The 129,500-nt window shown below is 34.8% G+C and overlaps 1 protein-coding gene across 1 annotated transcript; it reads left to right on the top strand.

Annotated features, from left to right (window-relative positions):
- Nucleotides 1-8,217: 8,217 nt before the first annotated feature.
- LOC149786735 (uncharacterized) lies at nucleotides 8,218-126,604 on the top strand. Its single transcript, XM_089975969.1, has 13 exons — nucleotides 8,218-8,323; nucleotides 14,886-14,937; nucleotides 51,047-51,176; nucleotides 52,055-52,197; nucleotides 60,856-60,945; nucleotides 62,260-62,436; nucleotides 95,462-95,681; nucleotides 98,087-98,376; nucleotides 100,492-100,632; nucleotides 104,941-105,147; nucleotides 107,289-107,404; nucleotides 122,528-122,669; nucleotides 126,584-126,604. The coding sequence occupies exons 3-13, from the start codon at nucleotides 51,047-51,049 to the stop codon at nucleotides 126,602-126,604; spliced, it is 1,677 nt and encodes a 558-aa protein (XP_089832095.1). The 5' UTR covers nucleotides 8,218-8,323; nucleotides 14,886-14,937.
- Nucleotides 126,605-129,500: the final 2,896 nt, after the last annotated feature.

Genomic DNA, 129,500 nt, shown 5'->3' with positions numbered 1-129,500 from the left:
TAATACTGTGTGCCTGACCGTTATGTTAGAGCCATTATCGCGGTGAACATAGTTGTAGGGAATTTAAATATTTTATATGGTGACACGGAAACCACGGTTTGGTTTGTACACTTTATATTATTATCATCAGTCGCCTAAGGAAAGCAATACGACTGGTCTTGAATGTTTGCAATCATATACTCGCGTTCTGTATGCATATCTTTATGCAAGGAGGAAGATTCTGCTTACGTATATTAGCCAAGATCAAGGAAACAGTGATGTATATTGGGTTTCGATCATTAGAATCGATACTGTTAATGTGCTGTTGTATTCAAGGCAAAATAAAACTGATCCAAAGAACATTTATGAAACATTGAATCAATAAGCAGACCGTATAAAATGACTACTGAATCCTCTCGTCATTTTAATAATTTTGGCTTGTAATATTCTGACACATTGCTTTATCAAGGACGCAAAATTTTTGATTGTATTGTTATCAACAAAATATACAAAAGGACTAGATTTAAAACTATCATGGAATGCAGATATTGCTACCAATTACTTTCGTGCTCGTGGTGATCCCAGTGTCTCTTCTGATGACTGGATAAAATACTGATCCTTAACGACATGGCAAAGTTACATGTGCCGGCAGTATACTAAGATGTAGTTTGTGTTGTTGCTAATTAAAAATTGCCAAGGACCGTGGCGTATTCAGAGTTGACAGCTGTCATAGATAATAATGAGTACCATTCTGGCAACTTCCATTTTGCAAGATGATACTTCACAAAGAAATATTGATTTTGGATCGATTATACTATGCGATCTCTTTAATTTGCAAAGCCTTTAGCATAAATAACGTTAGTAGAATATAGCAGCATATACAAACACTGTTTTCATAAAACATGAATATGTGGTCATATGCGCTCAAAAATAATATTATTTTATAAAGTCCTGTCCAATGCTTGATGTTCTTTCTGCGGAGTAGTTTAGCATCCTTGTTAAAGAACATCACCTGGTCACTGCAAACGGAGTCGGAGGACTCCTAACCTTTAAACTGTATGCATCACTATTTAGATGTGTTCACATTGAAAGTTTAGGTTACATGATCTTTTTATTTTACAGGTCGACCACTTCTGTGATCTAAGTGGTGTGAGCTTCCACCTTGGACGACGAAGGTCGCCGGTTAGAACCCCGGCCGAGACATACAAACCACTCAGCATTAATAGGTTACTTTTAGGACTGGTGTCATATAATGTGACTGGGTATGGCGTGATGTTACAGCATGACGGCTCAATGTTAGATGTCAGCAAACACTGCCACGACGCAGAAATCGTAGTGATATGACTAACATTTTTAAATCTACGCTAAATATCCAAAACACGCAATTGTTTCTTCTAGCCCAAATCTCGCAGAGTGGCCAAGCCCTTGAGACACAAAAACTTTCTATAGCACTAAATATTTTAAGTTTATTTATAAATAAATCCTATAATATGTTGATAGGTTTATGGTTAGGCAAATTAGCATATTTGTATTTTACTAAACGTTGACTGCACTCACGAGGAAAAATATCTGCGCCATGTTTACGAACTCAAGTGAAATAACTTATACGTGCGAAACATTTCAGTAATCAGTTGAGTTAACTAGTGTGTGCCAAATTTTCAAATTAAATGTTATTTATAGCTGCAGGAGGTATGATATATTTGGGTTATTAGAAACGCATCTCGAGATCAGGCATTTTAAAATTCTTCAGCCCTGATAACACATCTTTGTGTGAGGTCGAACTCAGAATAAATCTAAACAATCGATAAATGTTTTCAAACCCCTATTGTACTATGATATGCAAGGGCGCCTCTTTCAATTGACAAAATTCGCTAACTGCAAATGTTAATTTTGTGGTAGCATAAGGTAACAAGAGAAAAACTGTAATGTTTAATTCTATTGATTTTCTAACTTTTCTTAAAACTTTGTTACTACGTGTATGATTAGAGAAATAAATAAAGAGTAAATAAAGCTTATATCTTCGCTTTGTCAAATTAAATTTTTATTATTCATGATGAAGCTGAAAGCATCAGATTACCACCTCGAATTTCCTCCGTGGCTCTGTAGGGTAGATAAAGTCGACCGATTCGGCTTTCTAAAACCATTATCTCGATATCTTAAAACGGCGTTTGTATATTAGTGTCAGATTCATTTACGCAGTTATGGGGTACATGAAAGCGTGCTTAAAACCCTATGTTATTAAACTCTAAACATTAACAGCAACTGCTGACGCAAATTAGACAATATGTCGGGTTAAGTAATCTTGAAACACTTAGGACATGATACCCTGTTATGAACTGGCAGCAATTGCTGTTGTATGTATATGTCTCTTTGCTACCCTATCGCTATTAGGCAGTTGTTAATGTTGACTTTGGTCACATTAATCATTCGATATCTAAGTTGTGTAAATCACACCCCGCTGGCTGTCATTTTGAAGTGTTCATAGGCGATATAACCGTCATTGTTACTGAGAAGTCAACTTGTTCTTCAAAGCAAATGTAATATTGTAGGCCTCACTGGACAAGGAGCAAGAATTCATGAGATTGAATTATTAGATGATTGAAAAGAGTGATATATATATATAAAGAGAGAGAGAGAGAGAGAGAGAGAGAGAGAGAAACAAAGAGAGAGAAATAATTAAAATCCATAAGCATCGACTTTTGTTCATATCTTTTCTTTAGGTTCGTAATAATGTAAGAGTAATGTATGGATGGAAAAAGCGCCATCAAACTAGCCAGTAAAAATGGTACTGATGGTACACAAACATTGGACGGCTTTCATCATTTGCAAATATTCATTTGTTTGCTGTCATTTCTCTCGTGTATAAACATTAGTCGATGATGTTCAATCTCTGTAAGAAGAAAGCAAGTGGTAAAGCGTTTGAAACTTGAACATTAAACAGTATAGTTGAACCCGCTTGGTGTATCCCTTAAAATACAAAACATGTTGAAAACTGTCTTATTCTGAAAACAAAACATGTTGAAAACTGTCTTATTCTGAAAACTACAGTTGATAGAAGGGCAGGTTATTTGCTCTTGTTTTGTAAGATATGACTCTTGTAATCTGGTTATAACCAACTAGTATATATTACTCAAAATCACTTCAAAATTACTTCGGAGCGAAATGAGTTTGCATATATATATATATATATATATATATATATATATATATATATATATATATATATGTATATATATATATATAATGCAGGAATATTTGATAATATGTGTCAAGAAATGTTTACTGAAACTTTAAGAAAGAAAATTTGGCACATTTTATTCGAAAGAGAAACATAAACTTAAAAGCAAGATCAAAGCGTTGCTTTAACTTAACAATGCACGCAATGTTCACTCAAGCTGTAAATAACACGTGGCCAGAATATCGCTTAGAACACGTGGACTAGACTCACCACTTCATGTCGAGGATTGTAGATTACTCGACATGTATTGAAATGCAACATTATACAGTCCTAATATGTGGATATATAACAGCACAAAATATAGCATGGCCTTCGTCTCCATTAAGACATACGTATATTTATGGTACACAGCACATATTAGCAAGATAAGTATTTATTTCGAATACCACATCGTGAAACACTCAGAGAAACTCTAGCTGAGAATATCGATACCCCACCCCCAAATAATTTAACCCCACTGCCGCTACATCTCATTCACTCCAACACCTTAACGTCATGGGTATGTCTGTCTGTATTAGCAAGCAAACTCTTGCCTGCGAGCTTTAAAACAGTTAATCATATGGAATACGAACCTCTTATGAGACTAAAGGTCAAGCCATCACAATAGGCAATATAGCTCACATTTAACACTTTCAAACTAGTTACGGGACACTCTGTTTCTCCTTCAATCTGGTATAACTACGCATATGTGATCGAAATGATATGTGTAACATTGCATTTTAATTCTAAAGAGTCAAAAAGTGGACTTATGGAAAAACTTTGGAAAGGTCTCAACTCTAATAAGTAAATATAAAAAATGATATCAAAAAATAGATTTTCTTAATTTTTATTTCTTCATTGATCTGAACCAACGTGCTAATAACGTAATACTTGTTTAGATTTGCTGCTGTATCAGTTTGATGCAGACAAGATTTGGTAAGCATCTATATATTAAGTTATGTGTAGTTTATATTGATAATCATTTATCAATTTTAAGAAAAATCATATTCTGATTAGAATAAAAGGAAATAAATTTAACTATATCGTTCTTTCTTACATTAGTACCATATATACGTATATGTTCTCAACTAATTACTTTCATGATTCTTTGCTCTCAAATACAAAAATAGTTTGAGGTCGAAAACGGAAGGTAAGAAAACATATCGGAATTTCTTTGGCTGCGGCTTGTAAACGTTTCTCGTGAATAGCATGCATTATCATTTGTTAGTGGTAGCTGACGAAAGTAGAGGAATGGGATATAGAACCGATTCACTATGAATATGTCATATGCTCATTTATATATGTACATTATTTATGGAGCACACTACTGAACTTTGTGCCACTTTTACTCGGAAAATTGCTTCATTCGTGTCTGGCTCTCTGGTGTCTGGATATATCTACTCGCCAGGAATTTGACGGCGTGAATGTGACGACGCTGAGAAATATTACATGGAATTGGACTTTGTGTTCAACACTATATCCATATAAGAAAACATGCAAAATAACAATGAGCAGCTGTGCAATTTATTTGTAACGAAAATTAGCTTTAGCTCATTACAATCGGTGGATGGAACTCTATCGTTGATAATGGATGCCTAACTTACCTCTTGAATCCAATCGTGCAGTTATGTCACTCGTACGAAAAGAGCTTATATGGTTCATTGATCGAATGTTAGAAACTGGAAAAGTACAACGGTATGGTCAATTACTGCAACGTTTTCTACAGGAAATTGCAAACGAGACGGCTAAATAATCTGGGAAATGCCCGAAAAGTCATGAAAACGAAATAAATCCAAAAACAACTGCAGCCCCAAACACTGTCATAGAAGACATCACTTACATCATTTTCGTAATATACTGCGCACACGGGTTCTATTCATTTAATAACATGCATTGTTATGACACGTTTGCATGCAATTGTCATTTCGTTAAATACCAAGTCCATTTCTAATGCACAGTGGTAGTGTCTAAGACACCCCATGGCGATCCAACTCGAGTTCTTCCTGATCAAGAAGGAGAAAATGAAGGAACATCAATTTGGAGTTTTAGCAAGGAAAATAGACGGGCAGTCCCTGAATAATTGATAGTAAATCATCACAGGGTTGGTTTGGGGGGACCTCCTTCTGTTGGAGTGTAATATTCTTCTTGATGAGATATAATCTCCCATGGAGACGGATTGTGCTGAGTAGAACTAAACTTGTAGGATATTGCAAGGACTTTGTATGAATACGGATAAAATGATATTGATTTTGAATGATCTTTTCTTCACCTATGGTTCTACATATTTATTATTTTTTTCGAAATTCGATCGACATATGAGGATTGTAAAAGGTCATCTGATGTGCCAGATATTAAATTTGCTGAGCTAGTGTTTTCAAAATTATATTGGTACTCGCGTAGTGGTTCTTGTGGAAATTTGGTTGCCGCCTGATCAAAACCTTCTTGTATCTCCAGTATCCTTTCCTGAATTCATACTGTGTATGCTGGCTGACACGGATGAGACTAAGTTCTCGTAGTCTTCCAATCATGACAGTGTAGCTTTTTTCGTTTTCTTTACATCGTCTGCGGTTAAGCGCCTGGGCTTAATGAGCTACATAAGTGTTTGTTCCATGCCCACCTTGACCTATCTTAATGCAGTCTGTCTCCACTATAACTTATCTTTGACATGTTCTCGGGCACCTATATAACGAGATATTGCAGGAGTTTCTGTTGGTCAGCAGCGTCAAATATGACATCGCAGGCATTTTGTTACAGTCTATATGTATAGTGGTTGTTAAATTCCTTGAAACATTTGTATTCAAAGACAGGCGATACTTGCGCGGTTCAACACTTATGTCAATATTGTGGAAATTATACGGGTCCAAGGTTACTTCAGTAAACATATTTCAAACAACATCCCACGAAATGTCAACAGTGCATTATGCCTAGCAAATGCTTGCAAGGCCATAAGCGTTAAACCCACGAAATATCATCAACATATTGTAATTGTACCGAGTCCCTTTAGCCATTTACCTGCAACGATGTGTCACATAGATCATGTCTGTGTTTTTTGCAGGTCCCGAGAAAATATTCTGGCGACGATATTTCACCTGTCAAGCATCGTATCTTCGTACACGAAACAATTATTATGCTCTGAATCAAGTACTCAATTGCAAGGACTTCGTCAATCATGCAAAATGATAAGTGACAAGCGCGTTCTTAAACCATTCAGTACATCATAACACTGATGATCGTACGCAGATGGTGCAACAACGCAGTTTTCACCGAACAGGCCTGGCCAGTTATCAGCGCACGAACCGAGTTCTGAAACATGGAACCATTTTTGTATAGGCAACGCGTCACCGACGCAGTGAAGTCAATCCACAATCTTTAGTCATGTTGTAACATATATATGTTAGTGGAACAAAGGAGTTTACAGCCATGAAACCTTTAAGTTTCAAAGTCAACCTGACGGTGATATCGCTGCTGGCTTAGCAAAGCTTCCCTTGTTACTGTAAAGCAACTATCCTGGTGAAAAGCACTTCCCTGGATATAATTACTGTAGGCGTGAGAGATGGGTGGATATAGGACTGGACTCTAATAAGCGACCGAAGCCATGAATTCGCGTAAAAACGTTCAGGTCATAGCCATGCCATAAATGCAATTGCGTGACATGATGTCTGAGAACAATCGCTATATACATTGACAAGTAAAGTGTGAAGGTTATGATGGAACTCAGAGGCTCAGCTACAAGTGGACAAAGCAGTGTAATTAGATTTCAAACATTATTATAATGAACATGCATTGGTACAGTCCTAGGGTTAATGGAACAGAAAATCTTTCTAAGATTAGTAAGCGCGCATATTATTAGAGTCGCTCGAGTATGGTTTTCCAATGAACCTTGTATGGTGAATTTCCTGTGCATGGTCTGATGTGTGTACTCACAATGTCATTCACCAGGCTCATTTGTTATTTTTCCTACATGGTAGATTACATACAAATAAACATTACCCACCATAGCCTTTGCCAGTAGATACACTGCGCCGACTCCTTGACACCTAAGGCTTTCTCACGTGTCAGAGGCTCATTAAAACCCATGCAGAACAAATATAAACAGACAACTCTGATAATACACTGTTGATTGCTTGTTAGTATTTTATTAGAAATAAAGATAAGTTGATAAGAAAGTTATGCTACCATATAATATATACTGTAATAATAGTAATGAAGTTCAAATAAAAGACATGTTGTCTTACAGTTGTAACGAACATAATTAAATGCTAGCTCATCAATGTCATACAATAGACAATACAATTAAGAAAGTAAGTTATTTTAATTCTGCACAATACAAAATTACAAAAGCGGAAAGAAGATAATAATAAAAAGAAAAGAATCTACTTCTACTCGTGATGTAATTCTTCCCATCCCAACACGAGAAAAATGTCGATCAACATAGTGCAATGCATGTATCAAGCTGAATACCTTAAAATGCCTTACTTAATAATGCTCCTTTTTGTCCTTGGCATTTATACCTATAAAATCAGCTTTCACACGAAAGTACGTTTTGTTGTACAGGATATTCTAAACCATATTTGCCGCACACATCTCTCAAACTAAAACAATTCATGAAATTTACTTCTAATTCTCATGCAATTTATCTTCACGCTAATGCTGTTTAATACAGTTAAATTTGACTTGAAAATTCACACAAGCTATTTTAGAAATGGCTTAGTCATTTCCCATTCAAAACATATACCATGTGTGGACCCCTTGTTAAACAAGAAATACTACAAACTATATCGTTTAGTGAAAATAACTCTTTACAATTGTACATAAATTTCATATAGTCTGCTCTTGTCATTGCCGTCTGTCAATTAAATATTGATATTGTAATGTTTGTCGAATGGATGCACCTCAAACAAATATGTCCGTCGTGTCTCTGCGGATCACATCACATAAATGAATTACTTTTATCGAAAAACTGTATCCCACTGTACCTAACCGAAGTTTGTACCTTATTCATAGTAGTTGCATATATATCTCTGTAGCAAGACGTAACTCGATTTGCGATACCGTATGCAGACTTTGTCCTGGGTGTTTTCGTTATTGCACCACACGTTTTGAAAGGATATCATGACAGATATATGGGTATGTTAATTTTAAAATTAACTTATCTCGTGTGTTTTGAATGCATCCTGTTGTAAAATACATATAGCCATTGCATTAATAATTTCAAAGATACGCTTTAAGAGATAGTGTTAACAAGTTGTTAGAATTACATCATGCAGCATATGCGTTTTGTTTCTATCGCCGAATTTTGTAAACTGTTGCTATCAATATAAAACAGACTTCTTCACCTATCTATAAAGTATACACCGTATAAATATGTGTTGTTTCCTTTACTAAGTTCTGTACACACCTTTAACTCTCTCCCATAGGTAACTCATATAAACTTCTTTCGTGAGAACAAAGGCCTTATGAGTATTCCACACAAGCCGCGATTATCATCCCACTCCATATAGACTGTCTACTATCCACTTACCACTGTCATGATTGGTATCAACGCTAGTGTGGTGAACAAACTATTATTGTAATTGTAATACACATACAACCTATCCATATGTAAATGTTTCTATCAGGCCATGTGTGAGTCTGTGTGTGCTTTCATAGTGGTAAACAGTTCGCCGATGTGTATATTATTTTGAAGGGAGATATGATGCTATTTAAGGGGAGTCATGTTACGTGAACGATGACGTATTTGTAACGTCACATCACAATAGAGTCACTATGTCACTTAATACATCATACAGATTTAGCCGAGACGTTCAAAAGATGTATCATTCCTTTTCATTGCGTATTATGAGCATCGTATTAAATATATATAGTTACAGATTCTATTTTAAGAGCAAAGATGTATAATCGATCAAATTTATAACAAAATAATTCCAAAAAACATATTGAATGATATTGCATGAAAAACGTTTAAGATGTTGACGCTAGCATTAGTGGGGGAACAACATTACACATACAATGAAATCATTTATGAATATGGCATCATAGACAGTGAATGTAATAAAGAGGACATCAATTAGAAACATACATTTAGTAATAATATAATAATCGCATTCACACTCGAATTCAGTGAAATACAATATAACGCTGCAGAATCAAAAACAGTGCTATATTCTCGGACGTTATGGTCACAAAATGGTGCGGACATTTACAAGCATTCCGCCACGTCTTACTTTGTTGCGTATAAGGATTAAACTCGGTACATTACTTGAGGCTATTTGGTCTGGCATTGCGTTGGAAGATAAGTTATTTTAGCTAGCAAGCCAATTTCACGATATCGGAAAGTACAAGCATGTTTATCTACGAAGGCCTGATTTAAATAATCGTATCATTGTATCGCTAAAATATGTTTGGCTGATGATCTCCGTAAAATTATAATACATAAATTCGATTTTATTATATTAATTCATATACCATCACATGTGTATGAGTATGATGCACAATCACTCAGTACAAGATGTATGTGAAGTAAAGTCTAGTAGTCAGCTTTGACGGCCTGGCAGATATGTTCGACAGTAATGACGTGCGCGCCAGCGAAGGTATACAACCTACTATTGTAGGAAATCCCAACGATATCGTTCAGGAAAATGATAATACGTGAATGCAGTAATAGGCAGGATTGAATCCATTGCATTTTCTGATACTGACAAGATAAAAACAATACAATAAATATTTATACATTAGAGAATGATGTTCCATTATATATAGGCATGCAGACTGTGAATCGGCAAAATAAATTCGCGCGTTGGTGTGAGATGCGAATAGCAAGCGGACTATGAATAGCTGATATGCATTTAATGTTACAACCTTCTCTAAAGTCGGCACAGTTCACTTTGAACAAGTTTTCGAAAGAGCAAAACAGTATCATCTCGATATTCATACGTGGGCTAAGATGGCTGAAATTGTAGAGGTGGCTGACGATGAACAAGAGCGTGGACGCCCTATTACATATATTATCGCCACTGAGGACAAGGGTAGGAAATGTGTATGCTGACGCTGCATTCATATATCTATCTATCTATCTATCTATCTATCTATCTATCTATCTATCTATATATATATATATATATATATATATATATATATATATATATATATATATATATATATATATATATATATATATATATATATATATGAGTTTTACATAGGTTGAATTAATGAGAAATCACGGCGCTCCATCATGCTAAAACCTGTCTAACACGTTCTACAAATTTCTGCGCTTCAACAATAAATGCAATTACCACATGTCATTTACGCGAACGTTCCATATCTAAATATTCCAGAGAAAGCTCCATTTCAAATTTCGGAGCAAAGCCAATATGGGTTTTGATATGCTGTTATTAAATCTGAGCCGTCAATGTTCCACTAGACTCAGGGCTCTAGGGCCAGAAATACTGAATTGCTTTAGGTTCGGGCGAAATGGATCCAACAACAACTCTTCCCCCACGATAACATTCGTGACCTTTCCGTATCAGCTCATTGCTGGATCTGTGATGGAGCTTCCATGGATGAGCCACAAAAAGGTCATGCCATATATAGATAAGAAGTTTTCCGAACAAAACAAATATACCATGGTGCTTTACAATCTGAGTGAGTACGATGGCTAACTGATTATACAAAGACTGGCACCAACTTTCAGGACGCTAATAAGGACGCAAAGAAGGGGAAACTCTAACAGCATTTACAATACATTACGTTTAGTCTCGGTCAACCAAAGTTCATTTTCTCTCTGCTGTTTCTGACTTGCAGTCTCATCAAGCTAGTGGGAAACATGACAACAGGACACAGCAATTGACTCTTAGTCAATATGGTACCGATAACTATGCCAGGTTGACTTTGATAATAAGAAATGGGGTAAACCCATACTAGCACATGAGCGGATGCAAAACATTAGACAAAAGCCACCCAGTCAAGCATTTCATTCATATGTGACTCGCGAAAGTATTTCCGTCAACGAATCTGAACACGCAAACGATGTCATGGCCGAAATATGTCTTAAAAATTTTGGGGACTATTGTAATCTATGTTTGAAAATATGTTTAATTCTTCTCACGAATGTGTTTGAGACGTTTTGTGATACAAATATTCGTGTGTGTTCAATATTTAAGCACGTTGATGGCTTGGCACGCATTGTTGTATAAAACCAAAGAAGTTGTTAACGAACATTGAGCAATAATTACTTCCTAAATGTGGTACCGATGGCAGCATATCCAGAAGGAGTTTTATCTACGCTACGCCAAAAATCCGCTATTGGGTTGATACGACCCAAATGTCTCAAATGTGCTACTTTATATCTTGTGTATGCGCGGTCTTGATGAAACCTATGCCCCATGATGACTCTTAGTGGAATGAACCCACCCACATAGACGTGACAAAAAAAAAAAACATATGAATCACGATAAAAACAGTTACATCAATTACTTTGATGAAGTTGACCTGGAATATCCAGAAGAGCTTAGTCGCGGTCATAACGATTATCCTTTAGCACCAGAACCTCTTTAGGTGCCGCACGAGAAGCTATCCGTGCATCAGTGTGAAATTATGCACGATTCCGGCTGTAATTGCACAGAATAGTTCGTGCTCGCTCCGATTATACAGATTCAAATAACTATGAAATACACGTGCGTAATTTACAGTTATATCCGCGATAGGTATGCAAATATTAAGAAAACATTGAGTGTGACGCCTACAGAAAAATGAATTAAAAGCAGTGCACAGACGACATAATTGGGCTTCAAACAGATTTCTTTAAACTAATATATCTGACAAAACTACGGAATCCGCGTCGACCTCGTCTGAGACAGCGAGTATGTATAAACGGAACAATACCGTGAGCTGCGTCCTAAAATTCATCAAGTGTGTTGTCTGCTCCAGAAACATTAAAAAGCGAAAGTAATTTCCTCCTCGCGGATTGTGCAAAATGATCTTTGGCATTATATGTATGCAGAGTGTATAGTGCAACGTATTAGCGACATTTACATTGCCGAAAATATTGGACTCGACATATAGAGTCACGACAGAACCATAATGTGATTGTGCATTTGGGCTCATTCTGACATGCTGATCATATCGAGTATTTACGGCATGAACTTACACAAAATGCTTTCGTAGACGCGCTGGTATGCTTGACAGATTTATTTTCAGTGAAATTATAAAATTAAAAACGTGAACAACATCCTCGAATTTGTAGTGCGTGGAGGAAAAGCAAATAAATGATATTCAGGATTGATTACTTGTGCGATTTGTCTAAGTTATATATTCAGGTTTTGTAGAGATGATCCCTAGCCTATTTAGAAGCCAACACACGGTCAGGCTAGACCGACAACCCACTGACAGTGATGTCATTTGTCGTACTGATTGGGCTCGCCATAATTACCTCTGAAGATTATTGTGATAATCCATTTAAAGGCTGTAAAAATATGTTTGTTAGCATTTATGAATTCGTGAGGTAAGTCGCCGCCGTCATGCCACAGGACCACAAGTTCAATACAATTATAAGTTCGTCAGATTTCAATGCAAGTATATAACAACAATATATCAACGCACCAAAACATGTCTGCATGGATAGATAAGATTCAGTTTGCATCAGGAATAAGTCCCTAATCAAATCATATATAATAATTCAGGAGTGGGTGAAGATTTCTACAGTTGATCGCTCATCAGAGACACCACCAGTGAAATTTGTATGTATTAATTTGAAAAACAGTTATGTTGCACGTGCATATTACAGATTGTGTGAAATCAGAAACCGGCATCAAAATGTTGACACGGGTCTGAAGATTTCTTAAAACAAGATATTTTACTATGTTTTAAGTGATTATTAATTTTCATTTAAACACCTGGGACTTTTTAGGCAGTCGGGTAGACAAGTAGTTTTAGCTTTCATACACGTGCTATTAATCAGCTCGGGGGCCCCGAGTGGCCGAGTAGTCTAGAGCGCTCCCGTTTCGGATCGCTTCCTTCTCTCCTCTGTCGACGACGGTTCGAGTCTCAGGCTCGGCTAACGTGGGTATGTGAAAACGCATGCCAGTAGCTTCTCCTGGATCGGAGGTTTTTCCGGGTGATTTACATGGTTTTGCACCCACCAGTTATACTGGCCGCCATGTATAGCCTATCTTGTGCTGAGCAATGGTGTTAAAACCTCAACAACAACAACAACAACTAATCAGCTTGCTGGCAACAATCATATATGCATTGTTTGCATTCTGTCTCATGAAATGTTGTTGCGACAGCGCTTAGGGTTAATGACGCGCAATGATACACTTTAAAAAAATGCGTTAGTAATATATCCTATTAAGTTTTTTTTTAAATAATAACGTCATATATTAAAGTTAAGGATGACCTTATCCAAAACAGCTTCAGAAAATAGCTTACTTCGACAAAGTTAACTAGAGTTGTCACCCAGACACAAATCAGTCACCTTAATGAGGCCAAACAAGAGATCACAGTAGTGTTATTAAAGCGAGACACCTTAGAGGCGCAAACATTCATTTGGCAGTTGGAATGTTCGCATTCGTTTCGCGGTCATTCCAACGAAGTTAGGGGCTGAGACTCCTGCCTGTTGCTAAAACCGCTGAGTTTAGGGCCGCTGAAGCTGCATTAGAGATGGCTATGAGAAAGGTTGCATATCGTCTCCAAAATGAAGAAATGATTATCGACTACAGGAGACTACTCGCGAGAAAGGTTCAGATAAAGATCTTCGATAACACTGTACAAATCGCAGAAGGCCCGGTTTCATTAACCAATATTGATTTACTCGCTATGATAAAGTCATTTAAGCATTTCCGATATGTCTATATTCAAGATTAAAATGGAGTCAAAGGCTCTTGAGCCATGATTCCTAACACAAGGGAAACTATGATTGCTAACCACGGTTAATAAACATGACCTGGGTAGCATACTAGGTACAACCTTGATATCGATTATATTTTTATTCATACGCGCTTTCACTCAGCTTCAATTATTTCCAACTCTGCTATTGCAAACTCTGCTTAACGGTCCCATATGCGTAATCTAGTTGATACAGTATTGCATGCGTATCGGATTTCATCAGCACGAAGCATTCTTCTTGCTGTTACCTAGATCGTGTGCATAATAGTATACGAAATGTCTATTACTAATATGTGTATACGATGATCTGACACGTTTTGCCAACAAAGCAAATTTTTAATAGCGGGGTTGTTATTGAAGTCAACCAGTGCAAGATTCTTATTTTTTTTAAGATCAAACTAGAAGACTTAAAAGGTTTAAGGTCGGCATTCAAGAAAAGTTTTTGAAACTGTCAGGAGCTGTTGAACAAAAGTGGCCAAAATCAATGGATTCGTTTGAAATAAAGACTCTGGTGTTTCGTTTGCATCAGTCAAAACTACATTGACACAACTGAGTTTTAGTCAGGACGTTTTAATATTATGACTTGTGTTTTCAATTCTTAGATTATTTTTGGATTTAATATGCAATATCGTAACTTTTTTCGCATTTTTCACTTTGCATTCTAGGGAAATAAAGCATTTGTTAAATTTTACAACGCTTGTTGTCCTCAGTTACTTATTTTAAGAACACAAACTAGTTAAAATATGAAAGATTATATTACAAACATCAACAAAGTGAATAATGAACAAAGTGTCTTTTCTTTCAGTGGTGCTGCTGAATTTAAAACACATCAACTGAATCTGTGAGATTGGGGGAAGGTAAGTTTTCGAATAAAGGACAAAAGAAAGAATATCATTATGGTGATTCAATTTCTAATATGCAAATGTTCATGTCGATATATTTTTTCATAAAGATATGAATATATGGAGAAATCCATAAATACGAAGATACATGAATATGTAAATAATATTCTAACGCCTATTATGTGCCTAGTTTCACTTCAGAAATTATTGTCGTTCCCATTTGTCGTGTAACCATACCTCTTATGTTTGGGCTACCATGATAATCCCACTCGCCTATCAAATGTAATAAGTGTCCTTCCATTGCGTTCATCTTTCTACAAAGTGTTCCCTTCTACCAGTTTGGATGTTATTGTGTTTTTCACAGTGAGACCTAGAATGTAACCAATACTATCTGATTACTCAAGTAAACTTATTCAACGATTTGTTTTAATCTTATCAACATCTAGTGCTAAATTATTTCACGATTGTTATTCCCTTCATAAGATGTATTTATGACGCTCAAAAATTAAGAAAAAGACAGGGAATGACGAAGAATAACGTAATTTTCATAGACATTCAGTTCCAGCGTTCAGTAGACAGTATCATGCATACAAGTAGCAAGTAGTAAATATTTTTTATATATTTATACCAAAAGACCATGGTTATCAAAACATCTTTTCTTACTCTTACATAAAGCGTATATGACTCCTCATGTAATCGGCGTATCGCTGTATTATTTGATATTAAATATATTTTGGTTGTTTCTTACGGAAACTTTCAAATATATCAATTTCTGTGACAGGTGAGAAAAACATTGATCAAGTGATTAATTATCTCTCAATACGTAGAGTAACTCCCACCTTTTGATCATGTGATAGAACATAACGATCGACAAATTACAGTACGATCAGCTGCATATATTTCCTTAACACATGACCCTAGTTCACATATTTGAATGTCAAGATGGATCCCATCTTATATAGCAGTCTCTTTTATAAAAGCATTTAAATAGTGGACGATCCTGTAATGATTATGAGAGTATGGGTTTAATTCATGTAATGTAACTGCTGGATGCCCCAACAATCCATATGTGAGAGGAAGGTCCATAACCTGGAAATTTATTTATGGGTTTAGTCCTTGGAATATAAATAAAAACTATAATACAGTTATAATCTTAAGCTCTTCTGATAAAGATTTCATAAGATTGTGCGACCTAGCGTCCTCACCTTTGATTTCCTTGTCCAGAAAACTCATTATAGACAGAGGCACGTGCTCAAATTCTGATGTAAAAGGATCCGAATACTTTCTTGTCCACCTTGAAAATCCTAGACTATTTTCTTTAACACTGTTCTACATTGATAGGGAAAAAATGGTGAACTGTCATAGTGTCAAAGCAATGGGCCTAAAACATTGGTCACACATATTTGGATTAATGTATCTGAGTTAAAATAAATTAGTTTTCGTCATCTGAAGGGGTGATAAAGGATTTGCTCTCATCCTCATATTAATCAGACAGGGAGAATTGCGCACTGATTAGTAGAACTGACGAACAGATATTAAGGGCACAAATTGAAATGGTTATACTATTTTTCATATGCGACCTTATACAATTTGAATTAACCAAACATGACAAACTATAAGCTGACACGAAATATAAAGTTTCACATTGAGATTTAGCACACAGGCGACAATATAAACGGTGGACGAGTAATAGGTGTAAGAGTATACTAAACACTCTACATGCTCTCTGTGCCTAAGATTTCTTGTGCGCACTATAAAGCGATATACTAGCACCCAAACAGTGCAATTTTCCACAAAATGCTAATGCCAGCCAATTGACATTTTGTTGTTGACTAAGTTACGCATACTATAATACAAACTGGCTAGCATTCTCGTACGTTATAGGAGTATTATTTGGTGCAGAGTCAACATCAACGTGTTTGCTTCTGTTTATAAAGCCAGAAAAACTCTAATGGAAAAGCTGATGGATAATAATCAGATGATGGTGCTAGGGTTCAGACCTGTCCAAGCAGGCGATTTTGTTATTACCTGATATGCACTCTACAGTGACCTGAATATTATGCTTCAATTTTTTGTATGATCAAAATGCTAGCTTTGAATATCTCATCATTATCAAATAATTCATTCATTGTGCTGCTTAAAGTGAATTCCTTGGTCAGGCAGGTGCTTTGTCAGAATCATGATTGCTAAAATTAACTTTAGGTTAGTGTTATCCTGCAAATTGTCACGTTACGTAAATTACAAACAAGGCACAAATTAGACTGACCTTAGCAAGCCATGGCAATAAGCCAAACAATGGGGTCAAGTGTCCGAAACAATGTTGTCACTCCCAGCATGCAAATCTGCCCTCAATGCTCGGAGTAATACACTATCCAAAAGGTGGACTGTAAATATCTAGGTAGTAGAGATGCTTATTAATGCTAGGTAAGTTTAACCAGGGAAGTGCGGACACGTATGCAGGAGTTGCCTCCCACTAATAACTGTATCTGCATGATGAAATTGACGCGATTGCATTTTTTGTTCCTTTTCTCCGGTTTCACCCCTAGCCCATGACACAATTAGCCCCTACGGAAGCATTACCTATTATTCACTTGTAATTATGTCAGCTGTGTGTAAGCATACCACTCACGTGATACAGTCACGCGTGGTAGAGTCTCGTCTGGATGGACTTAACACAAAGGGTTTTCAATGAGGCAAACCATATCCTTTCATACTGCGTAGTCGATGTACAGCGCTTCTATAGTTCCAGTCACAAAGGACGTACCGTTTTAATTTCTTGTAATGGGGAAAACAATCAGTCATTTTATCCAGGAATTTCCAAGATTTCAAACCAAACGTTTAATAACCCATAACGAGACTCTGCTTGATGATGCCTTTGCATCCGATGTCTCGCAATATCGTAACTTCCTGACTGTTGGCGGTGCCACTAACTGTAGGTATCTTCGGCTTGGGGAAAACAACAAGTGCAGTCAGTCTGAATATCTTCGCCCGATTTATTTCCCACTTATCACACTCAAGTACCGCTTCGTTGCAGATATCCATGTTATCTGTAGCAATAGGGTTTATTATGGCAAACCTTCGTTTCGAATGGTCTGGTGAAATATGGAGAGATGTGGTAACACTCCTTACATGTGTAATATCGTTTATTCGAACAATGGGAACCGTATACAGACTGCAAACATCCACATTTATTAGCACAGGTTTACTTGGCGTCCTCAAAAGTAAACTGGGTAACCTAAACAATAGCAATATTATACCAAAAACATATCCCTACCGATTATCCATTCTAACATTTTCATCTGAATAGGTTGTGAGGAATCTACAACCTTGCGAGCAGTTCTTGATTGTTTCAGTCGCCTGCAGTTTGTCCTGTTAAACTTTCAATGAGTACATCATCAAATTATTAATAGAACTTTGTAAAAAACTATTCTTCATTTATGATACTGTATGGTGTTGCCTCTTATTATAAAAGCAACCTTGCTGGATATAGTTACTCGACAGTATTCAATTTAGATCTGGATATTAAAGATCCTCAAAATGAAAATTTTTTGTACTACCCTTTTGTCTGTATAAAGCTATAACTTTTAAAATTGATATAAAAAGATGGCGTATTATTTGCCTTTTATATCAGAATTAATGAATTTTCAATATCCACTAAACTCTTTTAATATACGTTGTAAAACAATTCCAACATGAACACGTCTTTACTATGGCACAATGGTTGTGTCCCAGAGGTAGTTTACAGTACTATCTGAAATCTGAAATTGTCCATTTGTGTATGCTGTTTAGAATTGTTTCTTCTCCAGGTACAAATCTTCATATTTTCGAGATAGTTTGTTTCTTTCTTTCAACTACGAAAGAAGTTTCAAAAGCAGTCTTTACGACATTCAGTTATTAACATGCGTACACATCATAAAATCTAAAGCATTGTCTAATATTAAATTATCAAAATTGTTAATTTTGTCTTGTATGAATTTGAAATATCAGTGTTTAGCGCGACTAATACAATGCAGTTTGCTTCTATACTAATTTTTACAATTCTGTCCTTACCTAAAGTGAAATGAGTTATCATTTGCTTATATAATACATTTTATATTTCTTTATAAGCACTAAAAATTGTTTTTTAAAACTCTATATCCAAATATTTATCATTAAATTTACAGTAATCAATTTCTAAATTAAAATCATCCAGAGAATATGCTTGAGTTTTAAATAAATAAATAACCATGCAATATTTTTCTATGCAATGACGTCGTGTATTTTTATTATATATTTGAATTATTCACACATATAAAGCCTTACGTATTTTTGTATTTCATAGAGAGTTACGTTTTCTAAACTATGATTGTAGTAGATACAATAGCATGGTAACGTTTGAAATATATACAGCTATTGATTCTCGTAATGTGTTACAGAGTTACTTCCCTATTCTTATGGTTGCAATAGACAGAGTAGTATGTTAATTTTCATACATCTGCAGTTATTTCGTGTTTGCCATATTTCATAGAGAGTTTCGTCCCTCTGATTGTTGATCTAATGTCAAGAATCGCATTCAAATTTTCAATCAAAGTTAACTAAACACGAAAAAGACAAGATATAAGCAAACCTAAGCACATTACAATTAAAATAAAAATAGCACAGAAGTTAAAGAAAATTAAACAAAACAAACGAAAATATATTTAGACTTTGAGAAACATGCTGAAGAAACAAAATTAGGATATGAATTACATAAGGGTAAAATAAAACCCAATTAGCACTTTGCTTTCCTCTTACACCGCATATGTAATCTTCAAGTACAAGTGATAATTTATTTCAATGCTTAAATTACGACCAATTATATTTGCATACCAAATAATTTCAGATATACAGTGTAAACTATCAATTCCAAAAGTATGATCATCATACTCTTTACCCAGCAATCATTGCATTCCTCATACTGCACCAAATATCTGTCCTTTTTTCAACAGTGCATATCTCCATTTACCTAAGAAAGCATTATTCACCAGTATAAAGGTTAGTGGTTATTTTAAGTCTTTACAATATATCAATTAACTATATGATTTGCTTAAGGATTTTGATGAATCATTTATATTTTGTTAGATGCCTTGCACAATTATTTGGTACTGAAGATCTTTTGCTTTTTTTCATCTTCTTTCAATGTTCTGTAATGGAGACAAATCCGACTCTTTAAAAGATAGAAAGGTTGTCTTAAAAATAATATTCATATATGTGGTACTTCTAATCCATTTTTAAAATTGAATGTAACCTTATATTACGCTTAAAGACATTTCTTTCATTATTTTTACCTGTTGCTTCGATGCCAACTTCAATTTTTACAAGCATTAAATGGATCAAAGATTAACCATGGACGCAGCTAGTGTCTACGTTCACAACTAATAACCCTGAAATGCAATTATCGTGTTGTTATCTTCAAGAAGTACTCATTGTTTCTTATACCATGTAGGTTTGGTAGCAGCATAATCTCTTCTCTATTTCCTGATTTATTCATCAGAAAAAGATCAATAATAATAATAATAATAATAATAATAATAATAATAATAATAATAATAATAATTAATAATAATAATAACGAGTACTTTGCATAGCGCCTGATCTTTGAAAGTTCTAAGCGCTTTACAACATTAGACAACACCTAAAATGAAACATTCATAATGATATGATTACACAAAGCAAACGCCATGATATTAGAAAACAAAACATGCTGAACATATTTTAGGTAAGGAATCATTATTAGCTCTTTAAGTCAGCTCTTGTTATCGAATTAGGTGAGCTTTAAGAACGCTCTTGAATGAGATCACTATGTCCAGTTTCAGTGGGCATGTAATTCCGTTTTGCCTTTTTGATAGTAACAATACAACTTTTCAGCTAGTATTATGGGCTAGTTCAGGTGCATTAGATGAATGTTCTGATTATACTTGGTAAGCATCTATGGATATATTTTTAAATACGTCCACGTTTTCACCATTTTTCCTTTAGTGGTCATGTATGTCCCTCGACAATTCACTTGGGCATCTTTGATATGGGATCTTATCAAATTTTGTATGTTGGAGATAATTTGTCCTCTTTTAAGGTTGCCAAACCATTTATTTATTCTAACGGATAGAATTTTATTCTCAAGTGGTTTGTTGTCATGTAAAGAAATTTAATAATTGTTTCTGAAAAAGGAACATCGTTTAGATTCTTATCACGTTGTTGATATGAGTCGTTCTTACTCATGTTGTGATAATACAATTAGTGTCGTGCATACAAAAGTATCAACGGAAAATTGAATACAGTTAGGATATTAATGATTTAAATCACACTTAATATCTGCTATTTTACATTTAATGTATCTAGATCTCTTGCTTCCTTCTCTTCAAAATTCTCCTTTTCAATAGTTACGAAATTTAGCGGAATTATACTATCTGTTTTTGTTTTATTAGTGATCTGTATTATATGCATTCTTTGACTTTATTTCTTCATAAACTGTTTATACAAGTGATTGCACATATTCTCAGTAGAATCGAGTCGTTCGAAAACTGTAAACATAATGACTGCATGTGTTTTGCTGTTTTTATTGCCCCAATATTTTTTTTGCATTTTGTTTACAATTTCTTATATGTTAAATAGTAGTTATAACAATAACACAAAGGGGCAGAAATTTTATTATGCTGGAGTTTTCAAAGTAAATTTCATAAGTGTTAATGCTGTTGTTTATTTGATTGCTAGTTATTCTGTTATCTTTCGTATAGAATACAATTTCTTACTAAGGCATGTTTTGTACTTTTTGTTGACTTCATGTGACACTAATTTTGGCAGATCTTTTATTTTACAACAAACAATGACCTATATTAAATGAAATTAGGATATCACAGTACCTAATTTTGTATGGTTCCGTTAAAGTATCATATATATTTAACTCATTTCACATTTGTATGTAATGTATATTTATTGGTCATTTATTACATCATTGTTTATATATGCCAATGTTGTTTGTTTTGAGCTTCGCGAATGATATATTGCTGGATTTATACTACATTATATGCGATTATGGGCAACGTTATGTCATTTTCAATCTTATTACAGGCTTTTACCATTTTGTACATTCTGATAAATCTAGCTTTCAATCGTCTTTTTGACCAGTCTCTCCCTTTAGATAGTGTTATGTAATTTGATCTTACAAAAAGAAGGTAGCATATCTTAAAACCTGACTATGGCTTATATCACGTATGTCAAGCATCCAATGGATCTGATATTCCACCTCAAAACTGTTCATCGTATTGAAAGGCTATGTTAATATGTTCGCAAGCTCATGCTATAAACAAATAGTCATGCTCTCTATCTTACCAGGATATAACTTTTACCATTTTATATTATGTTCACAACCCTGAGCACCTCCTCTCGTCCGTTACTTCATAAAATATTTCCTGAATATTAGCTATTTTCAAATCTTTTTATTTATGTAATAAAGGGTCGCTGAAAATTATTTGTCCGATATAGAATTCTCGTCCGTAACAACAGGATGTTACCCTTTTGAAGCAAATGATGGTGTCACCTGCCTTATATGTGGATGTTCCATAAAAGACCTGAGTAATATATTATATCTTTTTCCATCTTGCTTGCCTCGCAATGGAATCATACCTATTGAACTGTGATATGCATTAATATGACCACCGTTAACGTTAGGCAATGTATGTACCTAATTTCAGTGAATTGTTCAACATTCTCTTGGTAAGCTAGTCTGAGAAATTGGACGAGTATTCGATATTTTATTTTCTGCCGTTCCAGATATTTTCGGTTTTAAACTTCTGTCCGTTCATTTTGCTTTTTCATTTTTACTTTCTCGCTTATCAAATATTTCTCTCAAAGCAGTTAATATGTCGTCTTCCATTTTTCTTTTTATATGCGTCTCCAAATTTTATGTTGAAGGAAGAAAAATGTAAATCACGGTCATGAGGTACATATGTCCATAGTTTCATGTTTATATGCTTCCATTTCAACAGTGTCTGACCGCTACGTGTCACCTACGCGATTTACATAGACATTTATGAGGGAACAGCTTATTTAGAATGTTTATGGAATGTGTATGTTGTTTCCTCGGTTAACGATTCTTTTCACTTACCACAGTTTACTTTTATTCTGTATTTTAAAAATTAGTTCTAAGAATTGGATACAATTTGTAAAACCATCTAAAATTTCTGGATGAGAATAATACAATATTTATCAAATACAGTTCTCCGTTTGTTTATCATAAAAAACATTGCTGAGTTTTCTCCAGGTAAATATTGAAACTTATTTGAATTGTAAACTGTTTGCAAATTAATGTTTCAAGGCACTTTTCTGTGTTCAAGTCTTCCAACATTAATGACGCAAAAACGTAAAAAAATACTGCTATTGAGAAAATATAATTGGTTGTCTGTATACTGGATAGACGTTATTGGGAAAACATTCGCATAGCTTTTGAAATCAAATTTCCAAACGGTGCTGCAGAATTATGATCCTTTTTAATTTTGAAAGTATTCGATATTGATGATAATTGTTCTCTGTGGGCTGAATGATACAACTTTTGATAGGGTCTCCTGAAATTAGAATAACTAACTCACATCCCTGGAATGTTTATTTCATTCTGTGATCAAGCAACATACTATTTTCAAGCATTTTGTCCCATTTTCTGTTAGATTTATTTACACTATAATATAATTGTTATTAGCGCGAAAAGCGCTTGCCCTGAAACTTTGCAATGGTTATTGTGTTCAGGAAAAAATGTAGATTTCATTTGATCTTCAAGCCTTCGCAGAGTGAAGGATATACTATGTGGTAAGTAAAAATGATATGGGGGCAAATAGTCCCACAGTTTTTGATCCAATATTATGAAACTTGACATATATTATTGACATTTTGAAAACATCATGCGTCATCACACTGAGTTAACGATATGTAGAGTTATGTCCTTTGTGTATTGTTAACTCGTTTTCAGACTCGTGCATGCATACATTTGTTTTGTGTGTCTCCGTCACTCCGTTTCTACCTGCAGCTTTGTTTAAACAGAGGCGATCAGACATGTACGTGTATTAAAGGCGCATTACTAATGTAATCTTTTATGCAAACAATCAAAAATGTTCATGTTTGAATCTTTGAATGGTTTCCACATCATCTGAATTAATGCAAAGTAGTTATTGCAAGTGCTCCACTTCGTTTGAAGATGTGGCTCAATACTCATGAAACTTGTTTGCTTGAACACTAGTATTACGCTTAGACCTTTTAAATAAATAAGTAATTTATTAGGAAAGCAGCTGACTTAAATACATATTGACATAAGTTGGACAAAATTGAAAGGATGTTATGGGAGGATCCTCTTTCTTAAATTTAATTGCAGTGAGACTTCTATGTCTATAAAACATTTTTTTTTTTTAAAGCGATTGTCGTCGGATGACGGATAGGAATTTCTATTTTTAGTAACTAAGGCCCAACGTAAACGCGAACATCAGTTTGTTCAACCTTAAGAGAGCTTCCAATCAGATTTGATAACTACAATTGAACGGTTCTGTAGTACACCTTGCATAATTCTTTTTATTTTAGTATTGACACAATATTTGAGAGCTTATAGGCATTTTAAATGCAATCTAAAATGTTTGCACATTATCTACTGAGCTGTTAAAATTTCATGCGAGTTCGGGGTGAGCAATCGCTTAAAGGTTAGTATCTTGAGTAACTGCGGCTATATTTGAAGGCGGATCATCAGTAGTTCTGCAAACGTTAAACGTCCATTTACATTAGCGATGCAAAATTAGCCTGCGATGTCTTTTCTGTCATTTTCGTAGCTATTACATATCTGATAAAATGACACAAATACACAGTTATAGTTAAAACATACACATCTCCAGATAAAGTCTTCAGTTTTATATATATTGAACAAAGCAAAAAAGCACTATTGAAATTAAAAAGCTCTCAAATGTTAGCATTTCGCCATGGAAAAAGGCGGCATACATTGCATGGCATGTATGACAGCCATCACGTGATAAGGCAGATCAGGACATTTCTAAGGTAATGAGAACGCATCTGTAGAAACCAAAGCTGCCCCATATCCATTAATATGTTCTTGCAAAGTGTTATTTGCAATGACGCAATTTCATACTATATAATACATTAATATACACGATCCATACCGTTTACAATAGAAGAATAATATATTCTACCTACCAGTTCGGAGTATCATGAAGTGGTATCGTTCTTCTCACGTAATATGATACATACACACACACACACACACACACACATATATATATATATATATATATATATATATATATATATATATATATATATATATATATATATATATATATATATATATATATATATATGGGGGTGTCTTGGTATACTTGCGAGGACCTGAATTTGAATGCACACCAACATCTTGAGGAATGGACTACATTGTGAGGATTTACATACCAGTCCTCGAAATGTTTGGTCGGCAGACGGATGAGAATGATCATAAGAGACGAATTATTGTGAAAGTCCTTGCAAAGTAGAGAATGTCTGACAAACACTTACACTCAGTGTGTATTGTTCACAACATTTGCGACTCTCCTTGGGCTGTATATTGGTGTGCAAACGCTTAGCCAATCAGAAGGCGCGTGACGTCTGATTGCTTGTCATCCAATGAGGACACCGCTAATGTGCAGTGTCACTGTAAATTTCGTAAACCTATAAATACGACTCGTAAAATAATTACTATTCTTTTTAGTGATTTTTAAAAAGAAAAAAAATTGTAAAATGGTAAACTGGTGATGCCGGGAGAAAGTGCGCTATTTTAAGCCCGGTGCGACTGATATAGTGCGGTATTTGTGGCCCGTGATTTGTGTGTACATGGATTTTACTGCTTCGAAGTTTGAGACTTAATGCACCTAACATTTGGAAGACGTACTGGATCAAACTGGTAAGAAACAAATATATTTTTTATAAAATTATTTATTATATTCGTCCAAAAGAGATGTTCGTTCTTTCATTAGGTATCATCTGTCACCACTTGCTTGTATCCGGTTCCACCCACAGGGGCTTGTATCGTTGCTTAAAGTTGGCCTGCCATAAATGTACTATATAATACATGTACTGTATAATAACTAAGGTCTTGATTATTATATTCCCATGTCAAAACAGTTCACATTGAAGTCATAAGAGTTGGTAAACGAAGAACCGGTTCTCTCTCTCTCTCTCTCTCTCTCTCTCTCTCAACTTGATTGTCTAGAGATAATATGGACTTTATAGTACAAGAAGAATATTATGTATTTCTCTTATTTTTTATTCCAAGAAAGACAGAATAAGAAAAAGATTTCTGAAACGTCAGATAGGCAAGGAAAGGAAAATGGAATACCTCCGTGTCAGTACCCGGTACCCTTGTAAAGTAAATGGTTGGTCCCTTTTAAACTATTACATTTCTAACTCTTGATGACACAATATATCCCCAACAAAAAATAATGCACTGTACGTGACAGACTCGTTGATAAACAAACTTGGCTACTATAGTCTGAATCCGGACTTGTTGTCACACAACAGGAGTGTTGAAAAATCACATTCTAATGACCTAGTCAGCTACAAGTAAGACTAGTGATTCTCAGGACTATACCGGTTGGTGGTCCTTATCTCCCCGTGTGTTTGTACTCCGTCAATATCAAATCTTTAATATGAAAGAAAGTGCACAAAACTTAGCCATTTCATTCATTGAATTTCTAACCTGACTGTGACACGGGTGGCGATAACAGTAGCATCCTCAGCACCTTTCAAGCTTAATGGTGATTCCATACTATCACGGTAGCATATTGAATACACTATGGGTGAGGTCTCTTTTCGTCCGAAAGCATAGTGATGTAGTTCATCCTATTTGGGAACTGATGGATAATGCCGTAACTTACCATAATGTTAAGAGTTTAGTTTTTATATCTCTTTCCGCTCATGAATATGAAAATTACACAGCTTGTTAAATCCATGCGAAAGGCAAATTTGTATGTGTCAAATGTTCTGTGTGTGCTTGATTTGACATTGTACATATTGGAAGCAGACTTTATAGTATTTTCCTTCTATGTACATACATGTGTAGTCTTGCATATATCACTTCACTGAAAATTGACTTGTCCAGGAACCAGAAATGGCTGACAAGCCTGGTCGTCTTTTAAACTGAAAACTTCGTTTGAAGTGAAATGCTCAGATGATAAATGTGTTAGGGCCACCCTTGGCATACTCAAATGAAATTATCAATCAATGAATGAACTGATTAAGTTCTGAGCATATTTGATCTTATTTGTGCCTTTTGCTTTTTAAATTGGAGTGGGGTTACAAACAAATGGGAAAGTATATTTAGACTATAGTTTTAACTTGATTTAGTGGAACTTGCTTTTGTTATTGAATGGGATGACCATGTCAGTATATGATATGTGAGAGCACTTTCACATCAGCACGTATATTCCTGCAGAAAATTAATTCTCAAATTTGGAAAACTCTGCAAATTGCTATACTTCTACACTTCCACATTAAGCGCTAACGAACTTTATTTGACTTAGGACTATCCCATACATATATAAAGTAGTTAGAAGCATCGTCATTGCTTACATCAACTTAGAGTGTTGACAACAGTTTTCTTGGGCAAATAAGTCTGTTGTAATATTTGTTTCACTGGTTTCTGTTATAGTGATACAGAGTTAGGGACTATTGGATGTGCTATCTCAATGCTACTATCAGCACATGATTAAGCACACGAATGCTGGGTCGGTCTTAGTCTGATGGGACCGATTTTAAGTTCAATGTCATAAAACATTTAAGTTCAACATCATATAAAACCTGTTTTAAAGATAATTTTTAAATACCTTGTTCACAAGGAGTCGCGTGCTTAAATCCGGGGGGGGGGGGGTGCACCAAAATGATAATAATCAGGCCCAATATTTGCTAAGGTCAGTGCTGTGTGACTGAGTGTCACAAGATGCTACATGTCTGTAGCATTATACCTATTGCTAGGGAGATTGCTATAAACTTTCTCACTGTATACATCATTGCGGTATGACTGAAAATATGTTAAAGCTACATTAAAAATTCAGATCACACACACATTTCCTAAATAATATCTGGTAAATAATATCTGCTGCATACATGTTACGTTGTCTAATTGCTTTGGTCATGCTGAAATTACCATTACGCCATTTTAGTTCTGGAAGTATATCAAGATAGAATCAATATTTTTTTTTAATTGTTGGACCACCAAGTAGTTTTATTTTTTTATTTTTTGTACCACCAAGAGATATTAACCACTTTGTTAAAAGAAAATGTACACTTAGTTCATACATATTAGGCATATTTCTGCTTCCATAACTCTTCAATCTGCTGAAATGATGGTGAACACATTTTGAAGAAAGAAAAACACCTGATTTTATCTGTATATACTTCTGTAAGGAGAATGGCAGTAAATTGTGTATGATTAACACAGCTAGAATCAAATCTGAGCACTTTTATCAATATGGACTGTATGACAGAGATTCTTAAAAACTTGTTGTTGTTGTTGACTGCTAATAGGTTATGCTATAGAAAAGTGATTGTTCAGGCAGTACATGGTCCTTCCACCAGCATGTATCAGGGGTGATGCCCTTCATTGGATGACTGAGTTGTACCCTACTAGCAACTTCTTATAATACTTCTAACGTCTCTTGCAAGGTAAAAACGTGAATGGGTTGTTGATGCAACCAAATACTGATTATCCTGACTCCTTGGAAGATATCAACATTGGGCTTGATAAATGGTCCAATACATAATGAAATGATGTAAAGCACAAAGTTTTGGTATATATGACATTCAGCTTGAATAAATGTCATTCCAGTTAATTGGTTTAAATACAAAAACTTTGATTTTAATGACCTCATTTTGCATATTGATATTTTTTTCTTCCCATTGCAATCCAATATTTCTCATTATTGATTAAAAAAGCTGGAAGGATGATGCTTTCATTGTGCTATCCAAAGTCTGTCTGATTATTCTGCAGTTTTGTTTTATACATTCATAAGTAATTTTGCTGACATTTAACCCAGATATGTATCATAAATAGACAGTGTCATGCACAGCGAACCATTTTCTGTCTGAGGTGTGTTACGTGTTTAAGCTTGAATAAACAGTAACATAGAATGAATGAACACAACTAGCTTTTTAAAATTTCTCAAATAATTTTTTTCCTGGAAAATTTTGTAAAAAGGGAAAAAAGAGAACTTACAGTTTCAAGAATCCAATCCAAAAATAATCTAAGACTAATCCAAGAAATAATTTACAAACATCATAGCAATAAATGTTCAAATAATTTCAAGTTTATACCCTGATGGAAAATTCAAGAAGGATGACGATGACGTATGGTGTAGTCAGTACTGTACTTATGTACAGTTCCTTGTAGGACCACAAATAATGGCGCACTTGAGTTGAAAATCCAAAATTAAATTTGTAAGCATGGTCGTTCCAAAATGTGTGTGTGAACACTCCTCAAAATATTTCCAGAGAATAAAGAATTAATCTTTTGTGATCCAACTTATCTTAAGAATTATTATAACTCAAATCTGGCTACAACAAATTATCTTGACAACAATATGAAAAGCCCCAAACTAAGAACTCGCTCTCAAAACAAAGATTGTATTGTATCATAAGACGCAGTTTCTAAATTCTTCAAGTTGCGAAATCGGGGGGTCACATGATCAAGTTTATGTCACATTCATATACAATGGCCTTGATTGCATCAATGATTTTATTCCCAGAATTAAAAAGAAGTGTTTACTTCTTAACCCAGTATTCCCCTCATGATTTTGACAACAGCCAATCATTTTAAAATAAAATAGAACTTGCTTTACTACTTCTGAATCCAGGTCAGAATTTATATCAACACCTGATGTTTATAAACTAACAGGCATAGTCAAACAATTGTTTGAAAAAGTATCATCTCTAGTGAATAAATTTACATTACGATAGCATGCAAAAAAAATTAAAAATATTTAAAACTGACAAGTAAACAATTAAATTATAATATATATTAAATCAGATATAAGTAACACATCCCCCCATAAAAAAGAAAGATATATATCATAAAGCTTTCTTCTCACCATAGATTAATACATAAGTTTAAAAAAAACAAACATACGAAGTACTCTTATGAATTACAAAAAGTGTATAGGAAATAATACAATTCTATACACGGGAAAGTGCATTTTCTATGAACGTATCTTTTCCCTTGATGTGCTGATGTCAAGATTATATTCTTGTAACAACAATCTCTATATTCGCAGTCTTTGATTTTTGTGTTTCATCTTGCCAATGAAAGTAAGGGATTTGTGGTCACTAAATACAATAATCGAGGAAGGAGCTGACTAAGTTAAACACCAAAATATTGTAATGCCAGTATCAAAGCCAAACATTCCTTCTCGATTGTTGAATAATTATTTGGTGCTTATTTAACTTCTTGGAAAAATAACACACTGGATGATCAATACCACTTTCATCTTCTTGAATCAAAACTGCTCCAACTGCAACGTCACTTGCATCAGCAGACAGTTTAAAAGATTGGTTGAAATTTGATGCTGTAAGAACTGGCGCGCTTTTAAGTATGGTTTTCAACTTGTCAAAAGCCTCCTGACATTTTTCAGTCCAAAGGAATTTGTTTTTCTTACTCAATAACTTTGTCAGGGGTTCAGCAATGTTAGAAAAATTGGAACTAAATCTTCGATAGTATCTGGCCATACCCAAAATTCGCATCAGATGCTTTTTATTAACAGGCATGGGAAATTCAAAGATAGCCTTGATTTTAGCATCTATAGGTTGAACTTGTCCATATCCCACGATGTGCTCAAGAAATGTAACACTAGCACGGCAGAACTCTCTTGTAGATAAATTAATTGTCAGACATGCATCTGTGAGTCTGTCAAAGAATTTCCGAATCGTTGCTAAATGTTCTTTCCAGGTGTCATTGGTAATCATATTTATGAGGCGTTTAAATATACTGGGCGACCCTTTTTTCCCAAACGGCATAACTTTACATGTAAGAAGTCCATCTGGAGTCACGAATGCCGAAGTTTCCTTTGCTATTTTCAATAGTGGAATCTGCCAAAATCCTTTTAGAAGGTCACATTTATTGACATACTTCGCATTTCCAACCTTATAAATACAGTCATCGACTCTTGTAATGGGAATGAATCTGTTTTTGTCACACTATTCACCTTCCTATAAACAGTACACATATTGACAGTTTTATCTGGTTTTGGAACACGTATGCATGGAGAACTCCAGTCACTTTTAAAGGGCTCTTCAAAAACACTTTCCATAAAATTTTGAATCTCTTTTTCAAGTATTCCTGTTTGAGAGGTTTCCTTCTGTACAGGTGTTGTTTGACAGGTTTGGAATTAACAATTTCAACGTCATGGAAAATTTTGTTTGTCCTTTTAGGAACATCTGGAAATAAGTGCTCATATTCAAATAATAACGTTCATTTCCTTCTTGCTCTTGCAAATGTGATAGTTTCTGGTCTAGATCATTCATAATTTCTGAATTACGAAGATTTGTCACTCCAATGTCAGTAGAATCTGATGATATTCCTTCACTTAAATCTTCACTGAGTGGAACAGGTACAAGCAAATTATTTGCATATTTACCCTGGCTATCTCTTTCAATATAATGGTACTCTTGTAATTTGGTTAGATACGAGGAGCACTAATGTTACAATTTAACTCATTCATTTTCTGCCGTACTTTATCAAAGCTTTTGATTATTTTAGATTTTATATTACTCAGTGGAATTGCTTCTGGAGACGTGTTGACGTACACATAATGGTCAACAGGTATTGGTTACCTGACTATGTTTTAGGTAAGGGACCAACACAATCTACCATAATTCTAGTAAATGGTTCGTCAAAGGCAGGAATAGATTGTAGATGAGCCTTTGGAATTTTCTAATTTGGTTTCGCTACCATGTGACAAGTATGAAAAGATCTACAGTATTTGACAACATCATTTTTTATTTTTGGCCAATAGAAATGAGTTAAGATCTTGTGATAAGTTTTATTGATCCCTAGATGACGAGGCATTGGCGTTTCATGGGCCAAACCATGTACTTCCTGTCCGTAAGGTTTTGCGACCACAATTTGATAGTTCACTGACCATTCGTCATCAGCAGTTACATCGGGAGGTCTCCATATTCTCATACGAATTCCATTTTTAATGAAACAAACAGGAGATCTCATGATCTTTTTCCTGTTCGACGGCATGTGATCGTCGTTTATCACACTGATTAGAATAAAGATAATGAGTCATCAAAAGAGGATCACTGTGATCAATACCTTTAGATTGATCCAAACAAGGAGTGAAAGTGACCTCATCAAAAGCCTGACCAATAATGTGTCAGCTAAAGGAATAATTTCATTATCAACACCATTCTCAAGATTTTTCTTTGCCATAGGCCTGGCAACTACACAAGCTGTAAATACACGAGGGAATTCTTTTTCAATTTGATCGACTTTCTGATCCAAGCAAGGCTTGTCATTTACAAGTTGATTAACCACAACCTTGTCTCCAGCTAGTTCAATGCTTACTAATAAATGAATTGCCTCAACTGGTAAAACAGAGACCATTCCGACTGAAACGGGTCATGAAACTAAGCATGATGACACATTTACACAATGGAGAGAATATCAGCAAAGCCGCACTCTATTCCCTGAATAAGAACACTCTCATAAGAAGAAGACCTCTCAGAAAATGACTAAGTACCAGCCAAAAAAAGACTCCGAGAAGCTCCTGTGTCCCTTAAAATTTTAATAGTGATATGACTTTCCAAAACACCCAAGAGTTATATACAACCCTAAGATATGAATGGTTCATAATTCTCCATAATCAAATCAGACTGCGGTTTGTTAGACCCAACAAATATATTGCTTTCAAAACATGACCGTGACTTGACCTCTAAAATAAGAGCATTTGGAATAGGTCTGTCTTGATTATGATGCCTATTTTTAAATTTGTAGCAATCAGAAATAACGTGTCCTTTTTTTCTTGCAATGGGTACACGTAGGAAGAGACAAGGATCTAGAATCAAGCTTCTCCGAAGTTTAAATTTTAAAAATTGTGCCAGTTAAAGTTTTAGAAGGGCTTGTATTAGGCTCAAATACTTTTCTGTCAAAAGTCTGTTGAGTATAAGTCTTATTTACAAAAGGAACTTTATGAGTTAAAAATACTCATCGGCAGCACGAGCAGCATTTTCCATGGTTGCACACTGGTGCTCATCAAGATAAGAATTAATGTCACTATGGACACACTTTTTGAAATCTGCAAGTGATAAACCTTGTTTGAGACTTTCATAATATTGCTTATATTTCTTGGCTAAGCACCACCTATCAAATAATTGCTCTTTCTTTGTAGCAAATTCGACTTGAGTTTGTCTAGCTTCTTTTCTATAGTTTCTGAATTTTTGCCGATAAGTTTCAGGGACTAACTCATAACCACTTATGATGCATTCTTTACCATTTCATAGTCACCACTTTGGTGAACTGACAATGAATTAAAAATATCACTAGCTTTACCAGTGAGTACACATTGGGATAACCGAGTCCAAAGCTCCCTTGGCCATTTCAAACTTTCAGCAACTTTTTCAAAACGAATAAAATGTTTCTCTACTTTTCTGTTCCTGAAAGGGGCACAGACTTAATGTTCTCTGCATTTCAAAACTTAAATTTGAATTTGAAGTACGAATGTGTTTTTCACTTGCCGGATCCATTTCTTTCATTTTACGTTGATATTTCCTTTCTTCCTTATCTCTCCTTATCTATTTGTTTTTCTTGTAACTGTATTTGCATATGTTCCTTTTGTAATTCCATTTGTCTTTCTTTCTCTCTTTCCTGTCTCTCTCTCCTCTTTTCCACATTTTAACTGCAATTGTTTTTCTTGTTTTTTTTTATTTTCCTTCTGCTTGTAATTTCATTTGTCTATTTTCTTTCTCTAATTTCATTTGTTCTTTGTCTTTCTCCAAGTTCATTTGTTCTCTTATTTTTTCCAGTTGCATTTGCATTCATTTTTCTCTTTCTTCTTTCTGAAGCTCCATCTTTCTCAAATCCGATTCCATCTTGTATTTTAATTCTAACTCCTTCATTTTGTTGTCAGATTCTGATGCAGACGTACTGGCTGAAACCAAAGCACTTTTATCCAAAAGATTCTTTTCCACCAAATACTGAACCAAAATATTTTTTATTTCCTGCTTCGCTAAGGAAGACTTTTCTTCAGAAAGGTCGTATTTTCTGGCAAATTGAATCAAATCTCCTATTTTGAAAAGATCTGATTGTTACTGGGTAGGATTTGAAAGAAGGATTTCCACTTTTGACGCTAATTTAGAAAATGCTTGTCCATCTCACTAAAGATCTCAAATTCTTGGGGAATTCAAATTTAAAAAAAAACACTATTTTTTATGAAATATTTTAGGCAAAATTAAAATATCATGGATAAGTCCCCAATTTATTTTTTACATGCTTAGGCTCGAATAAACAGTAACACAGAAAGAGTGAAAACGACAACGTTTTTAAAATATAAGCAAATAATTTATTTTCTTCGAAAATTCTGTAAAATGAAAAGAGGAGAAGAATCAAATCCAAAAATAATCTAAGAATAATCCACGAAATACTTTGCAAGAGTCCTAGTAATAAATGTTCTAATAAATTTAGGTTCGATTCCTAATGGAAAATCCAAGATGGATGACAATGACGTATGCTTTAGTCAGTACTGTGCTTATCTACAGTTCCTTGTAGAAATACAAATAATGGCACTTCGGTGTTGGAAATCCAACTGATCTTAAGAATTATTATATCTCAAATCTGGCTACAACAAATTAACTTGACAACAGTATGAAGAGCCCGAAACTGAGAAATCGCTCTCAAAACAAAGATTATATTGTATCATAAGACGCAGTTTCGAAATTCACCCCCCCCAGTTGCGAAATCAGACGGGGGTCACATGATCATGTTTATATCATATACCCAGAATATGGCCTTGATTAGGACAATGATTGTATTCTCAGAATAAATAAAAAAGTGTTTACTTCTTAACCCAGTATTCCATTCATGACCTTGACAATAACCAATTAGTTTAAAATAAAATAAAACCTTGTTTTCTAAGTCTGAATCCAGGTCAGAATTTAGATTAACAAATGTTGTTGATAAACTAACAGTCAAGGTCAAACAATTATCTGAAAAAGTATCATCTCTAGTAAATAAATTTATATTGCATTAGCATGTAAGAAATATTTTTTTTTAAATATTTAAAACTGACAAACAAACAATTACATTATTATATATATTAAATCAGATATACGTATCATGTGTTTTACGTATCCGATATGTAGTTTTATTTAGCTTCATGAAATATGATGATACAACTACTTGCAAGTATACATTATAGCTCACCATTTTCACATATTTGATAGGTCCCAATTTTAAATGTCAGATCAGAGCAAGATATATGCCCTTAGGATAAGTAACAGAAAAGAGTAAAAAGCAATAAGCTTTGTAAAATTCAACAAATAAAATATTTCACTAGAATGCAAAATGAAATGTAATTAAAATGAACCTATAGTGTTATAAATTTAATCCCAAATAATCCTATAATTACTGACACAAGTCATGATCATTTAAAGGCCTGAATAATTTAAATCCAAAATAGAGGTTGTTACTGTGTCTGTAGTAGCTTGTAGAGTATTCACGTTCCTACAGTCTTTTGTTGAATCACAGTAGCATAATTCAAGGTTTGAATTTATTATGCATTCCATTGCCCGTCTCTAAAAAAGATGTTTATCAGCGCACTTTTGTATTTCCAGATAAAATGATCCATTGAATTCAATAATTTGGAGAAAAAGATTCCAGTCCGGAATCAAATACTGAACACAACTTATATTTCAACTTGAAAGTGCTCGATCTTAAAGCATGACTGAAAAATCCTCTCATTTACAAGATTACATAGTACTCTACTTGACCTCAGGTCTCTGTTAGCATTTTCTAAAATAAAACCTAATACATAATTGACAATAACTTTCTAGAATGATCCCGATGCTTGCAAAATAAAAATGTTAGTTATTATTCGAAAACAGAACCTTGACTATGTGAATTAAACTAAGGGAATTTTAAAACCTAGACCCAGACCGAAACAAACATATTTACTTCTTCTGTTAATAATGATCCTGATATTAAACCTATACACAAAGAGAATATATTAGCTATCTATTATCTGTTTACAAAATAAAATTAAAATAAAATATCACTTCAGGTCAAGCAGAAGATGAGCTCAATTTTGGAGATGGTCAAATCCAACATAGAGTGTTACATTATAATAAAGTACAATAATATACAAAAATTTTTAAAAAATGACAATTGCAAATTAAATTTACATAAAGCAGATTTTGTGAAGGTAATATATTAAGCTTCTTGCCTCTCGAGTTTAGCACTTTAAATAAACTAATGTACAATGCTTTAGTAAAAACCCAGATGTGATCAGAAAAACCACGAAGGATGTGCATTTCTTTCTACATGATTGCCACAGGCAACTAACTGCAATAACCCGTGATAACCTGTATTGGAAGACAAGCTCTTGTGTTAAGGATATCCACTTAGTAAAATCTATAAGTTGAAATTACATGATTATAACATGTTATTTAAATGTATCATACTAGATTGCTTGAACTTTTAGTTGTATGAAAATAATTATATTTCCGAACATCATAGCACCATCAGAAATATATTTATTACATACTACAAGCTTTAACGTGAAAATACAGAAATCACTGTTAATGCTAAGATCTGACGATATCTCACAATATTACAATGAGTCCAGCTTATTTCAAAACTAATTGTTCCAGTATATCTACATCATATTTAGTTAATGGTGCATTAATCCCATTTTTGATTTGACATGTTGCTAGAGATACTTATTTTTACTTGGTACTACTCATAAACTTTATGGTTGTGATAATGAGGTTAAAACTATTACATTTACTGTGCTTGTAGATGATATTCACTGGTAGATGTTGATGTTAAAACAAATGAATAGCATGTTACAATAACATATTTGTCAGTGTGCACTCAAGATAATGTTGATGTTTCCTATTATCAGTATCGGTTTCTGTACATTGCTTAGAGTTGTTCATTTAAACATACATGATACCCAGGGAAGGCAGTGTTATAAAACTATATGCCACGATACTTTGATTTCACAGAGTTCATATTAAAATGATAAGACATTTCTAAATTTTATCTTTGGGTGAGTAACCATTTTAAAAGTGCCTTCCCTGGGTTCCATGTATGTTTTAATGGAACAGCTCTTAACATGGTAAACAGTTGAAAAATTCCTGTGTCAAATTTTTTCAGTGTTTGGGGAATGTAAGATCTGAAAGTAAAAGGGAATATTACGTTTAAGGTAAAAACTGAAAGTCAAGTGTGAAAACAAAAAGGAACAAAATGACTAGAATACCATGGGCTATGGAGGAGAAGACAGCTATAGAAAGACAACTGGGACAATTTATAAGAACTGATTCAATACCGGGAAAAGCAACACGTGAAGAGGCAAACAAGAAGGAACCTATTATGGCAAGGTGTCCATGGAGCAAGATTAATGGGACATTGCATACCTTATATGCAAGTCTAGTACTATTTTATTGCTCCAACCTAAGTTTTTTCTGAATATTCTGAAGGTAAAACTTATTAAACATTTTTCAGACGAATCTGTTCATGCAACTGTTCTGTTTGTCAGATGTTTGAAATGTTAATTGATGAGATTATGTCACATCCATATTCTTGACTTGTGTTATGCACATGTTTAAGTGTGTTACAAAGGTCAGCTGCCCACGTCTCATTTTTGTTATTCTTTTGGACTTGTGGAAAAAACTAATTAGAATTATAGCGCATATAACTTAAACTTTATTTGCTTCTTTCTCTGAATATATAAAAATGAAATTAGTTGAAATATTCAAATACATTTACGCTTTACAAAGGAAATTGCCTTGCTTCTTGATGTTCCTTCCAAAAACAAATTGACAGTGTGGCGTTTCATCAAGTTTGGAAGGAAATATCTTACCTGATTATAACACTGGACAACAAATTTTTACAAAAGTCATGTTACTGAAATAAAATTAGTCAATTCTTATCAATTTTTATGTGCTGAACACGAATATGACAGTCAAATTGCAAAATTGGCTCTAGTTTTTTTGTAATCTGCAAGAAATTAATGTTTACATAACGAAATGCATTCCAATAGTAAAAGGTCAACTGTAATAGCCTACCTATAAAAAATCAAGTCATTGACTACATCTTAGATTTCTTCGCCTGTCTCTTGTACAGCTGTTCGGGAGCATCTCTGAGGAGTGTCCAGCAGTAGTCAGCCAGCATTGTAGTGGACCATTTTCCCTGGTATCTTTGTTCCATTGTTGCGATATCTTGATGAAAACGTTCGCCGTGTTCATCACTAACAATACCACAGTTGCTAGGAAAGAAATCCAAATGGGAATGAAGGAAGTGAATCTTTAGAGACATATTGCAGCCAAGTTTCTTATACTTCATCAACATGTCTTCTACTAGTTCCTTATAGTTTTCTGCCCTAACATTTCCGAGGAAGTTTGTAGAAACTAGGCGAAAAGCATTCCATGCTTGTTTCGCGTCACCTTCCAGCAAGTTGTTGAACCGGTCATCTTTGAAAAGCTCTCGAATCTGAGGACCCACAAAAACTCCCTCTTTAATCTTTGCTTCGCTGAGTCGAGGGAATTTTTCATGCAGGTATCGGAATGCTGGCAAAGTCCGGTCAATGGCTTTCACGAAGTTCTTCATCAAACCTAGTTTGATGTGAAGGGGTGGTAGCAAGATTTTCTGAGCCTCAACCAGAGCTGGGTGTTGGATATTCTTCTCTCCAATGGCTACATTCTGCCTGTGAGTCCATTCCTTCCTCATGTAGTGCATTTCCCTTGCTCGGCTATCCCACTCGCATAAGAAACACATGTATTTTGTATATCCTTGCTGCAGTCCCATTAAAAGGGCAACTACCTTCAAATCACCACAGAGGTGCCAGCTGTACTTGTTATACTCAATGGAATTCAGTAGCTGCCTTAAGTTATCGTATGTCTCTTTCATGTGGACAGCATACGCTACTGGAATAGATGGAAGAATGTTTCCATTGTGCAAAAGCACAGCCTTGAGACTCAGTTTCGAAGAGTCCACAAATAGTCTCCATTCTTGTGGGTCATGAGTGATTTTTAAAGCATTCATGAGGCCCTCAATATCGGAACAGAATATCAGATTACTTTCCTTTCTGAAGAAAGGCTCCAATTGCTGGTGGCGCTTTCGATATGCAGTAATTGTGACATCTTCTTCTAGAAGATTCCATTGTTGGAGTCTTGATCCTAGCAATTCTGCCTTGTTCTTTGATAAGTCCAAATCACGAATCAGGTCATTTAGTTCTTCCTGTGTTATTCTGTGTGGGGTTGATGATGCACCACAGTGAAAATCTGGATCACTGCATGCTGATGGACCAGGAGAAGAACAGGTCGACTCACCTTTGTCTTCGTCAGATGAATCAAGAGAATATTCTGCTGGAGGTTCTGGAATAGGAAGTCCCTCACCATGTGGAACTGGTCTCAATGCAGACGGAATGTTTGGGTAGACTATTCTCGACTTCTTTCGCTTCGTTATTCCGCCGGAAAGAGGAGGAACCAAGCAGAAGTAACAGTCATTTAGGTGGTTGCTTGGCTCTCTCCACACCATTGGGACTGCAAACGGCATTGATGACCTTTTGCAATTCAACCACTGTGAAAGCTGTGTTGTACATGTAGCACAGCATATATGCGGAGCCCAAGGCTTGTCTTGGTCACCAACCTTGCATCCGAAGTAAAGATGATATGCCTTCTTCACTTGAGAATTGATACTTTTCTTCTGGTTGGCAAATGTCACTTCCCCACAAATATAGCAAAAATTGTCCGCGGTATTAACACACTTTCGAGGCATTACTGTTCTTTATTGTACGTAAATGGATAAAATAATAAGTTTTATGTAACAGTAGCTTGAACTGTCTCGCACAACGTCTAAAATATTTTAAATGCTGAACCTATCTGATTGGGCTTTATATAGTACACTGCTTACGTCAGCTTCAGCAGCCGCCTGGCATTAGTATAATAGGCCTACACATGTATAGTACACTGCTGACGTCAACTTACTTCAGCAGCCGCATGGCATTAGTATTGCATTGCATCAGAAAATGATGCAATCAACTGTGGATGATGTGAGCATGATGGTATTATGCAATGTTACATCATTATTCCGGATGTTGCTGCAGTCCTACTGGAGAAATTTACACAGTGAAACATAGAAAATGAGGTATATGAATATCTTCAAAACGAGAGCCAATACAAATTTTTCACGGTTATATTCGTGTTCGGCACACCAAAATACTACAGATTAGGGCCTTTTCAAGTCAGTAATGATTTCACTGTTGACCAGTGTAATATAACAGAGCGTGTCCATGCAGACAATAATGAAAAGTAAGATGATGTTTGCACGTAACAATGCAGCAGTATGTGATACCAATTTTAGATGGAAGTTGATGTCCTTTCATTCATATGTCAACACCCTTTGATTACCCTAAATGGTACAGTTTATTTTTACTTTCATTCACTTTAACACCATTGTAACCAACATTTTGAAAGTTGTTCATGAGTGGGCTTAATATGCAGGCGGTGGCCAGATTCTTGTATTTATTCAATAATGACATACCTATTGACTGAAATGACTTTATATGTATTTGGGATCAATCTTTTGTATTAGACCTTTTTTGTGGAGATGAAAATGTACTGTATGCAGTGAAATAAGTGCAATTTTTACAAATGCTTATCTGGCTCATTTAAATTATATTGCAATGTAACCATGTAATGTTCTTCCGTCTCAACTTCCTGCTGTTATTCACTTGTAAATCTTTGGTTTCAAATAGTATTGGTAGGTGGCCATAAGAGCTCAATAGGTGGATCAGTGCGTTGCGTCATCCAATAGTCATGAGTTCACTACACTGGAGAGGAAAAAGAAAGCCTGATTATACATCCTGAATAAAAAACACTCTGACCAGACTGTTTATAAGATACGGGCAATGTGCCTGATAAAAGACTCTGAGAAGCTCCCGTGTCCCTTAATATTTTAATCGGGATAGGTATGGAAGAATTGCCCATAGGTGATATAGAATCTTTCAACATAAAGGGATTAGAAGTCTAAATAATAAAATCAGACTGATTTGTTTGATGCAACAAATGTATTACTTTCAGTACAGGACTGTGACCATGGCCTCTTAAAATAGGAGCCTTTCGAAAGTGTGTCTTTATTATATTGCTTATTTTTGGTCTATCCATTTTCCATTTTGAAATTCCTAACAGGTGTTGATATATGTTAGGAACCAACTCATCACCCTTGAAAATAGATTCCTTTACCAAATCATAATTATTACTTTGTTGCAATGACAATGAAATGTGAATTTTATTAGTTTTGCCACTAAGTACACTTTGTACAAATATATTTCAATGCTCTCTTGGCCATACTGACATACTTCCTCTTCTCAGACAATTGATACTAACCTATTATTTATGATAGCAGTAAAACACAAGCGTGCATGTTAAAAGAGGATCACTTTTCACTTTTCGGTTCTAATTTTTTAATCTAAATCGCATTTCCCATTATTCCTTTTCTCTCTGTCTTTTCATCTCTTCCTTTTTACTTCCTTTTGCCTATGGACCACTATGTTGACCTAGTGGCTAGAGCATCAGTCCTAGATGAGGGAGGTTGCTGGTTCGAACCCTGGCCGATCCATACCTAAGACATGCAAATGATACAGCCTCAGAATTAAGAGTTTAATGTTGACACTTGTTATCATTTTGTTATTACAATGTGTCTTGGTAGGAGAGCAGCGTGATACCCCAGTGCTAGACTCACGATATAAAGGGTTCCAAGGCTACCTGGAAATCGGTGAAAAAGTCGGGAGAAATGATGAATTTTCCCCGACTGTGAAAAGTTCTGGAATTTTGCAAATATTGATGAAAGTCGAAAAATAAACTTGGCGATTTTCCGCAACAAATTGACGCCCGAAACAAGTATGTAATCGAGTCAGAAGAAAACTGATCGTGAGTTTCATTTATCGAGTTCTAACCAGAATATTCGGAGGGTGCATAATGGATTTGTTGGTTGCTTGCAGTAAACATATATGCTGAGTCAATCCCAACGACCAGTGGATTAGATTCGTCTAGTAGAATTTAATTTTCAAAGTCAGCTCAATTTCCGTATCTTTCCTTACATGGAAGTTATGGAAACCAATCTATCATCAAAAGAGGCCAACACGCTTACCAGATGACCTAGCAAACTTTAATCGTTTCTAGCTCGAGTTATACATACATGAAATCGATATGAAAATTACTTATTTTCGCAGAAATTGTGGGTATTAAAATCGTTATGTCTTTAATCTGCTGAAAGACAAGATAAAACCACGTCGTTGATGCAATATGACCTGGTGCTCGCGATTTGCATTGCTAGTCGCAAGAGTACTGTACACAAATCTGATAACCCACCTTGTTAAGTGTTGTAGAGAAAAACAATATAAAAGTATTAAATGGAAGTCGTATTCTGGTTGTAAATCGGGATTCTCACAAAATATTTCAGCCTATAGTCTGTTTCTAAATTCATTAGTATTTTTCCCAAAGAACAAGACGTTCTAAATACATTACACCCTATTCATTGTTGTTTCCATTCCACATTATAGCTTACTTTTTTATTATTATAAAATAATGAATTTGACTAATTTTTTGCAAGATCAGTTTACTTGGCTTAATATCGCTTGCCATTGATAGGCATTGGTATTTTGAATTTTGTAAAACTAGCTATAAACCTGATCAAATTACTCGCCTGAACTGCTTACAGAAACAGTCAAAAGTAAGGTATTCATTTATATAGGCAAATGGATAAACATTACATCTTTTCAAAGCTGTGCGCAGATTTGGCCGACATATGGCGAGTCATGAAACACGGTTGCGGTATCCCGTGTCCAAAATTAGTAAAGAACATTGGGGTGACAATTGCATCTGTTCAAATGGTAGCCATTGCAGTATTTTATTTTCGTCAATCGGTCGAATTCGGTGTGCATTTTGCCTCAGTATTGGAGACGGAAACCTTAAGTGCGCAGAAATGCCCGTCAGCATTTAGTACTAATATTAGTACCATTACTCCTACCTCGCGGACAGAGTACTAGCATGTGCATAATCGTGTCAATGGAGCTCATTTGGCCTAATATCAACAATTTGAACATATTCCTTGCATATAATTCAAAAAATTTAATAGTCCTCTTATTTAATACTGGAAGTATCGAACATCATTGTAAAAATAGTTGCAAAATATCGTTTACATTTTTTATCCGGTATTTTCGTTTAGATCGTCCGCCATATTCGATCCAATAATGCGTACTTCTGTTCCCAGCCTCGTTTGTTTGTGTGCCATACTAAGGACATTGAGGCCTTATTTCGAAGCGTAACCAACTCGCAGTAAAAGTATGGCGCGATTTGAGTCAGAAATTATGCGCATTAAAAGCAAATACGGTTTATCGGCAACTTTAAAAGTCCATCAAGAAGCCAATATGTCCACTTGATTGATAATAGCATAGCGTAGAATATAATATTATTGCCTGGCAAGCCTTACATAGAAAAGGGATCACGGCGAGAGTCCCGCGTGAGATTAGAGTAACCATGCCAATTTATTGTATCCTGGTAGGGTTTAATCACTTCAAATTAAGCCAGACTTTATGGACAAAATGATTAAACGTATGTAGTAAATTTTTACACTGTTTGTTTATGTGACTTTAGTGAAGATATTTTTTGCTCCATTACATGATATTGGAACACTTCCTTAATTCAACCACAACAAATCATGCTGAGGCTACGACATCGTAGCTAGACAGCATTGTATATGTTTTAAAAAAAAACTATATGAACTCCTGTATCAATACATGTTTGGCGACTGGTTTAAGGAATTACAAGAAGACAAGTTGATTTTTCAGAAAATTCAGCCCTTGTTCATACAACAATATATAATTTTTAAGGTCTTTTGTCAAAATTGAAATCAACCTTTTTGAAAATGTTATTTAAATGATGGATTTTTAACCAAATCGTCTTAAGCAGATTAGGTTGTTTGAAAAATCGTGTTTTTTATTGGCACATATAAATTCAGGGTTAAACTCTTTTCATGACAAAGCAAGATTCTAATTATTTGCGTTTAATTTTTTCATCCTGTAATCGGAAATGTTACTTTCTGTGACATGCATATATATATATATATATATATATATATATATATATATATATATATATATATATATACATATTATATATCACTATATGATTCTTTAGAATTAAAGGTTTGAAAGGAAGCAAAATATAATTTATGTTCATTATGTTGTTCTCACTTAGTAGCATAATGCAGCAAAATGAAGTTAGAATTTTTATTTTTGTACCTTGAAATGACTTCACATGACAATTTATCGGAAAACAATCAAGCTTGTTTCGCATGATACGTTTTGTGTTTTTTTACATGATCGTCTTTTCTGGCTTCGATGCTTTTTGAGAGTCTTGAAAGAGAACATCTTTAGATTTAGAAAATGCATTTCTTATAATCTAAAATGTTTTTTAATTCCATTCAGTAATGGGCACATGTGAACCTTGAAAAAGTAATTTCATACTGGAAAAACCCAACAAATGACTTGGACGTTTATCTTTAGAAAAGCGTAGGCACCATGTAATATACTGCCACGCTGCTGACAATGTATTGATATGACTGACAAATTTTTAAAACTATGATTAATATCCAAATCGCACACACACACACACACACACATTTGTATAGCTTCTCCATCTCTTTCTCTCTCCTCTTTCTGAAATTGCGGTTGTCTTTCTCTTCAAATGAATTCCATTAGTGATGCAAACAAATTCCAAGATTGAACTTGATAGGTCAATAGCCTCGAATGTGCTAATTTGCCAACAGTCTTCCTTAATCGGGATGACATAGTCAAAAACTACATAAATCAGTTCCGTACATTTCCAGAATAGTGATTTAGTCTAAGAAGTAAGAATGAGTACCTTGAGATTCCAGTGAAAAATTTAAGTAAATTAATCCTCTGAAACATTAATTGAAATGGAACATAAATTGAATCCTCATAAACTGAAGATTGGATATGCAATAAAAACGTTCTTTTACTTATCCCATTGCAAAAATAAAAATTAATAACAGAACAAGGATGAAGGTTATTTTGAGTATAATTTTTAGTTTTAAACAAGGTCAAGTCTCTTACTAAAAATTCAGTTATGAACTTGTAATGTAGCAAGTACACTTGGAATTCCCAACAGGAACACCAGTGTCCTAAATTCAAACTCAAGTAAACGTTTATCTCAAGTAATATTGATCTTAATATATAAATATTAAATCATAGATACATATTTATTATGTATTATATTGTTTGCACGGAAATATGAGTTTGTCCGGTAGGTATTAAACTAAATTGCTGATCACGATCAATATCATAATTTAGAAATACGTAACAAAGGCTAACAAATGTAAATTAAATTTGCATTAGAAGCATTGCTACGTGTTTTTAAAGTTGCGTTTTTATATGTCAGCGGTATCTAGAGTCTTGGCTACTTCCCACATTTGTATTGAGAGAAAACATCCTTGCATTGTATCACGTCTATAATACGTACAAGGAAAAACCACCAGCACTTTTGATTGTATTGCAACATACTGCTGTAACGATGGATCTTTGAAGAACAGTTAAAAGGAATCTAAGTGTACAGCATTATGGGGTTCCCCTGCTACCATTAGTCTAAAATTTATTTCAGATTGATATAGAGAATGTTTTTAATCAAGGAGAGATGAGAAAGTGAATGGAAATTTAAAACTGTAGAGTGCTCTGCTCCCATCCTTAGTCCAAAAATGATTGGTACATAATTTAGAACAATGAAGAGGGCAATCCTTAGGTTTTGTCATATTCTTCTTAGGTAATGCATTGTTTCCGAGGTTGTATTTTACAATAAAAATCAACGAAATTGTTCAGATATTCACATGCATAATCAATTTAAGTGAACTTTACTGATTGGCTTTATCATTCAAACATTTAAAGATAACACACTGTAAAGAACCATTGTCTGCTGGTACGACCCGACCTTGAGTATTGCCATGAAAGTTTACCACACGTAGTCTATTTGGTTCTAAATGAAAATGATACGACTTAAACATTCAACATGGCCAACAATGCATCCATCTTGACAAAATTGTTCTCGCTACTTCTGAGTGGATAGTCGCACCAATATGAGGTTCTCACCAACATACTTCTTGTAATGTCTTGGTCCTGAATTAAAATGGTGCCAATTTGATGTTAAGCATGGCCACCATGGTATGCATCTTGAAATCGTTGTTCTAGCATATACTATAAAGTTATATAGTCATCGGGTCTACACGGGAAAACATCTGTTGTCTAGTCTGTTCTAAACAAAAATGGTGCTGATCTGATGTCTAATATGGACACAACAGTGTTGTTTTGGTCCTATTAGTTTGACCTTCTTGGAGGAGAGATCATGAATTTGTTACGATGTGGTCTGAAACTGTTTCAATGCAATATATTACAACCAAACAATTGAATATTGATAATGTCAGATGTTCAAAATGTAGAAATAAAAAATTACTGAATTTGATGTTATGCCCTCCCCCTCACCTATGTCGTACAATTGTTACAGTTCTAAATCTCGGCATCAGTTATTAGCACAAGTCATCAATTTGATGCAGAATATAATAAACACTCGTAGTATTGTTATTAGGACTTTCAGAATATACTTGTCTGATGCTAGGGTGAAGTTCATATTAGTGTCGGGCATTATCACCTGGGAAAGGCAAACAAATTAAGAGAGGTCGTGTAAAGTTAGTAATTCTGTATAATTTGCAATTTTCATACTTTGCGATCTCCACATATTCATTTCCTTCTCGCGTACATATTTACCTTCATTTATTATTTACTGACATTTTTTTGCTAACTTTAATTATGGGCGATTTTAAGGCATAAACAAAATAAAACTTAACTGTAAAACAAACCAAACGGAACGAAATTTCCTTAACTTCCCGTTTTATTCTGCCTAATATTTCAACTTTAGTTGTGATACATTGTCTAATAAGTCAGGCGCAGATTTCCCAAAGGCAACTCCAGTTCCAGTGAATTTGTAATGGGCAAACTGACTTATAACATTTGTGTTGCTTTAGTGTCAAGCTACATTTTCTGAAATCACAATAGATGAATTGACAATTTAGATATGTTTTATACTCTTAAGTTTTTATCTAGCACTATCTCGACTTGTATATTTTTGCTATAATGCTATTCAACATTTACCAACTGGATGGTGATTTTTTGGTGTCAATGATAGTGGTTGCAAAGTTACAAAACAGTGCCTGAGGTTTTGTTTCTGGCAAAATAACTTTAAACTTTTATTTTAATAAGATTTGAACATTTAGGCTCAAGTATCTGTCTGTACATAGTTTTAATTGCAGAACATTAGTTCCGAAGCTCTTAAATAAATATATTCTGGTGTTCTTGCCAGACAGGTGAAATAAAAAGATTCAGGTTCTCAGATTGATGGTAGACTGTGATTCTGTGTAACTAGTCTTTACAATGACGTCCTCACAAAGATGGCAAAGTAAAAGTATTCCTCATAATGTTTCAAGACATACACGTCAAAATGAAGTGATACAGATACTGCCTGGCTTACAGTTAAGCATACTTTCAAGTTTCGATCATATACAATCATTACTTCTTATGGTCCTCGAAATCTAGTCATATGTCAAGGTCCTTACAAGTATATGAATACACGTATGTGTGTGTGTGTGTGTGTGTGTGTGTGCGTGTGTGTGTTAGTGCGTGACAGACACACACTTTTTAAAAGTAAATCGCGACCAACATGCAAACATAGAAATTGTCCATTGACAAAAAATCATATTCTTGTATCTCGATGCCCGTCGTAAAGGACAGAAGTTGTTTGAAGTGAAATCCATTAAAGAGCATTCGATAACTAACTCTGAAAATAGGACTAGGATTATTTTGTATGAGCTGGTTTATATAGCAAATTTAGACCAAATATTGCAAGTATTGGCTATAAATGTTATTCATTATAACGTATCTGTGAGAGTTTAACTTTTAAATTTTAATCCTCATCTTAGTGGATCATTAGTTATGCTTATCAGGAAGGGCATATCTGGTCACATGTTCTTTGACGTCGTATTTGTATTTACGTTTGTATAAATTCATATTTACTCTTCACTATATAGCCATGATTATCGTGGCTTGCTGTTAAAACACAATATGTATCAGGTTTATTTTGACCGTTTAGCAATCTATATTTTGTTCTGATGGACGACTAATATGTTGGAGTGAATTAAAACAATTACGAAGTGTATACCTTTAGAGCCAACTTATTGCATGTTTAGGTTTGTTTTGGGTAGTCCATATCGCTAAATTCAGGTGTTAGTGCAACGGTGCTGCACACGTGACAAAAACGCAGTGCAGTGTGCTATAGCTATGACAAGGCATGATTTCTAGTGTAACTCGAATGCCTTTCCTCAGGGAAACGCGATAAAGATGCAAAGAGGTAAGGAAGGAAATATGAAAGCCACTTATAAGATTGTAAGTTATTTGTTTTAAAGCAAAACGAGTGACCCACTCTCAAGTAATATGATCATTGTAATAGTACATTCAGGATATAAACAATGTTTTAAATAGCTGTGTGCATGAGAAATAGATAATTTCAAACATATGTTTCGTAATATTTACAACAAATATAAAAACAAATATAAAAATATTTTTTAAATGAATTTTGTTTCATGTACAATTATAAAGACACATGCAACGTATTAGCAAAACGTAGGCTAGGGATGATGCATCAAACTTTAAATGTTATATTATGAAAATAGATCTTGTACATGATGCTGAAATATATTTCCCACAATTAATGAAACTTATTATTTTATGATTTTATATTCCACGATTTATCTAACTTGAGCTGCTGACAAATTAAAAAATTAACTGCATTTTCACAATTTCACATTAATTGCAAACAAGATGCCCGATGGTATCCTTCTAGCACAATGGTGTTATATCTAGTCATCTAGAAGTCGCCTTTCATCACTCCAAATCGTACAAAGCGTAAATTACAAGTCTTCTTCTCTAATCGAACCTACAGCAGGCTTATATTCCCATAATAGGAGGACATGTATTGAAATATATAGCAACATTTAATCTTGTGGGCGTGCTCATTGTAAGATGATCTGTTCAGATAAAACATTGCCGATTCTAGCCACCTGCCAGTCCGATTTCTTAAATTATTTTATGTATAACTTCTCCGGTTTAAACATCCAGAGTTTGTGATGCGCTGTGATGGTGATGATGAGTGGTTATAAGACTGACTGCATTTGATCATTATTCGGCGTTAATCAAGAACTATTGGTGAATTATGGATGTTGTACCACAGTTCCTTCTACGAGCGGATATTCTTCTCGTGTTTCTTCTGAACCTAATGCATGTCCTTGATTGTGTTATCTTTATTGTCATAGTTTATAGATGACCATCACTTCACAAGTTTATTTTTATCCGTCGCCGACGGTTCAGGTTCTGTGTACCGCAGACAAGTGTCTGCAACATATCATTTCCTAGCATCATACATAACGAAGTTGTCATGCAGTATATATTTGTATGTGACACTTTTAGAATGGAAACAATAAGTTAAGTAGATAATGCAAACAAATATATATTGAAATTTAGTTATTTATAAACCGTTATTAACTCACCTGGCCAAGACCAGATAACATATCAGGTAGTTATGCATGTGTGGGCAATGGTCTGTCTTACACATATTCATTCTTAACCCCATGGAATTCGTGCTCGACATCGGATATTTAATAAACGTAGAATATAGATGTATATAAAGCGGTTTTCTTTACATAATGAATGAGATCTATACATGTCAATGATTTGATTGTGCATCAGATATTCTGAGTCTGTTACTGCTCTGAAGACCATGTTTACAACGACCAAATTGGTTAAATTTGAGACTTGGATTTGGGTCATAATTCTATTAGTACTATTAGACATTGAACAAAAATCACTATTTTAATGATACATTTTTTCCATCTCATTATCTGAAGGCCACATACTGAACCAATGTTTCACTAGATTTACAATACGAACTTAAAAAGAATCATCTTAGATGAGCTCCATATTGAAAAAAGAAAATTCCGTTATGCTATTTTTCATCTGAATGGCCCAGTTTATTTCCACTCTCTAGACCATATTCCTAATCCACTTGTAAACAAGCATAAGAGCTCGGCTTGTATCATTAATTCCTCGCATAAATATTTCATGGAGAGAGCACGTTGCATATACATAGGGTGCTCTTACTGCATCTTATTTGTTCAGCCTGCTTCTGAGTGTCATTTCTATCATTATATTCACGTTTGTAACTCATATTAGCGAGATCTCCAATGTGGTAAACGATCGTAAAGTACCCAGACACAGAGAAAATAAATTAAGTATTGTGACCAAAACCTTCATACATTACCTGTAAAAGTTCAGTTTATTCCGATCGCACCTTTTTTCCACAACTGCTTTTGCAGTAATAATCCTCCTTTCATTCATGTCTGGAGATCCATAGATGAGTATGTCTACTTTGAAAAGACTTTTTAATGATTTGTTGTTAACACTGATTGGCTATAATTTATGTTTGTAATAATTGTCATCGATTTTTTGGAAATCAACTTCACTGCCATTGTGGGCTCTCTTAGCGTTTCCTTGGGAAAGACATTGATCTCCCATATCTTAGGAATAATCGTACCCTTAGAAGTTACAAACTAGTCCAATTTCAAAGAATAGTTAGAGATAAAATATTTTGTTTTATTATTAAGTGAAATGGTGAAGAGGGCTCATAATAAATATGTACACAGTGTAACGAAAATGCAAGTTCATTGCAATAACACATTAAATGTAAACTCTGTTTTATGCAGATGACAGACAAACACATCAAAGATGCCACTCCTAAAACGCCTTCAAAGAGACTCACAGTGAAACAAATGGCTGATAAATTCAAAGGTGTTGGGACGGATTGGTCTGGTCAGACAGCTGTAAATAACAAAGGTACCGGGTCATAATACGGACTTATCTGTTCTAAATGGTTTATTGGTTACACTGTCATTACGCGTCATCGCTGAATTTAAATTTATCTGCTAAATGGAAGATATCAACTTCTATTAGGGGAAGAGGAGGAAGAGATGGGAAAATTGATGGAATGCAATGTATATATCACATACTTTATGATGTTCTCTAAATTAGCATAAATACCCAAGTAGTAAATTGGAGCGCTGTCATATTGTGTAAAAATATGCTTGTTGTTGTACGGGCCAACGAATTATGATATTCTAGAAAACATCAACATTAATACTGTATATTAAAGTATCGACTATTCGCTTAAATTTCATTACAACATTCCATATTACTATTGTTATATTTATAAGCAGCACAGCTGCCATCACTGAAAATTACTTAGTTTTCTTTGACAACTGAAATATCAGACAATCTGAGTTTTCTAAAACAACTGTCCATACTAACTATTTACACCAAACATATTCGGAATCAGATGGACGTATATTGCTTTCACAATGCTAGCATTGTTATCTACATTGCAATTTAAACATTGTTACCGGCCAGCACGCACACCACTATTTGGAATACAACGCAGATCATGATATTGATTTATGTTTCACTTCCTCTGATCATTCTTAGGGTTAATGCATTTCGGTGTTACAAGATAACATTTTGTTTACGTATGGGCGTAATTTTGTATTTACCTATGTGACATGATATAGTCATACAATGTGAAGTTATAGATATTGTGGTGGATACTATTTAATCGCATTTTAAGCACATTTCTAAGCACATTACAGCTAACATGATACAGTATTGCAACAGTACATTAACATCATCACCTGCTGATCCACTTCTTTTCTTATTTCCAGAAGCTAAGGTACCCTTGAAAGAAAAGCCACTCACAACAGAAAAAAATAAGATTGGGCATGGCGTAGGCAGTGGTTCAAATATACTTCGCACAACACTGACTGGTACAAACCCAGTGTCGTATGATAAGCCAACAGAAAACAAGGTGTGTTGTAATATGTATATGTATGTCCTACCTGCATTATATAGACACGAAATAGTGAAATCTAAATTGCTTGAACCCGTTTGGCTTGTACACCTAGTGTTATCCTAATTGCAAAAAAGTTTTTATGCTTGCGATCCACGTGACAGATGAAATGATTATGCACTTGTGAAGCTATGTTGGCATCCATATGCTGGAACGAGAACATTTTGATACCCACTGTGCATCTGTATGTCTCTCTTTTACCATACATATTCCTGAATTGATGAGTGCAACTTAAGAAATCTGAAGTTATATTGGACCTCTGGATTTACGGGTGAATGGTTTACTAAGAATTGCTGTAATCACTTTAAACCCATTGACAATACAGGTTTTGTTCGTATGGTGGGTGTGTGGTCTACCTTGTTCATTCAGCTGTGCAGATATGTTATCTCCACTGTTGAGCTTTGAAAAAAGTTAATCTTACACTCACTCTACATCCGTCACTATTTTCACCAATCTGCATATTTCAACACTTACTCCTGCAATGCAGAATAAAATGAGTAACTGTTGCAGGCCTATTGCGGGGGGGGGGGAGTCATTTTTGAAATCACGTCTGGTGTTTTTGCCCCTGTGCCAGATGTAGGATGTACACAGATTTATTTTAAATGATATGTTTGCGTAATTTCGAACCAACCTGTATCGTACCCTATTAAGTCGCATCATATAGATGAGGGACTGTGCACCATGAGCTTTTGGTCACTGATTGGCGATGCTAATAAATGGGAAGTGGGTTAGGTAATGAACAGCCGCCTAATTGCGTTATCGAGCCACTGCAATTACTGTGGTGTATATGTTATGTTAGAGATAATTTAGTCTCCAGCAGCACTAGAATTTGAATAAATACTTGCAGTGAAAGCTATATGAAGCATAAAAACTGCATTTAGTAATTACTTATGTCCAATTTTCAAAAGGCCACATACACAGATGGTCCATGTAATCGGATTATCTCACCTTCAATCGCTATTTACAGTGTTCGTAAATGCAAATAACTCGCAGTTTTTTTGTGGTTTGATTTAACATGTTTTTATCAACATTCTGATTATAGGTAATGTCTGCTATCAACAGTAATACGATTTGATATATTCGATTTTTTAGTATCTTCTTGCTCTACTGTGTACGTTTTGAATGAAGATTACTTTATTACCACTTATCTTAATTAAATATGTAATTTTATAACCAGGCAAACGTATAATCTTTAAAGTCACACCGTTCATGTATGTCATTCCTGTCATTACTGTCTCGCCTGGCCATAAAGCCAAGGGGTGTTGATAATTTAGAGTATGCAGTATGTTAATCAATTAGTACATGTTACCACTCTGGAGTTACTTTTCTCGTCCAGTCTTGGTCAAACTTATAATGTAGGTTTATATCAAGATGGCCAATAATTTTCAACATGAATTAAAATCCACACATTTTAATATATTGTATCCTGAACTTATTTATGATCCAATTTTAATCAATTTTTTTTAAGTGACCTTATATTATCAAGATCTCTAGGTTTTAGGTATTGGTCACAATCATTAGATATTAAGGGTGTAACCTTTTAACATATTAATTGAGCTGAAATCAAGTATGCATACCATGTGTCTGATCTCATTCCATTGACCTTCCAAACGTTCCTCTAATTTATTTTACTATGCTTTACTAGCTTTACATAATTAGTTGTTGTATGTTGCATGTTACATGTGTAGCTGCTTATATGCACTTAGTATAACACTTTTACTTGCTGTATACTTGTGAGACCACAAGACTTTCGGCATCCTCTATTTACACGTATAATTCATCAGACATAGTAGGAGGCACTAGCATTACCTATCGGGTATGAATAAGATATTTGCATCAAACGTACTTATAAAGTAGTTATAATGATTATACTTTAAAGAACACAACAATCTTTGACAGTTTATTCAATCGTTTGCTCACGCTGCATGTTACATTGATTGTTCTTATATTTTTATTTTGCATTTTTGTAGTTTGCCATTCATTACTATTTATTTTGTTAATTTTTTACTTTGGTTTGCTGTTTTGTGTTTGTTGTATTTGTTGTCTTCATTTTCACGGGTTGTTTCTCTTTTTATGGTTTGCTCTTTCGTTGCGTGTTTCTTTTTACTTGTTTCTTGGATGTTTGTGTTATTGTTGTTAAGTATGTTTTCATTTTTTCTTCTAACTTGTTTCTAATTCAAGTGTTGCTGTCTTATGTTCTGTGTTATTTGAGGTTATCAACTTTTTTACTTTAGTGGTTTTATTTGTATTCTTAACTTGCTTTTGTTTGCTTACTTATTACTATCAATTTCGCTTTATAAATTTCCCATATATTTGCTTTGATTTTAATGTGCTTTTAATAATCTTCTTTCAGTAATTTGAAATGAGTTTTTCTTATTATGTACTATCCTTGTGCATTTCCTTAATGTGTTCCTCAAATACATGTGTTGTAAGGACATGTGCAGATGTTTTTGATCAAATATGCATTTCTTTTTAAATGTTGTTATGAATTTCGTTCGCCTTTATTCGAGAAAGCTTCAGTCTGATAAAATGCATTGTACCTAGTGCTGGTAATGGCATTGTTTTAAATGTTTCTTGAAAGTAAGTGTTGTAATAAGAGTTTCTTAAATAGTGTTAGATATGGACTTCCATGACCTCTGTTAAGTTAAGCATTTTGATTTTTATTTTTATTGCTTATTTTGTTTCGGAAATTAATATGTAAAAGAGAGACACAATTAAAAATAGCATTTTACATTTTTCAAATAATGTTTTAAAAGCGAAATAGTGAAATATAAAGTCCTAAATAGAAATCTGCATATGTCCTGTCACTCAAATATCTGTTTGGAACGTGTTTACTGTATTTACCCAGCAGTTTGTACTTATCGCATCAAAACTTTGTACAACGTTGTGACTCAGGACATTTCGAAACGTAGTTAACATTTAAACCATCCACTGCCAAGGGAAAATCCAAATTTACAGCGAATTTACAAGGAGGTATACGTTAAAAGTGTGAAGAAACGAATATCGAAAACTACGTTCCGCAAGATAAACATTATTAGTTTAGGGGGAGTATGTATTACAGTTATATCTAATACTTTATTTACATGACTATTTTCAGAATACTGTATTTTAATTATATTGAAAAGCACATACCGAAGGCACATTTTAAAATGTATTTGAAATCCATGACAAGAAAAATCAGTAATAACAGACAATGTAACGTATTCACGAAATCGCAGATAAAAAGATATATTTAAACAGAGCATTGAACAACAAACTCTCACGGATGGCACAATATAAAAAAAACAAAAAAGATATCACAAATAAATTTCAACCACATTTTGAATGACACAGTTTTCGGAGAAACACAAAAGGAAAAGAGAAAATGTTCAATTTTTAAATCAACGATAAACATGTTGTATAATATGCAGCAAAACAATATACATTTAAAATGCACAAAGTTCTAAACTTATTCCAATCTCAAAGTAGCTAAAATTAGCAAAACGTGAAAGTCACAAATTGCAACAAAAGAAACAAAACACCCTCACAAAATACAGCATATATATCTACACAAAATCCTGCCAACATGAATAGCATCAAAGGATGAAACAAAAGACATCAAGGTAAACAGCATAAGAAAATATTAACATACCTATAATCAAGCAACAAACATTCAAGAGAAAAGTCCGAAATAAAATAACGAACGCCACGACCAACAAACAACTAATAAATCAAAAATACAACCCTTAAAAATAATACAAGCACGAATAGCAAATAGCAAATATAGCAACAAAAAATAAAACAAGCAAACCACTGAAACATATATTCTATAAAAACACATATTCTATAGTATAAAATCCTGAATTATGTGCCAAGAGACTTGTCCTTTCAAGTGGTTAACATGTTCCATATTGTTAAATGCAATACACCAAATAGGATATCAAATTGCGATTCAATGTTTAGACATATTTTTGCGAACTTAATACATTAATCTTCCAACATAAATTATAGCAAACAACGAAATTACGAGCGCAATTGCTGAATTTTTCAAACAGAGATTTATAAAGATTAGACGAATCTCATGTAAGCATTTTTGGTTAAAAAAAACGGATAATACGTGTAAACGAAGGTTGTAAGAGAACAGCTAACAAGATCAATGCAATAAAGATAGATTAAATAAATTATTAGATAGTACTTTTAGAAAAGAAGAAAATGAGGGGAACGTTAAGAAAGAAATAAAAAGTCATAAGAGAAAGGACTTGATATTGTTGCACCATCTACAACAACGTGCAAGTATTAAAACGTTACCAAGAATAGTATGTTAAACAAAAAATATCCACAATGGCAGAATTTAAACTACATAAACTAGATTTAATCCATATCTTGATGTAGTGTACACATATTGTGATTGTTAATCATTATATTTATGTTGTGTAAAAGTAACATTATTCCTAAATACCAATGGCAATTACTCTTATTTTATATAACTGCATGTATTTATCATAGCTATTCCCTTTTTATCACAATGTTTAAATCCATCAATAGTTTGAAAATAATTTTATATTCACTGCATTCTCTTTTGAAACTTGCATGAAAAAGAAAGCATTTATGTTACAACATGTACTGCAAAAAGAATTGCAAATTGATTAAAATGTTATCACGATTCATTAAGACATCCTTGTATGTAAGTGGAGAATAAAACACGTTTAAAACCTGATTAGTTAGTTATGCAATAAAACGATGACACCAACGTTTATAAGGAATAGAGTGAACATATAATCTTGAGTGTGACGTGAAAGAAACTACTAACAGCATATTCACTGTCACATTGAAGTTATAACAGCATATTCATTGTCACATTGAAGTTATAACAGCATATTCACTGTCACATTGAAGTTATAACAGCGGATTCACTGTCACATTGAAGTTATAACAGCAGATCCACTGTCACATTGAAGTTATATCAATATGATATCACCTCTAGTCAGCCAAACCGTTCAAACCCATGATGGTCAGCTTGAATAACATCCTATACAGTATATAAACAAAACGTAAGTACTGATTACTAATGTGCATTCATTTAATATGCAAACATCATTGTCTCGCATGCTAACATAAAATAAAAGGTATTTAAACATGAATGTATGCATAACAAATATATACTGTTTTGCAGTAAACGATTTAAAATGTTTTGTCCTACAGAGCAAGTACACAAGTGGCTCATCTTATATGTTCATCAATATGCTGATTCATGTGGTGAAAAGTTTGAATTGAAAATAACCTTTAGTGAAAGAAACATATAGAAATACATTATTTATAATTCGGCAGGTCTGACAGTATGTGTACATATGCTGCCAAATAAATTTCGACCAAGAAAATAATGCACATGAACACAGTTGTATAGAAATAGTATTTGAAAAAACGCTGCGCTTCAAAAAGTATTTTGGTAGATCAGAAAAACTCTGAATGTAAAGGTAAATATCATGTGCCAAAAGAAAATAAAACAAGCTTGTATTCTTGAATATCATTTTTATTAACGATAAAAATATGCATATCCAAAAAATATATTTAACCAAAGACAACAAAGTTACCGTGTGTCACGTTCTTTAGATTCATTAAGACGTCCTATGTAAAATATTTTGCAACATAATAAATAAAACAGCACCACTCTTGAAATACTATTGCAAATTAATTGTATGTGTGTAGATATTTGAATTAGAAGACACAATCTGACATCTAGCTTCGAACAGTATGCGGCCTAAAAATATGAATTGCTTGAAATTATATTTCAAAATCATCCATACATATAGATTTAGCCAAGGAAATAAAGCAAGCTCTAATGAGACGACTTTATTGATAGAAACCTAAGAATAAGTAGACTTGACTAGAACAGAATACTCTAGAATCCAGTTTCAAAATATCATTTAGCCTGATAAACGTATGACACTCCAAACCAGCAATACTTATAGTTGTAACGATCTGGCGATGCAGACATAACAACGTTCTTCACTAAAATTAACTGTTATCCACCGGGACATTAGGACTAAAATATGCCTGAAGTGTAGACTTAATATACCCTTGGATGAAACGGTAATACACGATATTTTTACCTATTTATGGTATACAAATCAACGTATGCTACAACTGAATTGACTGTGACTGATAATATTTGGGCACAATGATCTGTGTACTGCCTATATGAGTCAAAACGTATGGTGCTAGCAAACCAAAAATAGCGTGGCGAGATATCGATCATTGTGGGCGTTACTGAAATATACTGATGCATATAATATATCGCGCTCCACTGTCTTCAGTATTTTGTATAGTCAATTATATGCTCTATTAAATCGTATGCACTATGACAATATTGTGTTCGCTCCGAGCCGAAAATGCACTCAAAATTATATGATTATTATCTATTATGCATTGAATTAGATATGCAGTCTTTTCTTTATGAATCTAATTGGTATCAATCCCTTTGCTCGAATGCCCTGTTCTTCTGCCGTCATGCTATGCTGAGGTGTTATAGATGTAAGTCCTAGTTGTTATCCACTAAACATTATATAATATAACAGTTTAATACATTTCGCTGAAATATGGAAGACATTGTTGAAGCCAAATAATAATGTGCCTAAATGCATGCTTTATCGTATCTTCAATATTTCAACAGGGCATCGTCTTCATGATTTACTCTAGAATATCTGTAATATGCACACGTATTTTTAGGGTAACCATATTATAGCTCTGGAGTTTTCGTCCTGACACTAGCCATGTATAATTGACATCCTAAATTGAGATTTATGTTTTATTTGTTTCGTTTATTGTAAATGTGTGTGCATGCTTAAATATATACATTCATACCATCCTGTTAAAATGTTGGCACTTCGTTTCATTTTGCTCTACCCATTCAGACAGATGTGAATAAAGCATCCGTGTCCTATTGACACGTTTCTTTGTCTTACTTTACAAATAGTAAATAATGAAATCACTGCGTACCTCATTATGCAAATAGTTAATTACTGTGTTTTTTTATAACATGTTGGAATTATATACAAGGCTGCTTCATTAACGGATACGAGTGCTGAATAAAAAAAATCACATTAACGGAAAGCATCTGTTTTCTCTATTTATATTATTGATACTAAATTGTTTTAATGTATTTCTCTAAAATTTTCCTAAATGCACATATTCGTCTCAGACTGTCATCACAACATTTAAGAATTATCATATGCACATAGTATTAAAAATCGAACTAAGACTAAATCTATGGGTCATTGAATTGTTGTACTTGTGAAAAAGGGTCTTGTATTGAAAGAAGCAAATTCATCATGAACTATATAACTCTGGAGTTTACACATTAACACAAACGTTAAGCCCATTGAACAGAATGCCCACCGTCTTAAGTCGATTCAAATACATGTATAGACGTTTTGGCTTAAAGCTCCTAAACACTGACGGCTAGTATTTCTTATCAGTCCATACATATCTCTCAAATGTGTTTAATTTATTAATAAAATAACTAATACTAGTAATTAAAAAGCAATTAACATATTTTCGAGAATGTAATATATCATTAGAGATTAACCTTGGACTGTATAAGCAACTGTAGGCTACAAACAATTTTGGATACACCATGACGGTACTAATTTCACATAATAACTAGCTCATCTAGATTCACAAGTACATGTAATATTTGTTAACCGTATTTAGCACTTTGGCTAATCTATTCGGCTTAGTTGTTAAAAACCTGCGGAAAGAAATAGGGTTAGTTAATCTTAAAAGCCATCAAAGAGGCAGTATACAATAATTATTCACTGATTGTTTTTCTGAATAACTAATTTTGATTCTAGTTGTTTCCACCATTGAGGAAAGATAACGTATTTAGTGCATAATGGTTATGCATCATATTATTAAATTGTCATAAATGTCAGTTTAATAAACATCCCAGTCATGAGTTTAGGGTGACAATTTTCTTTCTAAATGATTCATTGAACGCATATTGTCTTTGCAATATCGAAGGAATCCTTCAGATCCTGAATCAAAAGTACAGATGTTTTCCATAGAATTATAAAACGGATATACTATTCATCATATTACTTATTAAAATGGAAAATAAACGTTGTCATATTTGCGAAACGAAATGATAGCTCTTAACCAAAACACATCGGAACATTTACCATGAAACTCTCGATTGCCTTACTATCAGATTAAATAATTTGGCAAATGCAATGCAAGATCCTTCTAAGACAAACTTATTTAATTTGCGCGAAGTTTTGTGTTCGTTATTGGACAGCATTAATATGTGACCTAATTACACTTGAGTAATATAAAACACACACGAACTTGCTGTGGTCACATGTACCTGTGGATGGCATACAAGTATTGAAAACAAATAAATGCAAAAGTCTTAGATGCAATTGTCTGGCGCAACATTTGATTGTAACATTTTAATTTATTCATCATTTTGATAGCACAGTTATTCATACACTTGTTAAACGCATATTTGTAAGACAATAGTTGACTTAATAAAACAGAGGTATGTTTCTCAAGAGGTGGCAAATTATAATATCAGACGATGAATGCACATGTTAGCCTGTTCAACAACTATTTTGTTTTAATTCTGTCGGGTTTTTGTAGGAACAAAGACGTTTGGTGGATGACACGTGTCTACAGAATGAGTACGAAGTTGAACACGGGAGTGATGTTATAGAGGAATGCTTGGAAAAGGTGATACTTACAGAGGGCAAACAATATCACATACTATTTCATAAATATATATTAAAAGGGTAAACTATTTATTACTTCCGAAAAATACTGAAACAGCATCAACACCTTCTCCAAAGCTCTTTTTATTCTATCGCTTTGGCTCGTTTACAAACAGGAAAACTCCTTTGCATGGGATTTAGGCTAACACGTCAATGCAAATAGATGTTTGTTCGGTTTTCAGGAAACAGTATTAGAGTATTCTTACATCGGGGAATGGTTGGAGGAAGCAGTCCTATTTCGCAATACACCATTAATGTTGAGCCATACATTTGTGTAGGTTAGCTTGAAAAAGACATTGAATTGATGGTATTTTTGGTACTTTGGTAAACATAAATAAGAAAAGAGTATTCTATAGTTATCTTATACGCACCTACAAGTCATGAATAGTATTATAAAAATAATAGGAAATTCTTACGGAGTTACATTCCATTTAAAATATTCTTGTCCGTTAAAATATTATTTGAATATTACACATACCTATATGATCAGTGTAAGCAAGTAAATGTTCCTTTGCAATATCCGCGCAGAGGAGGTTATATTATAGTTTGATAGAGATGTAGGAAATTATTTAGAAAGCTGAGATCTTTTCTGTTATCACGGAAGACGTATGTCTCCCATATTATACTCTACATGTCTGAATGTCAACGAAACTGGACGTATAGACACCCTCAGATAGAAATTATCGGTAATGTTTTTGTAGTACAGTGACTAGAAAATGCCTGTAATCTAAAAACAGGCATACACAATATATCTTCGAAGTGAATTAGTATATACTACTTTAATCTGACATTATCAAAAAGTGTTTCACTTTATCTTATGACACTTGTATGCAGTCCTAAAGTATACAATAGTAGATGAGAGCGACTGTGTATTTCAGATATTAGGATATATATCTTTGACTTTGTATAACTATGGGAAGTTCGCTTATGAATCAAGAGCCACGGCTTTTAATACAGCTCGTATTTTTGTCACATCTGTTAAACCTATCGGTTATTTTAAATCAAACAAGTAAGATATGATCGGATATATTAATATTCCTTTTCACGATTCAAATTGACTAGTATTATCACATGTTACATGCTCTGAAAAAGAAAAATCAATTTACGTAAGGAAAATCAAAAACGAAACTTCTTAAAATTTAAATAGAACTGTCGTTGGTTAAAATGCTCAATGTATGAATACATATATTGCAAGGCTTTTTATAACGTTATGATGGACAGTTGTGTCAGTTTTTAGATTTGTAAGCATAACATCCACATTGTTTTTTTCCTTCAGAAAAAATCAGACATAATCCGTCCCGAGGCAACTTTAGTTGATCGTATGAACTGGATTGAGATAGGACAATTATTGCAGAGCTTGAACATGAATGCCGTAACATCATCTGAAGACCCTAGACCAAAACTAAAGCAGGCTTTGTTCAGTGGACAGAGGGTTGATTCAACGAGCAGAAAGGTATGACATCTCAAGAACGTTTTTAAATCAGTTTTGTACTATTTGTGGACAAAACTGAAAATATATGCATTAAATGATAACGAAATCAAAGAATCAATATATATTGTGGCGTCTTACTGTACTACTTAAAGTGTATTAAGATGATGTTTTAAATATTTCATTTTAGTTGAATATGATTATGATTCATATTTAACTATTACAATAATATATTTCTAATCTCAACTGTTAGAATCATATGGTTTGGGATCAAGACATATTTAGATCCCCAGTAAATTCATGCTAATAAATTGTGTAAAGTAGTTTTTAATAACATGAACATTTCCTTATCTAGTCATTTTGTTACTAGTTGTTATGTTTTTAGCATTTGATTCTTAAAATCCATAACCTTATTTACCTTTAAAAGCAATTATGTTATATCATTCAAATATTCCAACAAATTGACATCAACAATAATATGCGTTATCGGCTGATTCAATTTGTTATGTTCAAACGAAATCATTTATATTTGTTTAGTTTCATTTTTCTTATGAAATTTTAATGTTGTCCGTCTCCTCTTCAACAAAACTGATTCCTACTAGGAATTTCTGCTTTGTTTCCTGAATGTAGTGTTAAATACAAATATGGGGGGGGGCAATGAAAATCAAAGTAAATGTGCTTTAACGAGATACAGTTTTTTTTTTTCTAATAGAATATTTGAGTGATGAGTTTATAGTTTACCATTCACATAGATGGTCTTTTATAATTTGCAATAGACTTCTAATACAATGTAATGGTTTAAATAAAGGATTACTTAAAATAGCATGTTGGCCTGTTATCATCCCTGGGGTTAACATAAATGAAATCAGATATGAAAAGTGAATAGGGCCATCTGCTCGTTTGCACATCACATAAATTTAAAAATGAATCTTGAAGTTGATATAATAGCAAAAGACTGTTATAAAAACCTTAATTATTGATTAATTACTGGGGCCATTTCGGCATTCGTCCCACCTTATCTTCAATCTTTAAAAATCTTTTAAAATAGAAAAATGTACATAATATTAATTTCCTAATAAATCGTTTTAAAAAACAAACACCACAGGATTTTTATCCAACACAAAATTGCTTGATCAATATTCCAAATGTATGAAACTTGCCAATTTCTGTGATAAGAAATAAAATTGTAGGTATATTGAATTAAAAAAATTAGGACATTTATATCGTGAAAGGCTAATGGACAAACACATGTATAAAAGTTCTTCGCTTTTAGTTTAAACATATTTAATTGGCAATATATGGTATAATGCTATAAGGCATAAGTTCTAGTATTTTAACTGGTCCCTGATAATTATACAGTATACAATTATTCAGTATAGTTCAACATGAGAAAGGAGTAGTAAATATAAATAATGAAAAATGATTGTATCGAGAGGGAGACAGCTTCGTTAACCAAGGTTCTGATGTTAACCCTATGTAAACCAAAGCTTATCGAAAAGATATTTCTGTGCAAAGGTCTGTGAATTTCATTGGATGCACCAGCAAGCTACCCCATCAAATAAACATATATTGTTCAAATTTGAACAATAATCATAAATGATCGAGAAAAGGTGAGAAAACAATTTCAATGGACTGATAGATAAGCAATTTTCCAATAATAGTCGGTGTTGGCACAAATATCGTTCACTCAAATACACCCGTAATGGTTTCATTCGGATACATATTCATATTTCTATGTCACACTTACAGAGTCTTTATTTTAGGTCAGTGGCCCACATTTTTTCCTATACAGAATGTTTATCATAAATAAAAAATGGAAATCAATAATACTGAACTATTTACAATGAATTACATATATCAATACAAAGTTCACTAATTTGAAAAATATGGGCGTGACCGGAAATGAAATTTAGTCTTTATTTAAAGTAAATACTTCTATATGTGTTAAAATGCATCTATCAATAAGTTTTGCAAGCTAGCTAGGTATCGACATTGGTCTATAATAAGCATTTTCACACAGATCAACGGTAACAAATGCGAATGACAGGTGCCAGTTTCTACGTAATACGAAATTTAAATTTTATGTAACAATATATTAAAACAAGCTTATAATGGTGCTGCTAAAGCCTGGCTGATGCCGTTACGTAATCTCCTACATACAATATGAGCTATAGTGGCATGAACATATTTGTTATTATCATCCGTTATACAGTGTGCAATTTTATTCAACAAGTATCATAGAAGCCTTAAATTAAATTGGGAGGGAGATATCGCTATCTTCGTCAGATGAAGTCGAAGTTAAATATTCAGTTCGTAAGTCAGTATTTTCCTTTTTATTGTAGATTCGAAAAGAAACATTCTTACTTCTACCAGTATGCGAATGGCAGGGTAGAATATAATTTTCTAAGATGCGTTTAGATCTTTTGTCTCGCAATTGGAGAGATACACATCAAGATTATCCACATACTGATTCTTAAATTGTATTTACTCTTGTTGTTCGAACTTATTCCAGTGGACTGACTGGTTATGATTAAGAGTACCGTTGTATTTTCTGTCTCCCGTCCTTACAGTTATGCTTAACTGAGAATGAAACAACTGTTTATCAGTTGGGCAAATTGTTCCAATTTTACAACGAATACATCAACTTCAGAATTCTGATAATATGTTGGAAAACATAGTGAATGCTTTGAATATGCTAAAATAAGCTTAGATTTAAAACCAGACATCGCTTGTATGGGCCCCTTTGAAATTCAAAATCCTATTTGATACAGATGGCTATATCAGATACATTACAGTCACTGCTTTCTCTGTCAATTTGGCAGGAGCAACAGAGTGGCACTCACAAGTATCACGACCAACAATAAATGTTTTGTATGGTTTATGATCTGCATTATTAGGTGCATCTTTAATAAACGCCATTGTTAGGCCACCTGTTCTCATGTAATGATCGCTGTATCGGGCAAGTCCAACAGGTGTTGTAAAAAAATCAACGTTGTCAAAAATTGATTCGTTTACATGTTCGTTAATTAAATAACGTGCACTGTTAAACCACCTAAAATACCAGTGTTGACAAATCCTAATTGAACATTACAACCGTACTAGCATCACTGGCTTGTGTCTGTCTTCCCTCAATTCGCCAAAAATGCCTCACATCGCACATAAATCTAGATGTGTCCTGCACTTGCAGGTCAGTTTTAATTGGTTGAGATATCTGGCCGCCTATTAAGTGATACTGAAAATAGATTTTACGAAAATCCGATAACACAGGCTCCAAATCAAATACAGATTAGCCTTTCTTTATACATTGTTGAGTTTTTTATTAATACAACTTACATCTTCAACAATATTTCATTCCCCATAACCACACTTACAGTCAATGAATCTAAGAATCGTTATTGAGTGGCTTCATTAATAATTTTACTAACCGCTAGAGGAATATATTCATTGGACAGTACCTTAAACTTTTTTTTGTTATGGTCCTAGAGTTATTAATAAATTTAGTACGTATCCAAATGATTGAGCCGCTTTTGACCCCCAGTTGATTCTTCCGATCCACATCAGTACTTTTGATTATCTGAACAACTTGCACTGCCACTTGTTTAGCTGTTGGCCAAAACATTTTGGTGCTCCTTTAAATAATCTACGGACAACGTTGCCTAGACCAGTTACACAATAAGTCGCGTAAACATGTTGTATCATCAATATTGCACAACAGAGATTAATAACAAGCCACTCTTGATATACAGTTATATAATTATCATGTGTCAGCTGATTAATGGTGCTGCTGGCGCAATCGATATCAAAGCAACAGATTCAATTGTTGATGAAAACAGAAACATACTTTGACTTTGAACAATTGCAGTTACATAGCAACACCAAACCTGGTACAACTAAGGTCAATCATAAATGTAAATTATTTTAAACAACATACGTTTTGAAGAAAGAAAACAATTATCTCGACGTTATATCTCGTCTGTGAAAACCATGACTTAGCCAGAGAAAACCGGCGACACCTGGGTAAACTCCTTTTTAGAGATATCGTGTTTCTTGAGCAGGTTACCACAGTCACACTGAATAAATTTCAAACCTTTAACCCAGCTATCGATGATAATTTATTCACGTGTAACAAGGACCCATGATCACCAAATATGAATTCTGATTGATTTGTTGTTGCTGCGTGAAATGAAAAGAAGCATACTTGATATCGCATTAGGTACGAATAAAGCATCTTGCTCATCTATTTAACAGATGTAATAAGCACGAACATAACAATGTTCCATGATTGTATTTAACACCCAGGAACTGCTCACCGGCCATGCCTTTACCGCGGTGGTATAAGTGAAAAACAACAATGTACAATCATGCCAAAACCTGGTAAAATCAGTCAAATATAAAACACAGATGAAATCCCCTTATATCATATACAGGATCGAGGTTGTAGAGGTCCATGTCAGTGCCAAAATATTTCTCAAATACATCAGAAAGCAGAACACATCCGAATGCATATACACTTACCAAGATAGTTGCCCTCAAGTATTGCCCAAACGTACTTTTTTGTTTTTTTCTTCTGAAATACCTTGAAGCAACAGCGATGAATAAAGCTCTTCGATCGGTTGCAACTGAGTTTCAGAAAAATTGTCCAATTCGTTTATATAATCGTAGGGATTTACACATCATTTTTCATCACAAGGTCTGTATTGGTTGGACAGTATCAGCAATTGATTTTGAAGTTTTCCGCCGCCAGACAGCTTGCTAACTTGCCAATGGAGGAAGCATAAACTGTATAAAAATCAATGATTTTCTGTTATTTCATCCAATCTTCATATATTCTTGCCATATTGATGAGGATCACGCTTATCAGAGTTTGATGCCGTGGCTACTAATTGCATTACTAAGTGGATATCATACATAGGTTATGAAGCAGGTTTTGTTTTCGTCGGTATATATATTCTCAAATGTAAGTTACATGCATTGTTTGCAGCAATGTGACAGTAATAACGAACTTTGGAGCTTTGCTCTTTGTCAGTGAAAAGTTCTTCGCAAATCCAGTAGTGATTGGCGGTTATTACTAGTCATAGTTATGCGTGCCGTAAATTGTGCTCCGGCGAAATCCATTTTACTTTAATTTAAATCGGTCTGAAAATCACCCCAGCTGCATTTAGATACCTAGAGCCGTGGTCAGATATTAACTGGCTTGTCTGGTTTACCATCACATCGTATCACGGCAATATAACCAGCATGGAATTTGTTCAGCGATTAACACAATTCGATTGATATCACGCGCATTTGCGTTTCTTTTAGCAGATGATGGTATAATTATTGCCATTTACAGTAAAACATCACAAAAAAAATTGACAAAACCAATTTATGTAGGTTTGTCCGTGCTCGACTTGTTAAGTCTGTACTAAATATCAGTGACAAGAGCAAATCATTTAATCAGGATCGGGTTAAGATGATATACGACTAGTTGCTAATGCATATCACCACCGGCCAGGGCATACACAAGTTTGGTAAGCGTGTTCGATGACAGCGATTATCTGATAGAACATCCGTTGTTGGTAGCGTCAATAAAAAAGTGGTTCGAAAGTTTAAAGACGAACGAAAGTATCGAGTGTGCGCGAACAGCTACCTAATATATTCTCGATTGTGGTTTTACCCGAAAACAGTAAAAAAGGATAAAGATGTTCGGAAGATAATTTTGCAAAATTATATCAAAGACAAACTGTACCTGAAATGTCTTCATGACTGTCGTCAATTCACACTCACGTTAAATGACAACGGAACTAACAAACATTGCATGGGTGTATACCGATGCATCAAGGTGATTGTGTTCCCGCTCGTTACCAAGCAATGGTTAAGCCCCGATGGAATCACCACTCAGGCATCTGGTCAGCATTATATTGTGAACCAACCTATGATTGATACTGGCTAGTGCAATTTATCAACGTGCCAACATATATCCTCTTTCTGGCTTGGCTAAAGTGGGTAAGAGTGAAAGACTGCTCTTATCTTTTCTTGGGTCGGTGGTTCTTCACGGGGTTTTCTAGGGTTTTTTCCCCATCCGTTATACTTGCCGACATGTATAGCTTATATTGTCCTGAAAATGGCCTTAAACCATCCACAACAACAACATATCCTAGTGGCAGACCTGTATTTGCTGTTACGACTTGCAATTTCGCTCTCACATATGCAAGGCTGGGAGGATATTTCTCACGAGGTGAAGATGTCCCCAATCTGTCTTGGAGTATCAGTCCATTCCGAAATCGTAATTACATACACGGACCGAACTGGATCAGTTGCACAATATTGCAATTCTAGTGAGTAGTGGTGACCGAATAACCTTTCTGCAAGAGTACGTGTTGTTTGCCAGCGTCACAGCCACGGATCCAAAACTGTATTTGCCTTGCAATAAACACGGCAGTGTGAGTTACCCGCGCATGAATTCGCTCTAGTGCATCTGAGATACTTGCATAAACTTGTGATGTCATTGGCATCGCTTCTTTATATGTTCCAGCCACATCGCGAATGGTTAGCACGTATTTAAATGTGCGCAATCGGCCTTGTCAATTACGGATACGATTGTGTGGACTAAATAGCAAATCTGCTTTATGTATTTCTTTAGGTTTGTGTTGTTAATATTGGTATAACTTTAACATGTAATCAATGGTTTTACCACCCAATGCAATCTTGCCTTTTATTCCTCTTTTGAAGACCCATCAAACAGTTTGGTCTCCTTATGTTGCATTAATCACATTCAAGTCATTAATCAGATCCGCATATATCATTAAATGCTTTAGAAGCAATATCATGTCGGTAATGTGCAGCATTGATGCGTTTGATAAGTGTTTCACCAGTCTTGGGTGGTTATTATAATCACACCATGTACCAGGTCTACATTAGTTATATCTGGGATCATGATTTTCACAGGGTATTTACTCCTTGTGGTCTCTTTTGACTTTGCAAATGCAAAACCGTTTTCGTCTTTCCTTGTAAGCGTGAAACATTTTGCTAAATATCGAACACACGTTTCCATATTCGATGCACGTTCATTACGTGTTTTAATCCAATTTGGATTAGCATTATGTATTTTGTGGTGACATCGCACACGTTATAGAGATATAATCCTATTATATTACAGACAATAATTCTTTGGCATCAGGCAAAAGAAAATTCTCAGATACTCTTGGCAAGAGCAAAGTTTTATCCATCATTGACGTTCTGCGCAAACAACACCTAAAGGCTTCAGACGTGATGACTAAACGTTTTCAAACTCATTTCGTGCACAAATACTTAGCCCTGCTAGATCAGGGAAAGCACAACTGTTTCTGAATATGGTCGTACGTCATTGCGATAGGTTGTGCATGAGATAGGTTGTACATCATTGCGGCATCGGCATCGGCATCGGCTAATGATCAACCGTGCTATAATATTTTTAAAGATATTATAAACGTTATTGAGTAACAAAAGACCGTTGCGAAGTGGGAGCAACACTTCCGATGAGTTCTTGTCTATCATTGTATAATAATCCACCTATATGATTTGGATGCAAACAATAATAATTTTGTGGTGTACGAAGATGTGATGCTTGAAAATCAAATTAATCGTTTACAAATAGTTTTACGAGGTCGGCAAGAAAACACATATTTATTTGACACAACGATACGCACATGTACCAAATTGTTCATTGACAAAATGTAACATGAAGCAGCAGAGGGGAGGACAGACCACTTGTCTGAAACCTCATTAGCTTAAAATATAAGCCTCTTCCGAAATAAAAAATAAGGTCATTGCTAACCTGACCGAGAGTTTTTATCGAAATATTGTTTACATACCGGATGTCCCGCCCCTCTGCTGCTAGAAATTAAAAATTATAATATTAATAATGTCACCAGCTAAGGAATCTCACACTGCTAATTAGCTCGAGAGAGACTAAAAGCAATCAAAACATTTCTTCCTGTTTGACAAAAATCGCAAGAACGTCAAGAAGCCCAAGTTGAATTTACAGAAGGCACAGAACAGTTATTTAAACCCATTTCAACAATTACTGAAAAAGCTGTATTGGGAGATTTTAAGGATGATGAGGATTACGAGGTTGACGAGGACGAAGAGAAGAAAAAGAAGAAGGGTATTCTCGAAGCATTAAAACAAACCGATGCGCAGACTAAACAAATAGCAGAAAGAACCAAGAAAACAAAAATGATTTTATGAGATCTTCCAACTGAAATAGCTGCAGCTCAACCTCGACTCGTCGGTGAAGAAATACCTGAGGGTATTGGTAAAGTTCGTACTGAAATCTCCGACGTGAAAAAAGAACTTGCGTCTAAACCAATAACAGAAAACATTAAAATAATCAAACAATTTAATGAAAAATTTATCAGAGATATTAGAAACACTGAAGAAGATGATTTACCTGAAATAATAGTAATTGGTATGTTTGATAAATCCAGTATTTTTAAACCAGGTCATGAAAAAGTAACGATGGTAATCTTATAAGTGGATATATCGCATATATAAAAACAAAAAAAGAGTCAGAAATGATGATTTGGTATATATCGTTCTTTTTTACGAAGTACAAAGACTTTATAACGAGACACTGAAACAAGCAAGACAACAACAACGTTCTCCACCGCAATCCCCCCCCCAGCAAGAGCCTTCCTATCAGTTTCCTCCACCTCTGCAACAGATAAAACAACACAATCTTCTTCACCACAGCAAAGGTTGACGTCGGAATTTATAAAGGCTGAGGAGCTATTTAAAAAGTCTAAAGGGAAAGAAGAAAGATCACCGTTAAGACTATTTAAGGAAAGCAGTGAAACAACTGAAGAAGGAGCAACTGAAAGCTGTTTGGGAAGTGGTCTTATTACTTGTCCTGACAGTGTTCTTTCTGATGTGGAACGACCAGAAATACTGATTGGAGGAAAACGTGCAGGAAATAATTCTTCAGAAATTGTTAATGAAATATCTGATATCTGTGGAAGATTATTTACTGGTGGTATTATGGATTGCAGCATCTATCTTTCTCTTATTTATGAAATTGGTGATGATTGTCACAGCGACTAGACAATTAATTAATCAGTATATAAAACTGATTTTACACACTGCTCAACGTGGATCGATCATGGTCAGGGTAGTAAACTCACGACTGCCAAATTACAACACAATTTACGGACATGGACTTGGTGATGTTGTTCAGGGTCCATTTAGAAGGATAGCTCCAAAAATAACACCGATTGCAAAACAATTAGGGATGAAGGCTATTGAGGCTATTCGTGATAAAATTCCTGGCGCAATTGGTAATCTTGCTAGTCACGCGTTCTCCACAGTCAAGGACAGACTATCTCGATTAGTGCGAAGAAAACCGCAGCAACCAATGAAACTTGCCAGCACTGAAATTATGCCCGCAAATGTCAGCAAAATAATAAATCAAGCCGCAAATCAAAAAATAGCGGAATTATCTGAAGAAGCAGAAAAAAATATAACTGCAAATTTAATAGCAGGAAGTGGTCTTCATGTCAGACGAGATAATTTAGATCACCATTTAGAAAATGGGTAATTATAATAAAATGTTCAAGCGTATATCCGACCCAGCATTTGACATGGATGCACCGGTCCTCAAACATGAATCAGTACGTGATTATCAATTTTATTCCTATGATGCAAAACAACCAAATCAACATGGTCGAATCGAATTACAAGTTCAGGATGCAAGTATATATTTCTTGCCCGCTAAGGCTTTTATTGAAGTAGAAGGTGAACTTGTAAAGGCGGATAATACGCCATATGATGCCAATGCACGAGTTGGTTTTGTCAACAATGGAATTATGGCACTGTTTGATTGCGCCACATACATGATTGATGGAAAAAATATTAAATCCATTCAGAATGATGTCGATGTTGCTACAACAATAATTGGTCTAGCGAGATATCCTGATGAGTACACACGATCAGCTGGTCCATCAATGATATTTGCGAAGGATATTACCGACAACGCCGATTATGTTCGATATGTTAAAGTACGGACACCAGTAGGTACTGCAGCTGAGCCACAGCCAGATGATTTTGAACACGCAGCCAGACCAGGTGCTGCTTTTGATTTATAAAAGGTGTTAGTTCGACTTACAACTTAGGGTTTGCAACACGCCGAGCAGCGTTGTCAGGAGATAATAGAAGTTTTTCATGTGCGATTCCACTTTCTAACATCTTTGGACTTTGCAGAAATGTTAGAAAGGTCATCTTTGGAGCTAAACACACAGCTGTTCTTCAGCGAAAAGGTGATTATCATAAATCAATCTGGCGAGGTGCTGGTCTTGCTGATGCTGGTAAAATAAATATAACAAAACTTGTATTATGGATGCCAGTATTGATTCCATCTATTGCTGAAGAACAAAAATTACTCTCTTTTACGGATCAAGGATGTAAATCATTGTTATCATGGTTAACAGTAACCACAGATGCTGCTCAAAGTTCTGTTAATGGTTTATTTATATGGCATATAGCGTCACAGCAGGGTGTTTCTGCGCCACGACATATTTTTGTTGCGTTGCAAAATAAAAATCGGACGAATAGTCAGGAACGTTCATAGATGATATTTGACAAACTTGGAGTTGATGAAGTTTCCTTGCTGATAAATGGACATCAGGAACCAGGTGAAGATATTTTGTTAAATTTGAATCAAAATCACGTAGCGCGTACATATCGTTTGATGTCATTTGTGGGACGTGATCAAAATATAGATACTGGTCTGCAGATATCACAGTTAGATTTTACAAATCTGTATCCGATTTATTATTTTTCGCTGGAACATCTTGATTTATCCAAGCAATATGTCGTTGATATTCACTTTCGAGCGCGTGTTAATGACACGCCAGCCGGTGCTGATGCCGCCTACAGAGCAGTCGCGGTCATACTCAGTGACAAAGTAATGTTACTTGAAGGTGGTAGTGGTCGAATGAGATTCGTTGATGCACCAGTGGAAAATCTGTAATCGTGTTATTTCACAACACGAATAGTATCATAAAATGCCATATAATCACGTTAGTGTCAATCTGACTCCTGGTCAGATTAAAAACCTTCAATCAAATTCAGCAAAAAACTGCGGAATGAAAATATCATTAAAGCGAGATCAGATCACTGGTGGTCAAAATAAATTATCATTATCAGAACGTCAACTTAAACATTTCAACAGCACTAATCAATCAAATACAGGCGTCAAACTTAATATCTCTGCGGGTGCGATTAAAGATTCAGTTAAAACAGGTGGTATTTTCCTACTGCTCGCGCGTATTCCAGCATTAATTTCCGCAGCCGCACCTGCCGTAGCAAAAACATCCGCGCTAGGTGCTGTTGGAACCGCTGCTGGAATGGCATTAAGGAAAGCAACAGGGCGAGAATATAAAAAAGGGAAGCGGATTAAGATTACCGGGATCTCGTTGGGCAAGAGGTCTGAGGCTTCCTTGAACACTTCGTTAATTCCAATGTCGAATTTTGATCTACTTGATGCTGCTAAACATCTAAACATAACAAACTTCAGAGGTGTTTTTATGCGAGATCAATTGCCGGACCGACCAAACAGCGCTGAAACGGGTATTATTAATCTCGATGATAATTCAGGACCCAGTACACACTGGACTGCATACGCAATTGATCCATGTGGAATCGTTTATTTCTATTCATACGGGTTAGCTCCACCTCGTGAGTTTATCAAGTATATCGCGCCACTTCACGCAGCGGTTTGGTATTCAACGCTACCAACACAAACAATGACGAATCCGCCAATATGCGGCGGTGAAGTAATTAATGTACTCGACGTTATATCGAACTCGGGCAAACCACCTCATAAGATCGTGCATGATTATACAAGTAACCGCTTCGTTTTAAACAGATCTTAAATTATAATGGTTGATATTTACGGAAGATCTTTTTCTATCAAGAAAAAATCCGACATTGATGTGTCGAAGTACGCGACTAAAGATGGACTTGCATATATTATGAACCTAGCTGGAGTTGACCCAGATGAGGTTGTTATTTTTCAGGATCGATATGGTAAGTTAAAATCTAGCGATATCAGATGGAATGATATAGTTCGACGAGTACTAGATGCGCTCACGGATAACGTTCCAGTGTTTACTGACGGTGGTAGAATCAGAGACTCAAGTATATCGCTTATAACCATCAGAGATGAAATTGCAAAAAGTGTGTGCTAATCGCTTAAAAGATACCGGCGACACAGTGACAGATGAGCACAGCATTAACGGAAACAAGATAACAATCACTGGTGTGTACAGGCTGTCTGTGTTCAGTGATGCGCGATTCGAGATATTTACAAAGTATCTATGGCGACATTCCACCGGCAGGTTTTCTGGGGTTGTGTCTGTTGTATTAAATAGCGGAACCGAAGAAGAATTTATGATGGAAGCAGCCGATAGGACATTAAACTCAGCATCTTACTGGTGGTGTTTAGAATTTGTAGCTGAAACACCTCAATTATTTACTGCATACAATAATAGTGAGTACCTCAATCGACGTTGCATCACATCATTACAGGTACAATCAAGCACGTGATTGGCAAACAAACTTAAAAGATCGAGTCGAACAGTACACGGCAAAAGTAAAGAAATATCGACGACGACTGGCTATCGTCGACGTGATCGTTTATTCAGTATCCGCTGTTGTTGCTGGAACCGGTGTGATATTATCAACAATGACAATGGCACCAGCAGCCGTAACAATCTGTATTTCAGCTACAACAACAATTGCAGGTGTGCTCAATATCATTCTAAAAAAATATGCACCTGCATGAATGAAAAATTATCCGATTACATGATAAAGCTGCACACAGCGACGGTATCATACTCAAAGTTATCCTCGTTCTTATCAAAAAGCCTCAATGATGGAATCATCACCGATTTTGAGTTTTCAATGATGACTAAAATATATTGCGATGGTGCTGGTATTAAAGGTACAAGTATTAATAATGGCAACGCCAAAAGAACTACTTCAGCAGATCGTGACAAACACAACTGCGCAGAAAACAACGATGATCTCAGTAAGTTCGAATAATCCTGAATTTAACGTCAATTTCCCAACTGCGATTCGCGCAAATGAAATCGCACTGGCAGAATTACGAGTATATTACAGTTGGCAAAATATCAGATCGAAATCATTTAATGGTACACCAGCAAATAATTCCCTTTTATTTGCTAATAAAATAAAGATGATGGAACACCTGACTGGAATGTTGTTGGGTTACCCACTGGCAGTTATGAGATTGAACAAATTAATGAAGACTTTGCAATAACGGGAAAAGAATCAAAAATATCAATTGACGTTCATGAGCCGACGCTATCTTCTGCGGTTGAGATACAGAGAGTATCATGGACCACCAGAACCGAAGTTAAGTGATTTTACCACTAACGAAAGATATTTATAACCGAGCCAGTGTACAGAAAAAACATATTACAACAAATTACTATATAGGTGATGTTAGAGCTGTTTTTACTGCACCTGATGGCACACAACTTCCTATGATGGTAGCAGGAATGTACAATGTTATTGATAAAAAAGCCTCGGTCAATGATGCACTCACTGATAATTTTTCGGGTGATATTAAGTCCGAGTATGAACGTGTATTCGGTAATCTGCGAATTTTTTTTCTTGATATAACACATCTTTATTCATAAAATACAAGACAACATATTATTGAAACAATACAACGTTTAAGCCATGCTATATCAGATCTTAATTACATTACTAAAATTATTACTCGATCACTTACTGTCAACACTGCAGGATGGTCCGCGTTTACTGGTGGTAAGTTTATTTTTGGTGTTGATCTTCGTATATCAATTAGACAATTATTTCTTGATCATTATAAAATAACTCAAGCAGATTTATTAAAATTTACACTACCAGGATTTGAAACTGACGGACTAAAGAAACCACTCCGCGATCTTATCAATGAAAACCTTCCAAAATTTATTGATTCATGGAGAAAAATATCCCCACCTCCGTTTGTTTTAAGACATAAGAACAATCCTTATGGAGGCGGTAGAAATATTTCACTAGTAAATCGTTAATATAACATCAACGATCGCGGTCAATCTCGTCTGTGACGTAATCGATGGTAGCTATCAAACAGATCTTGGAAAGTCGAATCAGGCTCAGCAAGGATATATCTTATACACGTTCACGCTACAAGTTCCCCCTGGAAGTTTAATCGTGCAAGAGCCATCTAATCCTGTCACAATAATATGCTAACACGAATAAATTTTAAGTTCACAGACCACCTCGGATATTTAATTGACCTACGTGGGGAAGAACTCGTGATAAATATGTATGTGAAATCGTAGGACCTTTCGAATTAATCAAATAAATATTATATAATGTACCAGCACGTTAGGGTTTTCATACACGATAAAGAAGTACTTGAAAATGCCATCAAAACAGCATTTGCACAAGAACAATTTAACATTGATGTAGTTATTGATGAATACGGTAACGAGGATTTTTTACTGACGCAGGAGCAGTTAGATGAATTGCGTCGAGAATACATTGTCGCGATCACGTGTAACAGATCAGATTCTAAATTATGCACACTCCTGCATTACACTTGATCAACTTAGAAAAGGAATATTTGAGAAACAAATATTTCAGAAATAAATCAAATAATATATCAGAAATATTTTATTCTAAAATATTTTATTATTATAATCTGAAATATTTTATTCTGGAATAATTATTATAATCTGAAATATTTTATTCAGAAATATTTTATTATTGACGGGGTAAATGGTACTTAAAATCATGTAAATCAATCAGTTTGTTAATTCTGATGGGGAGGTTGGTACTTAAAATCATGTAAATCAATCGGTTTGTTAATTTTGATGGGATGGTTGGTATTTAAATCGATCAGATTTTATGATAAATAAAAAATACTTCAGAATAAATAAAAATATGTATTTCAGAATAAATAAATATTTAACAAAAATAAACATTAGCATGATGAGCGGTTATCAATTTCATGGGTTCCTGCACTGGCCTGTGTGTCTCCATGGGTTCCTTTGTTTGAGACTTTTGTCTTCATTTGAGACTTTTGTCTTCATTTGAGACCTTTGTTATGGTCTTTTCTTGGCATCCCATGATCGTTTCTTTTAGCCAAACGTTCTTTCTAAATTTTTTTTTTGTGGGTACCCATGTGACTTTGAGCTTATACATCCTTGCTACTGTTTATTTTAGGGGCGTCATAGACATATCTGCGGAGCATTTTTCAAACCGAAACGAAATGTTAAAACGTTCAGAAGATTGTCTATGCGCCATGTACACACCCAAGGAGAAATCCCGGGGTTGCAAAAACGCACCCACACTACGTGTTTTCTTAGTGTGAGATGTACATGGGCAGCTGCCATCCCCAGTTTTCTAATGGGTAAACCCTACCATGGGTACCGTCGACAGTATGACGTTACGAGATTCGAACCGCCGACTCCCAGAATGAAAATCAGCTGCGATGCCAACTGCGCTATGGCTCTAATCTACTTGTACATGCTTCAGAAGTTATTATGTAGTTACTTTGCAGATCGATTTCTGAACATACTGTATTAAACAACGATTTCTGCCCTGGAAAAATCGAGTCTTTTATCGTATCCTAAATTCAGGTTATTTTTCACCAGAACTCTAACCACTGCGCCATAGTTGACCTGCAGAACTTTACACTAAAACAGCGTGTTCTGCCTTGATAAAATATATGTGCATTCTTCTACCACTGCGCCGTTTATAATTATCCAGAAATATTTCTGCATTATAACAGCGGTGTCTCCGTAGATTGCAAAATATATGCACTAAAAACAGCGGTTTCTCCGTAGATTGTAAAATATCTGCACTAAAAAACAGCGTCCTCTGCCTCGATTTCTCGTAACAGATCTAAAAATAACTCGCTATATTGTAAGATGTAAAATACGTTTATTCTTCTATTTTGTAAGTTAGAAACCATAAATATCCCTCTACGAGTATAATTATTGATATTAATTACGACGTAGATGGTTAGTTAACTAATTAAGACCGTAAAAATCACAATCAACGGAAAATTTGTGTTTACAGAATTATCTCCCTTCGCTCAAGTCGGAAAAATTAGTAGAATACTAGTACAATACAGACCCAAAAATTAAATAAAAAATTAATAAATATAATTTGATGTAATTACTTGCTAGTGATGATAGTTTATCTTCATCATTGATATTGGAAGATGATTCGTTGTTCATATTTGTTAGAAAAGGTGGATTTGGTTATATTTTCTGCAACGTATTGTACCACACGTGGGTTAATATCAAAATACTTCGCAGCTGAATTTATTGATTGAAACCCTATCTCTTCGCAAGCCTGTATGTTGAAGGATTTAACCGCTCTAGGGATTTTCGGGTGTTAACCCGTTCTTCCCCGTGGAGAGTTCTCTCTTTGTGTAATTGCCTGAAGATTATATAAATTATTATTATGTTTATTTCCGTAAATATGATCGATCACAAAACCAACTTTAATCATCCCAAAGAAACTTTCGAAAATAAATCTATGACAAAGATATTTTTTCTTCCCCTCAACAGTAAGCTCGAGATAACTAGTATTACTAACAAAACCAACTGTTTTTTCAACCTGCAATTTCTGATCACGCCATCACGATTTGACTCATAGTTTGTTATTGTAGGATGATTCACCAACTCGTTCATATTTTGCTCCATTTATATAATAATAGTATTTGTTTAAATCATAATTTGCCTGAAAATTTATTTAGATAGTCCACTACGGATTTTATAGATCTGTCACTGTCATTAATTTTTTATCATAATATCTTTTAAGTTCTCTGTATCGTTTAACACCACAATTTGCGCATAACTGTGTTTTTCCTCGTACTCCAACACCACATCGCAGCCACGGTATTGGTCCCAAGCTTCCACGGTGAACGCACTGCAAGTGTTGTCCGCGGAATTCGTTTTTACAAGATTCATTACATTTAGTCAATGAACCGATCATCAACCATTTGCATCGAGAAATTATATATAATATTTTCATTTCAATACTTGTTTGCAATATAATATGAGCCAGTTCGATATATTGTCCCGAATCAAGGCCTGGAGCGCAGATAAACTTAATCTCTACAGAATATCTCCCGACCTACCGATGCGAGATCTGGTTGATCCGAAAAATAAAGGTTTGATTAATAAAATTCACGGCGCCAAGAAAGAATTTCACACAGATGGTGCATCTCATGTCTGGTCAATGTTTAAGATTGTACGCAACGGTGTCATCGACGCTACGATAAATGACGGACGAGCAGCAACTATCATTAACTACATTGATAATCGCAAATATCTTTTCAGAATAAAATTGATTATCCGTGACAAATATGATCCTGTACACAAGGGTTTAAAAACTGTCGTACTAAGCAAAGATTCCAAACCAGGTCTATTGACTAGCATTGACAAACCGTATTATGAGTGAGCTTATCCTGTGACCGCGGTTATTTATGGAATCTATGTGATAAATGAAAACCCAACGTTTATAAACTGGCGCCGATGAAATGTTCAAAAATAAACTGTGTGGCTGAACGAGCAACATAACATTTTACCGTTTCGACTCGTGGAAACGGCTCAACGGATAAAAAAAGTAAAATAATAAACACGTGGGGAGAAATGGTTAAAGATGCCGGGGCGTCAATCAAAGATGTGGCTGAGTTAGGAAAAAAATTAAAGTTCCCAATAACCGTAGCGACGACAACTGGAAAAGTATTGTAAGAATCAAAATATAAATCAAGAGGAGCTTCGATTAAAATTATTGATCATAACGCGCATGCATGGACCAGCGCAGTAACAGTGTTTCCGCAAAATCGAACTGTTAAAATTTACCGCGGAGACATGTTTGATTTTATTAGCGAAATGAGTAAAGACGATCCTATGTCAGTATGGTTATTTCAGAGTTCTAAGACGAATCATGTATGGAAGAAAAAAATAATTTTGATCAGTTTGTAATGGCGTTATTTATCGATAAGATCTTCTCCACGAGAAAATGAAATATATTGCACTGCAATATACTGATGATACTGACGAACTATTGAGCAACTGTTTTACAGATTGTTCTGTATACTTTAAGCGATTCGGTCATCCGACGCACGAAATGACACGAAAATCAATAAATGGACCATCACCGGATTTTGACCTGACTGGATTCGCTTGTATCGAGTCATTCAAGTTTGCTGTGCGTCTTCATCCAATTTGTTATATTTGGTTTGGAAAACATTTTTCAGAAAAAAATGTGGGTGCCAATAGTACTGTTAAGGTATACGCTTGATTGTGCGATGTTAATATCGTTGACGATCAGCGAAGCAATTATATCATGCCGGAAACAAACCGAAGTTTGGTTACCACAACAAAAACAGTATTATGATGATGAAAACCCGGATAAAACAGATTACGAGAATGAAATCACGAAAGATCGCGGCAGAAAAATAATTGGCAAGTTCACTCAAGGAGGATCATACGATGATAAACGACATTGCACAAGATTGATCATGGACGATGCTGAGTTAGATTTTATAGTCGCTGATACAACGAGTAGAAACACGTTTATAAATCGAGAAACAGCTTTCTTGCCAAATGGAACTAAACTAGGTACAATTGTGAGCTATATGGACGGTGAGTCATCGCAGTATACTCATCTAAGATCTTCAATGCTCGCATATATTTCGATAAATCTATTATCGATGATAAATAAGGTTTCTAAGTTTGCTGTCAGAGTTGCCACGGACTCTTTTTATATCAATAAAAACTATTCTGGATTGTTAGAAAAATAAATATAGACACTTGTGCACCGTGGGGTTCGTGGAGGATAAAAAAAAGAAAACATACCCGATTATTCCGAATCCGCTGATGTTACGGTTAAAGAGATTTACTGCAAAAAATATCAAACATTAAAGCTATCGTCTGCACCATCGAATAACCAGGCACAAGACCGTTTATCTAAACGGACCTGGAGTTCTGGTAAGACGACTCGAGCAATCGAATTATTTCGGAATTCGAATATGATCGTGCTAACACACACATAGACTCATGCGAGAGATGAAACAACGGCGAATACATTCGCGTACTTATCACAACTTCTTCCGTTGGAAGGGTGGTGCATGGACTTCTTCGAGGATGGAATAGAAATCTATTCCGAGGTTTATAATTTGGGACGAAATATGTACAGTAGCATTAGAAACATTAAAAATATTTCTCAATCGGCTGTTATCAAAAAATACCGCAGTAATAATGTGCGGCGATCACGGTCAACCACCACCTTTTGTTGGACCATCTCCACACGATTGGCTGAAAGACTTTGTTGATTATTATGTAAAAATATATGATGATTATAGAGCACTTGATCCAGAATTAAGTGATTTAAAAAAATTAATCAGACTACGACCGAATAAAATTTAATGTGAAGTATTGCGTGAAGTGATTTCAGAAACACCCATGAAAGACTTTCTGCAAGCGTGGAGACCAAACGATCTGATAGTTTCAAGTAGAAAGATGGTCAGAGACACACTTCAGCAACAGTTGTTTCAGTTACAACGAGAACAGTTTCCAACGTTGCCAGTGCCATTGTGTTATCGACCAGCTGATAAACGGCGGCAGAATATTGACGTTGATATACCAGGACAGATCGAGAAACAGAATTTGGTATTAAATGATATTGTCACAGTTGATGTCAATGTTGTTGAGGATGCGCTAAAACAAATAAGTCCCCGTGGACGCTAGGATACGCGATGACGATTCATCCATCTCAAGGATTAACTGATACAGTTGTTTGGATCGTCGATGATCGTATCGAGTGGTCACATTTGGTTTATCTCACAGTATCTAGAGTTAGAAGAATATCTCAACTACGAAGGATTGTCCTGGACGAGTCATTGATCAATGATGACGATATTGTCAACGACATAATAAGAAAAAAATTAGCTGGTTATAAACAGTGTGATAAAAAATAAACGTGATTTTGATCTTGACGTTGAATTTATTAATACGCTGAAACAGCAGCAGGATAATCACTGTGCGAGTTGTAATTGCAGAATGTTATGGCGGCATCTGAAAAATGATCCAGGACAATTTACCGCGGATAGGAAAGATAATCGTCTTGGCCATACACGCGAAAAAAAGATGTTGACCTGTCTTGAGTGTAATCGACGTAGAGGAGATAGTTAAGTGATTGCGGTGTTATTTGTGTATCCTCGGGAATCACCTGCAATTATTCACGTGTTAAACCACGTTGAGGAGCAGTTGAATCTAATCTGTAGATTGCGGGTCTACCCGAGGATCTTGTTATGTTAGATATGTTATGTGTGTTCACACTCCAAAATAGGATCAGTCGCTCTTTTGTTACCACCTTCGAGTTCACCTCGTTCATATAAATACCTTACAGCAACATTACCTAATAATGGATGCGCTGAAAAATCACGTCGTTGTACAGGTATATGTTTTCTTGTGACTGCGCTAATAGGTTTAATGTTGGTCGTTCGAGTTATTTTATTATTTAGCGCGGCTATCACACTTGGTAATTTTGCATCCCATTCGCGAGATCTCTTGTATTGAATAAATTCCTTCGCGTATTGGGATCCAAATAACCGCTTAGCAAGTGTTCGATTAAATCGTTCAACAATTGCCAGATCACGATGAATTGCAGTGTGTCCTCGTCTGATGGTGACATTATGTTGCTTCATTAACGATGATACTGGTCCAATAAATTCTTTGCCAGGATCAGCCTGTAGCAGCTGTGGTCATCGTAATGGTCTTCATTGAAAAAAATCGTTCAAACGCATCGGCTCCTTCAGATAATATTTTTTGTTGATAGCGACTCTGCTTCTTTATATCTACTTGCAACGTCAATGACAGTTAACGCGTATTTGTATGTTATTTGACGTCTACGTCCTTTAATCGTATCATGAGGTAAAAACAGAATATCAGCCTGATTAACGTCATTAGAACACTAACATCGAAATACGCGTACTCAATTCGTTTCGATGATTTTAGGTAAATTTGTCATATTGCTTGTTTTGATAACCACGCTTTAGCACTAGAATGTTTAACGGCTGCTGCATCAGCGAGTTTATTAATTGCTGCTTTTCACCTCCAGTATCCCTTTGGACTATAATAAATTGATTCCATTTATAATTAATTACCAGCTCCTAATACGGGTTTATGACAATAAATTTGCATGATCCTAGAACAAGATATCGTATTGGACTTGATAAAAGTTTTGGATAAATTGATAGCAGCAGAGGGTGCGGGACCTCCGATATGTAAACACAAATTTCGATAAAAACTCGGTGAGGATAGCAATGACCTTATTATTTTATTTCTGAAGAAGCTTATATTTTAAGAAAATGAGGTTTCAGACAAGTGGTCTGTCCCCCCTCGTGATAATAATAGTTCGTATCATTGACACGTATAATCTTGGAAATATTAGTTGGATTTAGTCTGCCGCTGACCACATGTTGCATTAATTTCGTGATGTGTTTGCACTGATTATCGGACTCATATAAGTCCTTCATTATTGATTAGACTGGAACTTGCAGTCGAGGGTGTAAATATCGAGCTGGTGTGGGTGCGACAATTTTCCAATTGAAAACCAATGATATAACACGTTTATGGCAGTGATACCATAGCATGGAAAGCGACACCACGAAGCTCTTTAGCAGCAACTAGATTTCATTCACATTGTGATAGAAAGCCTCCAAAAATGTCAAAGATATATTACAGTTCGGACAAAGTGCACTATTAAATCTAATGGCGGGGTTTGAACAAACATATGCATGAACATGTTCAAGATATTCATGATATATACAAAACCGATTATTAGTCCTGATTCCATTGAGGTCGTGGGTGTGCTAAGAGAAATCAATGATTCACTGTAGCAGATGTTTGTATACACTACCCAGAGCGTGACTTTGACGATCATTATTGCATCCACAAAGCGAGAATTCAAAGTGATGTTTTATGCACCTCTGACTGCTGCTGACTCACACACACTTTAGATTGCACTAATATCGTTACGACTGTATTATAGTTAGCCTAATATCAGATCCCATCCGTTTTTTGGACTGCCCACACACCATTCATTTGTGTTTCTAGCCGACACTGGTGCGTCGTGGCATACCATTTAATTTCCTTATTTGTGTACAACATAAAATCAATCAATGAAGAAATTCGGCGACGCACGTCGCTGTTAACAAACAAAGACTCAAAAATTTCTATAAGTGTCCATGAGATCACACTTCTTTCATCAAAATATAGTCTCAGACGTATGCGGTTGAGCACTCCCGCACCTGTGTATTTGAAATGCTATAATAATCGGCTGTCACATATTTGCATTTTTCTTGTGGATCAAGAAAGACAAGTTGTAGATTTGCCAGGATGAATCTTGATTAAACAACTGTACTTTAGAGGTCAGCCTGATATTTTACAATAACAATAATAACTAGTGCTTGGATGTGCAGACAAAATATTATGTACATGTGAACATTGCATAGTATATAAGTTTCTCATTCCATGTGAGTCAGTTTTGGTAATTGACGGAACACTGGTACAAGCTGACGTCGCCGATTACACCGCCAATGCTAAAGCGGGATTTGTTATCAAAGATACCATGACGTTGCCACAATAAATATTAGACTTGCCAGTCATACAGATGATTGTTTCTTAAGAATAAACCCAACGATGCAGTGTTGCGTGGGTGTAGTGCTGCTAGTAAATATAAGTTTCCAACGTTGACTTTGTGGATGCCTGTGTAATCTCCTTCATCAGGCTTGTTATTATTCTATGCAGCCGGGAACCACTTCAAAGGTGTCTTTTCTTGCATAACCTACGAACGCACTCTCTAAAACAGCTATTGCATGACAATTTAATTGTGAAATAAGTACCGAACATAGTCATAATGAATGAAAAAATGTATGTCAAATTGTAAAAAAGATAATGGTCAAGAACATAGCAAAATGATATTTGACATCTCCGAAGTGACCGAAACTTATCTGCGGTTAAACGGTAATCAAGAACCTTCTGAAGAAATTCGCTTGACTACACGGAAGCACATCCTCATATTACGCGATCAGATGACCATCTGCAATCGTAAATTTACCGACATCACACATTAACACTGGTCTGCAAATATCTAAATAAGACTTTTGAACGTTGTACCCGATTTGCTGCTTTTCAGTAGAACACATGGAGTGTTCAGACTGTTTGTTATTGATATGTACTTTCATGCAGATGTATGATGCTAATAACGGATGTTAAGCTACGATAATTTCTGACAAACCACTGATGTTTAATGGTGATGGTGGCCGAATGAGAGCAATATATGCATCTTTGGAATATTCATAATTTTAAACCTGTGACGTATTTGAATAATAACGCCCTATCACGAACCGACATTCGGTCTTAATGATACTCAGCTAGAGAAAATAAAACACGCAATCACAATAAATTGTGTGGTCACACCAAAACTTTCTCACACAATATTAACTGGAAATGTTCCTGTGTAGTTAACCCAAACACAGCTAGCTCAGTTTATTGCGGCGTAGTAAAAAAAAAAAAAAAAAAAGCTCAGTGAAATTAAAATTGTCTAAGTTTGAGATGGAATAAATTAGAAAAACAGGTGGAATATTTCCTTTTCTTGCAGTGATTCCAGCACTGTTGGCAAGGACGGCCCAGACGTTGCAAAACCAAGAGTATTAGTGACCCAATAAATCACATTAAGAACGGCTTTGACAAACGTGGTAGGTGACCGTATCAAAAGAGAAAGAGGTTTTCTCTTACTAGAAACAGTTTGTTGAAGATTCTCGGACTATCCCAGAAGATCGCTCCGTTATTTGCTCACAATAGCAAAATCAGCCGAATATTTTCGTTGTGCTTTACGCGAAATTAACTTACGTCGATGATGCCACGCACACGCGAAACCGGTATTGGTTATCTGAATTCATCAGTAGATGATGTCACTCACTGGGTCACATCCATGGTAACACCTAACATAGTTTGTAATTTGACCCGTATGAACTTGCAGCACCTGTTGATGTTGTTAATTATTAACCAAGGTAAACAAACATTGTTCATTCGACTATGCCAGTATAAACACGGATAGATATACCTTTATGCAATCATATTGACGTTGCGGTGTTGCATGGACTGGAGCGTTCAGCATCACGTCAAAGTACTTTTACATTAAAGGACCTGCAATATATTACAACAATATCTATTAATATTTATGGATGTTACTGGTTTGAATTTTGATTAGAATGTATCTAAGAAATTGAGTCTGACGTGGTGTTGGTCCAAGTGGCTGACTCAGGTGACGTATATTTGCGACCCAGTGTACAAAATTAAAATTGATAAATATGTATCAATCCCGTGGGGGCTGACTATGTTATGAGGAGTGAGATGAATATTGTCGTCAGTGGACCCATATAGTATAAATATGGCAAATCCTGCAGTTTCATACTAATGGTGATCATCAGCCGATGGTTAAATTACGTACATCAAATTCCACTTCAGCATTCTTAGAACTATATTCAACAATCATTGAAGTTTCGTCTGATCCAGAAAGATCCAAAGGTGCATGAATTTAGTCTGGAAATTCTGAATTAGCAGTATTATTACATGCTTTGACTGTGTGGTGTTGCCTATGCAGAGACGTCAATGACGACGAAAGCATCTGCGTGTTTTCTTTATAGCGATGACATAATCTTGTACACAATACAATATTATTTCCCCATTGTATATAACGTCAGGCAAGAGCACGCACTGCTAATCCAACACGGTTTCTCAAACACGCGATTCCTCAAACCTGCGACAGATGTGGAGCAAAAAAGATTAATGTTAATAGGGAAAATGTGTGGATGCGTAGGGTCTGGTTTTAAAAAGAACAAATTGGTGGTGACATAGCCACTGCATTAATATGGAGTCAATATTCTGAAAAAAGAGACATCCCTCGGTACACGTAATGTTGATCTGGTACACATCAGGATATACGACCTGTTTATAACAACAAACCTAAACCTGATGGCGTTCGATAAACACAAATATTAACACAAATAAACAATAGATTCAAAAAGATGGACATTATCCGAATTATTCTACAGATAGGATAGGTGACCCGTTTTGGATAATTTAGTGAGTGCCGCAAAGGTTATTAATGGGATTACTTGAACATGGTTGGCCAAACAAGCATTACGCAAATATAACTGGCATTACCAAAAAAAGATTCACTTGCATGGGCTGATATCCAAATACCAAATGAAATTCATCACGCCGATTTATTTTTTTCGAGACTAATGTGTCTGTGATCGACAAAGTCAATTGTGCATATATAAGAATGCGTCAAACAATGCTGATGTTGCTAAAATAAACAACAAAGCTATTCCGTTGACGTCCAAGGATTTTGCAAGCCTTGCATATGCACACACATTTATTCATGCAGACCGCACACATACTCTCGGCTGTTACAAGTGGATCGTGGTAAATGATTTCCTGGATCTGTTGTTGCTTTGTTCACTAAACACAGCGTGCGAGTTCGTTTTAGACAGGTCACCATTTGTTGCGATCACGCTATTGTGGAGGGGTTTAATCACATACACGTGGAACGTTTTTTGTTTTGTCGTCAGTACGAACAATAATTGTTGATGCGTTCTGGAATTGCAAGGACATTTTATTTCTAGTGCTCTGTCACACAAATGGGTAACACATATTACATTAGTCATATCAGCACTAAACAATGAAGGCACATACACGACTGGATTAATATCAACTTATGTGATTCGAGAACAGTAACAGTTATTTAGAAAAATATCGTACAGAAGGCAAGGTTGCAACAACTCGGAGACAAGTCTATTTGGTATCTGCATGCACCTTGAGGGTTCGAAGTTAGACAATGTTGTGCCACTCACCCGTTATGATAAGTCAATTTGTTTACTAACTCAGAACGGATTGATACTCCATGACAACTAACCAGTTATCATTCGGGAACATCACAAGGTAGATCATGGCCTCCCAGCCAGGCATTTCTGCGAGAAAAATATCAAAATTGTTCCAGCAAATACGGAACTGCCAACAATATTTGCGTTAACACGTGTATGCACTAGTGGACGTGTTATTAGAAACAGCATGATGCCTAAGTGCGAAGATGGTGATTCTATCGGGCAGTATCCAACGATTAATATCAAGCTTATAGACTTTCTTGGTTGCATCGGCAAACATCCATATGATGTTCCTGATACTCTATAATATTTGTCGTGTGTGTGAATTCAAGCAGGTTTTGAAAACATTTTACATCTATATCCTGTCGGTAATCCGTAAACATAATGATCTATGAAACACATTTTGTTCTGTATTTATTGTCGCAGGGTTATACTCCAACTTCAATTGAATACATTTTAGATTGTTGTTACAAATACTCTTCAACTGGTTTACCGGTGCGTTCGTCTTTAAACTTACAACAATATTTGTACTGGTGTCACTTCAAAATGGAAGCTGTTTCGGATAACCGTTGGTATCAGATTCATTGACCAAAACTTGGCTGTTTCATTTCCGCGTGCGCATCGTTGGTGGTGACATGCATCAGTTGCTAGTCAGTTTCGTTGTACATGATCTTGACATAATTATGATAAAACGATTTGATCTTGTCATATTAAAAAAAAAAAAATATTTGTGCCGCTTAAACACGTGCCAAACGGACGAGCCAACGAAGATTGTTTTTGCCAGCTTTAGTTCAGATGTTTGTGAACGACACGAGGTCTACCATCAAACATCTTTATGGTTTCAAACGCCGGATCAGCGACGAACCTTTAAAGCATATCCTATTCACTACCACTGGCAAGGTACTAGTTGTTTTCATTCATTGTATTTATGTATGTATTTAGCAACGATTGATCACTGATTGGGGGACAACCAAGTACGAAGCAGGGACAACGCTCCTGTTGAGAGCGGATAATCGTTGTGCGTCTCACGTAAATGTTCAGGATATTCTAGGTCACCTTTAAAGAAGTATCAGTTACCTGATGATGTTGTAATCTTACACGTGTTTTTGCATGTCGATGAATGTGGGGTCAATAAAGTGAAACGCATAACGGAGACAACATTGCCCATTTATAACGGTTTTCTCAACCAGATACATCATGGAACTGTTCATGACAGAGAGTTCATACTCTTCCACTTTTGAGTTGTTCCCGCTCGCATATCTTTATACATTCATATCGATGTCGGTAAGCAATTCCAGCTTGGACAACAAAGCATCCCACGCCATCCCTAGTGGTGAGATGTAATGTGCACAAGAGAGCCTATGTTCGTGCATGGCAGTGTTACAAAATTGATCAAGTACATTCGTGATCGTCAACACATCGGTGCGGAAATACGGATCATGATAGTAGCCCATACTTTTCTAATCAAATGCAGATCAAACTTGTTTGGCATGTTAGTACATTTTTTTCTGAGATACCCTCTCGATCCTAAGATTTATAAAACGCTTCGCATCTTAGTTTCAATATTTTGTCCCAGGCACTCGTATACTCGTACAGACGCACCTTTTATCGTCAGAAGGTCTGTGCTGCTTTGCCCATATGGACTAGAGGTTACCCTGTTCTCCCCATTTTGATTGTCCATTACCTTTTCCAAGGACGAATTTATGAACTGTATTTTTCCATCTTGTGGGGGATATACCGTATCGGTGAGTTTGATAAACTGATTACTTCTTGCATTATTAAGTGCTTTCATACCCACTCATTTTATGAAACTTCAAGGATCTTTGTTTTCGTTAGATAAATTCTCATTTTTATCGGGCATCATAATTATCAACACCGTTGAAGAGCGCTGTTGTCCAATTCAGTTTGCGTCAATCTCGAGTAATTTAAGGAATGCCTTCCTGCCAAGTTACAATAATAATGGATGCTCTGTTCGTTCGCCACACCATACTACAATGTTACAAATCGGTATGGTTGTTGATCAACTATTTATGTTGTTGGGCTGGATGCTTTGGCGTTCACTTGAAGATTGAAACATTCGACGCCTAAGATAAGAACATTCATCTTTCGCTTCACCACAGTAAATTTGAGAATGTTTCCATCTTGTTCAGGCATTATTTTCCGGTGCAGCACAGTATAATGCATGGTCTGTGATCACTAGTTCAGTGCTACATACATATATGCATGCAACATCTGCATGGAAAGTTATGGCGTTCGTGTGTCTTGTGTTTTTTAAGCAACCAAATAAGACTATTTATCCATTGGTAGTGCGTTTTCCATTTCTGAACCAAACGTACCGCTCAACAACAACTAATCTTAATATTACTCACCCAGGGTTAAGTGCTTCAAATATGCTCCATGAGGACTGGGTAACCTGCAAGGGAATTCAATTTTAACAAGGTGCAGCCCCTATCCTCGAATCATGTCTTACTTGTCATTAGCTCGGTCTAACGCTGACGCAATTGCCCATTCAATTGCATATCCTTTGGTATGGTGAGAAATGCACTTAGACTTAAATACATCAATCGATGGTCCATTCTGATCCTGCAATGGTTAATTTCTCCAACGCCTTAAAATTTCGTTCAATGCTTTTTTCAATTTCATCTCTAATGGTGTTGGTATCGTTATGGTTCAGAATTGTTCGTTCACCGCTGTGAGTCCACAGTATCGTCATTTAAAGTCCATCCTTGCCACAAAGAAGCAATGTAAAAACGCTCGTGGTAAGGATGATATCTGCTTTAACTTCACAGTGGCCAAACGATTTTGACACAAATTTAATTACAGGGATCAAATTTGTTAGCAGCTTTCTAGCGTCATAACATAGCTTGCATGTAAATGGAATAATTTCCAAGTGATGTTCTAACTCACCTCTATGTGTATGAAGCTTACATTCAGTTAAATGTTATTGCTGTCCTAGATCATGAACATGCTCAGCAGATGCAATAGCAACAACATATATGTAAGACGATTTAATTTATCCCCAGGACGGAGTTTGTAGTCCTCAACATGGCACCGATTTTGTTCACGCGTGTCTAGTATCTCAAGTACGTCAGCCTTTCTTGCACCACTTGGTATTTTTATATTACGCTAACATGCATTTTGTTTAGTTATTGTACTCTTGCTTTTTCCATCAACAACTGGTGGTTGATTAGTAACCGGTATTGGGTTCGGTGTAAATATGGATCTCAATTATTCAAATATGTCAGCAATTTGCATACAAACTGGTATTTTGTTCCATGCTGAAGCGCGATTTGCCTCAGATCCGGCACGGTATGCATGATCACATAGAGGAAACCTCCTCTAATAAAATATCCGTTTTCATCCAAGCTATTATATCATTTATTTCTTTGTGCAATCACTGGCATCTGTTCAATCAAACGTGTTTGTGCTTTGCGCGCCTTGTAACATTCACGAACATATCCACATAGCTAGCAGACATGATTATGTGATTTGACTCCAGTGCCAGATGTAAGACATGGTCAAGCGCCTGGGTCAATACGTAACACTACCATATTTGTTTTACAATATTATTCGTGGCATGTTCTGCCGCAGAGTTCATATTTTCCAAAAGATACACCTTTGCATGTTTGAGCCCGAATGACATTGAGCTTTACAAAAATATGGAAGTTTATCTAATTGAACATACAAACATGATACACAGTTCATTATTGATCTTGATCTCAAATACTACCGAGTGTTTTTATATAAAAAACCGGCGAGTTATCTGAATACTCCTTAACAAATAAATCCATAAACTCCTGTATACTGTTTCCGACGTCCATCTCGGCAAAAATAAGTTCAAATTATCCTTTACGTAGTATAGCACTAAATCTCATACTACCGTTTGGGGCTTCAAATCTAATGGTGGTTTTATCTCAGGTATAGACTTTGCCTCTCTGAACTTAAAAAAGGTATAACATATTCCGACAATGGGTAAGCGGATGCCATTATTTATTCCAGTCGCTGATGTTGTATCTCGTTATTAGCCTCTAGAGCTTTGTTATACAAAAACGTATGAACCTCACCGTTAATGACGCAAACTTGATAATCAGCCATTGTGAAATAAATAAGTACATATGTTTCAGGTCCCTATAGCGACATTCCTTTCCAGCGCCAGATATAATATAGTTAAATAAGGAGTGCACGTCAATAACTTCGACTGACCCATCCACGAATACAATAATATCATACATTTTGTCATACTGACGTACGTACTCAATAATACCATACGTCTTGTATATTTCATAAATACTTTTAAGTTGTTTATGTTCCGAAACAGACATTACAAATTATATATGTTTTTATTCTGCCACTAGGAATATCTGTTTGTAAAACTGCTCAAACTCCATTCCTATCTAATACCCAGAAAAATCTGCTTAATTGGCCTGTTCTTAGATGTGGTCAGCTTTACAGGGATAACTTTCACTAAAATTACCAAGCTTTGCTTCAGATGTGGTGCGCAATCTCCTCAGAAACTCTGGTATTTTTGGCACCATATTATTGAAATGATTTTTCATGTTTTCTTCAAAGCCAGTCTTGGGGTATATCTTTCCATTTTTAAAGCCACTGCTAAATTAATTTATTCATCACTGTGTTCTGAATTAGTCCCTGAAAAGGCATATATAATCTAAGGTGCAATCACGGGTAACTGTTCAATCAAACTTGTTTGTCCTTTACGCGCCTTGTAACATTCACGAACAGATCCACATGGCTAGCAGAGGTGATTATGTGATTTGACTCCAGTGCCAGATGTAAGACATGGTCAAGCGCCTGAGTCAGTACGTAACATGTTCTGCCGCAGAGTTCATATTTTCCAACGCATACACCTTTGCATGTTTGAGTGCGAATGACAATGAACTTTACAAAAATATGGAAGTTTATTTAATTGAACTTACACATATGATAGACAATTCATCATTGATCTTGATCTCAAATACTACCGGATGGTTTTATATAAAAAAAACCGGCGAGTTATCTGAATATTCCTTAACAAATAAATCCATAAACTCATGTATAATGTTTCCCCACGTTCATCTCGGCACAAATAGGTTCAAATTATCCTTTACTTAGTATTGCACCAAATCTCATATTACCGTTTGGGGCTTCAAATCTAATGGAGGTTTTATCTCAGGTATAGACTTTGCCTCTCTGAAATTATTTATTCCAGTCGCTGGTCTTGTATCTCGTTATTAGCCTCTATAGCTTTGTTATACAAAAACTTATGAAGTTCCCGTTAATGACGCAAACTTGATAATCAGCCATTGTGAAATAATTAAGCACACATATTTCAGGTCCCTATAGCGAAATTCCTTTTCAGCGCTAGATATTATATAGTTCAAAAAGGGGTTCGCCTCAATAACCTCAAATGACCCATCCACAAATACAATACTATCATACATTTTGTCATACTGACGTACGCACTCAGTAATATCAGATGTCTTGTATATTTCATGAATACTTTTAAGTTGTTTATGTTCCGAACAGCCACTACAAATTATACTGCTGCTTTTATTCTGCCACTAGGTACATTTGTTTGTAAAACTGTTCAAACTCCATTCCTATCTAATACCCTGAAACATCTGTTTAATTGACCTGTTATTTGATGTAGTTAGCTTTACAGGTAGAACTTTCACTAAAATTATCACGCTTTGCTTCAGATATGGTGCGCAATCTCCTCAGAAACTGCTATTTTTTGCACCATATTATATAAATTCTTTTTCGTGTTTTCGTCAAAGCCAGTCTCTGGGTATTTATTTCCATTTTTAAAGCCATTGTCAATTTAATCTATTCATCATTGTGTTCTGAATTAGTCCCTGAAAAGGCATATATAATCTAAGGTGCTTCTTTGATAAATCGATATGATCTACTCAAAGCATGCAGCGATCGAAGTTTCTCTGCTACATAAATTACTTCCAAATATTAATAGCATCAATCTGAAATTTTGCCATTATATGCCACAGTCATTCGTTAGTATAATACAAAATTTCTCCTTAAAAGCTGTGCTTTTGACTTTTTTTTAAATATTTGGCACGCAAATAATTTTAAGCTTTGATGTTTAACAGTCAACTGATGTGATCAGTCCAAATCAGTTTCAGATACGATTCTTTGAGTATACCTGCCACATATCCATCACTGAAATCGCTCTTACAGTCAGCCAGGCCCAGTAGTCTCCATTATCATTAAGACATATTTTGTCTGAAACTTTGATTCGAATTTGCAATCTTCTGGCTGACAGTACAGAATGCTAATTCTCAAGGATATTGCCTGGATTGATAATGTAAATGAAACCCACGTATTTAGGGTCCAGAAATCGTTTCAAAACACGTGCTGGGATCTTCACTTTGCATACCGATGTCGAAAAAATACGTAATTACTTTATATGCCCCATGTAGTGATAATCATGGAGAGCAATTATCAAACAACTATACATTTCCAGCACCCTCACTCAAAATATTCAGTTATTTTTCGATATTGGCAGAAACTATTTTACTCCGTTGTAGATTAACACTAACCAGTTGACCTCTTTTTTAATTTAAAAGCAAGATTGACCCTTTTGATACATTATGCATCAGTTGTAATCGAACAGTGAACTTTATATGTAACCTGGGTTAATACTGATTAATCCAGAACTGGCTGCTTCACGACCTAACGGATGTGTACAGATGATAAACACAGTCTCAAAAGCGTGCCATCCATTCCATGTGTTGTATAGAATAAGTATGAGCAGTACGTTTTGCCCTTTCAAACTCTAATACACGTCATAAACTTATATCCCCTGTATCTGTTCACTTTTCGTATATTATTACTGCTGATCAGCCATATGTTTAGCATAGCATAAAGCTCGCTTGTCAAGTCACTGGGGATAGAGGCTGAGATTTGTATCAGATTTTTATAAAGGTGAGGGGATGGCATAGTACCACCAGGATTACTTCTAAATATATGAATATTTGATGTACAAATTACTTGAGGTTTGCAAATAATATTGTTATGATGTACGGTAATATTTTAAACATTGTTTCTCTGCAGATTAAAGATGTACTTAACGAAACAGTACAAAAATACAAAGGTTTAAAGACGAAACTGCTAGAACTTTACTCAGAAGTAATTACAACTGTTGAGAACGAATCCTTGAGGGAGAATATGGGTGAGGTGATAGAAATGAGGTTCCCACGCTATGAGGAGAGGTTACAAACCATTAAGACTGTGCTGCAGAACATGACAGACGATTTTGAAATTGTTGTTTCTGGTATGTCTTTCTTGCCTAATAGATAAGCCTGACATTCATTAAATAATAGGGTAAGCCAGTAAATTATTATTTATTTCATTACATATCAACAATACATAATCTCAGCCAACAACTGAAAATCTGAAATGGACATATGTTGAACATACTAGCGTTTATTAATTTCGTACAACGAAAGCCAGAAACAACTTATGACGTCACAAATCATGCAATTTATAAGAACAAATCATCTGAATACAATCAATAAATATACATATTAAACAAAATTATATATTAGAATACAAATTATTACACAATATTAGCGAACAAAGTGTTCGTCAACTGCATAAGTTGCAAGTTTCAGTACCTTATTTACAGAAGATGGCTGCACACTGCATGACAAAGTATGCTGCATACAGGACGAATAGCTTGGAGTTTTCTTTGGTAACCGTTTACCTAGAAGATATTGTAGTTGATTTCATCTTCTGCATTAAATAACGTAATGTGCAGGCTCAGGGGAAATTTATCAGTAAGGAAATCCCGGAAAGAGTTTCTAAAGTTCGACATATCAGGACAACTAACACAACAATGAAGTATCAAGTCTGTATAAACATTCCCACATCTAATACACATATCAAGCTGTGTTTGTGGAACAGCAGCCCATAGTTTAGCTACATATGTAAATACCTTAGTGTGTTGTCTGGTTTTAGCCGACTGCCACACTGAGGCAGGTCGCAAGTATTCGTGTATCGAATAGAATCTATCAAAATCTGCTTGATTAGACATACGAACTCTCCAGAGGCTATTTTCAAGACCAACCATTTTTGACCTTACAATTTCCTTCCAATTATGTTTATCTGGAATTTCAGGATGATGTAAATAATCAGTTAGATACCCGAGCAAGTCAAACTTCTTTGAGGTATAATATAAATTTGAAATTAACCCGTAGCTTGGCATCCATCCGCTCAAAATGAAGTGAAATAACGCAACGTTAAACACACGTTTAGTATGTACATTGTTAAGCATCAAACACAATCTGTGTAAAAACATCAATTTTCTTCTATCAAATTCGGACTGCGCTGATGTCCATCCTAGCATTCCCAGGGCAATGTCTGATCTTGAATGTACCGGAAAACCTTGTAAATGTTTGGCTAAATACCTCAGAGTTTTATCCAATAAAGCGAGGTCACATTTTGAAGTGTTACACCATAATTCACTTCCATAAAACATTGAAGGGAAAATTAATACATTTGCAGGAACCAAAGGATTTAAACCATTCGGTTTAATGCCAATACCAAACAGACCGTAAAAAGATTTTTTCCTTTCTTGCATGCATCGAGTATTGCGTCATGAGACGTCAGCTTTGAATTAATCCGGTGACCCAGGTGTGTTGCCGAATGAGTAACCGGCAAACATGACGGGCCAAAATACCATTTCATATTGACATACTCAATTACCAATTGATATATTTTACGTTGTAGAGAGTGGTGCCACCATTTAATCTAAATATGTCGCTTTTTATCAAACAAAACAACTGTATTAAAAGCTCAAATAACGGTTTCGTTCATCATAATTTTATCTCATACCAAATCGTGCTGACAGGACATTCCCAATCAATGTACTATACTACTATATCGTTATTACATTTCCGTACAATATACGTTAAAATCAAGAGATCAGGACAGTGTAATTTTCAACTGTGCTCGTTTGATCAGATGCATAAAAATTAAATTTTCCATAGCAAGGGGTCTCTTAATCAACTCTCAATATACATATGAGTGTTAAGTATTGTATTAAATATTTATTTGTTCTACAAATAAATATAATGTATGTTATTTGTTTTAGGTAAACAGTCAGGAAATCATCTTTGAAGTCTGCATATAATAATTATAATACAAACTGAGATACATCCTTGTCTCAATTGCGCTGAAACATGGAAGTAAAAACAATCAAATGTTCTCACCTTCAAAATATTAAGCTCAAACTTATGAAAACTTAACTTTATTGTGGGGACATACCATTATATCTCGCGTGTTTTATCGTGCTGGACAATGTAATCAGCTTGATAATGCAATCCAACCAGTAATTGCAGCATATTATCAGAAAATTCTCTGAGAGAAACAAACATCATTGTGCGTGATTGGCAGCGATATGTTATTAAATTTATTTTTAGTGCGGCTCACGAGCTATATTATGATAGATACAAAACTAATTTATTTTTGTCGGGGTAGTTTCCCCATAAGATCATCTTAGATCCCAATAAATAGGTTAGTTTGAAACCGTTGTCATATGTCATGACTGAAATCGATTTGCGGTCACGTGCATGAATACAATTTAGAAGTTAGGTTCCTTTAATTAAACGAAGTACCAGTTCTTAAACATTAACGAATGTACACTAATGTATTCTTGACGTGACTTTCTTGCTACAGGAGAAACAAGCTCCGGTAAAAGTACATTTCTAAATGTGCTTCTAGGGGAGAGGATTCTACCATCGCACCATCTGCATACAACCGCTAGCCTATGTCGCTTACACAACAACGAGAATAGAAGAATAGAATGCTTCGTCGAAAAGAGAATTGTCGACAAAATAACTCTGACGGCTGATTTCAATGAACTAAAGGGAACGTTAGACTCAATAACGAAGAAGTTGCTTTCACAAGAAGGAGATCATGAACCACTTAAACAAATTGATATATATTGGCCAATAACGTCACTGCACGTAAGCTATTTCATGTAATGAGGGAATATAAGAGAAGTATGTGCGTGCAGCCATCTTGGTGTTCATCATCTTTACAATTAGCTAGTACAATTGGTCAAGCGGGAAATTGTAGTGCTATTTAAGACCGAAGGTTATGCCGTCTTAATAAATGGACAAAACAGGATAATGGTATTATCAGTGTTGGCTTTTAGAAGATGTTCAAACTTCTCTTAATTTGCTCGACCCCAACAAAACCTATCTACCGTTACTATCTTCCTCCCTCCGTTTAAGCGTTGTATCAATTCATTACTACATGTACCGCTGCTAGCTTTATCCAAAAACTGCAGCGTTGTGTAAATTCTAATATGCATACACATATATGAGATTCAATAGCTAGCATCGTGAGCAACACGACTGAATGTAGAGTAGAGTAGTAGTGGTTGGAGACCTTCACATGATTTTGTTGTAAATGTGACTTTATTGATTATCAATTCGCACCATGAAATCAAAGGGTTCGTCAGCATATTGACTGGACGATAGCAACATATAATGTATGGTTAGTATGTAACTGTTGTATATCAAACAAAGCTTATATATGATAACTATATTGTGTTTAGACCCACATATAAACACAACTATTGATATTCCAGCAACGTTTAAGCTTGATTAAACGAGAATGTTTGTTGACTGAGGAGGATAACTCTTCATCTGTATCAGTCTGTTTGACTGCCAATTGTATCTTTATATAGTAAAACTTACTAGTTATTTATGCATACAACAGAGTACGTAGGTTGATATGCATAACTATCATGCCCAATAATTATTAAGCAAACGGGACAAATATAAAACAAGAACGTACGTACTGTACAAAATCTACAAAACATCATATTTATCTATACACTATGCTACTAAAACTCAAATTAAAAGTTTTTTTTTGTGTTTAAATTACACAGTTTGAAAGCTCAACATTACAAAACAGGTTATAAAATGCAAAGAAACCATATAAGATTTATCTTATTACAAGCAAGCTGTACTGAATCAGAAAGATTCTTGACGGAAACGGTAAAACGTAGAAGGAAACAAAGTGTTTTTGCTTTCATTGATGCAATCCACATTGGATCGCCAAGAATTAAAACAATAAAGAACACAAAATAAAAGATAAAATAAACCTGTCGGATTATAAATTTATGAGCAGCCTCTACCGACGCTTAAAACAAAAGGGATCCATAACGGCCAAGGTCAAGTGCATTGATAGCAATTTATTTCTAATATAAGTGACCAATCTGATATTATTCTGCCATTAGTTTGCTTTTTCTAACCCTTAATATCAATTTGCATTCTTCCGTAATAGTTTTGTCAAATGAAGAAACATGCATATATTTAATTTCATACTTGTTTTAGTCATATAAACTATAATACAGCTTTTTAACTTAAATGTTTACCAGTTTTATACAGTCGGCTTTGCATAAAGAATTATATTCGAGATGAATTTTAATTTGATAGTCTTCTGCAGCAAAATAGATGGAACAAATGTATAAATGTTGACCCACTTGCTAACGTCATCAATTAGAGCTAATTTGAACCAACAATGTTTTCCGTGCCTTTTAAGATGTATCGAAAAACGTTGTGCCAAACTATATTCTTCCTTTTCATTCAGTGCTTTACTATCGAAGTATATTTTTTAAATTATATTATTGTCTTCTTTATGTCATTGTCCTCTGAAGCATTATGACTTCAAAAAACCCAGCTAAGGATGGATTCTCTCCCGATGTTAATCCTTTTGAATACAACACATATTTGATGAATTGCTTATTTCACGGAAAGACTCTAAAGAAAAGATTGCAAATAATTGTGTATTTTGTCATAGAATTTGGTCAAGCTCATTCAATGTCCACGTATTATATGCTTTTTAGTTTGGTTTATATAACTGAACAATATGAAAAAAAAGCATTTCGACTGCATTTATTGTTTGTAACTTTTATTCGTTTCTGTCTTTCACATTTGAAAAGGGGTTCGATGATCCTAAGTAGCGCGCACTATAATTAAGGGAAATAACTGCATATAATTTTAGTTTAACATCTTCTTTGAGTACGATAGATTATATAATTGATCTCGTAATTATTGGCATTTCCTTAGGAATGTGTTATACTTGTTGACACACCAGGAATTGGAGAGCGAGATACGCTTACGAGGCAAGTTCTTGAGTTTGCTCCCAAATCGGCTGGATATATCTTCATCATCGATAGCTCTCACGCAGGCGGAGTTCAGGATTCTGGGGTTTATTTATCTATCTGTCTATCTATCTATATATCTATCTATCTACCTATCTATCTATCTATCTATTTATATATCTATCTATCTATCTATATATCTATCTATCTATCTATATATATATATCTATATATCTATCTATCTATCTATATATTTATCTATCTATCTATCTATCTATCTATCTATCTATCTATCTATCTATCTATCTATCTATCTATCTATCTATCTAACTATATATCTATCTATCTATCTATCTAGCTATCTATCTATCTATCTATTTATCTATCTATCTATCTATCTATCTATCTATCTATCTATCTATCTATCTATCTATCTATCTATCTATATACGTTCCAAAACTTTATAAATGATATGCATATTTATTTTCTATCACCTAATTATTATTTAATTGAGTAAATATAATATTATAATTTAACGTTCATAGTAACATATATATATATATATATATATATATATATATATATATATATATATATATATATATATATATATATATATATATATATATATATATATATATATATATATATATATATATCCACTCAGTGCAATGGGCATTTAAATCCCTGTTCAATAGAAAGTGTAGATGTAATGTAAAGTGTACGTTCAGCCAATTATATTAAATTTAGGAGTAACTATGAAATAAGTACAATGGTTCCCTGGAGACATTATAGAATCTCCTGAATAAACAAAGAATTTTCCGAAAGTGTATTCTTATGTACGAGAGAAAACAACAAGCTTTGAGAAAGTCAACAAATAATTTAGTTTCCTGGAAAAATACTGTAAAAAAATGAAAGAATAAGAACTTACGGTTTTAAGAATCAAATCCAGAAATAATCCAAGAATAATCCAAGAATAAAATTATAAAAGTCTTATCAATTAAATGTTCTAATGAATTCAAGTTCCAGTTCCGCCAAAGAATCTAAGATGGAATGCTATGTATACTGTATCCTGTTCAATGTTGTTATCTAGAGTTCCTTGTAAATAATCTTGTGTTTGAATTAATTAAAAAATATGACCTAGAAGTTTATATAAGCACACAAAATATGTCAAGAGAAACAAATATTTTAGAATCCAAATAATTCGAAAAAACATTAAAATGTAATTAAACAAATGACTCAACAAAATAAACCCATTTACGTACCAGTGTTTACTGAGAGATCACATATCGTCACTATTAAAACTAAGTAATGTGCAATTTCAGAAATGCCTAATTCCGAAACAGAGGACCACGTAATCATGTTTTCATGAAACAAATCACGTAGCCCCAGAATGACCTTGAAAAAAAAAAACAATCTTTTTACTCCGAGTTAAAAACTTGTTCACTTCACTAAAAGCTATTTACAAGTCGACGGTAACGTGATCATCATAGCATAGATCTCATCCTTATTATTCCCACAATACAAATAAATAAAACAAAACTGTGTTCACGTGACTGTTACTAATTTAGAATTAAGGTCGGGTTTCAAATCAGCCTTTTGTATATACAAAATGAACAGTTAAGGTCAAACTATTTTCCTGAAAAAGTATCGATTTCCTGGTAAATAAAAATACACGACTTTGACATTTAACTAATGAATTTAAAAAATAAAAACACTTTATATCTTACAAACAATTAATCAGATATAAATCAAATCAAATATGCAAAACACGATTAAATGTTTTTATACCGGAAAATAAGACACCTGACATGTTGTCCACCCCTTTTGTTCATTCAAATTGTCACTGATTTGTGTTTGTTGGTTATATTTGTGTTTGATTCCTAAATGTATGCTTTCAATTCATATATGTATGCTTTACGTTCTGCAGAATAGGAGTTATTGATATTTTGGTTTTAATGAATCTTTCTCACAGTATCAATGGCAATTGCTTCACTTATTAAATAAACACAAACGTTTTTGTCAATGGTAATTTAGATTTTGTTTTATGTGAGTGACGTTCATCGTTAAAGTTTACATAAAGAAGTTATAATAAAAACTGACTATGCTATATAGCGTACAAAAAACTTTGCAGAACTAAACATCGGACGTTTTTAATGATATCTCTCCGATTGGATATTTTAAACTGATCGACTACTAAAAGGAAAACATAGCATAGGTCTTTGCTATTGAAGAATTACACTACTACTATTCTATTACATAAACAATAATAGTCATATCAACCATTCTCCTAAAAGAGTCTCCACAAAATCAATTAAATGATGAAAATATATATTTCTTAGGAAAAAATATGTTTCCTATTTTGATTATTGACCATTTATGTAAAAACGCAACAAGAAGAATGCAACTATATCACGAGTTTTACCATATCGGCGCAATCAATCAGAAACATCAATCAGCTATACGTTGACTAATTAATGATACTGTTGATTGTTGGTAATTCAAAATAAAATTAGGTTTTGCCCACGCCTTTTGGTTGCCATGTATAGTTAAAGCTTCCAAGCATAAAATCAATTTGTGCAAAGGTTTTGCCATCTTGTCAATAAAATTTATGCTACGCAAACATCTTAATTTTCAAAACTTTATATTTACACACCATTAAAGCTATGTTCTAATTTTCCATCCATCTGTTCCAAAATCTCTTTCTATGTCAAAAACTTTCGGTAATTAGTCTTTGCAATTAAAGACCATCCAGAATTACAAATATGTACATAATATACAATATTTTCTGACGAAATACCTAGATGCCGATGCAGCTGACAAAGCTGCCATACCCATATTTAATGAAGCTTTCCATGCACTTTCTTCAATATCAAATATGTTGATGTTCCAACATTGATATAGCAGCAGTTTTACGCATGCCTCCTATTTTACAAACTCATTACTTAATACTCATCAGTTATGTAATGCCTATTGTTGGAGAGTATATATTTTTTATTTAATTTAAATCCATATTTCGAGCACATCATTTATATGGTCTCCTTTAAAATTGTCCAGTTTGAGTTCGACTTTATAAGTAGTACTTTGCCATTCATTATGATCTTAAAGTCTTTCAACTGTCTATATGTATATTGCTTGTCAGACAGTGGTAACTACTGCTGGTAAAGCATGCTTTAGATATATTTTTCTTTACAGTAGTTCCAATTGTACACAACTGGATTACATACAGTTACGTGCCTAATTCAAAACGTTTGCTCTGTAATGTTCAAAAGATAACACTTTATATAAACTTGTTTCGTATTTTGACATTTCAGCTTCTCACATATTTGAAATTGATGTGTGCCTTATGTATAATGTTTTTAAACTCCTGTAAAGATATAACTATATATTTGATATTTTGTCTCATTAAATGCTTCAGCCAGTGTCATTTTTCAGATTAGTGGAAATACATGCACATTCTAGTCTTTAATTTATGGTAAATCGAAAAAGCATTCATATTTTCCGACCAATCTTTAACTTTCCTGTAGCAGAATTATTATCCTCTTTCTATGTTAATATTCAACAAAAGCCATCCTATATGGCATCTAGCCTCTTGTTTCCACATTTTCAGACCAAGAATACTTTTGAGTGAATCTATCAGAGATGCTGTTTTTATCCGTCTATATTTCTTTAAATTGTGACTGGACAACAATACCTGCTTGTCACTGATCATTAAACCTTTGTTAAGAATTTTTTTGGTTTGCGTATTTAATATTTAAGCTGATTGTTATATTACCATTTCATTGAATACGTTGGATTGTATTTGGGATTGGTATCGTTTAAACTTGTGTGAGCGTCTCAACTTGGATGACAGTAGTACAGTTGATTTAATTTTATTTTTCGTTTTGTTTCTTCGTCTTGTTCAAAAAATGTCATCCACGTCGGCATTTGCAGCGTAATATATATATATATATATATATATATATATATATATATATATATATATATATATATATATATATATATATATATATATATATATATATGGAACACTTACTATCATTTATTTGTATCAAGCAGTTGTTGAGAGAACGGAAATCGCAAAGTGTGTTCTTATAATAATGCAAATTAAATTGTTTTACGACATCAAAGTTAACTCATACAATAATTCAACTACAGTGACTATATACATATCATAATCATTCATACCGGCTTATACTGCGGAACAAAAGCGAGTAATGTAACTTCTATGTCATTTTTATTAAAATCTTTGTGTTGTCATTATTATTGTCTTACTGTGGATTTAGAACACGTCAAATCAATTTGATTTGGACGCGACAATGAACCAAATTAAATATGTATGTTGCATATAATAAGATGACAAAACAGACAAGTTGTGTTTTTTGCAGAAAGACAAATGAATATTCATTTTCAGATCAGAAAATTGATCGAGGCAGTAGCAGTATCTGCGGCAAAAGAAGATCGTATAAAGGGTCTTAACAATATGATTTTTGTGTGCAACAAATGGGACATGGTTCCAATGGAGGACAGGGCAGCCGTGATGGAAGATACAAAAAGAAAAATTAAAAAATACTGCGGACATTTGGGTGACTGGCAGATTATAACATTTGATGGTAATCTGGTGAGAATTTGAATTTACATCGTATTTATTATACAAAGGAAAAGGCAAATCTTAACATTTTCTCCAATACATCCTTTCCGATCTCCGGAGATAAATGTTTTGGTTTCTTATAGAACTAAAGAGACTGTAAATGCAACAAATCAAGGAGTATGATATAAAGTTGAACACGTTGACATGGTAATCGTATGAAATTTTACCCTAAATGTATATGATGTAAAGCTCATTTAATGAAGCAATTGAGTTTTTGGAATAAAGTCAAATTTTATGTCGATCTGTAATAGTCATAGAAACATATTCTAAAAAAAGAATCATTTTCCAGATATTCTACTATATTTCAATTATTAAATTAGGTGTCTCTGCTTGTTCCTCTATCCCGTCAACAGTTCCAAAGATATCTATTGTGACGACATCTTTATTTTATTGTGTTATTAAGTTATATTGAGCCCCATGTGTTCATTTTATATTCCAGTTAGAGTTCATATGGATATCCGTAATATGAAATTGACATTGAATCATATATCGCCAATAAAGTAATGTCAAATTCTATTTAGACGTCATACTGAACATTAGTGTTATATTTCCATACATCCCCTTAGGAGATCGACCACTTACAACATTGTCCCAGCAGTGATGAATCTTAGGTCCCAAGTGTACATCCACATAATAGCCCGTGTCTGAAAGAAACAAATCAGAATTTGTATAGATTTGTTTATAATTCTGTATGTAAATAAATTCACATAGAACAAGGACGCAAACGAACATAAGCAAGGTTTTAATAGTTACATCCTGTATTACATATACCCTCATATCCTTATTTACTTCCTTACGTTTTTTGACAATTCTTGGGGAAACATGAGATAATGTTGCCACCAATACCATTTCGATTTAAAAAGGACATAAAATGGGTTTGGGAGTTTGGGGACAAGTACATCTACTTTGCTTTTTAGTTACTCCGTTCCATGAAGCCAATAGACGTTCACAATAATATAAAACATAATCAACAATTAACTTTCTTTTTTCAAACTGTAAAAAGGGCTACATTGGAAAGACACTACATTCACCTATTACATTGCACATAGACCAAATGTTGTATCCGATTTTGCTGAAGGCAAATATTCTATCGCTGGCATCTTTTTAACATGATCTTCCGAGATCAAACTCAGTAAAATCGATGACAAATTCTTAATCTATCTGAGCTGTATTCAGTAGCAATGTGCCGTTAAATTATATGTGAAATATACCTGGACGCATTTAGAATATTGTCAGTATTCACTAACGTGTTATGGGTATATTGTTTTGACTGTAAAAGTTAGAATCCGCTTCAGTTCAGTATCATTATACATTTATCGGAATTAGTTCTTGTGTTTCTATGTTATCACCATCTTTGCTAGCCAATGTTTCGATAACACTTTCCTCACCTTGGCATATCGAGCAGATATTTCTGTGCTTCGGATCCGTGCATTTCATTGGAGGCGGAGGCAAGCCACTGCACCCACCCAAAATAACATTGTTCAAATTTAAATAATGTTCCTATTTAATCGAGACAATGGAAGATAACAAATTTTGAATGGACTGATAAATAAGCACTTTTCCATTGACGGTCAGTGTTTGCACAAAGTACTTTTCACTTTAATACAACTGTAATGGCTTCCCTCTGGTACATAGTCATACTTTCAATGTTAAACTTACAAAGTAACCTTTTTAGGTCAATTACCACCACTATAAAATACACAACGCTATTGTTTAGTTGGCATTCCATACAAAAATAGCAATATATGAAATCTAATAGAAGTCGATAAGGCAAGGCACGGACATAGATGTTCAATCCACCAAGGTGTAATTATTGTTATAGTAACCTTGGCTGGCAAAGATATTTTATCACAGAGACGTCCATCATAACTAATTCACCTCTGGAATTGTTTGATATGTCGTTTCAGAAAATTTCTAGGTTAAAAAAATACATATTAAACAAATTTGATTTTCTTTTGCCCTGCCATTTCTTTTCCAAAAGGTCCGCTTCAATACAGGTCTACATTAAAGTATCGGCAGTTCAAATTGTATCATATTTTGTTCCTTACGTTAGATGTTCTTGACCTTTGGAGTTTTTATGATGCCAAAATAATAAATTAAAAACCTTTCAGGAGCTGAAACTCCTGGAATGGAAGGCCAATCCGACCGATGCTTTCAAAATATTGCTGAAAAGCCTGGAGACTCTGATGGTCCGTACAATAGAAACACGACTGAGACACAAATTTCGGTCAGTAGATTTTCACGCTACCGAGTGTTATTTTTAGCATATTTAGCATGCTTTTGACTTCTTGCTGACAAGATCTCTGCAACTCCCAAATAGCCACAGCAGGAAAGATTAGATAAGGTATTGAATCGATGAAGATGATAACAATTATGACGATACATTAAAGTCTTTGAGATAATGATATTACAAACGTGAAGAACAATCATAACAATGTTCTAAATAATGATAACTTTGATTATAACAATGTTATTAATGAAAATAATGATAATAACCAAAATGATGATGATCAAGTGTAATAATACTTTAGTATTATTGTTGTCATTCTTCTCATTATTATATCGGTGGATATAAGTATAGCCTTTAAGGTGGTAATGACAGTGGCTTCAAAGTTAAGATCAAAAGTTCAAAGTGTATGAACTTTATACAATTTCTAAACCCGTTACTTTATTCAAGTGAAACTTTAGTATAGGATTTACACTACGTCTGAAATTTGTCACTGCCTCTTTTCATCATAACGCCGCTAGATATATAATATATGTTAGTGTTTAGACCGAGACTAGGAAATCAAGAGGCTTATTACCATTAAAGATAAGGTAATAATGTTTGTATGGCAAATGCTGTTCTCCGTACACTAGCTCTAAGGGTTTGACCTTTTTACATGTTATACTCTAAGTCCTGTTATATAAGTATTCGTGATGCACAGGAGGACATCTAATTTAGTGAATATGTTAGGGTCTTAAGCTATTCTAACCTTCCGTCGTTTCTATAACTGTTCACACTTGTTTCGTTCTTGTGTTTGTAGTGTAATGAACAACATGGATATTTTCATTTCCATGCTCACTCAGCTGTTCTTGCATGTGGTCGTTTATAATAATACAGAGCAAGCAATTTCAGGTGGTAGTTGTTAGTCTTCTTAAATACAATAGTATTACCAAACAAGTATATGGAACACAATCAGTGTTCTCATTACAATGTACCCAATATGCATGACTCGTCTAGAAGCGTTAACAGGCAACGCTTGACACATAGCCAAATAGTACAACATTTTAACAATATGATTTACGATTCTGGATGTTATTTCGACGCATGTGTTAGTCGCTTGTGTACATATTATTGAATCGTGTTAATTGTTCATATTATCCTAAACGAAATAGTTTATTACTATAGTTCTTATTTGTAGGCAATACTCTTATACAACACTAGTACTGCAACGTACTGCGTGTACACAAGACCGTAAGGTTGAATACATACATTTTTAGACTCCTCTACGATTGTCCATATGATCAAGGTTTCTAATGTGAGTATACTATCATCTTGATTTCAAAATTCTGATTGCATCCAAGCTGAGTAGAACCAGTATATTATTATTTTCATATAATCTTCCAAACAAATCGAGATACTTATATCTGTAGATATTTGTACTCAGATACCTTCATTCAGTCCTCTTCAAAGGCATTTTGTCACTTGAAAATGTGTGCTCATTCAAATGCTTTGCCAGTTGATCAAGTGTTTCTAAGGGGAGATACGTTGCAGTAAAGTCAAAACATAATTCAGGTTCACACTCTATCGAATTTATTATATTACAAATTAGGTAATTTTGCGCTCTGCAATCATTTTTGTTTGAACAGTTCTGCAAGTTGTGGGGATTATATAACACATACAATGATATGTATTTCTTTTCTGCAGGAAGTTTTTTTTACGTTGCATAATGATATAGAATCGTATTCAAATATGACGTCTTTAATTGTCTTTTTCTCCTTCTGACACTCTCGGAAATTATGTCGACACACGTTAACGAATCCCTATATTATGTTCTGGAATAATTTTGCTCTTACCGGCGCACATAAATACATTTCCATGCCGTTGCTACTTGTGGTGTGATCTATTTTGAAATTAAAAGTGACAAGATAATTTGGGGTTTTAGCAAGAACTATTTTTCTTTCTTTGGTGCTGTTTTTTCTGATCATGGTAATTTCCCAAGAATGTTGCAATTTGTTTTTCAAAAACATAGATTCATATTTATTTTATTGAAATTTGTTGTATTTATGTAAAATATAATCCCAGGCAACTGCTCTCATATAAACCTAAGCACTCGATCCCCACAAGCATAATCGTATCTTGTCTTCAAGCCTTTACTGTTCAGAAAAACTACCAACAAAATCGTTCACAGAAAAGTTAAAACATCAACACTGTCAGGTTTTTAACAATTGAAAATCGACACTTGGATGATGGCTTCCGGTGCCTTGTGGATATCTTTGGGAGAAGGAAAGGCTACAGGAGTAAACTCAGACCGAAAATCCGGAGTAGAGCCCCTAAGTCGGCTGGGTGTCAACTACGATTTCCTTCCGGCAGCTTTTGTATCCGAACTGGTGCGAAACATCATGCTCATCATCCCTTTGGACCCCACCAGCAAGGACGACAAGGGCATACTGACGTCTGGGTAAACCCGGGATCTCCATACTCCACGCCTAGGCTTGCGCCCTGGAGAGGTTACTCCAGTGTCGCTAATAAGTGAGGAAACAACACGGAAGCTGGCAGTATACGGGTTATAAGTCACACCCAATTGGCGTATGGAAGCGGCACCTCGGGTCAGCTTCGTCGTGTCCCACTGGCCGACTACCGCTCGCCTGAAGCCGGGAAGCCCCCGGTAAGTAAAATGTGTTGACAAGCCAGTGGGTGTCTGGAGCTCAGTGTGGTGCTCAGTATGACAAGCAGGCGGTAATTCCAAACCTGAGAAAAGAAACAAGAATCCAATTTAGAAAACTGCAGCTCTTCCATTCGCAAGCTGGAACATGCGCACCATGTGCACATGCATCTCTGACGACCTCAGGGAGGTCGACGACACCATGAAGACTGTCATCATCGGTAGAAAACTAACCAGACTTTATATCAGCATAGCAGCCCTCCGGCGATTCCATCAGGGAGGAAAACTACACCTTCTTCTGAAAGGGTCGATAACCTGAGCATCTCCGCCAGCACGGAGTGGGCAATACCACCACAAACAACCTCCTGGCCTCAGCTGATCCTACCACGGGGGCACTGAGCGTCTCTTGTCCAGCCGCCTCAACACTGCTGCAGGTCATGTCAACATCCTCATTGTCTACGCTCCCACCCTCACGTCTTCAGAAGACACAAATGATCAGGTTTGTTGGCAACTGGACGAACAGATCAAAGGATGCCCCAAAGACGAACCACTTTTATTCCATGGCGACTTTAATGCCAGAGTAAGTGCGGACCACGAGTCATGGCCTTCTTGCCTCAGACATCATGTCACTGGGAAGACCAACGAAAACTGTCAGAGACTGCTGCAGCTGTGAACCTGATATGACCTGTGCGTGACAAACACCTTCTTCAAGTGTAAGCCACGACACAAAGTGTCATGAAACACGGCAGCATGTCTCATCGCTTCCTCCAGCTTTACTTGGTCATCACCAGGCGCTCTGCCCTTAACAGCGTCATCTCCATCAGAACCTACCACAATGCAGACTGCGACACCGACCACCAACTCGTGAGCACCAGTATGCACCTACAGCCACACACACACAAACCAAACTGCCGCACTCGCATACACACTGCGCAGATGTCGGTCGCCTCCAATGTGGAGGATCATGGGTCCAGGATCTCCAGGACCACCAGAGAAAGGATTTTGAATGAGTACAATGCCGATCGATCCTGACTAGGTAAGTGACCATGACAGCTGATGTTTCGATCTATAAATCGGTTCACTACGTGAGGACTGATTTTTAATTGTCTTTCTATTTCTGTAAGTCTGAAACTGTTTGATGTGGTAGCTAGCCGTTTGGATTGGACGCATACTATTGAATGGATTCGCATCCGTATTCATTTCCTAGCACCACCAGAGGCACCGGCTGATATCGTTATAGCAACAAGAATTATAACAATTGCTGCACCAACGATGCTTGTTGTGGCCCTAATTCCTATTCCACCAAGACAACCAGTCATTCTTTCAGCAAGATCACAAATAGCATCTACGACCAAACACGCTCTTTGGCATTTCACGATCAGCGCGGTTCTCTAGGTAATTTTATCTAGCGGCTGTGGTTTCACTTTAACAACTTTTCACGTCCGCAATACTTAGAGTCCATTACAGTATTGTTAGTAATACAATCGTGTGATTTAATTGCTTAACAGGCAGAGATTATCCGGTATCATCGGCATGCGCGGGTGCAATACGCACACACCATTAGTCAGTTATTTCATTTGCTATGACATTAACAAGAAATATAGTATAAAAACGTCTGCCTCGGGAATATTGAAATCTTCGACCTGGTGGTCTGATACTCACCTCATTACGAAACACATCGCCAGTATCTACGATGGTCTTTGCCCAATAAATGATCCCTTCTGAATAATAGTAGAAATTGGTTTTGTCTAAGCTGAGATAAAGTTGGTGTAACATACTCGCTGGTGTACATAAACAGGATGGATACATAGGGAAATGCTATTTTGACATGTAGAAACAACTATACAGCAATTTTTCATCTTTTACAGCAGTTTACTTTTGGATGTTTTTAAAAGCAATTGCAACATATCTAAGCAAGCCTCGCTTTAAAGTGGTACATTATGGTGGTTTATAATGACACTTTCCAATTGACCTCTAAAAGTAATTTATTGCAGTTCATACAAAGGTTTAGTAACACCAATGGGACGCAAATTTGTTATCGATGTGAATATCTGCTGGCAGCTGGTCCAAGCCTACCTCGACGGTAAATTCCGCTACTTCATCAGCGAGCAAGTCTTTTTGCGATAGTTCCATTCAACTGGACAAAACAATCTTGGTTGTCAACATTAGACTTTTAGGTTTGCCATTATTAGTCTTAAGAATGTCAAGATCACATCGTCAATGCCTACGTCCTTTCTCGTAAACTCAGCTTTAGTGGCAAATCGGTTCAGATCCAATTCGACACTTACTTTATATATTTTTAACGTATATAAAATCAATAAGTGCAAATGTTGTCGGTGAACGCTCCACTGCACACAAAGCTTCAGCTGCAATGTGTCCAAATATGGGACCATGATATTAAGTTTGTAGATGTAAATTTGAATAAAACAGTTTTCTTCCACCGAGTTAGGCACTGGCTCCCCAGGATGAATAATTAACAACTTCAACCAGTTTTCAAATCCATATGACTCAAAATACAAACTTTGTTCCAGTGTCACTCGTCCTGTTTTATACACTTTTAAAGAATTGATGATTATTACGAGTCTATGCTCTTAAAGTACATACTTGATAAAAGTAAAAGACAACAAGCATTGTACAATTTAATAAATAATGTATTTCCCTAGCATACAAAGTAAAACGGAGACAAAAAGAACTTAACGGTCTTGCGAATTAAATTACAAATTAATCCAACAGTTACAGACGCAAGTTATAATATATAATGTCCTGAATAAAATTCCGTACCAAAATCGAAGACACCGAAGTCGATGATGTGTCTGCGGTAGCTATTGACGTTTTGATGTGTCAACTGTCCTTTTAAGAATCATAGAAATATAATTACAGGTTTAAATTCACTATCAATTTCTGTAAATATCTTATCCAAGAATTGTATAGGAGCATTTTAATATTTCTATGACTTGAAGTCAATAATTTGAAGAAAATAAAATTCAGCGAAAAACTCTTGGTCACAACATATGATACAACATAAAAGTGCCAGATGTTAATGCTCGAATGACCAAGTCCTCACAATTACAACATTATGTAGTTCTCTACATGACCTCAATTTACAATTGTCATTTTCTTATTAAAACAGCACCAACTGAAAAAAATCTTATAGATTTTTTGTTTTTATTACAACACAAGCCTGTAAACGTTTAAAAATTACTTAGCAAATACCAAAATCCCGACCAACACGAATATTTACTCCTCATTGTCTACCTTAATAAACCTGATGTTAAATTCATAGACAAAGAGAGTACATTAGCTATGTATTAGCTGTTGACATTGAAAAGAACATTTTTTATATAAAACGTCAATCAGGTCAAGCAGAAACGAACTAACTTTTGGACAAGTTCAAGTCTAACATACAATGTTACATTACAATAGCCTGTAAGGAAATGTTTAAAACATCAAAAAATTTAAAATAAGCAATTAAATTAAATGTACATAACATGATACAGTTCAAACAGACCCTAACACTGTAGATTTTGTAACTGTTGCAGCCGTTGATAATAACAATGCTGGAATTGTTACCAGCAATGGAAACATTCCATAAGTCTTTTGTATTGTATCTAGTATTATGCAACCTCTTACTTTGAAAATTGTATAATCTCTGAAGGATTTCGTGTTTGGCCGCAATAGCTGATCGAGTTGTGTTCACGGGAATATTTCTAGAAAATTTTGCTAGAGAATGTTTCAGTGTGATCCAGACTTGCTTTTGATTCAGTTCTCGTTATATCCGCAGGTTTATTTTCGTAATCTGTGATAGGACTTTCGTTCAAACACGTAACTGCTTTAATTATGCAAAGGAAAATATTTTAAAAATTTTCGAAAAGGTGCATCGATCAATTTCATTCGGCCACTGGTACCGTCCAACAACAGTGTTTGTCAAAAGGTATCACATCAAAAACTACCATTAGCATTATCAATACGTGCATGAAAACTACATGAATAAGTAATCCAGTGAGAAGTATTACAACTGTTCAATGTTAGAATGTCTTGATAGAAACTCGTTATCCCGTGTCATTGTTTAGATGTTGGTCGATGCACGACTACATATTGCAATATGCACGTGCAATATGAGGAGTGGTTTCTGCATAGGTAAATCGAATTTCTGCAAACGTTTGTTGACGGTCGTTTGACTACAGAGAAACCTCAGTCAATTATATTTTGACAAATATCATTTTGCCGTGTGCCTGGTTATTATCTCGTGCTGTATGGTGAAACACCAAAACACCACATAAGTTGGTGCAATAACATTAGATACCAAGTAAACTGTTTCTGTGCGAGAACTGACAACGTTGAAGTAGTTCTCGGCTGCACACACAATAACAAATTGCAATGTTGGAGTTGTTCCTACGAAACAACGTGTCAGTGTTTAGATCCAAATATAAGCGTGCGAACATCTTTGCAAAATTTGACTGAGGCTAATTGGGAATTCAAATCTTAATGAAGTACCATTAAGAAGTCTGTACGTGTGTTAAGTAATATACATAACTATTTGTTAGCAACAAAGTTTCAAATTAAAGCTAACATGAAAAGAAGGTATACAGATGTATAAAATAGCTACAGCTAGCTAGAATCTAGGAAACAGTTCATCGGTAAAAATACAAAATATAATTCGTTGGCTAATAATTGGAGAAGAATAACAAAATTCGCTCTATTAATATTACGTGAGTAGCAACAACAAAGAAAACCACTAATATTACTTATTACTTATACTACTAACTACTACTAGTACTACTACTGTACTAACCTGCTTCAAAGTATGGAACAGGCCCTTTGACAATGGAAGGTCGCTTCAACGCTTTGAATACGAATTTACAAACAATGAAGAAGACTGAGATAAATTGCTTTAGTATGCAACATTACAACATGAAATAATAATAATAATAATAATAATAATAATAATAATAATAATAATAATAATATTATTATTATTATTATTATTATTATTATTATTATTATTATTATTATTATTATTACTACTATCATTATAACAATAAACTGCGTTAAATACGATAAAAATAGTATGATCGTATCCATTCGATGATGTTGATATGACATGCAGGAATGCTTTTGGAAAATATTTTAAAAAATAGCATTTTAAGAAACATAATAATTGTATTAACCTTAAATCTGCCTTTAAATAAATCCTTATAAAATGAAAAAAATAATATTTACCTTTTTATACTCCTTTTTTCTTCGTCCTGAGATAAATGCAAACGCCAGTGGCAGCTGCTTTGTTTCATGTTCGTCATTCTTGACAAAGCGTGTACGGAAAACAACTGCTTAAACGGGTCCCTGATTATTTTAAAGGTGGCATCTAAGTTCCAGATCTTGGCTCTCCCCAAAACTTCTAGTTGTTTGTCAGTGGTCAATACAATGTCACGTTTAAAGCAAACATGAATGTATTTCCTAATAAATTTGTCAGGAAACTGTGACTCATCCAACCGAAAGAAGTTAAACAAGGAAATAATACTTTTGTGAAGGGCCTTGGTGAAAAAAACCCACATTATTACAAAATGACTTGTGCTACTTGTAACAAATTTTATGTCGCGCGGCTCATTTGGCCGCATTTTTTGGCGGGTCCTATTGGCAGTTCTAATTAAGAGAGCTGGTTCGGGTAAGAAGTGACCATCCCTTGCCACTAATTCACAACTCTATCGACGATCGTATGAGCGGATGTATATATATATATGCATCTTCGCTATACTCTTTACCTATGGAATCAATTATAAAATAAGTGAGCGTAATAAATAAATAAATAAATAAATAAATAAATAAATAAAGAGCGCATAGTGAAACGTTATATTTTAGTGATGTGAATATCAAATATTACTTATACGTGCGTTGATGTTCTTATTAGAAGCAATGAACATTAACATGTGCAGGGTAATGAGCGATTGTATATTTTGAAATTACCAAGATGTTGTCGACAAGTAACTAAACTCCGATGACACTTTAACATTCGCGACGATCCCTGGATCGATGCTATGTACATACCGTTGTTGTCGTCTCTTGTAAAAGTCACCAAGTTGTATTATGGTAGCTGGGTATCGCATCTTTTTAGAGCGGACAGAGCACCACCGTCAGCACCTCTACAAATATGACCAGTGATGATGATTACCAATATTACTACTAACCTTGAGAGTGTTTGAATATCCGCCAGCCTCAACATATTTTGGACGCGACGTCTTGGAACCAGTAAGAGCGATCTGAAAGTCTGGTTGACGTACATGGTTTAGTCTGAGTTGTAACATCGGTTCCTGTGTGGACGTGTATACAAAGATTAAGATTCGATTTCGTGAATAAAGAATATTTCAATCGAGCATGTACGTTTTGGATACTGTGCTAATCTGTGTCTAATGTATTATGAGTTTCTCCAGAACACTGTTCAGCAAATCAAAATATGTAATCTTAATAATTTTTCAACTACATACCATTTTAATTGTATTGTGTTGAACGGAAATTTATATTACAACATAATACAATTCTCGAAGATTATAAAAGAATAAACCCACTCTTCTTTTTGAATTTCTGTGACTTGGAAGGAGGCGTTTATGTTAAAGGTGCATGCCACTACTGTATCCTGGGATGCTGTCCAGATATGATAACCAACATCTAGTGGCCTTTTGGAAAAAAAATATTTCGGTAGTTACCTAATGTTAAAACGCTGCACATTTATTACGTATTTGTTACTTCCGTTAAGATCGATTAAATTAAGATGAAACAGAAGGACATATATCTTACTTTACTGAAGACTTGTCGATCGGCATATCAGAATCATTGATGCCAATACTGACGTCATTAAGAGCACCAAATGTAGGGTTGTGGACATCATGTATTTCATCAGCAATCAGATGTGTACTCCCTGCTATTGGCAAAATGTTCAACATATTGTTGAGACTGTCAGCTGTCAAAATCAGTGGTGGAGGAAGTCGGGAACAGTCCTTGCAACGCCACCCACTCAGCGTCTCATCACCACGTCAAAACTGCCGATACAGTGTCTGTGATATGCCTTAGAAGAAAAGCAACAACATCAGCAAAACAATAGATACAGCAGTAATATTAATATTATTTCAATAACCACCAGCAGTACGTTTGCTAATGTTACTACTGTTGGTTCTACTACGATAAACATTACCGTTCATGTGTCCTAGTAGTTAGAATGCTCGAATGCTGGAGGTATAAAAATGGTACTAAGAGCTTCCTCGATAGGCGCACAGCATTAAGAGGTTAGTGTTAGTACTGGTAGGTCTGGAGTCCGGATGATGTGACTGGGAGGGACATGATGCTACATGTCTGCGGCATGATGCCTCAGTGCTCGACATCACTATAAACTGCCACACTACAGACATGGTAGGGACATGACTGCAAAATTGTGAAAGCTACGTTAAAAATCCAAATCACACACACACACTATTAACATTAGCATCAATAATAATAATAATAATAATAATAATAATAATAATAATAATAATAATAATATGCATACCTGTTGATTCCTTTTGGTTTAATGATAAATTTGAATTCGTTGGATTTTATCCATGGACATTAGCATTTGATAACTTAACATTTAAATTATGCTTCCTGTTAAAGTATACAACGTCATACATACTTCATATAATGTTATCCCTTAATTGGTATTATTATTATTATTATTATTATTATTATTATCCATTTGTGTATAGCCGTTACTTCACTAAAATGTAGTAATTATGAATTCGTCTATGTATGTATATCGATGCCTATCACAAAGGAAACCAAGCAAGAGAGAAAACACGTAAGGCTTATCTTTGCATGATATTTGTGGTTACATTTGAAATGACTATATCATTGAGTAAGAAACGATCAACACATTAGGTACGAAACGACCATTGCTTTGGGTACGAAACGACTTGGGTACGAAATGACCAGGTACCGAATTTTGTATGTGGTTCCTAGCAAATGATTTATCGGATCGTTAGCGGTGATGATGTCTAAACACCATGAGCGATTACGTGTCGTATATATAATGCAGATAGTGACCAAGATAATGTGGAACTATTTAATCGCACTCATACCGAACGGTAATTCAGTCATCTGGAAGCAAAGTTAATCCTTAATGTGGTCAGAATGTGTTGTCTGATGATTTGGTAGCACGACTTCCATTAGTCCTAGCAATAGCATTCTCTTTTCAATTTTTGTAGGCACATGAAGAAGTGGAAGGTGATCAAAAGTCATGAAACTGACCCGTGTTGTCTGTGGATGTGTTCCCTATTTGATATCGCTTGATGCTTCAAAACAACCAACACATTATCGATTGCGCCCATAGTTATCAAACAAGCATAATAGATCAAAGCCTCACACCCATGCATTTATGCTAGAGGAATTGCACGTTGTTTCAGTAAATGATGGAGTGAAATCATGGCTTGTTTTGACACGTTAATCAGCATTAATCATAAATTGGCTCACATCAGCACAAAGCATAAGTGGAGATTTTATATGGAATTATCCCTCGCATGGTATCAGGCGAGGACAAACGTATGTACATCGGTTTGCACCCATAAGATATTTATTGAGTCAGATTATTTTTGCCGTGTATGCGTAGTTAGGTCGTTATCGAAAACATTCCAGAACAATTTGTGCTGAGCTCTTTTACATACAATCACCTTTGGTATTTTTAATGTTCTTGTGTCCAACCACAATAAAGCGCGCTTTGGACCGCAGTCCCACATGCGTATTGATTAGTACTCGAGAGTTCTTCTTTTAACTTGCCAACCATCTTTTATTCGCAATTACTAAACAACAACTGTTCTTTAGGAATTTTGCAGGTATCAAATTCATTCCCGACCCTTTGTTGTGCCATGTCCGAGTACACGTGATTAATGGTGATATGCATCAGCAACGATTTAGTGTCGGTGTACAGCACCTTAATCCGATCCACTGTAACGCACCAACTGGAAGTGGATGCATTATTCTCAAGTCCTAAATGTGATGCGCATCTTGATACATACAGTAATTAAAAGGGTCAGCGGTGTTTTACCCCCAACCTGCAGCTTCACGTGCAATCAATCATAAATGCATTCAATGTTCTTTTCAAATGTATATACGTGCTTCAGCTAGTGATTTGATGACTTTGCTGAACTTATCATGAATTATTTTTGTATCGATAGTTCTGTAAACGAAGTCTTATTAAAACAAGACACAAAACGTAAACACCAGGCGTCAAACTATATTGTTTTCCCAAATTTAATGAGGTCTTTAACAAAAGGCAAAACGCTCAGGATGTTCTACTAGACCAACATCTATTTATGTGTTATAATAACATTTATTTAGAGCTGTTTAAAACTTCCAATCAGCGATACATGACACCTGTGCGAGTTACCTTGGATTAGCAAATATACAAAGTAAGTGATTTGGAATGTGAACCATGGGTATGCCTTAGAGAGAGAGAGAGAGAGATTGAGAGAGAGAGAGAGAGAGAGAGAGTAAGAGACAGAGACAGAGAGAAAGAGGGACAGGGAGAGATAGAGATATAGAGAGATGGAGAGACAAAGAGAATGAGCGAGATAGAGAGAATGATATAGAGATTCTTATTTGTATTATGCAATGCAGGTATTACTTTATTTTGTCAAAAAATGAATAGTCATTGCCTATAAGGCGAGATTCCTCTCATAAATGCTCAAATCGAGCCAAATGTATTGTTACAAGCCAGGGGTATTTGCTTGATCGAGCGGTGTCAAACCCTGGGGCGATGCCACTTTAAGTCATAAGTTTACCCACAATTTCCAAATACTTCTATATAACTTCATTTGACGATTAGACATCCCGACGTGTCCATTCTATTCATACATTTTTCGCTAATCAATGAAAGACAACTTGTTAAATATATATCACATCTGAACGGTTTCTCTTCAGCAACTTTTCGTACCGTCAGCACGCCGCGGAAACTATACACTATCCCTGAACACAGTGAACTATTAGACCTTAAGCCAGTCAATTTATGGTTTCAAGGCACATTTCGCTAGTATAACTCCATCACAATTGTCAACAGGTCGACATAGACGGTATATGCCGAGTCCCTTTTTGTTTATTTCTTTACCGGTCTCCTACCGTAGATGCTACCACTGCAGTCACACCTCCAATGTACACCACTAGGTTTTAATAGGGAATATGGTACTCCATGGACACTCGGATGCTTTTGAACTGAATTAATTAAAATTAAACCATGGCATCATGGCAAAGTACTAACACTTCACTCCGTGAAAATTTCTCTACTAAATAGCTAATAGTTCGGCCAAGGAATATTTATATTACAACAAGTTCAAATAATCAAACAATTAATCACACAAATCTAAGATTTCCTTACAAAGGGGCAATATAACCAAATGAGCATACTCCAGATTTATTACAGAATGGTCTGCAAAGCGGTAAATTAGTCCTGGTAAAGTCTAATTGCAGGATATTCAGTCAATCAATGAATTCATAACAACAATACAGATATCAAACAATAATGTAATTGCCCTAAAAACAGTTACTTAATACTAATATGTGATTTGGATTTGATTTTAACGTAGCTTTAACATTATTTCAGTCATATCGTTACGATTTCTGCAGTGTGGAAGGTTATAGTGATGTCACTCACTGCGGCATGACGCCGCAGACCTGTAGCGTGATGTTCCAAAGAGTTATTCTGACACCTGACCGACAAGTCCTAACATTAACCTCTTAATGCTCAGTGCCAAAAGCGAGGCAGCTGTTAGTACATTTTTTTATATCTTTGTCATGACTCGATCTTGCTTTGAACCCGCAACCTCTCACATCCAAGGCGGACTCTCTAACCACTAGGGCACCTGAACGGTCGTATTGATTGTTAAGACTGGACATGACATGCAAACATGTTCTCGTTGGTCATAATGTAAAAATGTCCACGGTCTTCGTTACCTTTTCACATAGTGGCCTTACTTATTTTGCATGGATTATACATAATATTTGTTTAAACTTGTGCGCTTTTGCTTGCATTGCTAAATTTTATATTTTTCACTCATATAGTCACCATGTCTGCATTGTGGCAGCTCATACTAATGCCCTGATCTGGGACATCATGCCGCAGACATGTAGCATCATGTACCACCTGAAACCAGGTAGGATAGTCCGAAAAGTAACCGCTTAATGTTGAACACCAAATCAGGCAGCAACTAGTAATACTAGTATAAGACTTCGGTTTGACTCGGACGGGCTTCGAACCCGAGATATTCCTATACTGAGGCGGATGTTCTAACCACATGCGCCACCGGAGAGGTCGACACATACATACAAAATAAACATATTATCTATGGGTGGGTGGGTGGGTGTGGCAGTAGGTGTGTGGGTGCGGTGGAGTTGAGGTGGGGGTGATGGTTTTGATTAGGTGTCGTATGCTTGCGAAAAAATACACTCGGAGGGCTTTTATTTATCAAGTCTCAAGCAGTAATATCAAAGGCTATGGATTTGCCCGTGTTTGGACACTCGTCGTTGCACTGACAACCGACCGAGACTCCAACCCCCACATTACTTGGTCACTCACGTGACATGTGTTTGGGGTTCTTGTGTCCTTGTAAAAAAAATAAAAGTACTCAAACAACAATGGTCTCTTATGGGCTAACTATGTCAAGGTATAGATGCTAGGACTAGTGGCAGTGAACACAAAAATTTAAAATAATAGTTAGGGACTAACTTAAATGATTTACAATGTGTGTCTATTGGTACAGGTCCATTAAAATCATTCATACATGTATGATCATGGATCTTGGTTAGTAATTGGGTTCATATGTATATTGTTATGGTGGATTTCAGAATAATGCCGTTGGAACGACATTTTGCCTAGCTAAAATTAACACCACCTTATGTTACTGACGGCAATTGATGTACTGCTTCTGATATAACTATTGATGTGATAAATTGACCTCGAACTTAAAAGAAATAAATGTGCTTATTTTGATGTGTCATGTAAACGAGCATGATTCTCATGTTTTCTAATCCAATGTCAAAAGCTAAACTATTCTAATAAAATGTAACAGGTATATTTTTCATTCAGTTTGGCATCATGTTGAAACGAATTACTTATTAGCATGATTTGTTAAGTATTCCATCTCTATATTTGCTTAATTTATTTCTCCTTATCTACTCATTCCCTCATTTACTCACACTCTCAAGGATTCTCATCTTCTATATATATACATATATTCACCTGTCTGTAACCCGCTATTTGCCTTTTTCTGTTAGATGGAATAACTTTAAGTACTGGTAATGATTCAGTTCTTTACATATTTCTTTGCCAGGAAGATTCAGTTTTGCCTTCCTAGTATCAACTGCAATATTGAGTGCAATAATTGATCTGATGTAAGATCTAAATAATTATGAAAATATTCCTGTGCTATATGTTATTCCGATGAATTCATGATCTTATATATCACTTGAAGATGGATTCGCACTTTCGTATCGGAGCTGCTGGGAATGATTAAAGTGAGGATAAATGTAGTGGAACGATCGAAAGAGAACGTTCAGCTTGCCATGAACAGGGCACGAAATGAGCTTGATCATGCTACCAAAGAATTACAAAGGGTATGTATATCATTAAACACATTTGTAAATTGTCGTCAATTCAACAATGAAATTAATAGTATGCAGAAATTCTTAAACATCGACCATTTCGATTTCTGCATTATTTGATCGTCATTTGAAAACCTTGTTTGCTTCAAAGTTCGTGTGGCAGATAAAAGATGCCACTTTTATATGTGATGATTCTACATCACGTCTCGTCCTCTTGCATTTGTTTGATCAATATTTAGTTTTAAATCACTTCACCAATGATCGATGTGAAGGTGGCAAAAACAGCTCTCTATGACAAATTGCACCTATTGCAACGAAAACAATCACAAACCTGGAACATAGTTTTAAGTACTGCATTAATGCACAATTACTTTAGTAGTGCATTTGCAGTGTTCTCTATGACCTGAACAAGAACGTAGAAAATTACAATTATACAAATGTAGACTGAATGGATTTACTCGGATTATTTTAACATTTATATTGAAACAAAGATAAACGAGTGACTTACCCCTTAAAAAGAAATCTACTAATTCAATGACAAATCGAAACACCTAATCGCAGTAATTTTAGCATGATTATTTATTCATGAACATCCTATACAAACATGCATCATATTAAAATGTACTCTTTGCAAATCCAGAAAGATTAGTTTTAATAAAAAATAAAAAAGCATTTCATCAGCGTCCTGCAAATCTGCATTGTATTAATCGAAATACATCCCATATAGGTGCATATTGTAGTTTTTTATCATTTAACAAATATATAATTAAAGAGTTTTAATATGTTTAGCGACTTGATCTTTGTTTATCTACACGATCTAATTCAATTTCACCTGATATCATTAGGTCCTTTGAATACAGCATATTTACAAGGTCTGTCATTTGTTTTCTAAAAAAAGAATTAATACTGCTAAACACATGCAGTCTAATAAAATTACATTAGCAAGTCTCAAAGGTAAATGTGTATTACAAAACGTCTGTTCCGCTAATGTCATCCTCGTTTATCTGAGTTCCATCTTAACACCCATCTTTTCTTCGTCTTTAGACTTCTTTCGTAATAGATAATGAGGAACTGTCAGTCGTATCGATATACTTAGTAACTACCACAACTTCAATATTGTGATTATAATTAAATTAGGCGATTAGCCAAACCTTATTGGAGTTGTTTCTGGAAAAGTCAGTCGTCGAATTTCTTAAAATAGTTATTTAATATAGAAAACATATCCCATTTTTGGATCATGTTTATCGGTAAAATTCCTCACCACATTACTATAAAAACTGATTCAAATAAATCCGATCTGAAGGGCTTTATTCCCGTACTTAATTTAATTTTTTTTTTATTTTCATTACTTACTCGCATTCGTAAGAAAAGAAAATAATTGGCTGAAAAACTGAACTTTTTGCGCAATAGTGGCTTGCCTGGTATCTTTACATAGGGTAAAGAACATGAAATACCACCAGATCTTTCTTATTCTCGATCTAAACCTTTGTTAAAATAACCGTATACTAATTTGATATAATATAACCTAGACCGGAAGCATTCTATCGTTTTTATTGTTTATTTTACTTCAAGTTTATAATGTCGTCCTTTGTATTCCAGTACCATACATTATCTATCTTGACAGTTATTCAATAATATCAAGCAAGACTAAAACTGTTACAGATTGGTTTTAATTGTTTCAGTTCCATGATATTTTCACTGTCTTTACACATGGCAGAGCAAATAAGGAATTAGATGAGGTTGTGTTATTATTTATCCTGGGCATTATCCAGCTTCTCCATAAATCGTTTAAAGTAAAATCTAAAATTACTGTGTTTCTCTTGATTTATATATATATATATATATATATATATATATATATATATATATATATATATATATATATATATATATATATATATATATATATATAAGAATATAAATAAATAGATAGATCGGCACTGAATTAATTATATGACTTAAATTTGGAATCCATATAAGTTACTGCATCCGCATATCATTTATAATCCCTATTTTACTGCAATTAAAATAATCCATACGCGGCATATCCCCATTGCGATTTATCAACATCGCCATTTATAAAGGCTATATTTTATTTTTGTATTGCACCCCTCACGACGTATTTGTAAATACAAGTGGTGATACATTATAGATGGCCTTGCCTTGCCATGTATAGTGCCGTATAAATTAAATCATGAATTAATTTATAATCTTAATATCACTAAGAAATTGCAAGTAGAATTAATAAATGAGACATGCTGTTTCACCTAATTTTGAGGTTTAAAGTTATCTGTTAATTTATGTGTTTTAACCTTCTCCTACATTCAGTAAATATTCATACATGTAGTGCGGTATCATATTACATGATAACACTATCCACATTGAGCATTACCCAATTATGTGTCTTAATCTAAATAGGAAAAGAATTGAAACTTCGCGAGAGACTGTTTCAAATGTTGATCTGCTGGGAATGAATTTTATAAGTAAATGAAATACGAACAAATTAACACTGAAAGTAAAAGTAATGCTTGCACAGAACCTAAAATATAATCTGCCATACATATAATATACAAAAGCCAGAGTTTGTTCTTGAATGCAGCTCATTGCAAAACGACATTTTGTCTCCCAATCATGTTGTGGTTATGTATCACCCTGCCATTAAATATATGTTTTAACATTAGCCCTTCCCGCCTCGAACCAACACCCCATGCCGCAGTTTCCCTGTTTGCTTGGATATTTTCTACGCCTATGGAGCACCAGTAAATATATTAAATGCATCTAATATTAAATTCGTCTAATACAATAAAGGTTTATATCACTTTCATGAAAAGGAAACCGAACCAATTGTTAAAAGTAATACAGTACTGAATGAACGACGATAATACAATTCTTTGTTGCCACGAATGAAAAATAAAAAATATACAAAAAATGACATGTTTTTATGAACTATGTAACAATAATAAAATGCAAGGTAATGCAAAGCAAATAATATAAAATAAGTAATATTTTACCGCTAAATGGCTAGAAAACGAATAAGCCATAAAAGGTCGTATTACCCATTCGTACTGCGGTCTTCAACAAAATGTTGTTTGTGAACAATAACACTTTCGCACACTTGCATAAAAACATGATGTGAATGAAATGACTAAAACAATGAAGGACAGAAAAGTAAAACAGATTTTGAAATAGGTATACTATAAAGAAATCCATTACAATCTCATGCAAATACTCCATCACCGAAGCAACATTCGGGATCTGCAGAATTTACTTTAGTGCAGGTACATAATGAAAAGAACGTTGAAACCTTTACAAAACATCATTAAATCTATCAAAATGATGTATGGACGATCTTAACGGTAAAAATATATTAATCCAGATAAAACTCCTCCATGACAAAAAGACGTATTGTATATTCAACGATATGAAGTTGCTGGTAGAAAGAATATAAACTCCATACAGAGATTTCACTCTGAAACAAAATACTAGACTTGAAAATGATTATATAATTGGACTGCTTTCGGAAGATAAAACTAAGTCTGCAGTAACGTGTATTTTACATGTTACGAAACCATGGTCCTCAATTAAGTAACAGAAGGAAAAACGAAAACCATTACGCTTTGTAAAATTCAATAATTTAATTGCCTAGAATACGAAGCGAAAAGTTTATAAGAACTCACTTCTATCAATACAGTAATGTGAGTTAAATCGCAAATAGTCCTAAACGGTTTATCACAAGTATTATGTAACACTTGAATTTCTAATACTTTTTAATATTGAATGTACTAATACGCATGTAGTTTCGAACGTCGTAATATGCCAATGGCCTGAGGTGTGATGATGTGCTTACAGTCTTTTGATATATCACAAAACTATAATTAAAAAATGTTCTTGCTTGAATTCACTATGATTACAAATTAATGTTCCAGCTCAAGAATGTTATTGACTAGCATCTTTTTATTTCCAGTGAATAATAATTTGAATAAATAAAACCACTAAAAAAAAACTGAAGCCAACAATACGATTTATCCACTTCAAGATGTTACAGTAAGAATGAGTTTTTTTCTTCAGATATACAGGAAAAATATCTAAATAGTAAAAAACACAACAATAAACAAAGATAAGGTTCAAACTTTCAGTTCTAAAACATTCTAAGCTGTCAGCAAGATAATGTACAATATTAAACTTACAAAGATCATTTCCAACCTAAGATACATAAGACTGCTCATGAGAGAAGACGATAAGGGAGGAATGCGTTGTTTCAAATAAACAACATTATATGAAAAGCTAAAATGTAAACGTAGATTTAAGATGAGGAGCAAATGTTTATATATGGAACATTCTAATTATTAAACAATAATCGGTCTATTACCAAATTAAAACGAAATAACGTGGTAAACATCATATATAATGTCTTTTATGGGGAATTTCAATGTCCTAGATACCGATTAAGATAAGCATGCGTACCGCCATTGATAATGCCCCTTATATTTAATATATACTCACAGAGAAATATTTGTTATTTATTAAATTGTTTAAACTTGTCATGTACACAGTGTACTTCACTTTGGACTAAGGTCAATTTCAGAATACAATTATGCTTATATAACATTTGAGAAAAACGCAACAAGGAATACCAGTTAGATATACGTAACATTACCTCTCACAAAGTAAAATAAAGACTGATTAAATAAACTTTCATTTTAACTAATGTACAAAATGCATATCAAAAAGTTGCTTAAGATATTTCTCATGAATAATAAAAGACATAAAATGAAATAATATAACACTTCAATACTCGTGAAAATGCACCTCCAATTAGGTTATATTTTTCCTTTATGTGCCTTTATATTCCTTCAACATCAAAGTTCACCATAATACTCTATGAATTTTGTTTTTCATTTTGCCAAAGAAAGTAAGAGATTTGTGATCATTGAACATACACATCGGAGAAGGAACTGAGCTAATATACACTTCAAAGTATTGCACAGACAATATTGTAGCCAAATATTCGTTTTGTGCATAACACTTTATCTGGTGCTATATTAGTTTATTTTCAAACAATTATAAACTGAGTGATTTACACCATACATATCTGCATGAATCAGACTTCAGTACTCATGATTGACTGGAATTTGGAACTCAAAGAATTGCAATCATAAACAAGGCATGTCGCTTATCAAAATCAGATGTAGGTTTAACAGGTCTGTGCCCCACAATATGTCCTAGACATTTATCTCAAGCATGGAAAACACTTTTGCTTTAGTTAATTGTCAAACTTGCATCAATGAGATTATCAAGGACTAAACAAATAGTCCCCATGTCATCCTTTCATCTGACGTTATAAATGATGACATCATTGGTGTCGTCGTCAGAATTATCTATACCAAATGTAAGCATGTTAATTAAACGTTTGACAAGTACAAGGCAGATATTCGCCCCATACGGTTTGACTTTATAATTATAAGTCGATTTTGAGTAATCTTGCAACATTTCCTTGGCCCATTATGTCAGTGGAATTTGACAGAATCATTTGAATGGTCAAATATGGTGACATTTTTGCATTTCGAATTTAGACAATGCAGCCATCAATTTTTAGCAACGGAAATGAATCTGATTTGTTTGCACTGTTCACAGTTCTGTAGTGTGGGCAGATGCGGTAAGTATTGTCTGGTTTCGGCGAAATAGTACGTGGTGAACTCAAATGACATTTACTAGCGTCTATGAAATCATTCTCCAGAGAATAGTGCGTATCTGTTTTCAAACATTCCCATTTGAGAGGGTTTATTAAGTGTGAATACTATATCACAGGGCTGGAATCAACAATATTGAAGTCAAGGCAGCTTTATTTCTTTGTGATGGAATTACTGGAAGCAAGTGTTCATTTTAAAACAATAGCTGCTTTTGTGCATTTTGTTCCCGTGGCTAAGATGACAATGTTTCTCGTCCGATCATTCCATACTTGTGACTTCCAAATATTAGTTACACCAAAGTCATTACAGTCGAAATGCATTAAAGTGCTAATGTCCTCACATTAAGGGAGAAGTAAACTAAATTGACTACATAAATAACAGGATATTTATATCAACATATTCCATTAACATATTTATAGCGTTAATTTATTTTCTTTTCTTCCAAGGAGTGTTAATTATATAATTAAGTCACTCACTTTTTTGACTGTTTGAGGAATATAATGCCTTGCCTGAAGAGCTTTTGAAGGTATTGATAACAGAGCCGAAATATATAGCTGGGCTTCAAACTCCTTTTGATTTTAGTTCTCTCAGTCCATAATTTAATTTCTGACCTGTTCGTGGGTAATGGATTGAAGCAGTATTCCATTTCTTTAATTGATGGCTCGTCAAATGCAGTAAAAGGTTGCAGATGAGACTTTGGAATATTCTGACTGGATTGTTGTGACATTTGACAATTGTGACATGACCTACACTATTAACAAACAGCGGGCCTACTGTTCTGCCAAAACAATTGAATCAAGATCATGTGAGCGGCTAAAAGAGTGTCATGGAGTTTACTAAGATAATAATGTATGTACGACATGGGAAAAACAATTCCCTTTCTCACTGATTATTTGTCAACATCGGGTACCTCAGTTGAACCCAATTTTTTCACGAGCACCCCATTTTAGCAAATAACATCGGTTCTAGGGTAGCTTTGAGTTTCCTAACTCTCTGAAATGAGTAGACTTCGGGATCTTGTTTTTGCTCGATAATATGTAATTATCGCTTTTCACCTTGCTTAGAATAAAGAGAATAAGTAAGAAAATGATGAACAATAAACACGGTGAGCGACGCCTCTAGACTGATTCAGTTCGGAGGAAAAGTAATGTCA

Source organism: Sinohyriopsis cumingii, chromosome 12 (assembly GCF_028554795.1).
Source record: "Sinohyriopsis cumingii isolate HCF-2022 chromosome 12, ASM2855479v2, whole genome shotgun sequence".
Lineage (NCBI taxonomy): Eukaryota > Metazoa > Mollusca > Bivalvia > Unionida > Unionidae > Sinohyriopsis > Sinohyriopsis cumingii.
The sequence above is the reverse complement of the archived record's forward strand: the minus strand, read 5'-3'. Positions and strand labels throughout refer to the sequence as shown.

Bases quoted from the DNA above. Each gene is read 5' to 3' on its own strand.
- LOC149786735 (XM_089975969.1), top strand. From the start codon at position 51,047: ATGACAGACAAACACATCAAAGATGCCACTCCTAAAACGCCTTCAAAG. The intron at 60,946-62,259 runs GTGATACTTACA...TTTTTCCTTCAG, and splicing joins TAGAGGAATGCTTGGAAAAG to AAAAAATCAGACATAATCCG. The intron at 105,148-107,288 runs GTGAGAATTTGA...AAAACCTTTCAG, and splicing joins TAACATTTGATGGTAATCTG to GAGCTGAAACTCCTGGAATG.